Source organism: Leptinotarsa decemlineata, unplaced genomic scaffold (assembly GCF_025532065.1).
Source record: "Leptinotarsa decemlineata unplaced genomic scaffold, Ldec_3_MD MMD2_tig00000505_RagTag_RagTag, whole genome shotgun sequence".
Lineage (NCBI taxonomy): Eukaryota > Metazoa > Arthropoda > Insecta > Coleoptera > Chrysomelidae > Leptinotarsa > Leptinotarsa decemlineata.
In genome coordinates, this window is record NW_027412549.1 from 8,773,085 (window position 1) to 8,917,263 (window position 144,179).

The window sequence follows — 144,179 nt, forward strand, 5'->3', positions numbered from 1 at the left end:
GTTGGTTACCTCGTTCACAGGCAGATGGAGCGACGACAAACCTGTTGTTTGTTGTAGTCTTCAGCTTAGTTCGAGGAATGATACTCTGACGGAATTCGATTTTCAATTATCGGAAATCATCGACTTTATGTTGATGATATACACTACCTTGCACTGACGAGTGGCCAAACAGCCCGAAACCGGTCTGCAAGTGTGTTCCAATAATTGAAAAATCTATTGCGGCAGTTGTATCGCCAACAGCATATGCAGGAATAACTTCAGTGAAGAATCCTGCACTGACACCTGTCGGATATAATCCAACGCCCTTCGTGGTATTAGCCAGGGGAGTAGTTGTTTTCTGATAGGTGTCAGTCCATTAACCTACTGTGTAGGGTGTTGAGACTGGCCTGAACGAATTGTTCATTTAGATGATTTGATTTATAGCCAGTCTTCAAGTATGCCCACTGACTATACGTGAAAGATTTCTTTCCTTTTACGAGGAATTGGGCAAATTTGGATATGCAGTTGGTTACCTCGTTCACAGGCAGATGGAGCGACGACAAACCTGTTGTTTGTTGTAGTCTTCAGCTTAGTTCGAGGAATGATACTCTGACGGAATTCGATTTTCAATTATCGGAAATCATCGACTTTATGTTGATGATATACACTACCTTGCACTGACGAGTGGCCAAACAGCCCGAAACCGGTCTGCAAGTGTGTTCCAATAATTGAAAAATCTATTGCGGCAGTTGTATCGCCAACAGCATATGCAGGAATAACTTCAGTGAAGAATCCTGCACTGACACCTGTCGGATATAATCCAACGCCCTTCGTGGTATTAGCCAGGGGAGTAGTTGTTTTCTGATAGGTGTCAGTCCATTAACCTACTGTGTAGGGTGTTGAGACTGGCCTGAACGAATTGTTCATTTAGATGATTTGATTTATAGCCAGTCTTCAAGTATGCCCACTGACTATACGTGAAAGATTTCTTTCCTTTTACGAGGAATTGGGCAAATTTGGATATGCAGTTGGTTACCTCGTTCACAGGCAGATGGAGCGACGACAAACCTGTTGTTTGTTGTAGTCTTCAGCTTAGTTCGAGGAATGATACTCTGACGGAATTCGATTTTCAATTATCGGAAATCATCGACTTTATGTTGATGATATACACTACCTTGCACTGACGAGTGGCCAAACAGCCCGAAACCGGTCTGCAAGTGTGTTCCAATAATTGAAAAATCTATTGCGGCAGTTGTATCGCCAACAGCATATGCAGGAATAACTTCAGTGAAGAATCCTGCACTGACACCTGTCGGATATAATCCAACGCCCTTCGTGGTATTAGCCAGGGGAGTAGTTGTTTTCTGATAGGTGTCAGTCCATTAACCTACTGTGTAGGGTGTTGAGACTGGCCTGAACGAATTGTTCATTTAGATGATTTGATTTATAGCCAGTCTTCAAGTATGCCCACTGACTATACGTGAAAGATTTCTTTCCTTTTACGAGGAATTGGGCAAATTTGGATATGCAGTTGGTTACCTCGTTCACAGGCAGATGGAGCGACGACAAACCTGTTGTTTGTTGTAGTCTTCAGCTTAGTTCGAGGAATGATACTCTGACGGAATTCGATTTTCAATTATCGGAAATCATCGACTTTATGTTGATGATATACACTACCTTGCACTGACGAGTGGCCAAACAGCCCGAAACCGGTCTGCAAGTGTGTTCCAATAATTGAAAAATCTATTGCGGCAGTTGTATCGCCAACAGCATATGCAGGAATAACTTCAGTGAAGAATCCTGCACTGACACCTGTCGGATATAATCCAACGCCCTTCGTGGTATTAGCCAGGGGAGTAGTTGTTTTCTGATAGGTGTCAGTCCATTAACCTACTGTGTAGGGTGTTGAGACTGGCCTGAACGAATTGTTCATTTAGATGATTTGATTTATAGCCAGTCTTCAAGTATGCCCACTGACTATACGTGAAAGATTTCTTTCCTTTTACGAGGAATTGGGCAAATTTGGATATGCAGTTGGTTACCTCGTTCACAGGCAGATGGAGCGACGACAAACCTGTTGTTTGTTGTAGTCTTCAGCTTAGTTCGAGGAATGATACTCTGACGGAATTCGATTTTCAATTATCGGAAATCATCGACTTTATGTTGATGATATACACTACCTTGCACTGACGAGTGGCCAAACAGCCCGAAACCGGTCTGCAAGTGTGTTCCAATAATTGAAAAAATCTATTGCGGCAGTTGTATCGCCAACAGCATATGCAGGAATAACTTCAGTGAAGAATCCTGCACTGACACCTGTCGGATATAATCCAACGCCCTTCGTGGTATTAGCCAGGGGAGTAGTTGTTTTCTGATAGGTGTCAGTCCATTAACCTACTGTGTAGGGTGTTGAGACTGGCCTGAACGAATTGTTCATTTAGATGATTTGATTTATAGCCAGTCTTCAAGTATGCCCACTGACTATACGTGAAAGATTTCTTTCCTTTTACGAGGAATTGGGCAAATTTGGATATGCAGTTGGTTACCTCGTTCACAGGCAGATGGAGCGACGACAAACCTGTTGTTTGTTGTAGTCTTCAGCTTAGTTCGAGGAATGATACTCTGACGGAATTCGATTTTCAATTATCGGAAATCATCGACTTTATGTTGATGATATACACTACCTTGCACTGACGAGTGGCCAAACAGCCCGAAACCGGTCTGCAAGTGTGTTCCAATAATTGAAAAATCTATTGCGGCAGTTGTATCGCCAACAGCATATGCAGGAATAACTTCAGTGAAGAATCCTGCACTGACACCTGTCGGATATAATCCAACGCCCTTCGTGGTATTAGCCAGGGGAGTAGTTGTTTTCTGATAGGTGTCAGTCCATTAACCTACTGTGTAGGGTGTTGAGACTGGCCTGAACGAATTGTTCATTTAGATGATTTGATTTATAGCCAGTCTTCAAGTATGCCCACTGACTATACGTGAAAGATTTCTTTCCTTTTACGAGGAATTGGGCAAATTTGGATATGCAGTTGGTTACCTCGTTCACAGGCAGATGGAGCGACGACAAACCTGTTGTTTGTTGTAGTCTTCAGCTTAGTTCGAGGAATGATACTCTGACGGAATTCGATTTTCAATTATCGGAAATCATCGACTTTATGTTGATGATATACACTACCTTGCACTGACGAGTGGCCAAACAGCCCGAAACCGGTCTGCAAGTGTGTTCCAATAATTGAAAAATCTATTGCGGCAGTTGTATCGCCAACAGCATATGCAGGAATAACTTCAGTGAAGAATCCTGCACTGACACCTGTCGGATATAATCCAACGCCCTTCGTGGTATTAGCCAGGGGAGTAGTTGTTTTCTGATAGGTGTCAGTCCATTAACCTACTGTGTAGGGTGTTGAGACTGGCCTGAACGAATTGTTCATTTAGATGATTTGATTTATAGCCAGTCTTCAAGTATGCCCACTGACTATACGTGAAAGATTTCTTTCCTTTTACGAGGAATTGGGCAAATTTGGATATGCAGTTGGTTACCTCGTTCACAGGCAGATGGAGCGACGACAAACCTGTTGTTTGTTGTAGTCTTCAGCTTAGTTCGAGGAATGATACTCTGACGGAATTCGATTTTCAATTATCGGAAATCATCGACTTTATGTTGATGATATACACTACCTTGCACTGACGAGTGGCCAAACAGCCCGAAACCGGTCTGCAAGTGTGTTCCAATAATTGAAAAATCTATTGCGGCAGTTGTATCGCCAACAGCATATGCAGGAATAACTTCAGTGAAGAATCCTGCACTGACACCTGTCGGATATAATCCAACGCCCTTCGTGGTATTAGCCAGGGGAGTAGTTGTTTTCTGATAGGTGTCAGTCCATTAACCTACTGTGTAGGGTGTTGAGACTGGCCTGAACGAATTGTTCATTTAGATGATTTGATTTATAGCCAGTCTTCAAGTATGCCCACTGACTATACGTGAAAGATTTCTTTCCTTTTACGAGGAATTGGGCAATTTGGATATGCAGTTGGTTACCTCGTTCACAGGCAGATGGAGCGACGACAAACTGTTGTTTGTTGTAGTCTTCAGCTTAGTTCGAGGAATGATACTCTGACGGAATTCGATTTTCAATTATCGGAAATCATCGACTTTATGTTGATGATATACACTACCTTGCACTGACGAGTGGCCAAACAGCCCGAAACCGGTCTGCAAGTGTGTTCCAATAATTGAAAAATCTATTGCGGCAGTTGTATCGCCAACAGCATATGCAGGAATAACTTCAGTGAAGAATCCTGCACTGACACCTGTCGGATATAATCCAACGCCCTTCGTGGTATTAGCCAGGGGAGTAGTTGTTTTCTGATAGGTGTCAGTCCATTAACCTACTGTGTAGGGTGTTGAGACTGGCCTGAACGAATTGTTCATTTAGATGATTTGATTTATAGCCAGTCTTCAAGTATGCCCACTGACTATACGTGAAAGATTTCTTTCCTTTTACGAGGAATTGGGCAAATTTGGATATGCAGTTGGTTACCTCGTTCACAGGCAGATGGAGCGACGACAAACCTGTTGTTTGTTGTAGTCTTCAGCTTAGTTCGAGGAATGATACTCTGACGGAATTCGATTTTCAATTATCGGAAATCATCGACTTTATGTTGATGATATACACTACCTTGCACTGACGAGTGGCCAAACAGCCCGAAACCGGTCTGCAAGTGTGTTCCAATAATTGAAAAATCTATTGCGGCAGTTGTATCGCCAACAGCATATGCAGGAATAACTTCAGTGAAGAATCCTGCACTGACACCTGTCGGATATAATCCAACGCCCTTCGTGGTATTAGCCAGGGGAGTAGTTGTTTTCTGATAGGTGTCAGTCCATTAACCTACTGTGTAGGGTGTTGAGACTGGCCTGAACGAATTGTTCATTTAGATGATTTGATTTATAGCCAGTCTTCAAGTATGCCCACTGACTATACGTACAAAGTATCTAACAAAATTTCAAATTCTGTAGACGTAGGACATCAATGTCATTTCATTCAATAAACGAATCCATATTTTTTTACTTTAGATTCTGTTTCTGCGTTACATTTACCAAAACATGAAAATAATGACTACAATGTTTTCCAAAACTCGTGGTCAAATTTTTTCGATAATTTATACAAGATATAATTTCTTTTTCGAAGGCTTTTTTGAAACTATGGGATTGTATAGGTAAAAACCTACCTTATAACCAAATTATAACAGCAGTAGTTTTAAAAAATATATCATTTTCAACATTGAACTTCTTCAGCAATAGTGAATGAATATAGAGAAAAATACTAGATTATTGCTTTCAGGAATATGAAAGGAAGAAATATTCGTAATGACAGCTTGTTCAGGGAATCAATAGAACCGAAAATTTTTATGAAATCTATAAAATAACATAACGTTTCTTTTGAAACATAAGTTTTTGGAAATCCCCTCAGTATCCCAATCAAATAATTTTTCAACAATGAAATCTTTTAAAAATATTCTCCTAAAATAATAATGCAATGAAATTGTTTATGGAATTTTTGAATGTTTCGTGATGAAAAATTAAATATACAATGTTCGATTCAAGAAAATTCTCCCAGTATTATAATTGACAAAAATTGATGAAAAAATTGTGAGCCATCATAGGACATCTGTCGAAATTATTTTGTACAAGTAATATGCGTTATAAAAGAACAGATTACGACAGGAACTAATATGGGATAATGTAAAAATGAAATATTACGAATTTTTTTCAGAAAATGATGATTGTTTATATGATGAGCATTCATTTTCAATTAATAAGAAAATCAAAAATTCAAAAAAAAAATTCAAATTGTGACAACTTTTAATCAGTGACTTCGGTAATGGTTATATTCAAAGTTGCCTCTGACAATGGCTCGATGATAACTGAAGTATATTACCAAAAGTATTGGACATAACATTTTTATTAATACTCTGAAAAAATATAAAAGTTCTAATAGACACTGAAATGAAAATTTGTATATCCTGATACTATTGAATTATTGAAATCTCACATAACAATAATATTATGTCTTGTGTTTCAATAATAATGTTTTGTGAACCCTGTAATAATTTTTTGGTACTGAAATAATATTTATAAAAAAATATTAATTGAAAAATACATGAAAACATTTCAATATGGCTTCAAATATACAAGTTAACTCAAGTATCTTAGCTAGTTATTGCAATATAATACTAAAAATCTCAAATTGTAAATATCAATAACAAATGTGTTGATATAAATTTCATCATCATTAGAAAATTATTTAATTAATCAATGTTCCTGTTTATCAGTTGATTTTGAAATTTATTCTTCAAACAAGTGTTTTAGTGCGTTATCATCATAAAGATGAAAATTGAATAAATCAATAAATAATCATAAAATATTGTATGCTAAGGAAATTGTGTAAATTTTATTCTACCAGGAAAGAAGATTTTACATTTACTGACCCTTGAGACAGACCAAATATACACGGGCTCAATGCACAGATAAATGCACACTTCAATTATAAAGTATAAAAATATAATTAACTTACTGCTGACTTCATAATGTGTCGTGATGTGATTTTTCTTATCACTCTCAGACACATTTTATTTTTGATTATTTTGAAAAATTATTTATTCAGTAAAACACAGGTTATGTATACTGCAGTAAACACAACTGTATACGCTATAGGTATCTGAGCTTGAACTTGGCGACCTGTCGCCACGACATGCGTTGCCACGAGAGCAATCGGTTTCATGTGCGGCTATACATATTTCACATCGAAAAAATTACATTGTCAAACATGTTCATAACGAAAATGAGTTTTCATCGAAAATGTGGACGCATGAATACATCCCTTTTTCGACCATATTTTTGAAATAACTCCTGCACCATTTGCTATATACCTGTACACTTCTGTATTTCTTCAAGTGATTTTCTAATGGAATCCGAATATGTAAAGCATTATATAATAATACGTTTCAGAGAATTATTTCACTATTATATTTTTTATTATTCCGTATAAAAACAGTTACCAATATGTACAGTTTTCACAATCATCAGAAACCCAAAAGAACACACATACTTCACAACTAACATACTTCATAAACTAAACCCTAAAATAAGACAACTGGTGATCAGGCATAAGCTGTAACCAAGGAATCTCCCAAGAAAATTAAAAAATTCAAATAATATTATTCTTTTAACAACTCTATGGTCGTACAGGTCGTACCTGTTAGCCATTGCTAAGGCGAAAGGTTGAAAACGGAAATATGAACCTGAATTGAAATTCTCAGAAATAAAGTGTTTATATGTAGACTATCGAATATGACATCTGGACATTTCATTCTTTTGACGTCTGTGGAAAAAAATATATACACTGCTTTCCTTTAGTGTCCCCCCCCCTTTTATTTTTTGAATTTTGAACGGGTCAACCCAAAAAATTGATATGTGATACGTTAGTTACAAATAAAAGTGGTGAAGAACATAGAAAGTTTCATTTCTCTTTTCTTCATTATGATTTCTTACCACGTAGTAATGGCTACATCCATCAATTTATTGGTAAGAAATATCACATACATTCTTTTCACAATCTGACAAATTCATCATTTCATCCTAAATAGGAAACAAAATGAGGGATCGGGACATTTTTTTTCCGAAGAAGAGGTTAATAGATGAGCAGAAATTGTCTGAGGTCCTTGTTGATCTTGTTGCAAGTAGCAAGAGTCTATCTTTCTCCAGGAGCAAGGTACAATCAAATACAATCTACATAAAAATATTATTTCACATATTTCAGGATTTTGGGAGGGAGGCATGAATAGTGAAGAGTACTGAAACCAATATGGAACCTTATAGGGACCGTATAGTGAGATGAGCAATGAGATGATGAAAATAATTTTATGAAATGAAGGATATCTATCAACAAATCATGATTAATCTTGCCAACGGCTCAGTCATTGAGTCATTAGTTGAGTGGTCAGGAATGGAAGTTCTCTTGAGTTGACGTTTTTTGTTCCTTACACATATTGTTTTTGACACGGGTGAGACTGATCTGAATATAAATTTATTTTTTTCATACTCCAACCTTCTGTGCTACTATTACTTGGAATGCATCATTCCTTGACAGCGACAGAGAGTGGAACGACTTGAGAATGATAACGATGAAGGAGATTTAGTGAATATCGCAAAAAATAATCCAACCAGTGTTCGTTGCTTATCAAAGTGTTTGAGAATTCCGAAATTGACAGTTCATCATATTTCACGAAAAAATATCTCACATCCTTATCATTTAAAAAGCGTACGTACAAGCACTTTTGCCCACTGAGTTTAAAAAAAAAATTTGTGTTGTCGGGAAATTTAGTGAAGTGAGAAAGCAATTTTCGAAAATAAGAATATTTAATAAAAACAATTTGCATTATTGGGCATGAACTGATCTGAAAATTTAGAGAAATAATCGTTTTCAGCATCATTTTACAGACAACCTATTGGTCAGGATTATTGGAAACAAATCAATTAGGTCATTTGAGCGACCGGGACTACATGAAAACGGTTTTCAGAATGTCTCTCCTTACAGAGGAAGTTGAGTACAATCATCAATTCAAAACTCTTCATTCTCAGAGGAAAGTACCGAAAATTGACTTTCTGGAAAATATGGAAATCAATAATTTCAAAAATTCCCAATATATAATGAACGATCAACTGGTTAGTTACCAGATAATCATACTTTGTCGAAAGATTGACTTGTTTTTCAAATAATTTTCAATAGTGGATGAACAGTTTTACTTGATTAGCCTGTTGTTTTTATGATTATATCCGCTCTTTTCAGATAGATTGAACCTGATCAGAATTGATCATCTGATCGAACCGTAGATCATAGTAATTGTTTTTATAATATAAATGTTTCGATGTAAGAGTAAGTTAGTTCTGTAAACCTTTCAAAGTGAAAAAAAAAAACCAATGAGTTTCCAATTTTATTAAAAACATAAAAACGGTAAAACCGTATGAACCAGCAACAATCAGATAATAATAAATATGGATATTTTGATTGAATATGATCTTCTTTGTCAGCTTCTTCCGTTTGAGTATCTGCTCCTGTGACACCCTGTATAATGAAAGTAGCAGATACACTGCAATGTGTGAATATTTGTTAATTGATAAGCACATTTACATGAAAAGTGAACTATTGTAGAATTTAAAAATTTCAACCTTACTCAATTCAATCACTTATTATTTTGCTATTATTTGAAAACTAGATTTTACCCATCATTCACAATCAGCCCCAAAATAAGTTGTAAACCATTCAAAGATTACAAGACTTCAATTTTAATTTGATATTTCGTTCAATAATGAAGATTTCAAGGTATTCATATTTTTACCTCGCAGTTTCATAAATTATATTGCTATTTAGTATCATATTCATAATTGCAATATAAGTGTCTCAATTATGAAAAATTAGCTGATTGAGATATCAAGGATTTCGTTCAATATTTAATGCCACACACCATCGTGAAATGAATGAGTTATTTCAACTGCCGAAAGCTCAACAATTTTAATTTCGGTATAATAGATGAAAAATCTGAGTTAAATCAAAGAGTAGAGATGTCATTACATTTCGCTTCAAATGCATGACTCGATATTGTCAGATTTTGGAATGATGTTGTTGTATATCATAATTATCAGTTATATTGATAAAGAGAATACAGTTTAAATCACTGATGATAACAATTTCTAGACTCCGTCACAAGCATTGGGAAAATGTTCAACCAAAAGGAATGATTATCTTTTTTTATTTAGCTTCATGGGAGATATTGATATAGAGGTAGAATATTGTTGAAAATTTCAGCTCTAGATTGCAGGTAACAGATGTTCAATAATATTTTCTTCATTTTTTTACACGCTTCATATTAGCTTCACCTGTATGTATGTATGTATCGGGGCAGATGGCGCTGTACGTAACATTCTTGATATGTCGACATTATTGCTTGATCTATTCGCGGGCAGATGGCGCTATACGTAACCTCCTTGATATAATTTGAACTCACTTCACATGCATTTTTTCATATGAAAAAAGTATTTTTTTTTAAAACACGCGCACCTGCTGCCTTATTCGTAACCCTCCTTTGCGTACCTGCTGCCTTGGGCTTGGAAGATGATTTTGAGACTACCTCTCCGGAATCGGAAAATATCAATAGTCATTTTCTAAACAATATACGGCTGATTGATCGCAAAGTTTACATAAAATAAACATAGTTTGGATAGACTGAAAAACACGTTTTTATATTATACGAAACTGAAAACTTAAAAATGAATATAGTTCAAAAACTAAAAAAAACGCTTTTAAAGAACATCGAACTGAAAAGTTGAAGAAATATTTTTAAATAAGCTTGAAACAATAACGAATGAAAAATACTAGTATTATTGTGAAAAAATCGTGGGAGCTTTGCGCCATATTTTTTTATATCAAGCGCCTGTCGCTTTCTTCACAATTATACTAGTATTTTTCGTTCGTTATTGTTTTAAGCTTATTTAAAAAATTCAACTTTTTAACTTTTTTGGTTCGATGTTCTTTAAAAGGGTGTTTTTTAGTTTTTCAAACTATATTTATTGTCTTTGGAAAGTTCTCTATCGACCATTATATGATATGTCACAGTCTTCTGGAGACAACCATGTCATATAATTATTGTACTTCACGAAATGAATGGAATTGCTTGTTTGCTATATTGAAACATTGAACACTGAACACCCTATCAGATGTTTTGTTGAAACAAGTATTTTTTGAATCATTTGTGTAAAAAATTGCATTGTCCTGAACCTGTTTTGAACTGATGGAGTTCATCGCACGAAATTTACTCTGTGTGGTTTCAGCATTTCGTTTTGAGGGGTGTTGCATATTATCACATAGAACAAGCTATTATAACAAGCGAATTGAATAAATAATGAATAATTTTTGAATTGTGGAAGTGACAGGTGGAAAATTTCAAAAATTGAATGGTACTAACCGGTACTTGATGATAATACATATTGTAGCAGGGGAGCCCACGATGCATAATGGGGATCTACTCGAGAGTCATTGAGACATATTAGGTTGCAAAGCTTAGATGATAAGAAGAAAAAAAATGTTATATAGTATATACCTTTTCGTGGGGGAAGTGGATACAGATTTTGAATATGTAAAAAAATATTCTTGCATGGACATACTCGAGCGCATCAGATATTGATAGCATCAATGTCCTACGTATTTTTAATAATGTTGGTATGTTATTCTGATCGTTTGCATGATGTGGGTGATTGTACGTAAGGGTTAAAAGTGAAAAGAAAAAAAATTAATCGAGCGCGTCAGATTTTCTGAGGGGGTGTTAAGTGGAACAAAAAAAACCTCTCATTCAATAATCTGACGATTTCGATCTGACGCACACTCGCGGCCATTATTATGATGTGCAAAAAAAATTCGCCATTTTGAAATACTCAAGCGCGTCACATTAGGATATATATGATTCATCTTCATGTTTTAGACGTGCTATCTCATAATCTGTCGATTATCTAGAGGGATTCGCTTAATCTGACAATATATTTTTTTTTTTTCAATTCTTTGAACTTAATTAATTGAAAAGCTCAGGAAATAGCATGCAAATTGATGCGTGTATGTTTTTTTAAGAAGAATACTTGTATTTATAAGGAAATAATTTTAAAAATGCTCAAAAAAATTTAATATTTCATAATCAATTGATTATTCAATGAAGAAAAAAGAAATGAAACTTTCTATGTTTTTTACCACTTTTATTTGTAACTAACGTTACTGCAGTATCGTCTATAAGGACATTTTCAAACTTATATATTGCATAAGTTTATATATTGCATAAGTTTGAAAATGTCTTCATATATTGTATAAGTTTGAAAATGTCCTTATAGGACGAAACTGAAGTAACGTTAGTTACAAATAAAAGTGGTAAAAAACAGAAAGTTTAATTTCTCTTTTCTTCATTATGATTTCCTACATACGTAGTAGTGGCTACATCCATCAATTAATTGAATAATCATCTTCATCTTCATCACGAACAAGTCCCTGTCATCAGCTGTGATGGCGTCATGGCAACAGATTTCAGAGTGGGGACGGAGTGAGAGAGTAATGCATAGAGAAACAGTGAATAGAGAATAGAGGAATAGAAACTCGGAGAGGAAAATATAGGTATCACACAGCTGAACGCATTAAACTTTGTCGACGAATTTTTGTTATTTCGGCTTGCAGAAATCGTCAGATTATATATTTTTCGTTATCCTTGAATTATTTCCTTAAAAATTAGGAAAATTAGCTACGCTCGAAAATGTCGAAATGACGTTATTTTTTACAACTTTGCTCCCCTCCCCTTTCTTTACGTCAATCTCAAATTATCAGATTACTGGAATATACACTTTTTAGCAGGTAATTAACTCACCCTACCTTTTTTTTGTACCTTGGGAGCTGTCTGACTTGTCCATTCAGTCCAAGTCTCCAGAAAACACTGCAGCCTCTTGGGCTTATTGCGCTGACGCGCTCAAGAATTTCTGATGATCATTTTTTTTTTACTAATCTGATCCTTCATCCCTCACAGGCGGCCTTATATATGGGCCTTGTGTACAGGTATCCCCCTGTATCAAGGTATCCCCCTGTATATCTCTCGCGTCTGAAATATCTCCCCTATTATTGGAACTTGTTGATACAGTTGACTGTGAGTTAACGGAATGAAGCATGTTGATTCATTATTCATGTGAGAGTATTACAGTATACTGTATTAGCGAGTTTTAATTCCGAATAACTCAATAGTTCATTACATTCTAACTTCTGGAAAATAAATGGCAATCAAAATAAAAATCTTCCTGAGAAAGGACACCTGAATTGTATATTTCCTCAACCCTTCCTTAAACTCAACATAGCATTGACCACACGAAATTAGGGTATTTATTTTTCTCTAGTTGAAAAACGAACTCATACTCAGAAAGATTATGTCTGAGATTTTATTGAATATTTTGTGTTGTCTGCAAAGACAGCGAGTTGATACTTTGATTGGGAGACCATATTCTATCAGGTGATTATGAGATCCTTCATCACTGTGCATTATGTCCCAAGGCCTCAACTCAAGATATAATATGAAAAATGGAATCAGATGTCCCTTTAATTTCTATTTGATCAACAGTACATAGAGGTTCACTTTGTCAAAACCATTTGCAAAATATATTCGTAACTTTTTGAGTCCACAAATTCCAATCTTCAAATAGTGTGGGAAAACAGATTCGCTTCAGCTGATCTCTTTCTGCAAAAAGCAAATTTATGCGAAGAGATGAGACTGTTCGAAATGAGGTTTTTCAGGATTATCATCATGAATCAGTTTTCCAAAAATTTGTCCTTGTATTCTTGAAGATGTCAATTATTCGTAGTGGCAAAACGTTGAAAAATTCACTTAAAATTTACGAACAATCCAGAAAACTGATAAATATAATGATAGAGTTGATTGTAAGATCCAGCATTTCACCATTTTAGAACAAGTGTCAAAAAGTAATGTCAAAAAACTGAACAGTAGATGAAAGTTTTCAACCAAACTCAAAAACACTTCCTCCGTGGAATATGTTATATCAGAAATACATAATTTTACTGAATCTATGAATTATTTCGAACTTTGGTGGACGCCGCGCTGGTATTTCCCAATAAACTACTCAAGAATGCCGCCACCTTTTCAGACCTACGACATCATATAATTCGAATAGTTCCGCATTCTCTATTTGATTTACATAGGTCGTGACATCAACGTGTTCTGTTATTCAGAATTCAAGAAAGTACGTATTAATCTTTTCATCAATTGGTAGCTGAAAATAATTATACAATTTCTCGAATATTTCCGTTGCACCTTCCTACAATCACCTCCGGAAATGACTGAAACTAAAGATCGAGAATCGGTAAATACTCAGAGTGTGAGGTCAATTCAAATGATGCAATACGTAAATGCATTCTTCATCATACATTGAGAGGGTACTAACAACACTAACTGACAAGTTGTAATAATTGAATTACAGGTAATGAATTACCAAATGACAATGAAATATTTTGGAGATTCTTGAAGTCGCCAGCTGAAGTTCGAATCGTCTCAAGACATTCCATCAAGTCCCGAAAACCTCTGTAAGACTACAATGTTTAAAATCACTACGTCTTTAAGACGTCCACTCTGCGTTCAAACTGGTTCTGAATATAACAATTTCGGCACTCCAATAGGACTTCATTCTCTTTATGATTGTTTGTTGTTCTCTACCAAGAAAAATCGAAAACACATTTATTTCTCTTCAATTATATCATTTCAGAAATTTTGTTTGTAGTATTTTAATTTCAAGTTCATAAAATGTAAGGCAAACAAATAGACAAACCGTTTTTTCCTGAATGAAAACCGATACTTCCTCAAATATACAGGGGTGACTAAATAAGTGTAAAACATTTGAGGAGGTGATTTCGCATCGAAAAAAAGATAGGATCTTTCATATAAAGAAATTTCATTGGAGCATCCCTTGTTAAGATACAGCCCCTTAAAGGGGGTACATAAAATTTGTATGACAATTTTTTTCACAAGCACTAAAAGAGTTACAATATTGAAATCAACCTGACGTTTTGTACTACCAAAAAGACACTTGGCCAGAAATGTATTTGGTTTACCTCATGGTTGTAAGGGGTGGAAAACGCAACCCCTAAAATTTATTTCCAATGTAACTTTTTGTCTCATTATTTGTTTACCATTTGAAAATTTATTTACAATATCCTGTTTCATTCTAAACAAAAAATATCTCCTGAGTTTTTTGCCCAAAATGAAATGAAATAACAATAAATCCAGTTCGCATTTATGACGATGTATCTCTGTAGTTGTTCGTAAAATAATGTTTTGCTGCGAACTGGTTTATTTTGGGCAAAAAATGTAGGAGACATTTTTTGTTTAGAATGAAACAGGCTATCGGAAATGAATTTTTGAATGGTAAACAAATAATAAGACAAAAAGTTACATTGGAAATAAATTTTAGGGGTTGCGTTTTCCACCCCTTACAGCCATGGGGTAAACCGAATAAATTACTGGCTAAGTGTCTTTTTGGTAGTACAAAATGTCAGGTCAATTCCAATATTGTAACTTTTTGAGTGCTTGTGAAAATAATTGTTATACAAATTTTATGTACTCCCTTTAAGGGGCTGTATGTTAACAAGGGATGCTCCAATGAAGTTTCTTTATATGAAAGATCCTATCTTTTTTTCGAAGAGGAATTACCTCCTTAAATTTTTTACACTTATTCAGTTACACCCTGTATAATGAATATTATTCGAAAGTCCCATCTGATGAATATACACTTGGCATGTACACTTGGTATGTCACGCATATGACAGTTAGCTTTGTTTTATTTTCAGATGCATCATATGGATGCATTATTACAAGCAAGTCTTAATATAGTGGTTCCAGTTAGAAGACCTAGAATTCCTAGGCTACATCTGACATGACCACGTAGGCAGCTATAGCTACTTGCGTGACATCCGGGTCCAGGATATAAATACAGATAGAGATTTTATCGAGTGTGTATGATACAAATCTAGAACGAAATAATTCGTTCGGAAACAACACTTGTTTCCTGCTTTCGGCAAACAAGTGTTGCCCATCTTTACACTTGGCTGCACCGCGCTGATGAGGGCAATAGCCAGAAACACGTGTCCGCGGTTTGCCCCCCTTTTTTTTTTTGAGTGTTGTGTTCACGAATTATTTCGTTCTTGATTTGTATCATACACACTCGATAAAATCTCTATCTGTATTCATATCCTGGACCCGGATGTCACGCAAGTAGCTATAGCTGCCTACGTGGTCATGTCAGATGTAGCCTAGGAATTCTAGGTCTTCTAACTGGAACCACAAATGTGCGGTTGGCTTCTGTTGTTGACTCCGTGCGTATGTGTTGTTTCCTGCTTTCGGCAAACAAGTGTTGTCCATCTTTACACTTGGCTGCACCGCGCTGATGAGGCCAATAGCCAGATACACGTGTCCGCGGTTTGCCCCCCTTTTTTTTTTGAGTGTTGTGTCCACGAATTATTTCGTTCTTGATTTATATATATATATATATATATATATATATATATATATATATATATATATATATATATATAAATAAAAACTTTCGGATAGTGGGGTATTGCAGCAAGTAAATGAGTACTCTTTTAAGTGAGTCCAAGCTTTCGGAAAATTTTATTTCCATCATCAGAGAAACTACAATAATATAAGTTTTAAGGTAAGATCAAAAATATGAAATGTTCATGACTTACATCTTATGTGAGGATGGTTACACTGATGTTGAAGAAAAAATGTTGATACATTGAAGAAGATGAAACTTGATATACAATTCTAAATGCTTGAGATTATTTTTTATAAAATATTGTTTTTCGTCAGACCCTTATTCACATCATGCGTGCAGGATTCAAATGAACGAGTCTGAGAATAGAACGTTAAAAATGCCAGAGTGACATCTGTCAATTGATAAAACTTATATATTCTCACTGGGAGTACCAAGTGTACTCTAGTGTATAATGTAAAATTTATGTTTGAATAAAATTATTATGAAAGATTAAATTTAAGATATATTATACAATGGAATTGTTCAAATTGATATTGTTTTTGTAAAAGCTCTTATCTAGAGTCAATAAGTAGGAATAAATTTCACTCAAGTGATTAATGTTTGTTTTTTTATTCATACAATTGTTATTTTCAAAAATGTAAGACATTTCTAGAAAGGACCTCTTAACTGAGATTGATTCAGTGGTTAATACTTTCATTGAGTTATAATTCATATGGTGGTCAAACTTATTCACATGGTCTGCTAAAGAGCATCTTTCTGGATGTAATCTACAGTCACTTTTGTGCGAAGTAATTCTAGCACCTAATGATCGTGAAGTTTGGCCAACATATATCTTATCACATGATTGACACGGAATACTATACACAACATAAATAAAACTATACACAATAAAATTTTCCGAAAGCTTGGACTAACTTAAAAGAGTACTCATTTACTTGCTGCAATACCCCACTATCCAATAGTTTTTTTTCTTAACTAGTCAGCAACGACTACCCTTCCTCTTATATATATATATATATATATATATATATATATATATATATATATATATATATATATATATATATGGAAAGTTGACTTGTGTGTCACACCAATAGGTGGTTCCACTTATGTTTCGCTTGCGTTTACGCAACTATGTTTATCAAGTACTTTCTTGGTTTTCTCATTTTGTCTTGGAAGCTATAGATTACGCTGTAGACGACCCCTCCCGATATAGAAGGCCCCGACACTCTGTCGTATGAGGCCCCTATGTCCTCCGTTAACAGATGAATAATATCTTCATCTATCTCACCCCAGCCAGGTAGGGGTATAACGCGAAGGGCGGTATGGATGTCTAAGGACTTTCATGCCACCATCAAACATCAGTTGTGACCCATTTGTCTCTCTGACAAACTTCAGTTAAAAGGGGAAGGAGGCCAGGCTTCAACCTGAATAAAGTCAAGATGGTTAACGTCATTTTGTCTTCAATCGAGGACCGCCTGCCCTGTACTGACCTTGCCCAATAGGCTGAAACAGCTGTATACCGGTGGCTTTTAAATTGAAATCAATATGGGAATGATCAAAAAGTACTAATCTATTTATCTTTTGATTTTCATAGAATTATTTTCCTGCAGCTTGACTGCATTAACCTTTCTAGATTTTATATATATATATATATATATATATATATATATATATATATATATATATATATATATATATATATATATACAGCTGTTTCAGCCTATTGGGCATCGTCAGTACCGGGCGGGCGGTCCTCGATTGAAGACAAAGTGAGAAAAAAACAAGAAAAATAGCTGCGTAAACGCAAGCGAAACATAAATGGTACCACCTATTGGTGTGACACCCAAGTCAACTTGTCAAGTTTTTTATGTCAGTGTTGGTGGTTTGACCAATCAACCAACAACTGCGGTAGCAGTATATATATTTTCGTGATTTCATATCATTTCTAGAAACATATGGATTCGATTTCCGAAGGCATTTCAGGATAGCTTCCCAATTTTCTGCTATCGCAGTTGTCGGTTGATTGGTCAAATCACCAACACTGACATACAAATTTGGCAAATTGACTTGTCACACCAGTAGGTGGTTCCACTTATGTCTCGCTTGCGTTCACGCAATTATTTTTATGAAGTACTTTTCTTGGTTATTCACATTTTGTCTTCAAAGAAGGAGGACCGGCTGCCCGGTACTGAAGATATCCAATAGGCTGAAACAACTGTCTAGCGGTGGCTCTTCCATTAAAATCAATATGGAAGAGATCAGAATTATACCAAATTACATTTTCAGTATTAGGCAGAGTTTCACTTATGCCAGTTGCCTGAAGGATCACTCACCAAATACAGTCATCGGCTTCGTCAAGAAGTTGGATTTATTTGGTCCAGTTTGAACAGGTGTAATCCTCAATAAACTGTCGCGGATATCAGTAGAGGTCGAAATGATTTTATCACTTTGGATCCACCTACCTACCTTGTTTTTGAGATAATCAAAATTCACAGAACACATTCCACACATTTTTGTTTTTTTTTCTCAAGACACTCCAGAATAGAATGTTTACAGACGAGTCAAAAAACTTGTTACATTTCATATCCTTCCGTATCATATCATATCCTTCCATATCTCCTGGAATTTTATTATATAGGAGCAATATGGAAACTGAAAAGAACATATACTTTCAATATTATTGTGATGAACATCTTGTATACGTTATGCGGAATTATGAATAAAAAAATGAAATTATGACCCAACTAGCTCATACTGCATGTTATAGGTATGCATTATTGAGTATTTGAATAAACAGATGCAATAGTGGCCTTCTCGCTGATTTGTATCAAATACTCAATTTTATTCATTTCATTTGATTTACATTTAATTTTATTCGTATGTATGTCGACAGAACAGCAAATTTTTTGAGGTGTTCGAGAAGAAACTGTGAAAATAAATAACTAGAAACTGTTCAATAAATGACACTGTGATGAAAAAAATAAATAATGAATTGATTTTTCACTGATTTCAGTTACATGTTATTTGTCATCAGTTCAATGTCACACAAAAAACCAATAATAGTACGTATTCATGATGAACGCATTACTTTTCTAATTTTCTTATATAATAATGTATAATTTTTGATAATGCAAGAGATCACAAAAGGAAAAATATCATAAAAACAATTCTCTCGATAAAAAATATCCATACAATAGTTCAATAACCCAAATTCCACTTGTAAGTTTTCAAAACACTCAATACTCTGACGTCCGAAGATGCTATCGTATAGCGAACACGTGTCGCGGTTTTGTAAACTTTCAAGTGAAAATCTCAAAATGAAGTGTTTTTTGAATACGTCAATTGTTGTCGTTGTGATTATGGAAAATAGTCATCCTCGCATATGTTCCTGAGGCAGTTCTATATGATTTATTGTCTCCTCCAAAACTGTGCAAATATGAAATCTGAATTAAACTGCAATTATTCTTTTTTTTTTCGATTTTTCATTCAAAATATGTTGTGTTCTGTAATAACTGTAGAAAAGATAATGATTTCGAAAATAATCTAGAAATCAATCGAATATAAACAAAATTTAAACGAAAAAAAAATGAAAAATTCACTTCACGAGGACAATTAAAAAATATTTATCTGGTAATTCCATTTCGAAAATGTGAATCAATTTATAAATAATTTGTGCTTTGAATAATGTTGGAATCGCTGAAATTTCAAAACATAAGCTGACATTCAATAATGACTCCAGCCAACTGAACAGATAGATTTGAAATGTATAAAAAAGTTTGGAAAAATTGCATATTTATTGCTCATAGAGTTGTTTTTTGAAGAGAATTTTTTTGACCATTTAGTATTCTCTAGTTGTATATAGAATTAATTTTTCCTTCCAACAGACGTTCTCAATCCCAAAAATTAAAGAATAACGTGTCTCATTTTCTTATAGGAGGGACTCAACTCTTTCATTAATTTACTGAAATGACATTGATGTAGATGTCAAACTCTATTCAAGTTTCGACCACTCTGCCATAATTGAATTACGCCCTACTCTTTTAAAATAAACGTAAATGATTTGACAGTAAATCATCACTCATATTGTATCAAGAAATCAGCCATTCTTCATCCTAAACCTCCTCCTGCTAGTGATGCAATCGCTGATGATGCTATTCGAGTTCTTGGTAAGAAGTCAGAACGCAACAAAATGGGATTCTCTATTTCTTGAGGAAATTCGGTTGTTGACGATGTTATCTTTGGATAATATGTTTTCAATGTTGGTAAATGGTCACCTGTTGCTGTGAAACCAGTGTCGTCAGCACGATAGGTCACTTGGTACGAATTACCATCATCTCCTTTATATGAGTAAAAGCCTACTACTCTCAATATCAGATTATCTCCCAATTTTGACAGGACACCTGTTTCTTCTCTATTTTGTCCGTCGCTTGTTGAGAATCTAGTGAAAATGAATATTATTTTTATTGGGATAACTTCAATGAATTGGCAGTTACTTTTAATCTGATAACATCACTTCCCAAATACAATTCTTTCATGAAAATTATAAGTGAAAGCGGTTTGTAATCTTCTGCAGAACAGTTGGTTCATAAAATCAGTCATTTATCAAAATCCCGTTTGGTCTAAAGTTTTTCTCCAAATAACAGATGTATAGCTACTATGAAATGAATTATGCATTTAAACAATCACATTCTGCAGAGATAACCATGATGAATGCTGCAAAACAGCATACATAAATAATAATAACAGCGAAGAACGTCTCACAGTCGCCTATCGACAGTGGCGCAAAAATCCCGGTACCGAAAACCGAACTAGGTTTGTTAATGCTCGCAACAAAATATTACAAAATCCATAATTCTACCACTTACACAAGCGGATGATTCAATTGTTACAACAGCCAAGCCAGCCATTTGCTTACCAATTCTGGTAAAACAAATATTTCAATATTCCATTCTAGCCAAAAAAGATTAAAAACATAGAATCTAAAATGGGAGAAACATTGTCCAAATTAAACAGCAAAATATACCAACTGAAATGCCTACGAAGAGTTCTCAACTTGTCCATACTAAAAATTTTTTATTATGCTGACATTCAGTCACGACTCGCTAGTCAGGTGAATTTTGTAGTAGCTCAATATCAACGAGGCGTCTGGATCGGAAGTGTCCGCCATCGTAATTAAAAAGTGCGCCAATGAACTCGCTTCGCTATCAGTGATATCAAAACACATGTAGAGAGCCGTAAACCATCATATCCTCAAATATATGGAAGGCTTCAACATTTCATTTCGAGCGATCATCATTATGACTTTCTGAAACAAAGATCAACAATCAACCTTCTATCGTGTTAAAAAAAAATATCTGTTTTTCCGTTAACCAGCTGTCGCATCCCTACGATCAACAACCCTCAGAAGTCGAAACTTGTGCGAGCTAAGGATGAACGAGGTCTTTCCTTCCCACGACTGATTACTGACACGAGTTGGACGATAGCAAGTGAAAATCGATCGTTCTGACTGGAGCTTGAACCACCGACCAACACGGCAGTCAATTCGAGTGAGGAATAAAGCACTCACGTCGAATCGCCTGGCTACCGACCGACCAGTGTGTGTTATCCATGTTTGGAATAATGTAATCGAAAAGCATCGAGAGTCTAGAGCTGTTGCGCTTGATATTCCTGTGGCCTTTGATCGAGTGTGGCATGAGGATTTGCTGGCCAAACTTCGATTCTATGGATTGTCGAATCATTTTGTGTATAGCTTGTCAGCTTTCTATAAGAACGTTTCCTGCAAGTGGCCGTTGATAGATATCTCTCGAATACTTTCACCATCAACGGTGGTATTCCCCAGAGATCCATATTGTCTCCAACCTTTTTTTTATTGTATCTTAACGACAAATCTAAAAATACCAGGAGTCCAATTTATTGATTTGCTAACGACAGAACACTTGTCTCGTCATTACATTTGGATTCCAACACATACTCTAATGAGGATCTAGAGTTAATTCCGAAATGAAGTGAAAATAACCAGGTTCAATTCAATGCCACGGAAACCCAGGCATCGGTTCTCTCCAAAGAGATAATAATATATTCGAAACGAATATAATGATGTCAGAAGAGACAATTTCGCTATACGCTTCAATAAGTTTGTTGGGGGTTAAAATGGACACCAATATGTCTTGGCACAGTCATGTTGCAGGAATTGCAAAAGCTGCTTCTCAAAAGCTTGGAACACAGTTCCGAACCAGAGAAATGTACACACCTCAGCAACTTTTGATGCTTTATGAAGCTCAGAACAGACCTTCTTTGGATTATTGTTCTCATACACCGTGTTAGGAATCACACGTTAAAAGGTAAGACCTCGTTAGTCCTTATCTCGCACAAGTTTCTCAACTTCTGAGAGTTGTCGTTCGTATGGGGGCGGCAGCTGATTAACGGAAAAAACAGATATATGGAGCTCCGCTCCTAAGCATACCCTGTAGCTGCTGAATTCCATCCAGAAAAAAGTCATCCGCCTTATTGGAGACATGAACATCACTTGCAACATTGATAATCTTGAACATCGAAGAAAGGTTGGAGATTTGTTACGCTTCTATAGATACTTTCACGGGAGATGTTCAAGTGACTCAGTACATTCAATTCCACCAAGAGTGGTACATATCAGAAATACGCGACGGACTGTGACTGCTCATCGTTTTGAGGCTCAACTCAGTACACTGTTGTAGAACTCTTTCATTTGAAGGACTGCGTTTATGTGGAAAAAACTTCCTGAGAACGTTTTTCCCAATGAATTCAATCTTCAGCGATTCAGATCTAATGTGAATCGCTGCTTCCGCACAGGCACCGCTCTTAGAGCGCCTCAAGAATTTTTTTGTAGTGCTTGTATTTTGTTCTTAGAAAAACACTCAAGGTGTACTTTGTTTGTAACTTAAAGGTTTGTAACCAATAGCGTCTGTATATAAATGAAATCGTCCAATACACGTATTAGTTTCCCTTCGATGATTTTCATCACATATTCCTTTGCAACATAGGCGTAAATACCTCTATTAATGTTGATTTTTCCTTTTGTCAATTTTCTCATTTTGAAACCGACCGGTATCGTAATTGAAATGTTTAATTTAAGCCTTTGCTTTGGAAGACCTACTTTTATAAAAGATACTAATAAACGTCCACTTAACCTTAACAATTTTTTGCATAATCTGATGATGGCCAGAGGGCAATAGTTTTTCTACGATTAAAATGGTTCGCATCCCAACGAATCTAATAACATCAATTTCTCAGTTTTATTGAACGAATCAAGTATCTGTATCTGAAATGAAATATCAGTTTTATATTTATTTTTAGAAACATTCATTGATATTCTCAACTTTTTTCAGGTTCTTCTTCATTTATAAATCAATTCAGAAATGAGAAGCTTGGGAGCGTTTCTCCAGAAATTATCATTCCGTGAATGTTAAACCATTCCATTAGTTTCATACGAATAAGGCAGATCATCAAGAATTCCAAAATGAACAACAGTGGATTATCCAAGACTACAAATTATAAATCTTACTTGAAATGGTAACCATCTTCATTTTGTTCCTTCTCATTCACTAATGTACCAACAGTAACACCGTGTTCACCTTGAACTGAAACTATTGAAATGAGTAAGATAATTGATAGATGCATCATCTTGGAAAATTTTCTTTGAAATACCCAGATTTCTCCTTCAAACAACAGTTTTATAGCTACTATGGAATAAATTTGTAAACAACAATTATTTTTCATTACGCTTTGAAACATTCACATTCTGCAGAGCTAACCATGACAAATGCAATACAGCATAAATATGAAATATAAAGAGCCAAGAATCTCTCACTCTTGTGGTTACAATATTCAATGTTACAATGTAACGTACAAGATACGTTAAAAATATTTTTGTTGTATCTCGAGGGATTGTAACATATATCGTCTGTATTTTGATAAAGACGTCCAATACAAATTATTTCAACGTTGATAATTTCCACCATATTCCTCAAGGTTATATTCTTTTAAAACATAGACGTGAATTGGAAGGAGGCATAAAGGGGAAATTCTTCTTTAATTGTCACTTTTTCCCAGACGTATATCTTCCATTTCAAGACCTCTCGTATCATATTCAAAATACTAAATTCACGCATATTTTCATGAGAAATAATAGTAATGAACGTCTTCAATACTGAAACCATTGGGAATATTCACAAAATTGAGTTTATTTCAGAATACAAAGTTTTTGCACCTATGCTAATAAATGTTAGTTATTTTTCCACTTAACCTCACAAATATCTTCATGTGTTGATGATGGCAAAAGAACAATAATTTTTCAATTATCTAACCTATTTAAATCCCAACCCATTTACTCATACCCATCACCAATTTCCAGCGAACGAATTAATATCTGTATTTAAAATATCTCTGAATTGGTTAAGTCTTACACGGCCGATATTTTCAGTGTTACTATCTTCATTCGGGTTTGAAGACCGTCGTAGTTTGGAACTGTATCCCAACATTTCGCCAGCACGAGTGGCTGGATTCTTCACATGTTTATTCATCTTGATGATTCACTGATGACTGTTGTATTCTAGTTGTATTTATCTTGAATTTCACTAGTTCGGACTTCCATTGTCTGTTTATAAAATGATTTGAAATCCCTGAAACAAGTAAAAAAGAATAATTAAAAAAAGAATAGTTGAAAATAACAATTATATTAAGCAACAATAAACCTGAAATGAAATGATAGTAAAATAACCTACAAGTAAAAATATAATAATTGAATAAATAAAAATTAAAGGAATGCAAAAAGAAAATAATAAAAATAAAAAAGTGTAGAGATTCCAAGTCACGTTAGTTCACGACGTTTCGATTGTTGGTATCTACAATCGTTTTGGGTGATGACTGGACTGATTCCTCCGAGAGATGACTATTTTATAGGTCGTTGAAATACTTTTACTTTCTCTACTTTCCATTTTCCGCTTCACTGATTTCGTGAGAGATGACCGATTTGGCGGGAGTTGGTCATTTCTGTTGATGATGGGTTTCCATATGTTTCGTATATCTACGCTGGCCTGGCTGAATACGTTGTTGGACAACATGTATGCGGCTTCCTTAAATTTTCTCCTGAACCAATGTTCCTCTCTGTGCAAGATCTCAGCTTGGGACCACTCGATGTTGTGTTGATGGGTCCAAACATGGTCTGCTATTCCTGATTTGCTGGTTTCTCCTCGCTGTGTGTGCTTCTTGTGCTCGGCAATGCGAATATTCAATGGCCTCTTAGTTTCACCAATATAGGATTTTCCGCACTCACAGGGTATCCGGTAAATGCAATTCTTGGAATCGCAGTCCGCGTTTGGGGGCCTGGTTTTCGTGAGGCTGCTACGGATAGTGTTACCGGATCTGAAACAGGTTCTAATGTTGTACTTGGAACCAATTCTTCTTATCCTCTCCGATAATCCTCTGATGTAGGGAAGTGTAAGCAGTGGTTGTGACGGCTTCTCTTCCTTGCGAGGCTCCTGCTGTCTTTTGGCCAAAGTCTTTTCTACCATCGCTTTGGAGTATCCATTCCGCTGAAGATCACTTTTGATGATGTCTAGTTCCTTCTCGAGACCTTCCTTTGTATTACAAAGCCCAAAAGCACGGTCTAATAGAGTCTTGATAATTCCTCTTTTTGTCGATTGATGGTGGTTGGATTCGTGGTTCAGATACTGTCCCGTATGAGTGGGTTTTCGATATACAGATGTTTCCCACTTAGTGTCGGTCCTCTTCACCAAAACGTCTAAGAATGGCAATTCATTGTGGATTTCCTTCTCCATTGTGAAAGTGATGGAAGGTCTCACGCTGTTGATGTGTTTCAGAAAGGCGTCTAGTTCAGTATTCCCATGGTTCCATATTATGAAGGTGTCGTCAACATATCTCAACCAGACTGGAGGTTTCTTGTGGGCTTCTTCAATGGCCAGAGTTTCAAACCACTCCATATATATGTTGGCTATGACTGGTGAAAGTGGCGATCCCATTGGCAGTCCCTCATCTTGTGTAAAGAATTCGTCCTTCAGTTGGAAATAACAGTTTCGCACACAGCATCCTAGTAATTCCATAATTACTTCTATAGGTAGATTCGTTCTCTCTTTCAGGTTCCCGTCTTCGGATAGCTTTCTCTGTATGATTTGGAGTGCTTCTTCGACCGGAACGTTGGTGTAAAGGCTTTCCACGTCGAAACTAATTAGTTGATCTTCCTGTGTGACTTCAATTGACCTAGTAGTTCGACAAAATGTCTTGAATTCTTCACAAAAGACGATGTTTTCCCTTGTAATGGTTGTATTAAGGGAAGTAAAAATCTAGACAAGTTTTGAGTAGCCGAATCTCTGGAGCTGATGATCGGTCTAAGCGGAACGTCCTTCTTGTGGATTTTGGGTAGACCATACAAGTGAGGGGGCTTACTGTGGTGCGGTGTTAGGCATGATCTTTCCTTGTCCGAAAAATAGACTTGGTGTTTTCTCAAAATCTGGTACAACTTCCTTTCGATTGATGCAGTTGGGTCCCGTACGATCTTTGTGTATCGTCCCTTCTGCAGAACCTCTTCGATCTTCTGTTCGTAGAGAACGGTATCCATTACCACAGTAGTGTTTCCTTTATCTGCAGGTAGGATCTTAATGGTGTTGTCTCTACGTAGGCCGTTCTTCCTTGCTGATGTTAGAAATTCATCACGTGAAATTCATCACGAAACATTGTCAATCACCTTCAAACAAATGTATTTATCTTGACTCAGGTAGTCCGCCTCTCTTGTTGCTATTGACCGAAGTGTTATTACCTGTTTGAACTATTGCCACTTTAGCATGTTTTAGTATGGGATTCCAAATCCGGTTGAGCGTTACCGCCTTCTCTTTTCTGTTGTAGTATGTATGTTTATGTATTTCTATGGCTTCCCGTACAAGCCGACTGGGGTATCTAGGATTGAAGGCAAGTAGTTTCACATTTTCAAACAGTATTGCGTGATCTCCTTCACTAAGCGCGTGTTCCGCTACTACCGATTTGTCTATTTGACCTAATCTATACGTATATCATGTATCTGCGGAAAAGTTCAGTAGCTCCAAAAGATCCATGGGTATAAGGCTGAAGGAGCATCGGAGAAACTCTAGATTAGGTCAAATAGACAAATCAGCAGAAGCGGAACACGCGCTTAGTGAAGAAGATCACACGATACTATTCGGCTTGTACGGAAAGCCAAAGAAATCCATAAACGTACGGAAAACTACAACAGAAAAGAGGAAGCGGTAACGCTTAACCGGATTTCGAATCCCATTCTAAAAGATGCTGGAAGTGGCAACAGCTCAATGCAATATTACGTCATTAACAGGTAAATACAACCAACGAACTACAAATCATCAGTCATCGGTGAATCATCAAGATGAATAAACCTTTGAAGAAGCCAACCACTCGTGCTGGCGAAACGTTAGGATGCAGTTCCAAACTACAAATTCCTTCAAACCCGATTGAAGATAGTAACACTGATATATCTATGTTTCATCTACACATATTTCTAGAAATATTTCGTAACTTATGAGTATAAACCTTTTTTTTTATTTTCTGTTCGTCATACATTGATTCAGAAATAAGGGGCTTGAAAGATTTTTGTTCAGAAATTGATATTGCTTGAAAGTACTTTATTTATTTTTGTCAGTGTATATTTTTATACGAATTCGTCCAATTGTCAATAAATTTGAAATAAATAATGATAGATCCCCCAAGAATTAAAATTGGGAATCTCACTTGAAATATAACATCTTAATTTTGTTTCCTCAAATTCACTCATAAGTTAACAGTAACACCGTGTTCACCTTGAATTAAAACTCTTGAAAGGAATAAGATAGTTGTTAGATACATCATCCTTTTTTTTTCAATTACTTCGAGTCCTCCTCCAAATAACAGTTTTATAGCGACTTTGAAATAAATTATGCATTAAAATAGTCACGTTCTGCAGAACTGTTCATGGAAAAGACAATACAGCATGAACAAATAATGAAAACGGTGAACGATCTCTCACTTTTGTGGATGCAAGGTGCGTAAGTTATGATGATTTTTTTTTATTCAGGGCCAAATAACTTCTGTATTCTGATGAAATCGTTAAAGTATAACATAAATAAGTTCGAATCCGATGATTTCCATCTAATTTTCCTTTATCTTACATTCCTTATCTAGACAAAGATACAACTTGTAGGCAGGCACGGAGGGGCAGTTGGCCAATACCTCTATTATAACTTTTTTCTATACGTATATTTTCCAATTTCGAAACAGCTTCGTATTATGGTCAGAATGGTGAATTTACGCATATGTCATGTGAAGCCTGTGGTCGGTCGGTAGCCGGTCGGTTCGACGTGTGTGCTTGGTTCACTCACTCGAATCGATCGCCGTGTTGGTCACTGGTTCAAGTCCCAGACTGAACGATCGATTTTCACTTGCTATGGTCCAACCCGTGTTAGGAATCACACGTTAAAAGCTAAGACCTCGTTAGTCCTTAGCTCGAAGTTTTTACTTCTGAGGGTTGTCGTTCGTAGGGATACGACAGCTGGTTAATGGAAAAAGAGATTTCAAACAGATTTTTTGAACAGATAAATAATAATATTCGTCGTTGTACAAAGTGGGCCAAATTGGATATTTTCAACGGGAAACTTCTGTTTTCAAACTAGATAGTTGAAAACTGATGGCTGTGTCCGAGGGTCAAATTTTATGACAAACCTAATGGTGAAAACCGCATATCGATATATTTCATCGTTTCAGAGCACTTTTTTACGTAGAATTCAATGATGTAAGAAACTTGATTTTTCAAATGAGATATCAATAGTTATTGGTGGAGAACTATTTTTTAAATGTATTGCATATTTCAATATATATATCAAAATCACCTTTTCAAAAATCAAGCACACTTGATGTTTCAGTAGAGCCATCTTTGAAATACAGAGCTTTTAGGTTTCTTCATGTAGACTTTGAAACGCACACTTTGATCAATTAGGTTTTGGATGATGCGGCGATAAAACAAAATGGAAATCTTTACTGGTAGCTGTAACATTTTGATTTAAGCAGTGAAGACGCTCTCCAATTAGTGGCTATTAGAGACATTTTTGCAAGATTCCGACACAACACAATTGATGGTGGTCACTTTTGAAGCCATACAGGACCAGAAGAGTTCAACGATTCAGACCGGGAAATTTTGACCGCCGCATGGCTTTTTGCCAGTGGTTTCTGGAGAGTTGTGAACAAGTGTGTGATTTTTCGTTTGATTGTATTTGGACAGATAAATCTTATGTGGGCAATCCCGGCATTTTCAACAGCTACAATTCTTATACTTGAGTACAATGAAATCATCATTCTATTGTGGAGCAGAGAAGTCAAGAAAAATTTGGATTCAGTTTGTGGCCAGGTGTTTTCACAGTAGAATCATCGGTTCGTTCATTTATAATGGCACTCCACATTACTATCATTAAACTTTTTGTTTATAAATTGCCACTAATGGAGCTCAGAAAAACATATTTCCAACAAGATGGGGCTTTGCCTCACAACACTGCAATTGTCACCAATTTCAAATTGCCGACGAGTTCTAGCTACGAACAGGGAGCGGCAATAATGCAAAGTTTTGCTTCTCTCACTCCTATTGAAATAATTAATTCAGCAAAAAACGTACAGAAAAGGTGTCGCCTGTGTATAGGAGAAGCTGGTAGACATTTCAAACACTTCCTCTGAAGAAATATATTTCATTGTTTCTTCTTTATCATTATTATTATTGTTGAAGTTTCATTTATTATCAGTTTTAAAGAAACTGTGCGTCTCAATTACTGATGTGAAAATCTTTTTGAACATTTGATAGCTACTACTGTTTAAAAAAAAACTGGTAATCTGTTAATCAGCTGTCGCCCCCATACGAACGACAACTCTCAGAAGTTGATAAACTTGTGCGAGCTAAGGACTAACGATTTCTTTCTGTTTTATTGCCCAAAGCCTACCTGACTACCTGATCAAAGTGTGCGTTTAAAAAAATATTTTTCCATTAATAACTATTGGTATCTCATTTGAAAAATGACGTTTTTTACACCATTGATTTCTATGTAGAAAGGTGTTTTCGAAATGTTCTCATAGAACAAATTTTTGACAGAAAGAAAGTTACAAAAACTTTTCAAAACATTTTCGAAAAACAGACTGTAACTCAGAAACTATGATAGATATCGATATGTGGTTTTCACCATTGAATTTGTCATAAAATTTGAGCCCCAGACCCAGCCATCAGTTTTCATGTATCTGATTTGAAAACAGGAGTTTCTCTTTGAAAGTGTCCAATTAGGCCCACTCTGTACTGCAACCATATAACAAATAATCGCATAATTGAGTTTGAAATATAATACAAATAACTTATCGTCCACTTGATTTCAACAAATCTATACGTGGGTTGATAATGGCAAAAAACTAGCCCTATCAGGCTAGCATGGCGAATACAGCAAAATTGGAAAATAAAATACATCAATTTGTAACTAAATAGTTGCCAAAACAACGATTTCGTTGCTCGTGCCGATCCCTAAAAATCGCAAATAATGCTATAGTGATACAAAGCTAGCAAGGTATCTCAATAAATTATATATAGAAGATATACGAAACATATGGAAACCCATCATCAAACGAGAAATGACCAACTCCCGCCAAATCGGTCATCTCTCACGGAATCAGTGAAGCGGAAAATGGAAAGTAGAGAAAGTGAAAGTATTTCAACGACCTATAAAATAGTCATCTCTCGGAGGAATCAGTCCAGTCATCACCCGAAGACGATTGTAGATACCAACAATCGAAACGTCGTGAACTAACGTGACTTGGAATCTCTACACTTTTTTATTTTTATTATTTTCTTTTTTGCATTCCTTTAATTTTTATTTATTCAATTATTATATTTTTACTTGTAGGTTATTTTACTATCATTTCATTTCAGGTTTATTGTTGCTTAATATAATTGTTATTTTCAACTATTCTTTTTTAATCATTCTTTTTTACTTGTTTCAGGGATTTCAAATCATTTTATATAATAGACAATGGAAGTCCGAACTAGTGAAATTCATCACGAAACATTGTCAATCACCTTCAAACAAATGTTCTGAATTTGTTGCTCACCAAGAGTAAACTCAAATACACCTTGAGTATCAGCAACAAAATAGTTGGAACCGATCGGCCGATTTTTTTTACATTTTCCTTTTTCTTGCTATCTTGAAACTGGTTTTCCTGGGAGGAAAAAGTGTTTCAAATTTGTTGCTCATCAGGAGGGTACTCAAAAACACTTCGAGAATCAGCAACAAAATAGTTATCCTTGATCGGCCGATTTTCAATTTCTTTTTTCATTTTCCTCGTTCTTGCTACCTTGAAACTGGTTTTCTTTAGAATGAAAAGTATTTCACATTTTTTGCTCACCAGGAGTATACTCAAATACAACTTGAGTACCAGCAACAATATAGTTGAAACCGATCGGCCGATTTTGATTTTTTTTTTCCTTTTTCTCATTCTTGCTAGCATGAAACTGGTTTTTTTAGGAATGAAAAGTGTTTTAAATTCGTTGCTCATCGGGAGAGTTCTCAAATACACTCCGAAAGCCAGCAACAAAATAGTTGGCCTAGATCGGCCGATTTTTTAATTTTTTTAAATTCTTCCTGTTCTTGCTATTTTGAAACCAGTTTTTTCTGGAATACGAAGTATTCTTGATTTGTTGCACATTAGAAGAATACTCAAATGCCCCTGGAGGATGAGCAAGAAAATAGTTGAATCCGATCGGTCGAATTTTAATTTTTTTTTTCATTTTCTTCGTAACTGTTATCATGAAACTGGTTTCTTTGGAATTAAAGATGTTCCAAATTTGTCGCTTAACGCGCGTTTCCTCGTGTAACGCCATCTAGGGGACTAGACAGTGATTATTTCCTGCCCTATAGTTGTCAAACTGTACAATAGATGACGATAAGCTCCAATTCGAAGCGAGAAGTTTCTAGTCTCCATTCTCGAAAGAACTAGGCCCGCCCGCTGCCTCATATAGAAGTGCGCGCGCGTCATCCAGCCAGTAATGGCATTCGACGATATTACGAAAACTAGCGACTAGCTAGGTAAAGTGCTGTACGTGCGGTGGTGAATATTGTGAGTGGTGTCATTAGCAAGTTTTTGAAACTCGATTCTTTACTTCGGCATTTTTGAAGACAATATTATGTCGGAAGCAAAACAGAAGAAACGGCAGTATAGCGCGGAATATAAATATGAATTTATTGAAAATCCCACAAATCCATCTTCCCCTATGTCCTTCTTTGTCAAAAAACATTCTCGAATGAAGCGATGAAACCCTCAAGATCATTTGAATGAAATGCATTTAGATGAAAAAGACAAAACTGTGACTTATTTTCAAGAACTGGAAAAAAAACACTTAGCTCAGCCAACAGTGTCAAATCTTTTTTCAGCAGATTCTAAGCAGGACGACGACGGACTCCAAACTTCCTACAATATCTCCTTGCTAATTGCTTACTGAACAGGTAAACCTCACACTATTGAAGGGAGATGATGAGATGGCTGAAAACATTGAAGAGTCATTGTGCAATCATCTGAAGACTTCTAAATTATCAATTCAGTTATATGAGTCCACTTTACCAAATTTGAGTGAGCGCCTCTCTCAATCACTGCATTATATCATCGAAGCAGTCAATAAAATCCGAAACAGCCCTTTAAACGACAGATTATTTGATCAACTTTGTGTTGCTAATGATGAAAATTTCGACCGAGTGCTATTTCACACAGAAGTGCGTTGGTTATCAAGAGATAACTGTCTGACTCGATTTTACAATCAATTTGACTCTATAATAGAGTTCTTGGAAAACAAAAACAAAGAATTGCACGACAACCTCATCACTTCAAAGAATGATATTGCGTACTCGACAGACATGTATAAATTATTCAATAATGTCAATCTCCAACTTCAAAGTGACGACTTGAATTTGATTAAAACAAAAAACAAATGACTATCAATTAAAAAACATCAACCCTTATTGCTACTTGCGGCGAGGACTGTACTCTCAGGAAACTCTAAGACCCAAATAGGCGCTCCAAGTCGCACGGTAGATTTCATCCTTTCCCATCCTAATGCGTTATCTGTCAGTAGTGTACGCAGGTGGTGATATGTTATAAGTCGCTTTCTAGATTTGTTAAGCTGTACACTCAGTCTCCCGTCAACCGAAACATACGATAAGGTTTTTTCATAACTACTTTTTTCCCATAAAATCCGCAATGGGCCACAATTGAAATCGTTCATTTTATCTAGAGAATGAAATGAATGAATTCATATGCATCAGGATATTTAATACACATACGGAGTGTTCTTTCGCGGCGTTATTCTGATACTTCACAACCTTTTAGAATTTTATTAAAAACACATTGCAGCAGCAAAGAAGAATATTAGAATCGATGCAATGAACAAATGGAAAAAACACAATAAGTCAATGTGGCAATGTTCGAGTCAAACGGCTATCAAGTGCTAAAAGGGGTGATAAGACAAGTGTTTTGTCACGAATCTTTAAGTAAGTGACATTTTGTATTTTTCAAATATTAGGTTGTGCAGTGTTATTCTGAATGATGTCTGTTTGGGGTACAAATTGATAGGAGAAAAAGTTATCTTCTTGTGATTAAGTGTTCATATAGAAGTAGTTTTTCAGAAAGTACTGAAAAAAAAATCTCATTGAGTTTTTATTGTAGTTACCTTTGCCTTCCCTTCTTTGGAAATTTTTCACATTTTTTATTAAATGAGGAGTAATAGGCTACCAAAAAGTTTTTCCAAAAAGGAAAAAAAAAGGGTATTCCTCATTTGAATCCTACAACTTTCTTCTGGTAAGAATACATTACGTCATAATTTAAGTAGAGATATTTTTCTAGTTACCAAAAGAATAATAAAGAAATTGAAAATACTTACTTGAAACGTTAACCAATTCAATTGTATTCGTGTTTTCAACAAAGTACCAATGGTTACACCATGTTCACCTTGTACTGAAATTTCCAGAATAGAGAGGATAATCACTTGATGATTCATCACTGGCAATTTTGATATGAAAATTAACAGTTCTTCTTCACGGAATTATATAACTCTGAAATAAATCATCAAGAAGTAATTATGTTAAAATAATTTATGTTAACCCATCCTGAAAATTGGAAAATAAAACTTCCCATGTTTTATAGCACTTGTATTTGTAACTTACGTCACTGCAGTTTCGTTCTATACAGACATTTTCAAACGTTAGTTACAAATACAAGTGCTATAGAAACATAGGAAGTTTAATTTCTCAATTTTCATGATGATTTCCGACTACGTAGTTAACGGCTACATCCATCAATTAAGTAAACCCATCCAATTTAGTAGATCTAACGTTGAAAAAATTATTCGATATTGAAGAAGATATTCTAAGTGGATGTTGAGTGTAATAAATATGACGATAATTGTGTTACTATGTTCAACTATTATTTTACTTTCATCAAATTTCCTTTCGTGATCAATCAAATTGACAAACAATCATTTATGTTAATAATTGAAATATAAATGGATATTACCGGTTTTGATATTGACCTTGCAGTAGGTGTGTTGCAGAAAAAGAATATTTATTAACAATGAAGTATGAAAATTATGAAAAATGGGATATGATAGTCTGTTTTATACAAATGAAGGAAAATGCAGAAATAACAAGCAATCTGTATCAGGAGAGGTATCCAGAGAGAAAACAACCTCATAGAGACATTTTCGCAAAATTGCAATAAAACCTAATTAGCGATGGTCAATTTGAAAAAAAAAATGACAAGATTATATGAATCAAATAGGGATAAGAAGTTGGAAGAAATAGTCGTTTCATTTAAAAAAAAGTTTTCCACACCATTGAATTCTCCGTAAAAAAGTGATTCGAAAATTTTCTCATAGAAATACGAAATTTTTTACAGGAAAAAAGTAACAGCAACTTGTGGAAAATGCACATTTTTTGAAAAACATGCTGTAACTCAGAAACGATAATAGATATCGATATGCGGGTTTCACCATTGAGTTTGTCATAAAATTTGACTCTCAGACACAGACATCAGTTCTCATCTATCTAGTTTGAAAACAGGAGGTTTCTCTTTAAAAGTGTCCAAGTTGGCCAACTCTGTACAAAAGCAGTGCATTTAGAAATTCAATAATTTCTCCGCACTGATTCTGCGATTATGGCCATACGTCTACAGGGGTGGGCAACAGCCGGCCCGCGGGCCGGATCCGGCCCGCTGTATGATTTGATCCGGCTCGCGAGACATTTTGAAAAACCTAATTTAAAAAAACATTGTGTTAAAAAAACCATGTTAAAAATTGATGTATAACACATAACATGTAGAAATAAATTTAAAATTTTCATGTATATATAAAATTAAGAATTCAAGTAGTTACAGATATATTAGCAGTTTTGGATTGAATATAATTTGCCTATATAAGCGGGTGGATGGCCCGAACTTTAGTTCAGACGATGACGACATCGACCGCGATATGCTGTTGGAAGATCGGGTTCACCGAATCCTCAGGGAAGATGACGACGACGACATCCGTCCAGCTTCTGTGGAATAGCTGAAGGGATACATCAGGGCCGCAAAGGCCAAGAAAGCTCCGGGGGTCGACTCAATAACTAACAAGTTATTGAAGAGGCTTCCGAACAACTGCGTCGAATGTCTGCTGAACGTTCGTTGACCCTCAGACACTTCCCCAGAAGGTGGAAGCATGCGATCGTCGTCATGATCCCAAAACAGGGTCAGAACCCGCTGTTCCCACAAAACTATCGCCCGATCAGTCCACTCTCAGCGAAGAAGTTGAGGACTGAAATGTTCTGCCTGATGAACAATTTGGCTTCAGGAGAGAACACTCCACTGAGTTGCAGGCTCTAAGGCTGGTCGAAAACACCATCCATGAGCTCAATAGCAATAAAAAAGTACATATTGTGCTATTAGCCATCTCGAAGGCCTTCGACCGTGTTTGGCACGAAGGCCTTCTGTACAAATTGAACGTGTTCGACCTGCTTCGGGGCCTGATCCGGTGGATTGGATCTTTCCTTTCTTTTAGGTTAGAGTAGAGGGCTCTCTGTCTGATAACAGAGAGATCCTCGCTGAAGTGCCACAGGGGACTGTGTTCTCTCTGACGCTGTATTCTCTTTTCACCAGTCCTCCCAAGGCCCGAGCGTGTGAAGATATCCCTCTACGCCGATGACACGGCTCTTCTCTCATCTTCCATGGTTTAGGAGCTCGACGTCGTTACATGCAACGTGCATTGGGCGACCTCGAGCACTGGTACCTTGATTGGAAGATTTAAGAGAACCCGGACAAGACTCTGGCGATAACCATGGGAAGATTGCTATCTTCTCCGGCCAGAAAAGTGAGAATCTCTGGAAGGGAGATTGACTGGCAAGCCCGGGTAAAGTACATCGGCCTTTTGACAGACAGTAGGCTCACTTGGAACCCGCACATTATGTATCTACGTCAAATCTAGGATCGAGGATCAGATTGCAAGTCTGCACCCTCTGATCAACAGAAAGTCAAAAATGAGCTTGAAAAACAAGATTATCATCTACAACACGATGTTCAAGCCTATCGTCATGTATGCTTCAGGCGTCTGGAGACAAGCGGCGAAATATAATATCTCCATTCTGTAGGTACTGCAAAATAAACTAATGAGGATGATTGTGAATACTCCTTTGTTCATGTGGAATGAAGCCATATGCAGAGATTTGCAGCTGCCTTCCATTCGGCAGTCCATTCAGTCGAGGAATCGGCGAGTTTTCGAAGGTGCGGAAACTCACGAAAATCCGTTAGTTAGGGAAGCTATAGACTATGCTGTAGACGACCCCTCCCAATATAGAAGGCTCCGACACTCTGTCGAATGAGGCCCTCATGTCCCCCGTTAACGGACGAATAGCTTTTTCATCCATCCCACCCCAGCCAGGTAGGGGTACCACATGAAGGGCGGTACTGATGTCTGGGGACTTTATACCGCCATCCCCTCAGTCATGAACTCATTGGTCCTTCTTGACAATAACCAGCTGAAAGGGTAAGGGAGCTGGACTCCAACCTGATTGAACTGAAGATGATTTTCCACGAACTTTAGTTCAGTTCTACTTGAGTTACCGAGGTGATAACTTCGATGAGCGATATCCTAGCGAACTGCTAGTGCCGTCAATTTTCTTTGTGACTTTGTGTGCATCCTGAGTGCTTACTAATTATATTTTGTATACGGAAGTTCAAGAGGTATTTACAAGTTTTGCCTTGCTATGGTCAAATTTAGTTGAAGTATGCACAGATGGTGCATACTCCACCGCAAATGAATTAAATGTTCAAAAAGATGATTTGATAGTCCTTCACTGCATTATCCACCAACAGAACTTGTGTTCTGAGTCCATTCGACTCCAGAATGTAATGAATGTGGTAGTAGAAACCATCAATTTTATTCGATCCCGAGGGCTTAATCATCGTCAATTCAAGGCGTTTTGGATGAAATATCAGCCGAATATGACGACGTAACATATTATTCTGAAGTCAGATGGCTAAGCAATGGGAAAATGCTGAAACGGTTTTACGAGCTTATAAATGAGATAAAAGACTTTATGCAAATAAAAGATAAATCACTTTTTGAATTGAGTGACCCAAAATGGATATGTGACTTAGCATTTCTGGTCGACCTTACTGGCTATTTGAATGATTTAAATTTTAAACTTCAAAAACAAGGACGGTGTGTTAATGATTTGTACAGCCATTTGAAGGCGTTTCAGCATAAAATCCGCTTGTGGGAGGTACAGATGCTGTCTGGAAACAGTTACCATTTCATCACGCTCTCTGCGTGTGAGAATATTGCTTATGCTCAATATGCTGAAGAACACAAGGTACTGTCGGAGCAATTTTCGAACAGATATAGCGATTTCAGAAACATGGAAGACTGTTTCAATTTATTTGCTACAAAAGTAATGTACAAAATGCTTCAATACAGTTGCAAATGGAGTTGATCGAGATTCAAGAAAACTCAGTTCTAAAATCTAAATTTGAAGACGTGGAGTTCTGTGATTTCTACAAAAAATACCTCGAAGAAGACCATTTTCCGCAGCTTAGAAAATTAGCAAGAAGATTGAAGAATTGTGCGTTTGGCAGTACTTATAAATGCGAACTGTTCTTTTCATTGATGAAAGTAAATAAATAGAAATATCGTACAAGGCCGACTGACGATAATTTGGAAAATTCTTTACGTCTTTGTATCAGTGGAATTATTCCAAACATCGATGGATTAGTTTCCCAAGTTCAAGCTCAAGTATCTCATTGATTTCGGTATCGCTATTTAACTTTCGTAGTTTGTAACAATTCCAAATTCAACGATTCAATTATGATGTTATTATTTCATTTTGTTATTTTAATAAATTTATATTATAATAACATTGTCGTATTATTTCACATCTGATATCTATCGCAAAAAATTATGAACACTGTAACACTACTTAAAAAGGTACTACTTTTAAACGCGGCCCGCGAACGTATTTGCACACTAAAGTTTGGCCCACAACATGTCAAAGGTTGTCCATCTCTGATTTATAGGGAGAAGGAGATGCCCCGAAAATATATAATCAGATAACGGTTCAAACTTCAAGGGGGTAGATAAAGAATTGAAACAGGCTCTGAAAGAATTCAAAACAGAAAAGATAATGACAGAGATAGCATCTGAAGGAATTGAGTAGCTGTTCATTCATCCAGGTACACCACACATGGATGGTTGTTGGGAGCGTTTGGTGCGATCACTAAGAATAGCTCTGAAAGCGATCTTCAAAGAAGAATGGTTACATTGTTGATTCACGACCACTCGCACATATCTCCATTGATTAGCAAGATGAAGAAGCTTTAACTCATAACTATGTCTTGATCGGTACCTCTAGTTCTAACTGCCTATTCAGTTCAATTTATCAAGATCGTTTAGTCACCCGAAAGTAGTGGAAAATTTCCCAAAAACTTGCGTAGATTGGTGAGAGAGTATTTGGTATTTATAGCCGATCCTTAGTAAAACTATGCATTCAATAAAAATTAACATGAATAAAATGAAAAGTAATGGAGCGAGTTCCATTACTGGGGAAATGTTGGAGAAGAAAAATATTTCTTATTACTTTCAGTTGATTGAATTTCATTCGATTCAATTCCATTGTACGTTGAATTTTGATAGAAAGTTAGTTGATTGTCAATAAAAAACCTATAACTTGAGCAGTTATCAGTCACTACAAAACAATATTATATAGAATATTGGATCTATAGAATGAAAATAGAACTTTTGTTGAGTATTTGGTATCATAATAACGTTTGTAAACATTTGTGTTCACAAAGTGTATGATTGCGACTCCAAAATGATGGCAATTGTCATAAGATGTTTTCTGATCAAAATTTCATGAAGCAATGGTTGAGCAGAGGACATTTTACAAACTACACCCCACGATTTGATCGTGGGGTTTAGTTTGTGAAATTACAGTGGATCTTCATCAAGTAACGGCCGAATCAATCAGAAAAAAAACAGAGGACATTATCCTATTTTTATCTCATGTGACTAAGATACTGTTTTTCAGCCAAAGTGAAGAAGAAACAATAATATCAACAATGTAACAGATCCAAACGATAATATTTGGTAACTTCATATTATTTTTCCATTTAAATTATTTAAACACGTTCTTTTTCAGGAAGGAAATGTTTTAGATTTCTACTTCTTCATCTTTATACAAAAAAATGTGGGAATCTCCCAAAGAAAGGAAGAAAGCAATTGATTTCATAATTAACTCTTCACAAAGATGTGAAGTTCATGCAGAGAAGTAACTTTTAGTCACAAACTGAAATAAAAAGCACTCTCGAAACAACAACTTTCATATCAACATTGTAATTTTATGACTGGATTGAGTGCTTCATCTCGTAATTTTATCCAGATTGGTGGTGGAAAGGTAATAAGACAAGTGCCTTATTTCGAAACATCGAGGTTCACCATTGAGAATGATGGTTGACATTTTTCTTCTTTCATATTCTATACTGGGTAGCAATATTATGAATGATATCTGATAATTCTATAACGGATGTTTGGAGTACACACTGAATAGGGAAAAATGTTTGTTTTATAATTTGTTCATATAAAAGTAGTTGTTTTGATAGCATTTTTCGTTTCATTCATACGGAAGTAGCTTTTTCTTTCAGTTTGTTTCTGATGAAAATAACATATTTGCATAATCTACACGACTTTGTAGATAGTTCATTATGAAATGAATTGATTTTTCCTTTCCTTCGGACGATTACCACATATTTTTGTATAAAGATGTAGAAGTAGAAAGTCAAATCTATTTTAACGTTCTTTTTGTTCAAGAAAGTTGTAATTTTCCAAAAGCAAGGGAGAGACAAATCAAAAAAATGGGATCAGCACTAAAGAAGTCAAAAATAAATATAAGTTATAAGTACTTATATAGGTAATAAAACTTAAGTTATTTTTATGTCGTAACTTGTTTTAACGATTTTTTTATTCAAAATTCTAAAGCTCTTCGGATGTGAACACACTGTAAATATCAAATTATGAAACGAATATTCAGCCAAGTCCGCCTCCGGCCAAGGAAGCTATTGCCGAAGAGGAAATGGGTGCTGGAGGTGGAAAAAATGTAAACTCTTCAACTTCTGCAACCCCTTCGGTTGTAGTCGTTTCGAGTATATTTGAAGGAGAATTGTTGACCATTTCTGCTTTCTTCACTTGTGCTCCATGCTGTATAGTTTTTGACACTGGTATCAACTGAATTCGTGGTTTATAACCTCTTTCATTCGCCTCATACCATACTTTGAATAGTCTTCCGTCAGTGAACATATATGAATAGGATCCAGTTAATCGGGAAATCAGGTTATCTCCAAGTTTCTCAAACTTTCCAGTTTCTTGTCTCTCTTGTCCATCATTCGTAGTATACCTGAGAAAATGAGAAAACTTATCTTGCATGTTATCTTGTTACTGTAGTCGAAAAGTTTAATGTGGTATACTTAATCGAGTGCGACCAGAATTACCCAATATGAACTGAGTACAACTGGTTCCAATCCAGTTTTTCAGTCATGAATTGAACATCAGAAAGTACTCACTGAATATGCTCTGAAATACATACATACATACATTGAAACGTAACATTTTCAACGATGGTTGAAAATGTTACGTTTCAACATCAATGAAAAATGTGCAAATAACTCGAATTCGACAAATATACAATTTCTGTTTACTTATGAAAATCTATGCTTCAACATCTCTGTTTTTGTGTTACAGGCATATCTATAAAATCAAAAGATTCAAACTCCTATTGTGATCTTGATGATTTTTTTTGTACAATAAGAAAATATTTCAATAATCGTACCGAAACAATACTACGTTTCTATCATCAAACCTGGATTATAACAATAGTTTGAAAATGTTTTGGATTTGATATTGTCGAAATGTACAAAATTGGAACATTGACCGACAATAAGCCTTGATAACTTAGATTCAAACTGTATCACTGGTTATGTATCAAATAACAACGATATTTTAATTCGTCAGTGTAATCTTGTCACTATTTTTTGAAATAGTGAAAATTGTATTGATTTTCCCATTAAATATTTTCACTGAAGCATCACCAAAATAAAACCGATATGTCATTCAAATATTGAAATGGTTTTACGTCAAATTTTCATTTGAAGAAATGAAACCCTAGCACTTTCAATTTTTATTGACAACTGTAATTCGATATCTTTCCCAATATACATATTGAACCATAAATTGAAAGATGTATCTATTTTTAACAGGAAGTTTTGGGCAAAATTTCTCAAAAGTTCAAGTTCAGCGCTATATTCAATAGAACGGTAGTATTCATCATGTTTTACAACAGTTGCAATCGAAAATAAAAAAAAAAAAACAATGAATTATTCATTACCATATGATCGACTCATCTACAAGATGAAAACTGTTTGTTTGAAGGTGGTTGACAATGTATCATGGTGGATTTCATTAGTTCGGGCTTCTATTGTCTAATATGATATAACCTGAATTGAAATCCCTGCGGGGCAATGAAATTAAAAAGAATAGCTGAGAATAACAATTATATTCAGCAAAAAACCCTGAACTGAAATCACAATAAAATAAAATACAAGCAACAATCGAAAACTGAAAAATTGAAAATAAATAGAAATTGAAAGATTTCAAGCCGAATTACTTCACGAAGTTTCGATTATTAGTCTTCACCCGGACCCCCTAGGGTAAATATAGGGTATATAGGGTAGATATGCGCATACAACCATCTAAGCTTTCTCCTCGTTCTGAGCCGTAGTCCTCTTCAGTTTCATGGATTTGTTGATATCGTGTACACTGATCTTGATATGCTCGGATGTTGACGAAAAGGTTCAGAGCGCCCCTTCCATGTATCCAGATGACGAAAGTGCCATCCACGTAACTTAGCAACAAGGTCGATTTTGATTCATGGTGCTAGACTAACCCACAAAGTGTACCGTGAACACACGCACACAGATAGGTACTTGCAAGCACTATCGAACCACCATTCTAGTCAAAAGAGAGGACTCATCTCCATTCTAACGGACCGAGCTCATAGAATATGTTAACCAGAGCATCGAGAGAAAGAACTGAAATATCTTCAAGTGACCTTGAGATCGATTGGATACATCGTACTCGAGATCAACACAGCCATGAATCTGAAGAGTGCTACGACTCAGAACGAGGAAGATGATCAGATGGTTGCACGCGCATATCTACCCTATATCCCTAGGGTCACGGACAGAATTGGAAAACTCTCATGGAAACACAACATTGATACGGTTTTCAAACCCAACAAGAAGATACAATGAAGCCTCAGGTCGCCTGAAGACAAAAGGGACACTTGTTTGTGGTAAAGTATACATCGGAACCACCGAAAGATTCATGGGAACGAGTTTGGAGGAGCATGAGAGAAACTGCAGACTGAACCAAACGGACAAGTCGTCTATGGCAGAACACGCACCCAGTGAAGGAAATCACAGGATTCTGTTTGAAAACACGGACCTCATTGCTCTGGACCAGGGATACCGTAGCCAACTGGTACGGGAGGCGATAGAAATCCATAAACATACGGACAATTTCAACAGAAAAGAAGAAGCTTTGAACCTCAATCGAATATGTAATCCCATTTTAAGGAGTTTCAGAAAAAGGTCAAAAGATGTTATTGACAATTGACCTAATCCCGATACAGGTATTATCACACCAAACTACCTGAATCAACAGAAACATGCTTTACGAAATTTACCTGAGCCAGGTATAGGTATAAGCACACTAAACTACCTGAGGAGTCAGCAGGAATACGCGTTACGCAGCCGTAATGTTCAGTCATCGGAGATATCAACTCAAGATGTATAAACATCTGAAGAAACTAGCCACTCGCGCCATCGAAGCGTCAGGAAGGAATTCAAACTATCCACGGCCTTCAAACCCGAAGAATATTAACACTGTTCATTGAAGTTCCAACTCACATCATAATAGAATCATTAGTAAATGACTTATTTAAAAAAGTTGACTTTAAACTGTGTAAAAAATGACAGTATTTTTATTTTCCGCGAGAATTTGAAAGTTCATTCAATTAGAGATGCATTGATTTTGCTACGTAACATAACTGAAGAGACTGCAAATAGCAATGTTGCTTCCTATGCGGTTAATGAGCATAGTAGTCGATAACTTCATCACCAATGATTTTATTTTTGAATTATTGGTCCGTGTTATTCCAGATGTGTATTAATGGAGTTGAAATGGATAACCATTATTTTCATAAATTTGAAGATTCTGACACTGCTGCCTGTTTTAATTTTTGGATTAGCAATGCATTGTTTTCAGCGGAGAGATATTTTGTTCGAATATGAAACCAAGCATCACTTTGAAACCCAACAAAAAATTATTCAGCTGAATCTCTTAATGAACTCATAGTATCTTTCAAATCTCCCCAATTGTTACCAATTGGAATAAAAACTGTGAGTAATTTAAATTAAAAAAAAACATCTTCATAACTTTTCAACACAAAAATGTATGCATAGTGTTGATGATATTTGTATTTTCAATCGTATTCTGTGTTTTGTATGTTGATTGTTTCAATGAATTTTTCGTCTAATAGTAATAAGTACATTCTGACCGCTATCGATTGATAGCGTTATGCCGTCACTTGTGGTGGTGACGCACGAGAAAATCTACCAGAATTGGGGCGTGATTTGCCAAACATTTTTGTTCAAATCGCATAAATTTGCGTACTGATTACTATTGGGAACTCTTTTAACCAGAGGCCTTACAAAGAAAATCAATAGGAAAATTGACAAGGTGATAAATTTCTGTAAGTCTTCAATAATGTGCCTCCAAGGAGAATGCGCTTTTCTGTTACATTTAATATCCCTGTTTTTCATAGAACTACTAGAGCTCAACTTACAACCATGTGTAGACTAGCAAATTATTATAACACACTCATTGATTTGGATTGATCAGTAACTCAAAATATGATAGGAAACATTATAATCAAACAAATTATTAATTTATCATCTTGATGCTAACTTATAGGTGATTATTACTGAAATAATTTTTTTTTTATTTCTCAAACTCAAACTAATATTGTGAAAAATCATAGTGTGAAGTTGACTTTTACTTTTATTTTCATTTTTCATGTTTATCTCTAGTGAATTATTATAAATTTATATATATATTATTATATATATATATATATATTACTGGGGTGTTGTTTAAAGAATACTTTTTGTCATATGGTCTAGCTTTCGTGAATGTTTATTCCCTTTATCAAGACATAAACTTGAAGTTACAGTAAAATGTCAGACGTGGCAATGAGGAAAAAAAAGTTAATACTTTTCATCATGTAGAAGAGTGTCACACTTTTCTACATGAAAAAGGACGATTTTTTTATATCGAAATATGAAAAAATATCGCACTATCAATCATTTGAAAATAAAATTGGTATAGCGTTCTGTATATTACAACTATTGTTCATAGTGAGAAATCGTATTCATGATAATTCAAAATAAAGATATACTTTATTCTCAAGCTGTTCATTTATGGACTGTTCATTGAATCAACAGAAAAAATTTAAAATTGCTAACTTACTTGAAGTAGTAACCGTCTTCAGTTTGCTTCTTTATATCCACTAAAGTTTCAACACTTCTACAGTGGTGAATACGAACTGAAATTACTAGAACAGATAGGATAATTATTTGATCCTTCATCTCTGGCAATGTATATTCAAATGCTACAGTTCTTCTTCAATCAACTAATTTATAGTCATTATTCTCACCGTGCTAAATCAGTAACTAATGATTATTTTTTCATTATTCATACACATTTGTCTATTTTTCGGTGCAAATGTTATATGGAGAACTTCAAAGATTATATTGTACTAATTACTGATGAAGGACGTCAGCTCAATCCTGCATGCGTAACATACAGTATGTTAATAATAAGCGATCTGCAAAATAATTGGATTCATTAAAAACCGCCAAGCCGATGGAGGACTCCTCACAAAGTGGCAGTTATACAGAAGAGGATTTTTATAATGATTGTGTTTCAGAAAACAATTTTCGAAACTCCGAAGCGATAAGGGTGTTGAAGAGATGATTGTTTCAATCTGATAAGTGGTGCCTTAACGAAACTACTCATGGTGTGGTTTTGTATAATGAATCGTGTAAATCAAGATTGTTGACGCCATCTGTATATCTACAAAAAACTCCTGCTTAGAAATAAAGACAGAAATCCCTCTCTGTTGGACGCGTTAAATTGGAAGGGTATATTTTTAGGAGGGATTAATTTTCGGAAGAGAAAGATTTTGGCTTTCTACTTCTCCATCTTGATACAAAATATGTGGGAATCTTCCAAAGAAAGGTTCATGCAAATAAGCAACTTTCAGGCACAAACTGGAAGAAAAAACCCTTTCGAAACAGTTACTTTTATTTAAACATTGAATTACACGAAAGAAAAATACTTTCGAAACGAATACTTCCATATGAACGCTGAATTATACGGAAAACATTCTTTCTTTTCCGTTTGTATTCCAAACTTTCGTAATGGAATTGAATCAGATATCATTCATAAAATTCCTACACGATAAAATTAATGAAAGAAGCAAATTTCATTCACATGGAACACTGTCATCCTCACTGGTAGACATCTTGATGACACTTGCCTTGTTGGCTCTTCAGTACCAAATACAGATAACATTATAAGAAAAAAAAAACACATGTCCATTCAATGAGCCAACGAAGTATTTTTTATAGTGTTTGCATTTTCCATCAGTTTATTCCTAAGCTCTGGTAAAATTATGATCATGAATCAGATAGAGGGTCAATTGATTCAAATTTGTATATATTATGTAAGTACTAATTAGGTAGAATTCATTTAGGAGATTAACGAAATTTGGTCAGAGAATTCACCAGTTAGTGTGGTTTATATAGTTTCATTGAAAAGTCAAACCCAAAGACTCAAGTAGTTGTGTAAACAACTACTGACTCATCTTCCGTTTCATTGGCAGTGCCCAATATGACTAGGAATTTTTAAGATATATGTTGAAGAGCATGCACGAGGATTCAAATGAAAGGAGAGAAAAGCCCAAACTTATTCTAATAGAGGTTTGACACAAATTTGATCGATGCTGAAGAGGTTCAAGAAACTTGGTCGAGGTACTCAAGGACAGAAAACTCGAACGAGAACGAGACCTTGTCCAACAATTGAAGTCGACCTTGAAATGCACATATTTGTGGTCACGATTCTATTACTTTCGATCCGTTTCGAGACATTTCTCTCGCGATTCCACAAAGTACTGTCCAGCCAAGTGTGTCACAATGTTTTGACTATCTGAACATGGAAGAAACAATAAATGACTTACTGTCGATAACCTTATACTTTTATTTGGCACTAGTACAACGATTCTCACGCTTCATTGAAGTGTCTTGAAAACCTCACTGGAACGGCTTTTTTGGAGTTCCATTTCCGATATGGTGGTGGACGGACGTGCCGATAGCGACCGTCCACAAAGAAGGTACTTGGACTCCATTGTTGGAGACGGAATTCATTTTGTGTTGTGAAAATCCGCCGTTTTATATCGAGTCAGCAATCGTAAATTATTAATAGTGTTAATAAAAATCGTTTGTGTTTTGAAATAAATAGTACTCCCATTCAAACCGATTGGAGGCCGGGGTGGACCGGATGTCTATATATATATATATATATATATATATATATATATATATATATATATATATATATATATATATATTATATAATATATATATATATATTATATATATATATATATATATATATCTGTTGAAAAAAAAATCTGTTTAAAATCTGTTTTTCCGTTAATCAGCTGCCGCCCCCATACGAACGACAACTCTCAGAAGTTGACAAACTTGTGCGAGCTAAGGACTAACGAGGTCTTACCTTTTAACGTGTGATTCCTAACACGGAATATATATATATATATATATATATATATATATATATATATATATATTTCACACGCCGCGCCGGTTGAAGGCCGGGGTGTGGACCGGATGTCCACGTGTGAGTAGGATCGCAACAATATTATTTTATAAAGAAAGCGATAGTTTTATTTCCAGGCACAGTAGACCTCATTTTGGACACAGACTTGCAAACTGCAAGATATTCTTTGTCCCCCGACGAAGCATTTATGTAACAGCCAGTTACGTAACAGGAGGAGCATTGGTCAAATGAGCCTGAAGATATGAAGCAACGACCATCCAAAATATATATAATTGCTGCTCATGAATCAATAGAAAAGAAAAATATGTATGGGTATCAAATGACAGGGCTTGAATAGTAGAATAGTAGTACACTTTGAAAAAGATGCAAATTCAAGATGGCCGCAGCTACAAAATGGCGAATTATTTTTTGACAACTATCTCAATATGGGTATCAAATGACAGGATACTATACCTGTACTATAGTAGTACACTATGAAAAAAATTCAAATCCAATATAATCTATACGAAGATTTTTGTCAACTCAGAATCGGGATACAAACATAGATCTCCCAGCCAAGTGAAGATTTTGTATCGTGTCGAGGACTGTGTGGCATTAGAGTGACTGAAAATGGTACGTCGTTAGCGATATATCACTCAAGTTAAAATAAAAGGTTGAAACGTACCAAGAACAGTGTGTCAACACAGTATTAACATACTTACTCTGGTTACGCTACGTTCAACGATTTTATTATTTTTTTATCTGATCAATACCGTAAATCGCTGAGGGAGAAGTATGATGACCGCTACCTATGATGCTCCGAGAATTAATTTTTAGTTTATAGTACATTATCTACATCATTATTATCTTCTTTCTTCTATAAAATCATTCAACCCATCAGCGCTGAAATTAATTTTTTTTGAATTTCAAATTTTTTTTTCTGGTTTCTCAATGAACTAGGTCTGAACAAAAATGAAGAAAATGTATTCAATTGGGTTTTTGAGTTATGGCCTGATACCATATGGTATCCGTAGGCGTTAACAGAGAAAATCACTGTTTCAAACAAAATAACTTAGGAAACTTATTCAACATGGTTAGTTGCAAAACAATTGATGCAAAGGCCAACGTTGCATTTTTGACACATTGTCCTTCCGAAAGATTTACATCCGGCTCCAGCACATCTGCGTCTATTACACGAAATTACGAAATGATCTTGTCTGTCAAATCTGTTATCTGGAAGCAAATTTTTACCCATGCTAATACGTCCAGGAACTTTAGCAAGTGTTTTGTATTTAGTTAAATACACATGTACTATTTCACATCTAAAATTTAAGGACGTTATTTTATTGTTTTACAGCAGAGGTACCAAGAATTGTGAAGTAATGTAAATAAGCAATGTAAATATAGGCCAATACCACTTTTTGCCGCGTATCCCAATACGATAGGCAGCAATACCTTGATCCATCAAATCAGTACCGCCCATATTTTGGTTGCAAGCAGCCACGCAGTTTGGACGAGAAACCATCATATGTTTTTCTCTCCTTTTGGCAGTACCGTCCAACTATTCCTTCTGGCTTAACACCGGCACTTGTTGAAGCTAAAGTTACAACTGAATTATCCATCCAACGAACCAAGAGAACACCATCATTTTTCTCAATAATTTGTTCAAAATCTCCACGTTTTTTTTTTAATTCTTGTTTGCTGGTTAATGGACAAGATTTTGGGATTCGATTTTCTCGAATTGTGCCGGCGGCTCCATAACCCAAATGACGAAGGTAAGACAATAAATTCATTCCAGTGAACAAATTATCAACGCGAAGAACATATGGCAAATTTGGTATTGGTAATTCTCTCAGCATTAAAACCAGCGGTGCGGCACATTTTCCAATTAACCGGCTAATGTCTTTTTGTTCTCGAGGATCAGTGCCTTGGTACAGATCAAAATCTATAAGATATCCATCTTTCGAGTTGAAGGACCACATTTTGTATCCAAATCGTATGGGTTTGCCACGGATGATTTGCTCACATCCGTGGCGACCGTAGTATCTGATCATAGACTCATCGTAAGATAAATTAATTCTAAACTGGTTGAAAATTATTTGAACACTTTTCTTTTATATGGTTCATGAGAGGTCTCAAATTCCAGGCCTTATTGATCTATTTGTGTGTTATCAGCAATATGGATGAATTTTTGAATCTTGAGAAATGTATCTCTCCTCATAGAATCTGCTACCAATTTGTTATGGACGTTATCGTTTATGTCCCAATATAACCTTTTTGATGGCAAATCATTGTAATCACTCAAAATTAGAATGGCGATAAAACAACGTAATTCTGAAGCACTGATCCCAGGATCACCTTCATTTTTGAAATGAGCATAACGTTGCGTTTGCTCAGCGAGATATCGAAAAATTGTTTCGTCAAAGAATAATTCAAATAGCTAAATTGGTGACTTATTTTTATACATGGAAAAATCAGGGTTGGGAAATTCTCGAGACGAAAGTTCAAGATCACCAGAAATCCACTTTGGCAATAATTTTTCAGAAAGCCGTTGGGAAATCCAGTCAACGCATCTTCTGTACAATTCGAAATATTTTTTCCAGTTATTGGCTCCATTGTGCTGGTGGTTTCTTTCACAGTATTCTAAAAAAAAAAACAGGAACACTCTTCCCAATGAATGAAGAATATTTTTACTTACGTTTTCAGCCGTCTTTTCCACTGCACTATCAAGTCTGTCATTATTCAGCAATTTGATTTCAGAAGGAGCACGCAGCTGACGACCTGTGGAGTTCAAACATAATAATGTTTGGCCTGAAACAAAAACAAGATTCCACCATTGAGATTATGTATCATTCCCCCATCATCTTCATCTGCCGAATCCTCATCTGTTTCTATGTTGGGTTCAGGAGGTTCCACAAAAATTTGATCCACAGTGTGCTGGAATTCGTCATCTCCCCATATCATATCCAACGCTTCAGAGAGCGAAAAACCTTTTCTGAAACATTAAAAAGTATAATCAAACCAAAAATCGTATGAAACACTCTGTAATCTCAAAACGCCTACGGATACCATATGGTATCATCAACCTTTGAGACGCCATACTGCACTGCTATTAGAACTCATCAACAACTTCAAAAAAGTATTCATTCATTCTTAACCTTCACTACAATATGTACCACGTTTCAAAAAAAATAATATAAGTTAAGAAAATATTACTTACGCCCATCGAGGTTCCATCTTCAAATGGCACACAATGTCATGTAATAAAAAATGCTAATAACACAGTTCAAAACTTCCTATTCCTAGCAAAATCCAAGAGCCGACTGCCCACAGAGTAAAAGAAATGCACGTGCGCGATCGTATACAGGGATGGCTAACGACACCGAGCAGTTGACGAGAGGCTTGTTTTGCGATCCCAAATGGTATCCGTAGGCGCTAATGGGTTAATATTTTTTTACTCATTTTATGGTTTTCTGCAGCTGATAACGGCTTCTCGAATGCTCACCTATTTATTTCATTTCAAGATACACTAGAGCAAGGTTGCACAGACTTATGAAGACTAGGGGCCACTCGGGCAAATCATGAACTGATGGCGGGCCGGCCGCCAGACGTATAGGTAATTAAAGACAATAAAGAATTGATAATAATTTATTAAAATTCAAAAAGAATTTATCAATTTGAAGCGTGGCGCTGCATAGTGCTTACAATCTTTTTTATATTTGGCTCAAATTTACTTGTAGCAACACGTAAAACTGCTTCCAAACTTTCATTTGCAAGGCGGTTTCGATTTTTTGTTTTATTATTATTTAGTATTGAAAAAGTTTGTTCACATATATAGGTAGAACCAAATAAGCTGGCACATTTCAGAGCATTAAAGCGCAACTTTTCGTACATATTTTTATCAATGCAGCGGTAAAAGTTCAGCAAGTCTCCTTCGTTGAATTTGTTGCGTAAATCTTGATCGTTTTGAATGTCGATAATTTCTAACTGCATTGACTCTGGCGCATTTTCAACTGAAATCGTGAAAGGATTGCTAAATATGTCCAACAGAGGTTTCACTTTTTTAAACTCCGAAAATCTCTCTTGAAAAGATTGAATCAAAATATCTAGCTTTTCTACATAACTGAAATCAATCGCAGTTTTTTTGAATTTTTTAGCCATTTTCTTATAATTCGGAAAATGATTGTAATTTCCAGAATTCAATTGTGATCTGAAAAGTGTCAGCTTGCATTGAAAGGATGATACATGAGCGTAGAGCTGAGATATCAGTTGATTTTTGCCATGAAGCCGTGTGTTCAAGACATTCAAATGATTTGTAATGTCAACTAAAAAAAGCCAAATCACACAACCAAACAGGATTTTTAAGTTCCGGGACATTCCTTTGCTTTTCCGCCAGAAATATTCCAATTTCTTCTATTAAATTTAGAAATCGTTCCAGTGTCAATCCACGGCTTAGCCACCTTACTTCTGTATAATACAGTAAATCTCCGTATTCGCTTTCGATGTCATCAAGGAATTGTTTGAATTGTCTGCGATTGAGTCCTCGTGATTTTATGAAATTTACAGTCGAAACTACCACTTTTATGACATTTTGAAATTCAATTTTTTTAGAACAGAGGGTTTCTTGGTCTATAATGCAGTGAAACTGCATGAGATCTTCAGCGTTTATGTTTTTTCCTTGCAGATGCTTTTTCAGCAAATTAACTAGCCCGGAATTGACACCAATCATCGAAGGAGCACCGTCAGTCGCAACTCCCGATAATTTTGATAAGTCCAAATCAGTTTTTGAACACTCATCCAAAAGTACATTGAGTATATCAACTCCTTTGGTTTGACCTTTCAATGAACACATTCCGAATAACTCTTCTAAGACTTCAAAATTTGAGTAACACCTCGTATGAATATGAGAAGTTGAGCTGTGGAACTAATATCAGTGGATTCGTCGAGCGCTAATGAAAAAAATTCAATGATCTTATTTTTTTCAATTAATTGTTCCGCAATATTACCTGACAAAGACATAATTCGTCTTTGGATAGTCATACGATTCAGTTGAATTTTCTCAAACTTTTTTGCTGCTTCTGGACACATTTTCTTAGCGGCAATTTCTATGCATTCTTTTACAAAATCGCCATCATTGAAGGAGCGACTTCGCTTTGCTATCATTCGAGAAATTTCATAATTAACTTCTGTAACTGTTTCTGAATCTTGAATGGGTTTTGTAAACATAGCTTGCTGACCAATAAACTCCCGTTTTAAAGACATTTTTTGCTTTCTTAATTCGCCTGTAAACTTGGTAAAAGAAGGATGCTGCGTTTCATAGTGCCTTTTTACATTATATTCCTTTGCAATCGCAACAGAATTCTTGCAAATTAAACAAACGGCTTTGTTATGCGACCATACAAAAAAGTATTTCTCAGTCCAAATTTCTTGAAACTGTCGATTTTCATCTTTAACCTTGCGTTTTTTACTAGGTCCTGGCTTCTCCATGTTGCGTTCTAATCCTGGCTAGGATTAACACAGCACCTAAAAACAATTACAGTATCTACTTAAATTACCCATTCTTTTTTAAATTATCAAAAGTAATTGATTAAATTTCTCAGAAATTTTAAGATTTTTATACAGATTTTATATCTGAAATAATGACGTAATTATTACAGCTGGAGAAATTCTGATAAAAATAGTAATTTCTTTGTTTTATTTTAATATTTGGCCAACATTAAAGCTAAATTTGATTAAAATTGATTAAATAGGTAGGGAAACATTTATTAATAACAGAGTTTTACTTACGATTTCACAACACAATTATACACGGCACTTGACGGGTTAACAGGAAATCTACGTTGAATGTGGATCAAAATATATGACACCGGCTAGTCGAGTTAAAATCTACACTAGAACTATTGCCTCCCCAAAACACTATTAAACTGCACTTATTCTCAATCACTTATTATTTCGCTTTGTATTTTCGCGCTTATTTCTTTCTGTTGACATTTCACTCAAATTAAAAGCGAACTGTCGGTCGCTGAATGAATGAAAATCGTATATTACAAGTTATTTGAAGTTTTTACAATTTTTGTGTGTGTATGTGTTTGTGTAGGGCCCTGCTATAGGCTTATGCCTCTTCAGGTTGAGACGGTCGCTGCGGTTAGCGTGGCTTTTATACCGCGCATGCTACTCTGGAAGCTTCGTGTATCTACTCGTACCTACGCGAGCAATTCGGAATTCGGGAATATTGCTATCTCGCTTGCTCACACCGCGCTAGAAAATTCTTGATTTCTCTATTTCTAATATTTTGAACTTTATATAAAGGCGGCAAGCGATGTTACTTGACTTAGCATTTTTGGGCGCTAGATTCAAATAGCGCGCGCGCGAGATTCAAATTACTTTTCAAACATATTTTTTTTTGTTTTATTCTGGAATAGAATTAAATATTCTTCGAATGTATGAGAGTATTATTTTTACTGTCGGCGGGCCACCAGTTGTCGACCGGCGGGCCGCATGCGGCCCGCGGGCCGCGGTCTGTGCATCCATACACTAGAGTATCTGTTAGACGTGGTCTTGTTGTTTCCCGAAAAAAACTGTTGCAATAAAACACATGAATGTTTTTGAAGGAGAAAACATATAGTAAAAAATTTAAAAAAATTGATTAATTTCATTGAATATTTTTTGAGGTTTGAGAGAAAATATATTTATGTCGTATCTTTATTCTATATTCCATAGTAAATATCAGTATACATTTTTCTAAATATCGAAAGAACGTATACGAAATCAATAATTTGAAAAATAACAAACCGATATCTCACTATGAAATATTTCATAGTAAATAGTGGTGAACGTTCCATAAAATGAATGTATTCATTCCAGATTTCTCTTCGTTCACCATTTCGTTTGTCTTCTTTGGAATAAATCACGTTCGTGAGTCAACAGCGCTGCAGGAGTTGAAAATTCATATTTTTTTTTTGTTGAAATCTATTCATTCTATTGATGAATGAATATTCTTGATCAACAATTGATAAAAAATAAATCCTGTTTTGAAATATCAATAATAATATAAGTTAATGCGTTCTCCTCATTGAACACTGAAATGATTGTATTTCAAGAGGTAATGTGTGGGAATATGGTATTATTTTCATTGCCGCCCGTTTTTTCATGAATATAAAAAATATCCACACTATAGAAGTGTTCAAAGGAAAAAGACTGATAACCAAAACTAATTCTAAAGAAAACAAAAACTGAACAAAAATATTTTTAATGAAGCGAGTTGTCGTTAAATTGTTCGAATTGATATTGATATATGAATGCAAAAATGAAAACAGTTCATGATAATAATCACTGCACGGGAAAATATATATTCAACCAAGTCCACCCCCTGCCAACGAAGCAATCGCTCCGGAACTAATCTGTGATACTATTTCATCAGGTGATGGAAGGCCGATGAAATTTGTTGGTGTTGTCTGTGTCAAGTTCAAAACAGGCTTTGTATTAGTTCCTTCAGGACTCTCATCAGTTGTCAGTGCAGTTAATGAATCTAGTGAAGCATTTTTCATCTTGAATTCTTGTTTACTCTTCCCTTCTCCAATTGTTGGTGTTGATAGTGATTTGATAGACTCGATACGGGGTTTATAACCATCTTCGTCTGCCTGATAGAATACTTTGAACTGACTTCCATCATTGGATATGTAAGAATAGAATCCACTCACTCGTAAAATCAGATTTTCTCCCATTTTTTCAAACTGCCCGTTTTCCTTCCTCTCCTGTCCGTCGCTCGTGGAATACCTGTGGAAATTCATTCTCATATTTATTGTAGATATTCGAAATTTAATGGTATTTATTCTTCAAGATATTCAGAAAGGTAAAGGTAAATAATGAATAAAGAAGAACAGAAAGTGACAAAAACACAAAAATTATGACTTCACCATAGCAACGGAAGCAATCAAAACTGTATTAGCTAAATACGAACAGATTTATTCGAATGATATTCTGGAACTTGATAATATGTAGTTTCACTGCATAGTGGGAACCTGAGTCCATTTGTAGCATCTTCAGTCAAACTGAGGATGCTACTATGTGGTGAATGACAACTTGGAAACCCCCTATCAGTCGAAACAAAACAAACCAGCTCCAAATGTTTGTCTATCTTCTGGCTCATTCTTATTCCACTTGTGGCCCGTAGGTCTGGTTTCTCTGAATCCAGAATAGTTATAGCACATTTGCGTTGGCCAATTTTTCATTTCGCTGGGATTGCAGGCTCCTAACTATGTCTTCCATTATCGAAATCCACTAAATAGAATGCACACTTTTTGATTCGTTTCCTTTTTGAAATATGTAATCGAAGCCTTCTCCGTCAATATACATTATATAAAGGTACAGAAAGCACACAAAGTCTGTAAAATACGGTGGATTATTCTCAACAGGCTCCTTCATCTTATTCTAGATTGGTTCTTCTTATCCTCTTGTCTTAATGAATTCCTTCTGGTAATATCTACAGAAGCCCTGAATTTCTGCAGGTGCTCAAAATTTGCGAAATTGTATCAATACCTCTTCTTGAAAAAAATTCTTTCTCGTACAACTCACTCAATTTTTGGAGCATCTGTACGAACTTGTTGACTTTCTCCTGGAACACTATTGTTTCTCCTCTCAACAAAATTTTTCAAAAATTATTGTATTAGTTTCAAGCTCTGAAGGTACTATCAATACTGCATGTATGTGATGATCTAGTCTCAGAAATTGATACAGCTCGGTGTGCGTCAGACAATCAATGGAATCACACGTTAAAAGGTAAGACCTCGTTAGTCCTTAGCTCGCACAAGTTTTTCAACTTCTGAGAGTTGTCGTTCGTATGGGGGCGACAGCTGATTAAAGAAAAAACAGATTTTAAATAGACAGAACAGATCTTCTTTAATCTACTCTAGGTATTATTCTGGGGAGAAATAAACTGAGGAGTTGTTGGAATAATCATGATTATAGGGTTGCCAAAGGAAGTAACACCTCATTATATTGGAAACCCATGATGCACAGATTTGAATCAAAAATGATTTAATGCATTCAAATAAAAATATTAGTGTTAGAAGAAACTTGAATCCCAACTCTTGCTGAATTATTGTTCTGCCCATTTCTGTAAATAATGGGTTCAGTGTATTCTAATGTATAGTATAGGAGTGTACTTCGTAAGAAGAAGACCATAAGCCACTCAACACAAATGTATAGTAGTTATAGAAAAAAGTTTACACACTCAACACTGAAGTTCGATGAATTCTTTCATTTAAAAAAAACTGATCTGAAAGAAATAATTGATTTTGCTTTGTTTCCAATGTGAACGCACATCTGAATTGAAAGTCAACAGTTGATCTTTTTTTGATACATTGGGAAAAAATTATATTCGTGCATGAGCGACTTTTTGTTCCTGATGTCACGAAAACTATAACTTTATTTGGAAATGAAACAAGTGCGGACTTCCACTGCAAAAAAAGATGTTTGAAATTCATTGAAGAATAAATAAAACAAGAATGAATTGAATGCAGGAGTCTGAAAATAACTGTAGCCAATTATTTGAATGACTTAGTTGAAACGGAAATAACGTAAAATATGAGCAAGAATTGATAGCAAAAAAGTTGTAAGAAAGCTAGTCTGTGAGGAAAACAAATTGTTGTGATCCAAATCTGAAATGAATCAATAATGGGTAGAAAAATAACTGAAATTTGAATTATATAAAATCAATAAAAGTTTAAGACGATCAAGATAAATGAAAAAAATACAGAAACAAAAAAGTTGATAATGAGAAAATATCCAGAATATTTCGAACGTTTTCATTATTACAGTATACACAATCATCAGCAGAAATTTCAATATTTCTGCATAAATATCGATACAAGAAATTGGAAATCAACATTTGGAATAAGAGGCTAGAGAATCAAATCATTTCATTAGTCTCCTAATTCCTACTGGTCTTCATGAAATATATGTATATGGTCTTCATAAAATATTTTTGTATGATAATACCTGTTTCAGATTTAAATTATTAACATCTCTCAGTTTGGTGAAATACCTATGATTTCATTAGTCTCATAATTATTGTTACTGGTTTCTATGAAATAACCTTGTCCCAGATATTGATTTTCCTGGGGCTGATGCTTTTGATTTTAGTAAGTAAACTACTATATGATTATATATTACATATTTCTATCTCAAGCCTTATGTTGAATCAAATTCAGCAAATTTTTTTCTCAAAACTATTGTAAATGATAAGACTAATTCAAAATTTCAAATATTTTCGAATGTGTCTTTGAGAAATCTTCGATCGAAGCTTTCACAATCTATTCATTTGAAAATTCATATTCAAAACGTGCCAGGTACTTAGTGATAGTCATATATTGATTCACATATTATAACACAAACTAAAAACAGTTTTTTCAAAAAATTATTTACAATGCGTACTGATATGATTTGTGACTAATTCAGCACTGAGAGTAGTTGTTTACAGCTGATTCTCGGCCTCCCCCCACCACTATGACGTATTAATTGCTTTTTTTATTGGTTGTTGTTTGGTGAAGTTTTTTTGTTGTGCAGTGAAGTCAAAGCGTTGTGACCTTGAAGTGTCTGGTGCATGGATCGTTCAGATTTTTTTTTCATATGAGATTTTGTGTGTTTATGTGTGTGTGTGTGTGTGTGTGTAGGAGAATGCACGGTACAGGGTTTCATCATGTGCTTGTTTGTCTATGTACAAACATACGTCTGCATACTTCGAAGATCCTCCAAGTAATAAATGCTCCATCGGTGTTAGGGCACCAAGTTAGTAGTGGAGTGACGTCACAGCAATAACCGTTCAACGGCTAGAGAGCGACATGTTCACTCCACGACGTGTGGCAGAGTAATGCGTATTCATCGGTCTGCCCTCACCTCTCCCGAAGCGATAAAGGTTCGCTCTAGCCCCGCTATCGATGGTGACACAACGGCAGCCGAGGACCGTTTGCCTAGCGTCTACCCTCTCCGAGACCGCAACGACCACTGCTTGCTCGTACCGGCAACTGTTATCGCATCAAGTTGGGAGATGGGCTTGGCTGTGACGTCAGGCATCTCTAGTGGATAGCAACTAGCAATGTGAATCTTTCACGGTTTCATGGTGGGGGTGACTCACACTGTTTAATATAAAAGAAATGCCTGGCACACTATGAAATCAGTAGACGAATATATCTGCAGCAGTTAGCAATTGGTAGAGTGTTATTCAGTTCGTAATAGAAGGAAGACGGTGAGTGTATTTGTCTGTTGGAAATTGTTTATATTTTCGTATATATTTTCATCATGTCCGTTTCAAAAGTAGACTTGAATAAAATTAATAATTTGATTGTACAGGAGGTTGAAATAGTAGAGCAAAAGGCCTTATCATCATTGCCAATTGATGAAGTGTTCATAATTAAAAATATGTCAACTTATTCTACACGATTTGGTAAATCAATTTTATTAACTTTGCAAGATGTGAGCAATGATAAATTATTTAAAACATGGCTACCAAAACGTATTTCGTTGCAATTCAGTGATGACGATATATCTTGTATCAACTCATCAGGTGGTAAATATACGATGATGTATTTAGGACAGAGCCAACAAAGTTTTGCTGGCATGAAAACGCGATCTCTAGTCAAATTCAATATAATTGAATAATAATAGTAATAATTTATAGTGAATTTCTTTAGGTCATAGCTTACGAAGTTTTTTTGGTGTGAAAACGCTAACTCTAGTCAAATTCAATATGATTGAATAATAATAGTAATTATAATGAATTTCTTATTGTTTTATAATATTCATATATTAGATGATAATAATTATATGGAAATATAAACATTACTAACTTAGTTGAATACACTCACTTTGTAACTACAAGTAAAATGGGAATGTGAGTATTATATCACTGAAAAATTGGAGGTTGCTTATTGTTTTTTTTATTCAATTTCAGTTCCACCATTTAAAGATGTGGATGCAGTACGCAAGTCAAGATTGGGTCGATGTTGTAGATCTCAAATCATCGGTTCAACATTTGTCGTCTAAATTGAAGGTGTTGGGTGATGGAGCCGAACATGCAAGCAATTATGATATGAGTGTATGCTATGATGAAAAACAAATCGAATTATGCCTTCGTGATGCTGAGAACTATTGGAGTGGTGCAGAAGTTTGTAACAAATTTTTGGATAATGAATTGGAATTGTGGCAACTTTGTGATGTTATGATTGAACTGAACCTAAGAAGATTCCTGTATAGCCTCCAACCATACTTGCCAGAATGGATTATTCATCACTTTGAATTGAATGATGAAAATCGAGAGGAAATTGAAGATGGTCGCGAAAATGATGATTATGAGGAAGAAGTTATTTTAGATAGTCTGTATGTTCCTGTAAATCATAAATAATGTCAAATAAAAAACTTTGTATTATTTTCATGTTTTATTTATTTAAATCTCATGAAATACAATAGAAAATGATTACAAAACAATAAATATGATATAAAATACAATACATCATATAAGTCAGTTACAAATAAAAAAAAAAGATCATGAAACAGTACATGATAGAGTGAAAAAAAAAAGTGTCAATATCTGCTATGAACTGAACCATCCAATGCATTGTATGTTAAAACTGTATCATGCAAAATTAATGCATATACTTTAGTGTTGTCTGGAAACTTGGTCTTCCTCGTCTCAAACTCAATCTTTATATCAATAGTTGATGATTTTGTTGCATTCGGTTGATGAGAACAATCGATGACGAATAGTGGATTCTCTCTAAATTGTCCAATGTCCATCAGAGGTTCACTCATATCTTTATCATAATAACTTCGCTGGAAACTCTCAAAAGCATAATAAGCAGGAGCATCAAGTTTTTTATCGAAATTCAAATTCCAACGCTCATATGGATAAACTTCAGAATTCAAGTATACTCGAATACTATTGATATCAGCAGTTGTGAATTTTGTAATATCCTGTGTTCTATCTTCAGATGTGGTAGTACTTTGGAATGCGATGATGACAAAACGAGGAGTTTCCAATGCGTTAGTTGTTTTGATGGCCCATATGTCTGAAGAAGTCCCACGTAATGATGGTAGTTCATAGAGGTCCCACATACGATACGCCAACTTGATTTTGGCATTCAGACCGCTTTTGTTTATTCTACTCAAAAGTTTGAGCTTGTGTTTATCATCTGGTACAATATGTCTTATTTTCCATTCGATTTTATTTATTTCCAAATCAGCATCAACCTCACCTATATATGAGTTTTTGAATGATCGAGCGATAATCAAAATCAATTCCTGTTTGGCATTCAAGATACTTTTGTTGTAATCTTCAGCAAAACCCATCAAATATTTCAGTGGTAGTTTTCCACTAAAAACATGACTGTTTGTATCCAAGATATCTTGCTTCAATTGTGAAAGTCCCCAACCAGATGTCAATAATGTGTTAGCATGAGATTGTCCAAATGATATCATGGTTTTCATTGTAGATGTTATCCCAGGTTTTCTAACAACAGCCACTTGTTCACCACCCATTTCATAACGAATTTCGTCAAAGAGAAATGCAATTGCATTATTCGAGAGATAGCATGTTTCCGCTACATCTTTGGGGGTGAATTTACCTTCTATGTAAATGAAGCTCTCGGCAATATCTAGTATAACATCTTGATTATTGATTGCAATTCTGATTTCATCCGAATTCCTGAATAGCGGTGATCCATAGGGCTTATATGTGTGCTCATGTAAACTTATGAGAGAATGATCGAGCACTGGTTCATTGAATATATTCAACTTTTCATTGTTTGTTTCGAGCACCATTGTTATTTTCTCACTTTCAATCCAATCGATTTCAAAAATTTAAGATCACTCACAGACAGAGCGTTATGTGCTAACTGTTTAGCATACACTTGTGGAATGAGCTTCTTTTTATGCACACCTTTCTTTTTGATAGTGCAACTCGTTTGGGATTGTTCAATGCGATTTTGTCTATTATAAATGAAACCCATAACAACAGTTATTCGATTTTCTTCAATTCCAAAATAATGAAAATCTCTTCTTCACTTCCAAAATCGATAAGGTTATTTTTTTCATCCAAAATACGCACTGTAATGTTGTGAATCAATTGACGACCTTCTGGACTGACAGGCATATATATAATACTGTGTGGTTCTTTAGTAAGATTGTAGCCAGGTTCAACATCAATATCGAATGAGAAAAGAATGTGGGATTCTTCACCATTTATATATGAACCAAATATTATATTGCAATCTAAGCGGATAAGTCTCACAGTTGTAATGTTTATTGGTAATGATGATTCATGTATCTGATTTGGTGGAAATATTTCATGAGCGAACCCCATCATTTCTGCTATTGAATTTGGATGTGTCAGATCAATTTCATATTTGGATCGCATTTCACATTTGAATGTATTATTATTGGCGTGTAGATAGAAAATATCATCTGCAACGACATCATTTGGTTTTTTATCATGAAACAATCTGAACATGATATGTTTCTGTATGACGGCATTGATCTCTTCTATTTCATAAGCACCACATGGAATTTCAATTGTCAACTTTTGGGGTATCGATGAGTTGTCATTACTGATTCTAAAACTAACTAAGTTATTAGCTTCAGTTATATTATTGATTGTATTGCACCCATAGAATCCCAAAAGTCCTAATCCATAACGACTGTTCCTATCCAATTCAATTGGTGGAAAAAAATCCGCACTCAAGACACTTGTCCCGACAGCTTGTAGCTCGAACTTTCGTGACATGACTGATGAATATTTTGAAACACATTTCAATTTATTATTGTACACAGCAACAGCACATTTGAGACAATTTACACTTTTTGGAAGGTGTTGTATTGTAATAAGTATCATTTTTATTGATACCAATATTCACATCCTCTATATTACAAATACAACACATAGATTTCCGAGGTATAGGACCGTCATTAACATCCGATTCTGAATTTTGATCGTGGTGGTGGTGCTCATAACAATATCTATGTTTCATTATATCGATGTCATCTTGCAGATGCTTAGGCAACTTTTCCCAAACATATGCAATCTCATGTGCAACACATGCAAGTATCACTTCCTTAGGCATATTTGCAAGCATCACTTTATCCATTTTTTTCAAGGTACCATATTTTGAAAACATTCTAAGTGAAAACCCCATTCCCTTGATAGCCTCCCGATCCAGTTTTGGTGTTGAATCCATTTTCATTTGGAAAATTATTTAGAGAGAAACTGCAAGCACAAGTGACCACAGAGAACTGTATTAAATTTCTGTTGTCGATCATAGTTATATTTGATTTTTACATTCGAACATTTTCGAAAGAATCGAGTCAATTCCAATGGTGGGGGTAGATCTCCAAAACTATCGAAATATGTGACTTCTTTCCCACATTTTTTATATGCCACCCAATGTGTTCCTGGTCCACTTATTCCATCTAAATTAACAATAGCTGTCTCGTTTTGTTTTGGACCTGAAGATGGTAATCTATCACGCATAAAAACACCACGAAAATGTGGAATTTTCATTTTTTGTGCATAATAACTGAGATCGTGATCATTAAGAGGCCTCTGAGGTAGGGGTTCAATTAGTTTTTTGTTTTGTTTGTGGCTTTGTATGGTTTTAAATATAGTCCTAAACCTTTACGGTATGGTTTGAGATATATTCCACTTCCGCGTTTGCCTAATGCTACAGCCTCCATGGTTTTATTGTGACGATTGGCTTCCATTAAAGCCGCTCTGCTGGCTTTTGCCGAATTCACGGCCTTGGTAATACCAGCAGCGGCTCCCGCCAAACTTCCTAGTGCGGATAGTCCAGCAAAAATTGGTATCAATGGTAAAAGTCCACCGATCTTGGGAACAGGAATTATGCGTGGTGTGCGGATTTTCTTCTTTCCACCGGCAGCTTTAAGGTATTTACGTGCCGCCTGCAATGCCACAGTAATAGCTTTTTTGCTATTATTCGTCACAAATTGATTCCCACCAACTTTCTTCAATACATTTCGCACTTTATGGACTATCCCAGCACCAAATGCAGCTTTTTTAATTTTAGTTTTCTTCGTTTGTTTCCTCTTACATTTTTTCTTATTGGTACTACAACCCATGCCCATATGTCTTTTCGCTTTCATAATGTTGGTGACAAGTAATGCAGCTGCTCTTTCCCCAATACTCGCGTCCTTCGATTTAACCCTATCCCAAGCGCTGTATTCAAGTTCTTTGTCGGCTAAATGTCTTGCTGCAAGATCGGATGGATGCTTAGAATATTGAATATCGTGTTTTTTGCATTCAATATCTAATTTATTGATTCCAGGATCGTTACGAGCTAAACGTTGTTTCAATTTTGTACCTGGTCCACAGTATTGATAACCTCCGGGTAGATGTAATTCGAAAGGAAGTTTGTTTATTAAATCATTAACAAAACCACAACCTCTTTTAATTTTACGATCACTTTCAATACGTCCGTATCGTTTGATGGTACACATTGAAATGAATAAGCTAATAACATTTATATAGTCTCCAACCACGGCACGATGCGCATTGTAAAATAGAAAGAAAAGTTTGCTGTAGATAATCTAGATGAGAAATTTGGGTGTGGATTGAATGGACAAAAGGTATTCAGACATGGTCCACTACTTCCATCATCAGTTCGAGGACTCATTATAGGACCTTCAAATTGTGGAAAGACGAATGCAATGATATCACTATTAACACATCCACAAGGACTGAGATTTAGAAATGTGTATCTCTATTCGAAATCACTCAATCAACCTAAATATCAGTACTTGCGAAGTGTTTTGGAACCTATAAAAGGATTAGGTTTCTATACATTCAGCAATAATGCAGAAATAGTGGAACCCTCCGACGCTAAGCCTAATTCTGTTTTCATTTTCGATGATGTGATATGTGAAAAGCAAGATATTATTAGATCATATTTCTGTATGGGACGTCATAAGGATGTTGATTGTTTTTATCTAGCACAGACATATTCACGGGTACCCAAACAGTTAGTGCGTGACAATACCAATTTCATTTTAATGTTCAAACAAGATGAGACGAATTTACATCACATTTATTCAGATCATGTTTCACCCGATGTAACATTCAAACAATTCCAATTGATGTGTGTTAAATGCTGGGAGGACCAATATGGATTTCTAGTCATTGATAAGGATAGAAAAATAGATGAAGGTAGATATCGCAAAGGATTCGATAGTTTTATATACCCATGATCTTGTTTTTTACACTTATTCGATCACTGAATATTGTAGAGGTCACTTCATCAGCGAATTAGGCTATAATTTAAAAAAGGGCATTATGAATACAAAAAAAGATTCTGAAAATAAAAACAATGAAATGAATTTGAAACGTCAACTAGTAGAGACAACAGAAGCTGTCAGGCAGAAATTCAACTCTATCAAGAATGATAATATTGAAAATCGTACGACACTTGAAAGATTGTATGAGCCCATAATGAAACCATTGAATGTTTTATCATCAAACGCTACTTCTAAATCACCAGTGTTATCACCAAATCATGGAACTGTTCAATCTACTTCAAATTATCCCATGAGTACTCCAATAGGAAGAAAACAATCTTTTGCTAGTGTATCATCTGTGAATAGTGACACGAGCACACTTCAAGACGATATGAGAACAACTCTATTCGAAACACCATCATCGTCCCACATCGATTCCTCGGATCCTGACACCTCACCTGATATGAATGAAAGTGGTGAAGATGTTTTGATGAAACATTTGAATAATGTAAAATCTAGAAATCCAGCATATGATGGAACATTTGGCGTACGTATGGATCCTATTACACAAAAGCTGAAAATGGGAAGTCTAGTGGTGTATTTCAAAGATGGAAACATTTCATTTTGGGATGCTAATAAAGTGAAAAAATATGAATGCGCAGGTAGTCCAGAATTGTATGATATGATCTTTTTGAAGAATCCACGAGATGTTGATAATAAAGAAACTCGTCAAGTATATTCCAAAATATTGAAAATAACGAATGCTCCATATAAACAATATCATCAGAAGAATGGTTTTAAAAATACAAATTCTAAAAAATTTCGTGAAGTTATCAAACCTCTATTAGACTCACGACAATATCCAATAAGAAGTAGAAGTAAAATTGGTGGAGCACTCAAACGAGTGAAAATGGAGAAAATATATAATTCTAAACCTGTGAATTATGTGTACTGGAATTCACCGAAAGAGTTAGTTGCTCGCCTACGATTATTGGTAGCTTCAAAGTCAGCTGGTCATACAGGACATGACAATGAAATAATTTCAATAATTGAAGAATTACGTGAAGAAGGTATAATATATTAACATATTCACATGTAATGATCACTGTCACATCATCATTCAATGCAGTAACATTATCACATTTTCTCTTTAATCATATTGAAATAGAATGACTAATGAAATAAGTGATGTCAAACGACAAGTTGTTAATGAATTACATAAACCTGCAAGACGTAATTTTCGTAGAAGAATAACCACCATCAAAGGTTTTGCAGATCTATGGCAAATAGATTTAGCTGAACTGCAACCTTATGCAAAAAGTAATGAAGGATACCGATATATACTTGTAGTGATAGATTGTTACTCCAAATATCTGTGGACTGTAGCAGTTAAAGATAAAACAGGTAGTACAGTAACTAATGCAATGAAACATGTACTGAAAGAAGCCAAATACTCCCCCAAACACATACAAAGCGATCAAGGGAAAGAATTTTTCAATAAAAGCTTCTCATCTCTCATGCGAGAAAATAATATCAATCATTATTCAACATTTAGCACAAAGAAGGCAGCTATAGCAGAAAGAGTGATTCGTACAATAAAGGGGTGGCTCTATAAGGAATTTTCGATGAGAGGTCACCACAAATGGCTTGATATTCTTCCAACTATAACTAGTAGATAACAATAAAGTTCATCGTACAATAGGTATGGCACCCATTAATGTTGATCCATCAACAAGATTGATATTCAAAGGTATCAATGGAGTTGGAAAAAAACAAAGTAAACCCAAATTCCGATTGAATGATATTGTACGAATAAGCAAATACAAAAATATTTTTGAAAAGTCTTACACTGCGAACTTTACCACGGAACTCTTCAAGATTGTTAAAATCAATAAAACTTTTCCCACAACCTATAATCTTGAAGATATGAATGAACAACCTATTAGAGGATGTTTTTACGAAGAAGAGTTATTGCGAACCGAAAATCCTGATGTATATCTGATCGAGAAAGTGCTGAAGAAAAGGAAAAATAAAGTATATGTAAAGTGGTTAGGACTTCCTAGTGAACAGAATTCTTGGATTGATGAATCAAATATGCTTTAAATGTATCTAATAATGTATTTATGAATAAAGTAATGTTAAAGTTCATTATTGTTTTCATTTCAATTATATGTAAGTGAATTGAAAAAATATTGCAGCGGTAAACATTGCCCCAACCATTCGCAATGTTCTGTGTATACCAAACCAAATTAATTGTATACTCCATTCCCGCTTAAAATTTTTTTCAACTCACAATATTGAGAACACAATACCATTCCCAAAACTAATCGCTGTCACTTTGAAATGCTTTCTCCAACTCTTTTCGCCAATTATCTCTCACTGATAATGCCGTCTCATAAAGTCGAGTCGACTCCTCAAGCTCTGCCTGTGCTTGCATTCTCGAACGTTGATTGAATTTGTCATCTTTCATGATTTTTGAACGTAGTTCATCTGCTTCTTTGCTCATGTTAGCCAATTCAATTTTCGCTAATGCAATCTTAGCATCTAATGCTTGAAGAGTGTCCTTATTGACACTAATAGCTTGCTCACTCTTTTCATGTTCAGCAATAGCCTTTTGCGCCTTTACAAGACGGCATTTCGCTTTCTTTTTCATATCTCCAAACCGAAGTAATGGAGTGAAAGAAGATAGCGATTCAGTCATCAAATCACCCTTCATTTCTTTGGGTTCACATTTTGTCTTCCTCTTCGATCTGTCACTTTTCGTTGTGGGCTTTTTCTCCTGCAAACCACTTTTCGATTGTTTTTTTTCTTTCAACTCAGTGACAATCGATGAAGATGCATTATTAACCTTCCTTTTGATAGTTCTGGATTTTTTATCAACACCAAGAGGGGGGGTAGTTGAAGGGTGTTTGGATGATGATGATTGTGAAATGATTGGAGTTTCAACGATAATTTGTTGAATTGGTTCCGGCACATCTGCGAAGTTAACGAAGTCGCTAATATCAAAATCACTTATCGAGTCTTGAGACTGTAAATGTAATACTGGAATATTTTCAAAATTAGTGTGATCGATATCAACAAGTGGTGAACCATCTTCAGCAATCAATAGTGGCATGGAGCTCATGATAATGATTATTTAGGTTTGGAGGAATGATATGTGATAGCAATAGAATGTGGATAGGAAAGGTGATGATGTTACTGATACTTCACCTTTTATAGAAGAAAATAAACTAGCGCATGCGCTCTTTCGTCAACTAGCCCACTCTTTCATCGACTAGAGATGCCATATCCTTCTCTCCCACTTAAAACGAGTCAAGTGATAGGTGGGAGTCGTACCACTTCCGTTTCCTATTCAATCGTATAAGTCGACTTGCGATCCTGAAGTTCATTCATTCACTCTCTACAACTGTGAGCAAACAACAACAAGATGAATTCTGCAAAAATAAATGCTGCATTAAATAGAATATCTGCTGTTGATGAAAACAATTGGATAGACGAATCAGATGATGATGATGTCAATGTTCCGCTAGAGGAAGTGATAGTTGAAGCAGAAGATGTTGGAGTCGATGAAGATGAGATAGACGAAGTTGAAAACGAGGCCAACCAAAGCGACGAAGATGATGACGTGATGGAGTTTGAGAGGGTCATGGATGAAGAAGGAGATGATGAAGGGATAGAAGCTGACACAACTGAAGGCGATGGTGCTTTGAGGATCGGTATGCGAACGCTCAATGTCAGTGAGACATTGGAAGATCCCTTGGATTTGTATTGTGCAATGGATGCATACGTATTGATCAGCACAATAGATGGAGAGAACAAAAAACTATGCTGGTGCTGCTTTCGGTTTTATTCGCATAGAAACAATAATGGAGGGTGGTATGCCCATGTCAACACCCACAACACTGTCTCAATTATGGAAATGGGACAAAATTGGTGTGAAGCTTGCGAGAGGCCACTAACAAACTTCACCCGAGTATCTACATGTATTATATGTAATAATGTCCAACCTGTGGCACAATAACCGTGGACCTACTGGTCAAAAAAAAAACAACAGCCCTTTCAGGGCTACATTATTCACACAAACGGTAGTAGTAGAATTCACAGATTATGTGATAAATGACTACTTTGACTAAAAAGTCGAAGTTAGGATTTGGTTTATCATCGAATATCTGTGTATATGATGAGTACTACTTTGACTGAAAAGTCGAAGTTGATATTTTCTCAATCATTGAATATAATGATGAGTACTACAGAGTTGGATGATGATACTTTCACATAAGTTTTGACTATAGTGTTAACCTATTTCTGATTGAAAGTATAATGATAGCTCTGAAAATAGTTGTTTATTGTCTTTAATTGTAGCCCTTAAAAGGGCTGTTTTTCCTATTAATCCATACAATGGTATGGACTAACGCTCTTCATCATCAGAAACAATCATGATGGTGTCATCATCTGAATCATCTGTATCTGATGATATACTGATGATGTCGTCCTCATATTCATCAGATTCATCTGAATCAGATGATATACTAATTATGTCGTCCGCATGACCATCTAGCTCGTTATCCTGTAGATCGTCTAACTCATCTACTTCCTCTTGCATACGTTCCGGGAAATCATCAGGAAGATCGTAGATGCGTTGCAGCATTTCTGCGAAGGTTGTACTGAAATGATCAAACGTAGAATCTATTTCATGTACCTGGATGGGTCCTGTACTCATCATAGAAGACTCTGGTACACTCATCGGTTCGGTGGTGGAATCAGCAATCGACATTGTGGAAGAATGATGTAGAACTGGGATTGATACTATATTTATATTGGAAGAAATAAAACGGAGGGGGTGAAGTGTAAATGTAGAACAGTGTTTGAGATTCGAAAACATTAAAAATGACGATCTTCATGAAACTCTGAGCGATTATTATGAGAAATTCTAAGTGATTATTATGAAAAACTAATAAGAGAGAGGGAGGAAGACACTGCCCCAGCCTCGCAGTGCCTCGTGTACACCAACCAAAAAAGTGTGTACTCCGTGGAAGGAAAGGAAAGGAAAGAAAAGGGTGGGAGAAACAGGGAAACGATTACATATCGTCGTCGGAATTTAGGACATCATCGTCATCAATTAGGATAGGAGATGGCGGAGGACTGTCCTCGATAAGGATTGGGGATGGTGGAAGTCTGATGTCGCCAGCGTCATCGTCGTCGTCGTCGTCATCCTCATCTGTGATGTCTACAGGCGGTGGGTCACCCCATTCGTCATCCCATTGGTAGGGATCCGGATAATCCCCGTCCGATAAGTCAGCTTCATCACTCCCAGTGACATGCTGAACCTGCACCCTGTAGTCATTATTCATGAATTCGAAGGGAATGTCATGAGGTGCCGTTGTGGAGTCCACGAATCCTTCATGGATAGAAGCCCAGTAAGGATGTTGATGCGCTGGGTCACTGTACGGCTCAGTAGTTGAATCAGGTTCCATGTTGAAGGTGGCTGATCAACTGAATATTCCAACAGATAATTCCTACTTTTATACTTTTGAAAGGGAGTGGGGAGGAGTGGGGATGAAAGAACTGGGAATTGAAAATGGAAAAAAAGAAAAATAATGAAAAGACGAAGTGAAGAAAAATGCTCCAACCATCGCATTGTTCAATGTGTACCAAACCAAAACAATGTACACCCTTTATTTCACTTCTTTTTTCATTTTTTTTTTGTTTTTTATTCCTAAAATTATAATTACAAACCTAAAACTACCATGCTACCTAATTATCCTAAAACTATCCTGCAAGAGGGTATAGGTTTGTGAAAAAATATTTTTTTTTTAATTTTAAAATTTATTTTCAAATTTCAAAAAATTTTTTCAAATTTGCTTTTTTTTTCAAATTAAATTTTTTTTTTCAAATTTTAACAGTTGGGAACATGTCAAGTCAGAATTCGAGTACATCACTAATGCCACTTCAGGGACATTGAAATATATATAATAATACTTGTTGATAACTTTCATTATTAATTTTTCAAATACACATTTTTTTTCCTAACCTAACTTAATCAGGCCCTGCCCAGGCAGGCTATTCCACTTCACTATTCACCATGTTGGTTCAATTAATACGTCATCTGTTGCTTTTGGTTTTGGTTCTATTATTCTAATATTTGGATCAATGTTCAGTCCTGGATATCCCACTCCACCTGATGGCCTGACTTTATGGCTTTTCTCCAAAACTTCAACTCTCTCTTCCAGTACATCATACTTTTTCATTGTAGTCGCTGTTATGTTTGACATAGCATCAAATTTTTTATTTGTAGACGCTGTTATGTCAGACATTTTTATGTCTACATCATTTGTAAGTTTGTCAAATTTACGAGTGAAAGTTATCCGAGCCTCTGCAATTTTATCGTCAAATGCTTGACGGGCATCGCGAGCAATATTGCCTATTGTGGATTGTATTGCAGCTTGTAGGGCTAAAAGTATAACCTCCTTTGTTCCGTTAATTTCCCCCTCAAGGTATGATACAGTTACACAATCACTCTTGTCAATTGGTTCGCTTGTATTTTTCAATATTTTTCTTTGCATGTCATAATGACCATCTTTTGTTAATTTAAATCCATTGCCGGGTGGACCTCGGATGACATTACCACCCCATTTTTTTTTTCTGCCAAATTTATCGATTGTTTTAGACATTGTGCACCCACGATGATTCTTTTCAAACTGATATTCCTTTCTTTTACATTATACTATATATTGCAGTAATCGATTAGGGAAATAGAAATAATACAAATAAAATTTCAATCATTTTATATTCATTACAGTAATACATATACATACATACATAATACATTAATATCACAATACTTCTGTCATATTGAATTTTCCGGTTTTGAAGATATTGAATGATACTTCAATCATTGATCTCGGCAGATAATAAATTAATCAATTGATCCAATGGAGTCTCCTGAGATTGTGATTGTTGAATAATATTACTTATCCAACGAATGTTCTCATTTGGATCGTTTTCATAAAATTCAATATCATTATGACCCCAAGGAAGAGTGTGGGTAGTATTCGGAATGATAAATCGTTTATCGTCGTGGTATGATAATGCAACTTTATTTTTCAATTCAGTATACATATCATGCAACACGCTTCTAAATGAATTCATCTTTCTGAATATCATACCACCTTGTTCGACGATTTTTTGATAATCTTCGCATGTCAATTCATTCTTTATTACCGATCGTTTAACCCCTTTGGCTTTCTTAAATTCACCATCAACAGATTCCACATAATATGCTTTAGCACCTGTACCATAAAAACTCATGATTGGATCATTTGGAAATTCATCTTTGAAGTTACCCAAGACTGAACTTGTTACTGGAATATTGAATTGGTTAACTATACTGTAATTGGATGTATCAAATCTACTTATGTTAGTTTTTATGAATTCATAAAAATTTTCTGTGTTTACTTTAAGAATGAGCGAGTCGGTATCTGTGTAAAGTAAAGAGACATCTTCATCAAAGTGTTGTTTGATGCATCCATAGAAAAAGTCATACATGACTGTTTTAGATAATTCTAATATGGAAAATCCCAAATATAATGGTTTATCGTAATGAACCTTCACTCTACCCAATTGAATGGCAACGAAATTATCAGTGAAAATTGAACAATTTTTGAAATTTGGTTTGGCTATGAGAGTGCTGGCACCTATATTTTTCTTTATATTTTCCCAATGTGTAACGAGTCTAACATCAATTCGATTATCTACATTCTCCATTGTCTTTCCATACACCGCATTATTCATTAGTTTATAGAAATCTTTAACAGATTTGTTGTTAGACCTATTACGCATTTCAGTATTAAGATCTATATAGGGTTTCATCCAGCATGATTGTTTGAATTTCAATACTCTATGTGTATTCATTACAATCAATCCATTTTTGACAGCTTGCTGTAGATTCCTATAATGAACAATATATTTTCTTTTATCATTCAAATTTGGAATTAATTTGGGAATTTTCGATTGTGTACGAGGTGGTATTATTTTTTCGACTAAAAATGGAAGGTCAGAATGTTTATCATGCAACTCTTGTGGATAATGAATGTCCACTTCAAATACATACCCATACGGACTATCAGTACTCACATCCATCACATCAAGATTAAGAATTTCATTTGGTGTCAACCATGTAAATTCACTTGTTGGTAGAGGTTGTGACATACTGTGACCGTATAGATTTGTTGCATCTAAATATGTAATGAATGTGGAAGGTTCATTGGGATTATAATTGGGTAAAAATCTATTATTTGCTATATGTTTCCTCTCGCTACATTGACTAATTCCACCTCGTATACCTTTTTGAAAAAAGTGAATCATATCAATGTCAGTTAGTAATTCCAATTCAACATTAGTGAACTTCAACATGGCATCCCATGATAATCCAGGTGCAGTATAATATTGTGCCGGATCTAAGTTATATATCTCTAAACTTGTGGTGCGGAAGTTTTCAAAAATATCACATAGTAGCAATACATCCGACTTCAAATACAAATCAGAGTATTCCCCCAAATTCTGACACTCGAATAAATTCCAAACATTTCTAGCCCTATCATAATCAGTTTCCGATATATGTTCACAATTGAGTGTGTCATAAAACTGATTTTTTGTCGGAAGTAATGGATAATTCAATTTGTCAATGTCATCAACAAAACTATATGGAAATACACCTTTCTGTCTCATCAAATTGAATTTCTCAATTTGTGGGAAATGTTTGTGCATCTCCAAACATTGATCGGAGGTCAAGTTTGCACCCAACTTCTCCAACGAATTAGTCATAAATTTATAACTATCGATAAATCTCATTTTGAGATAATTCTTCCTAACCACACCATCTTTATCGGTATAGCTGTGTGTGAAGAGATGCTTCGTGAAAGATATATATTTCTCTTTAGTTTGCGGGATAACATCAACTTTCTCTTTATTCCTATACAATTCTTTTATGAATAAATGACAATCATAACCACTTAAATTATGAAAAATGATAGGTATGAAGTTTCGTATTTTGAAATTTAAATTACATTTCGAGTGAGCGGCATGTGATCTTTTCTTTCCTGTGACATGACAATGATCTCTTACTTTGACTTCACCATCAGTAAATGCTTTATTACATATACCACAAGTTCTGGCTGCAGCAAACTGTTCTCCTTCTTCGTCAGTTTGTGTATCCATCGGTTTAGGGTTTCTGAGATGATTTTCATGTATCTCTTTCAAATCATCTTCAATGCTACTCACAAATTTCTGAGCTGCATCTACACCCCTATATGTAACAAATTTTGACAAATCATCATTATATGAACACTTTATCAAATAAGCAAATGAATATGGGGCATGTTTGAATGTTTTAATCGTGTATGAACTTTCAGGATTTGGCTCATTCACATGAATCGGTTTAAGCACTGATTCAAAATCAGCATACACTACAAATGGCACCCTCATTTGCCTCTCAAAGTTTTCAAACATTAGTTTATTTTCCGCAACCATTCTACCATATTTATTGATCTTTAAATTAGTAGTTGGTGTTGTGGTACTGATGTGATTACAATCATACATATTATGACGTAAAAGCAATCTCTCATCAGAAAAATATATCAAACATCCGTCACAAAAATATTTTTTCTGTCTATGAGCTGATAGTTGATTAGAAACTAATCTTGAAAGATCTTTGATCCAACAATAGTGACCATTACCGGAGTCATCAGTTATAAACAACAAATTGACATGTCTCCGGAGTCTTCTCTGTGACTATCGCAATGGACCAATCACTTCATACTTCATTTTACCCTTCTCAAATGTACTCTCTAAACCGTAAACATTAATTGAAATATCATTCCTATCTTCGAATATTTCGATACTCTTATTATTAACTTTAACCGGAAAATCCATACCTGTGACATCTAAAACAGTGGAAAAATGTGGATATGACGTAAGTTCGGACACTCGACTATCTGCAGGATATAATGCTGATGTTATAGCCCAAGCAAAACAATATTGATCTTCATTACGAACATTCACAACAGCTTTCTTCCATTGAATACATTGAGGCAGCTTCACATATGAACGTCCTTCCAGTGGACTGTATTTATTAATGTTGACCTCGAGAAACAATATTTTTTCACAAGTCCAACCTGAATTATTAAAAAAAAATTACTATTCAATCTTATTGAAATTTTTAAAAAATAAATACCTGAGTCACGATCCTGGAACTCAGTCGTTTGAGCCACAATTACATCACGGAATCCATCAAAAACAGCATTCAAATCTGAAGATTGGTCCACTATTTTATTTTGGGAATTAAATGACTTCGTGTCCCTCGAATCATCAGTCTGAAGAATATAATTCCCAAAAACTTCCATATTCACCTTGATGCTTTTATGGATCCTGATGGCTGATTCCAGTAATTCAATGACCTTCTGCCTAATCTCATTGAAAAATGACATGTAGTCACTGGTTACAATCGAACTCTCCACCCTGTATGTAGCAATGCGGCAATTGAATGCATTCGTTATAATTTGAACACCGTCAGACAATTGAACACATGCATTATTTTTATGACTCATGGTTCTTCGGTGAGAATTCACTTGGGTCATAGGAATTGTCACATTACAACAATTGCACGTATACATAGGTGTTGCATTATCCACTCTCACCCGTTTCACTGCAGGCCCTCCTTGGCAACTCTGGAGCTGATGCCGACGAAGATTATCACTACGAGTGAAAGATTTACCACAGTCACAGGAATACATTTTATATAATAGTTCTCACTAACTCACTTGATGTAAACTGACATAGCCAACACTCGTACGCTTCTTAAATACACTCTGATAGGACCCGTCAAGACGTCATAGCCAACCCCACTTCTCAACTACATGCGCCAAGATTACCTCCCAACTGAATGCGATAACAGATGTCGATATACGAGCAAGCAGTGGTCGTTGCGGTCTCGGAGAGGGTAGACGCTAGGCAAACGGTCCTCGGCTGCCGTTGTGTCACCATCGATAGCGGGGCTAGAGCGAACCTTCATCGCTTCGGGAGAGGTGAGGGCAGACCGATGAATACGCATTACTCTGCCACACGTCGTGGAGTGAACATGTCGCTCTCTAGCCGTTGAACGGTTATTGCTGTGACGTCACTCCACTACTAACTTGGTGCCCTAACACCGATGGAGCATTTATTACTTGGAGGATCTTCGAAGTATGCAGACGTATGTTTGTACATAGACAAACAAGCACATGATGAAACCCTGTACCGTGCATTCTCCTACACACACACACACATAAACACACAAAATCTCATATGAAAAAAAAATCTGAACGATCCATGCACCAGACACTTCAAGGTCACAACGCCTTGACTTCACTGCACAACAAAAAAACTTCACCAAACAACAACCAATAAAAAAAGCAATTAATACGTCATAGTGGTGGGGGGAGGCCGAGAATCAGCTGTAAACAACTACTACTGAGCATTTCAAACAACCTGGATTATTATATTAAGTTTGCTCCCTGAAATTGAAGTTATCATTAACGAAACATTCATTCCAAATTCAACAAAGAGAATTGATTTACCTGAAATTGTACCCTCGATCATTCTCTTCTCTGGTGTTTTCAAGAATCCTGGGAAACTCATTACTCTTTGCGTTTTTCGAAATGACCAATAACACGATGATTATTTTGTACCTCATGTTCAGAAATCACGCAATAACTGTAAAATCATCGATTCGCATCAGTTTATAACCGGAAAAGCGATTACCCTGTTGAGGTGAACATGAATATTTTTATTTTATTTTTTGATACTACCAATAATAACACAGCCAGGAAATAAGAAGTTTCAAATTATTTTTGTTTGTTTGCGATTCTTCGATTTTATCGAAAATAATTAGTTTTGAATGACATGATCATATTAAGGCTCTGGCAAACATTTGAAGGACAAACAACATCTAAGTTCTTAATCAAAGTTGACGAAAAGAGTGTGAAGATCCACCAAGGATGTTTGTTTCTTTCTTCAGTTATATAACTGCGTTGATAAATGAAGATTTCATTTCGAATTCAGTTATCTGTGTTTAATCAATATCGATATAAAACGACAATGAATAATAATAAATGATAAAATTATAAACGAATGAAATTTCGGTTTTCATAAATTCCTCAAGTTGAGAAAATATCACTCAATATTATAAGTGCCCCGCCTTGTCTATCTATCTGAATGCAAAAACTACCGAACGGGTTTCAAACGATTTTTACCAATGAACAAAGTGATTCAAGAGAATGAGTCGTGTGTATGATCTATTGATTTTTGCGTGATATGTTGGAATACTTGTGATGCACTGTTTGGAACCTTTGGAGTAATAATGAATATTACTGGTGTTTTTTCCCAACACCACTTGGTGATCGAAATACGTGTCGAGATGTTGAAATAACGGTGTGGTATTGGGAAAAAACTCCAGTAATATTCATGGTTGAAATATGTTATCCGTGGAAAATACGGGTAGTGGTGCTATTAATCCAAGCGGTGTGTTGTCCAAGGGGGTCTATTCGCGAAGGTCGGAAGGGAATGAAGTTTGGTAGGATGGTAGGCATAGGTCTCCTGATAGTACACCTGAGTTTGCGTCCTCGAGGGGTAGCCGCTCGAGGGGTGGGGGGATGAAAACTCTGCATCGCGACACTTCAAGAGGAAATTAAGCTTTGTCGTGGGTCCTATCGAAAAAAAACTCAAATAATATATGTACAGTATGAAATGGTACAGAATTTTAAACTCTACATTTTTTTGTCTATGACCAATAGTTTCCGCTCTACGACGTGTCAAAGTTGGGGGATTGTTTCCAATGTTCAACAAAATGAGAATTTCAGCGCGGATAAAACGGAGGTCGCTATGAAACAGTTATGTTATAATTTTTTTCTGAAAGAATTATGATTTCAGATTCCAAAAGATGTTCGATTTGATACATTTGGCCCTATATGATAAATGCTATGATGTTTTGAAGCGCGCCTTTACACACTCCGATATAAACATTTTGTAATAATTATCAGAAACTGGTCAGTTGCGATGGCAAAAATGCTTGGTCATACTTTTGAGTCAGTGTAATTTAAACATAAAGACAAAGTTGTCTTACTAGGAGCCGCTAAATCTACAGTGAAGAATGAGTCGTTTCCCGTTATTATCAATTCACTTCTGTTGATTCAACGCATATGCATTGTAAAAAAAATGTGATGATGAACTAAAAAGAATACCTACAGTACGAACTTCCACCTTTACCGCTTTCAATATTCAATGAGGAAGGTATGCGCAAAGTAGCAAAATCTTCACTATACAAAGCTTATGTGCCTGTTACACCAATCATAGAAGTTGGCACTACTATACATGTTGATGAAGGTGGCTTTTTGCTCCATCGTGTGGTGTGAAGCCGTCACAATTTATTTGAAATGATTTGTGCCAATTACATTCAAGATATTGCAAGACATTATGGGCCAAATACAATTATTGTTTTTGATGGATATCCCAAAAGTGGGACAGAAACATGAACGAAATCTGACAAAAAAAACCGCCTCTAGAAACAGCACCGCAGTATTAATATACTATTTGGTGAATCCATGATTCCAACTGTATCGCAAGAACAATTTTTATCAAACAGCTCCAACAAAAGACGCCTCATCGCATTGCAAATAAAGTTGGAAGCACATAATTACAAGGTTAGGCAGGCGATCGAAGACGCCGATTCATTAATTGTGCAGACTGCCATTGAACTTGTTCCATCTTTTTCCTCCATATTCGTTATTGCAGAAGATTTTGATTTGCTTGTCTTGTTGACTGTTAGAGCCAGGAAGATCCCCAATCTTTATTTCCCCAAGTCGGGTAGAGGGAAAAAGCAGGATTTGTTCTATTCGCCTCAAAGTTTACAATATAGCAAAGTATGTTATTTTTGCATGCCTTCAGTGGATGTGATACTACATCGGCATTGTTAAGTCAACACCAAATACGATTCCTCAAAACTTTAGAAAAAAACCGAATATTAACAGATGCGGTTCAGGTATTTGACCATCCTAATGCCGAATTAACAAAAGTCTTTGCCGATGGCGAACTGTTCATATTACGGTAGTATGGTGCATAGTAAATTGGACTCTGCGGTATACGAATTTGGTCGGGGCCGTCTCAAAAAATTCATTCAAATTATCGGCGCATGCCATCATCATTCATGACGTACTCATTATCAAGTACAGAGCTGACGGGGAGTTCAAAAACTTCCAGAAGATCATGGAAGGCGCAGAACAACTAGAGGACTGGACGCAGTACGGATGGCAAAGGAACCAGCTCCAGATGTTTTACTTAAGAGCATCTCGTGCAGATGCAATAAAGGTTGTGGATCTGCTTGTGGTTCCTCTGAGATAGAATTGAAATGTTCGTCTATTTGTTTACATTATACTGGGATGTCCTGCGAAAACACTCCGGACCAGATTGCGTTACACGATGACAATGCAGAAAATGCCAAAAACTTTCTCGATCAGTCACAGGACGATAAGGACCAAACATACATTGCCGAGTTTGACGAATAAACCCAAATATCGACTGTAAATTAGGCTTCTTGGGGATACCACGTTAAAAAAAACGCGCCGATCAACTCTACCCCAAAGTGTAGTGTGGAAATGAGTTGAAAATCATACTTTTTTGTATCACGTCTACACAAAAATGATAAATTTGGCGCCTAAGTCAGCAATAATGGGGAAATATTGATCGTAGATTCTATTATTTACAAAATGTTTGTATCGGATTATGTAGAGGCGCGCTAAAAAAATCATAGCATTTGTTATATACGGCCAAATATATCAAATCGGACATCTGCAGACTCAGAAATCATAACTCTCTCAAAAAAAAATTACATAATCAATCATAATCAATACATAATCAATCAACCCCCAACTTTGACGCATCGTACAGCGGAAACTGTTGCTAGTAGACAAAATAATGTAGAGTTCAAAATTATGTACATATTTCATTTGATTTTTTTTTTCGATAGGACTCATTACAAACCTCAATTCCTTCTTAAAGCGTCACGATGCAGAATTTTTATCTCTCCACACCTCGAGCGGCAACCCCCGAGGTCGCAAACTCAGGTGTACTATTAAGGGACCTATGTCTACCATTCCACCAAATTTCATTTCCTCCCGAACGTTTGCGGATAGAAACTACCCACCGTTGGCATGAATGGATAAACGTTCCAGACTAGTACAAGCCATTGCAGAATGTTCAAGGATATCCTGAAATGTTATGGGAAGCTTTGGATTCATTTCGAATGTTATGAACGCTTTTGAAACTTTCAAGAGTGCAAAACTTCCAGCCCTCATATATTCAGAAGCACATCTTTCATGTTAAAATAAAAATCTTCCTCGAAGATGAGGAATAAAAAGAATATTCTAGGATATTTTGGGATAGTTCTTGAATGTTCTGGTCTGTGCTAGAACTATCTTTATCTTCGAAAGCATGCATAAAAAAGAAACACTCTTCAAAGACAAACTGATGTGACACTATGAGGAAGAAATCTGTAGGCATTTATGTTCTGCTACCTGAGCGAAGCCGGTTCAGTTGGCTAGCCTTCAATAAATCAATTCAATTATTAAGTGTGAGGCAAACAATGTGTGTTTGTTATAAGTTGCATTCTTCGTTATTAAAGTGATTAAATAATCATAATTGGATATAATTTATTGTTTTGGAATGACTGAATTTTGCAGTAGATTTTTCAAGCATTATTGGAAAAAAGCATTGATAGTTTGATGTCAATACATTCAATGCTCCTTTGAGGCTTCTTGAAACTTTTCTGATGAAACATATCTGTCTAATCACACCCCATATTTCAGTTTATAGTTGGCAAAATAAAATTTCGTGTTGTTCGAAGATTTTTTTCTGAATTGCCATGAATGTTAGCATACATGTTAGCATAGCATGCTGGACTTCGCATTAGAATCTAGTTTTTGTTTCCGTTTCGAAAGCACGGGAACGACAACTCGGGTCCTGCGACCGTTACCACATCACATTTGATAATGTCCATGGCAGTAGTAAATTAAACGTCAGGCATATAATCCTGAAGACCTCTGCCAAAAAATACGAAAAATAGCTTTCACACAGTTATCTCTGGCCGTAAAAGTTTACATTATTAGATGAAAGTGACGATGTTTCAAGACATTAAATTTATAAGGATGAAAACCAAATCGTTCAATTGATGAATACCTCTTAAGAGTGATTTTTTCAATAACTATTTCAATATTTGTAGATAATGTAAGGATTTTACCTACTTCTGTAGTTTGAATGAGTTGAATTTTTCAAATGGAGATTTTTTTAATGCTTCGTTGTTTCTTATGATCATCTTCAATACATTTGAGAGCTGAATAGGAATGTTTCCAATTATATACGCTAATGAACTTATGAATGTTCCATCGATACAGAGAAAGGATATTTAAAAGTTGATTTGGTTCATATCGGTTCCTGAGGCTACAATAGAAATTAATAATGTTTCGATCACCAAGTGATCACCTTCAAGAGGAAAATCAAACTAAATCTACTTACAATGTTATCCTTATTTATACTATAGATACCTCTTCTATCTCCTACCTATCAAATAGCAAACTGACTCACTAAGGAACTTGAAGGCTTGCCTTTTGCGGAACCAGGTTTTAGTTTCAAAAACTCCTTAGAGTTCATACAATTTACAAAAAATATCGTTTTGCAAGAAAGGAGATTTTGGTTTGGTGTATGAAATAAAACCGTTTCCAGATAGAAAGTTATTTTTATGAACAACAGGAGGGAACGGCTATGGTAACCCCTTGTCTCCGTACCTGGCAAACCTGTTCATAAGCAGATTCGAAATGGAAAACAAAGAAAAGTCAAAGTATTTTCCTAGCATGGCTTAGGTATGTGGATGATGTTTTCGCAATATTCGATAACAAAAAATCGAATATTGAAGACTTTGTTTCCTTTTTAAATAACAGATTTCCACCAATAAAATTCACGTATGAGTTAGAAAATAAAGGACAACTTCCATTTCTTGACGTTTTGCTAATTTGAAGCCAATATGAAGGGCTAGAATACGATGAATAGAATATTTCTGACAGTTCATATCACTGTGGACAGCAAAAACGTGCTGGGCTGAATTTTCTAGTGCATCTTTTGACTTTTCCCCTCACACTTGTTCACAATAGAAAAATGCACAATACAGGAAATAGCAGCCAGTAACAGTGTCTCGAGGGGTATTGTAGATGTAGAAAGATTTTTGGTTAAGAGAGGACGAAATCTCGACTTTCTAAAACGATGAAAACCGAGATGAATATATCTCAATTCCATACCACCAATACACGAATAACTTTGGAAAGATTTTCAAGGAACTAAGTATGAAGGTGGTTTTTGAAACAAGTCATACACTACTTTGCCTTTTAGGAAATCCAAAGGACACAGTCGAGAATTCCGAAAAATATTTATATTTATAAATTTACGAAATAAATATAAGGACTGCGAAGCAAAATCTTACGGACAGACAAAAAGATTTATCAAAATAAGATATAAGGAACACTCAGCACACCTAAAATATGGAAGACCAGAAAAATCAGAAGTCGCCCATCATATTTTGCAACAATCCACCCCATAGAATTTAGCTCATTAAGATTAGTTACACAAGTCAACAACATGCATCTACATGCCTATTAGAGTATAGAAATGAGTAAATATATTAATATTGTGAATAATGATGGGGGATTAATACCTAATAGTATACTATATAGCTTGTTAAAATAATCAATTATTAGATTTACCTATTACATAAGAAAACATTGTAGAGTTAATTTGGGGCTAGTACATAAGGCAATATTGTGAAATTAACTCTTAAGACACTCAAAACGCAGGTACCTAGAAGAGGTATTTATAGTATAAATAAGGATAACATTGTAAGTAGATTTAGTTTAATCTTCCTCTTGAAGATGATCACTTGGTGATCGAAACACGGATCGAGGTGGTAAAATAACAGTAATTTTCATAACTATACCAAAGGTTCCAAACAGAGCATCACAAGTAGATTGGGAAAAGGATCTAACAAAATAAACAAAGCAAGCTCCCTTTTGATTTACTTTCATTTCAAATTTTTTGTCCATTTGATTTTATACAGTATGACAATGTGAATCATTATATGTATGCTACTAACCTAGGTACAATACAATATTGGTCAAGAACTGCACTTAAAAACGGCTTCAATTTTTTGCCTATTGGTTTTTTAAATGTTAGGTTGAATTTCTTCAAGATTTTATTTTATTGTTTCTCATTCTAATGAATGAGATGAATTTACCGAAAAAACAATCCAGTACTTCATCACCCCAGTAATTACCATTGGAGGTTAGAATAAACTTCTGAATTTAATAACATGTGTTATTATGTGTGTGTTAACAGTGTGTTAACAGTTGCCGCTATATTTCAGGTAACTAACATGACATGACATGACATGACATGACAAAAACATGGTGACAGTCGTCTCGGGATTAGCAAGTGAAAAATTGAATGATTGAAATGAGAGTTATATTACAGTTATGGATACATTTTTGATACTGAATCACAAATATTTAATTACGAAACATGAAACTGAGTAACTCATAATAATTTAACACTGATTTTTACCCTATGCCTCCACCTGCCAATGAGATTATTGCTGCAGTTCCAATTTGCAAGACGAACTCCATAGTATTGTTATTATTTTCTTCTTGATTCGATATCAGTATTTCTTGAGTTGTGATATTTTCTTCTGGTAGGTCCGTAGTTATATGCGAAAGTGATTCTGGAATATCATCTTTGATATTTATGAACGATTCTTCAGATGCTTCATTTATTTGTAGTATATCTTCAACATTGACGGAGTCCCCTGTAGTATTTCTGGAACTTGTATGGTTGGAATCATTTTCAATTGATTTCATTGAGCTAGTTACCAACTTTGGTCTTTCCTGTACGCTTGTTGATAACCTAGAATGAACAATTTACATAGTGTAGGAAAACCATTTGAAAAAGTCATTGAGTTGTATTGTTTTGAGTGATAATTCAAATTTAAAATTTCAGCCAGACATTCAACCGATCAATGTTTGATGTACATGATTTACCAAAATAGAAAAATTCACGGAAACCTTAAATTCTTCTTTATAAACTTATGATTGGAACCTTTGGTGTAGTAATGAATGTAACTAGAGTTTTTTCCTAACACCAAACCAAGTGATCATCTTCAAGAAGATCAAAGTGTTTGAACATTTTTATTGAAATATATAGCCATTTGTTTGAAGGTGATTGACAATGTTCCATGATGAAATGATGAATTTCATTAGTTCGGACTTCCATTGTCTGATATTATATAAACTGATTTGAAATCCCTGAAAGAACTTTTAATTTTTGTCTTTCAGTTCTTTCAGGGATTTCAAATCGATTTATATAATATCAGACAATGGAAGTCCGAACTAATGGAATTCATATGGCCATTTGTTCGACATACGAGTTTCATGTGCTCTTAATTTATGAAAGGTAAAATGAATAATAATTTTTGTCCTTTCATGTCCTTTCTATCACAAAACACTAATTCATTGGACATGCATTCAATTGAATGTTTTCAAACATTTCCATTACAACTTTTGAAGTTATATTTTAAATAAATTGAATTTCATAAATGTGGTGAGGCTCTTCAAACTAGTATGACATTATGATTTTTGTAGCGTACTGCGATTCAAGTTATTTTCGGAATGAATATTGATTGTCATGTTCCCTTAAGATAACGATCTTTAAATAATTACTAGCGGCAGGTTCAATCAGTACTACGGACTGAAATGGTCGAAATATTTAGGTACCCTACGGGCTTCGTTAGTTTCAACATATGGCCCCATGTGTCACTCTCGTTCACCTAGATACATACGACATTCTCTTGAAAACAATACTCTCATAATTTGGTGACAGTATTCTCTGAGGACTATTTAGACAAGTATACAGTTTACTTGTACAGTAACGGATTTAGTAATATTTTGCATTGAAAATAAAAATGAATTCAATTCGAACGATTTGCCACAAAATGATGGTATTCCAATTCTCATTTAATTCATGTAAAACAGGGAATAGCTAGTATTTATATTGAGAAACTTTTCTTTGGTTGGTTGAATTTATGAAAATATATTACCTTCGAATCGAACACAATATAATAAAATACTCAAAGGTGCGATTTTATTTTGGTGAAATTGGTGACATGTGTGAATCGTTGTATTTTTGCTCCGTGCCAGTATATGGGTATCTGCAATTATGCTGCATAATGCCCTCTGTAAGTAGTCCCATTGTAAGTTAAAAGTACATATAGATTATAACAACAAGTAGCCACATTTCCTCTTTCCATGTATTTCGAACACGTCGGTTTTTCATTTCCATCCAAAGTTTCTTCTCTTGTGAAAGAATCCAAGCATTGCCACAAACTCAATTGGTCGGTTCTTTGTGGCATAGAAAAAGACAAATCTCAGAAAGGATCCAAGCTTACTGATGAGGGTCCACAGTGGAAGTCCACGAAGGAAGTCTTGGGCGTGTTGGTCGTGAATCGAAGAGCAAAACTTTGAATCTGATTTACTCTATCAAATGAATCTTCTGACCACAACTCCTTGATGACTTCTGCAAAGCACCCTCCATACTAGAAATACTAGTACTGATATATTTCATGAATTCATCTTTTTTCAAATATTCCAATAACCATCTCGTGTTTGATAAACATTGGATTACGATGTTCATGAAACAGTTGTTACCAATATTTTTCAACCCATTTAGCCCAAGGGTTTTGACTGAAGAATAATTACTAGATAATTCGAAATATCTTTGAAAACCATTTCAGAATTTTGCTGAGGGACAGTATTTTTTCGATTTGCTTTTGTTTCAATTCCATAAAGTGGTTTGCTGTTACATCTATTTTCTTCATAAAGTTGGTTTTCAGGAAACATGTAAATTTCATCAAGAGTACCAAAAAAAACGAAACCGCATTTCCTCTTTAGATGGCTATACTAATTTTTTGAATGACAAAAGATTTGTCAACAATTTCACCAAAATTGCTTGTGAGTGGAGAAGCATACGTCCTCTTTTATGAAAAGGATAAAACAAAATCGCACCTTTGAGATAACTGAGGAAAAGTTTCTTCATGCTCCTGATATTTATATTCAAATATGTATTTGTATTTGTGTACCTTCTAAGTTGAATTTGTATTGTTTCATTATAGTTATAAATTAATAAAATACTGGTTGCTAACAGCAGTTAGCAACCAGTATTTTATATATTTATAATAATAAGTTGCAACCAACTCCTTAAAACGAACCACTCGTGATCCAACACCATCATATGTCTAAAATCAGTGGTACTAGGCTCAACCGCGAATGCTTTACTGGATCCAACTGTTTTCAAAGGACAAGCCTGAGTGAGTAATGACGATGAGATCTCCCCTCATGAATACAACATCATCAGCTCGATAAAAGACTCATAGATGGCTTTTTTATAAGATATCATCATTTCCACTTACTCAGGCTTGTTCTTTGTGGACATTGGAGTACAGCAATACATTCGTGGTTTTACCTGGTACCACTGATGAAACTTATAGCGGATGGAAACATTGCTGTCTAAAATTGGATCACGAATGCTTCGTTTTTTAGGATCTGGTTTCAACTAGTTGCTTTGCAATTGAAGCTGCAATTGAAGATAGAAAACGAATCTTGTTCAACTGTCCATGACGAAGCTTGACTCTACAACGTATCACTTTGAGGAGCATCTTTCATTTTTAATATTAGTGTAAAATCAAAATTTTCTCTAGCTCTTATCATTCTATTATTCCACCCAGGATCGTAGCTATGCATCTATTTTCTGGGAAATGGAAAGCAATATATGTAAAAATCAAAAATGAAAAAAAATGTGGTCACAACACTCCAAAAAGGGGGGCAAACCGCGGACACGTATTTCTGGCTACTGGCCTCATCAGCGCGGTAAAGCCAAGTGCAAAGATGGGCAACACTTGTTTGCCGAAAATAGGAAACGACACATACGCAAGGAGCCAACTGCACATTTGTGGTACCAGTCAGAAGACCCAGAATTTCCGGGCTACATCTAACATGACCACGTAGGCACAGCTTTAGCTACCTGCGTGACATCCGGGTCCAGGATATGAATTTAGATAGAGATGTTATCAAGTGTGTATTATATAAATCAAAAATGAAAAAATTCGTGGTCATAACACTATAGCTGCCTACTTGGTCATGTTAGATGTAGCCTGGAAACTCTGGGTCTTCTGACTGGAATCACAAATGTACGGTTGGCTCCTTGCGAATGTGTTGTTTTACTATTTTCAGCAAACAAATGTTGCCCATCTTTGCACTTGGCTGCACCTCACTGATGAGGCCAAAAGCCAGAAACACGTATCCGAAGTTTGCCCCCCTTTTTGGAGTGTTGTGTTCACGAATTTTCTCATTGATTTGTATCATACACACTCGATAACATCTTTATTATGGGAACCAAATTTTTCAGATTTTTTTTTAAATTAGTCTACATGTTTGTGAGTAGACATGATCAGTTTCAAATATGTTCACTGAGTATATGTATGGGGAGTAACTTCTACCATTATTCCGGTACTGGTCAAGCAATCCATAAGTAGGCGTATCATTTGATTATTTGTAGAACGTTGATCAAACTTGCCCCAGGGAAGGTCAGAACAGGTGGTTCAAAATTACTCAACCAAATGAACATGTGTACATGAACCTATATTTTCATACATTTCATCCAGTAGGGTTCGATACGTAACATTCGAAACGTTTCAACACGATAAAATCTCTAACATGATAATACATTCTTGAACTCACCTGAAAGTTACATTATAATCTCCTACTTTACTTTTTCTTTGTTCCAATTCATTTTCGCTTGCTATTTCATTTAGAAAAAATATCAAACATATGAAATAGATGGTTTTATTCCTCATCGTTGAGGAACTGTTCACAACTATTCACGGAGTGGCCAATTCTACCAACTAATATTTCGACTTGTTATGTACTGTTATCTTAAAGAACCAGTCATGTTCCTTCTATTCATTTCAGAATATAATCATGGTTAATCACTTCTTAGAATCGTGCTATTGTTAAAACAAAATACAGTAATATTTTGTATTGACGAATCACTTTTTCTATGTTTTGATTGAAGTTCAATAGTCAATTGAAAATTGAAATATAAATAGTTTGTAATTGCTGACGAGTCAATCGGGCAGGGTTTCACTAAATCATCTACAATACTGAAATCCATATTGTTTGAATTCACGAAGTAAGTACAGAACTGAAAATCTAAACTAGCAGAACTTTTCTCCTACCACTTGGGAGTCATCTGACTTGTACATTTCTGCCAAGTCCTCGGAAAACACTGCAGCCTCATGGGCTTATTGTGTTTTTCTTCCATATGTTTCATGAAATCCATTTCAACATTCTTGTACTCTATACTAGTTTGTAAAGGTGCCTTGCTGAATGTATATCGTATTCTTTAGGAGCGTTCATAAATTGTATGCCTCCTGTGATCCAATACCTCACATTTGCATAAAATATGATGACCTGCCTCTGTTTTTATGGCACTGCTGGCATATAAGGTCTTCATTGCATAGCCCTATTCTGTCCAGGAGTCCTCTCAATGAACACTGAGGGACCGTCTGAGCCAATCAGACTGTCCCTTTGAAAAGGTTCTCTAAAGTTTTCTGTAAGTTTTCCAAGCTTTTGACAAGCAGCCTTTACAATTCCAACGGCATGATTGTACCAAGTCATAATGGTTTCCATTTTAACCAAACTTATCGAAGCAGAAAGCGGAATTGTCTGACCTGACATTATATCCGGTTCGGAGACATTGTTTATCTTTTTGGAGAAAACCGATGCCTGAATTTTGGTGTATTGAATTGAACCTGGTTAATTTCACCCCAATTCGAAATTACTTCTAGATCTCCATTAAAATATTCAACCTCCTGCTGCTGCTGTGAAGATGTGCATCTGCAGGCGATGTCCTGGAATCCAAATGTAATGACGAGACATGTGTGAAATCTCCTGGTTTCTTCCAATTGATCGTTGATATACAATAAAAAGAGGGTTGGAGACAATATGGATCCCTGAGGAACACCATCGTTGATGATGAAAGTATTCGAGAGATATTGATCAAGGGCCATTTGCTGGAAATGTTCTTTCAGGAAGCTGAGGAGGCATACACGGAAATTATTCGACAAGCCATAGCATCGAAGTTTGGCCAGCAAACCCTCATACCACACATGGTCATAGGTCTTAGAAATATCATCCGCAATAGCGCTTGACTCTCCATGTTTCTCGATTGCGTTATTCCAAACATGGGTGACATACGACAGAAGGTCGCCTGTTGATCTTTGTTTCCGAAAGCCATATTGATGATCGCTCTAGATATTGAAGCATTCCAAATATTTGATGAGATGATGTTTTACAGCTTTCTACATGATTTTTCATATCACTGATACTAAAGCGACTGGTCTATAGTTATTTGGAAGAGTGTTCTTGCCCTTTTTGAAAATAGGCTGAACGCGAGCAATCTTCCAACAAGAAAAAAATTTCCTTTCTTGTAAGACAGGTTGAAAAATCTGCAAAATACTGGTGCGAGTTCATTTGCGCACTTTCTGATTACGATGACGGGTACTTCATCAAGACCAGACGCCTTGTTGATATTGAGCTGTTTCAAAATTCGCCTGACTAGATGCTGTCGGAAAGTAATTTCCGGCATTGTGGATTTTAGTGTAGGAATAGTGGGTGTTGCCTTTACAAGAAAATCGACTGTGGAGTGAGTCGTAAATTCTGCAGCTAGTAGATTTGCATTTTCTATGGCTGTTGTTGCAATTGAATCATACGCTTGTGTTAGTAGATGTTGTAAAGTTCTGATTAACAGCTGTAACTAGCGACTAGAAGGATCTAGACCCGTTGGGATTGGCAAGCAGTTTATCCCTAATTCTCTGATTGTCAAATTCTTTGCTTTCATTTATTCTAAGTTTGCAGCGGTTGCGACCATTATCAAACCTAGTTTAATTTTCAGCATAGAGATTTTTGCGCCACTGCCGGTAGGCGCGATTTTTGGAGGTGACAGCTTGCTCGCAGTTTTTATTGAACCAAGGTTTACCGTTAGAAGGTCGTTTCATTGAAAAAAATAATATATGTATCCATGGATGATAGAATAACTTCCGTGACTTCAGAAGCACAAGATGATTGATCGTTAAAGCTGAAATAAACATCTAGCCAGGGGAAATTTCGAAAATGGTCTTGAAGATGCTCCCATTCAGCTGATCTGTAATGCCAAACTTTGCGCGGCTCAAATTGTTCCCCAACATTTATCGGTAATTCACCAAACACTGAAATGAGTTTGTGGTCAAAAGATCCTAATGGAGACCCCCTTACGGTGACTATGCAAATTTATGGATTGGTTGTTAGGTATAGATCCAGAAGACTAGCATATTCTCCATCACGGTCAGGAATCCTAGTTGGTTCATTCATAAACTTTCTGAGTAAGTCCGCTGCTTATTGCAAAAGCATCAGCTTCGCGACCCTGTTAGTCATTGATATTTGAAAATTTGAGCCATTCGATTTTGTGAACATTGAAGTCATCGAATATGAAAATTTCGGCACTGGGATGATTGATTTGCAAATAGTCGATTGTGTTTCCAAGCGAAGAGAATAGTTTTCTATATTGTGTATCGCTAGGTGGTCGATAAACTTAACATATGAATTTGGTGATCTCCTCTGATATTAATTTGGACCACATAACATCAAAGTTTCGGGGTTTCAGCAGCAGAATCGGGAGTGGAAATCATAGTCGGGATATAGAAAATTAACGGGGTTTCTTGAAGCACTGACTTTGGTTTCTGTGAGTGCAAGAATATGAGGACTATTTGATTGTAGATGTTGGTGCACTGAGTTTATATTTGAGTTGGGTTCTCTAATGTTGAAGAAATCGATTTTGAATTACCGAGTATGAATACAACAAGTTACTGCCTAATTGGACTTCCAGTAGTTTGTATTAAACAGTAACCTTTCGTACTGAACTTTTCAGTTTGCCTTTTTACTACACTTCATCAAACTCTCTATTGATTTATCTTCAATATTTTTCAGATTGTGGAGGGTTATGAACCCAAAAAAACAGTAAAAAATTTTTTATCTATCTTTCAAGCGAAGCGAAAATAGACTATATTATCAGCAACTTGGAAAAACCAAATCAGACAATTTTAGACCTACTTTTCATGAACATCTCAATCATTTAGTTGAATCAGCAGGTTAATCTGATAATTAAAAACTTATATTATGTATCCATCCCAATATTTCATGTCTCATCCACAAAAACAATCGACAATAATGATAATAATCAATTAAAAAATATTTTCATAAAAAATCTTATGACTTTAGGTCTCATATAGCTCTTAATGATATGATAGAAGTCATACAATGAATACATGTAAGATCAATGAAAGTGATACATTATCGTTAATTCCTTGAATTTAAACTATTAGGAATGATGTATTCGAAAAAATATTGAAAATAATTTGTCTCTTCAGTAAAAAGAAAACTATTGAAAACAATTCCTAACATTCAATAAACTCAACAACTACAGTTTCACAAAGATCGTGGAAAACTACAGGCGAATAATACTTTGTCTATAGTATCGAGAAGACATTGTATATGTGTGATTTCTTGAACAAATTCAACGTGATGAAAACCATAACCCATACACAACGTATTCATGATTCAACACCAGGCAGCGCTGCTTCGACCCGCCATAGGTCGTCAGTGGTGCTAGTCTAAACCACAAATGCATTGCTAGAATCAACTGAGCAAGCCTGAGTAAATGAGAGGGATGACATCTCCCCTTACGAACACGCCATTTATGGGATCAAGAGAGAACTGTATCCTGGGATGTCAGAGATAAACGAGGCTCCTCAAGGCGGCATCAACCGCCGACGAAATATGCTCTCTGTTAGAACTTTTAAACTTTTGACGAGCAATTATTTATGCCGAAAAATATTCTTTCGGAATTTCCTTATATACTTACCATATTTTTTGAGGAACAGTTGTTGGGGAAGCTGTGTTTGCATTCTTATTGAAAAATATTTATGCTGCCAATAAACAACTGATATCATCTGAAACAATTAAGAAAAAACATACGGATTATCTATCAATTTATTTCTGATATGTCACCAGACACTGAAATTGTTGACATCTCAAGATCTCCTGCGTACATTCCCTTCCATTATTTCGCTATGTTTGATTTTTTGTTGACCTCGTTTGAATCGGTTTTTAATGAGAACCGGATATGAGAGACACATTCCCAAGACGGTCATGATCACGATACTGAGTAATCTGAATTGTTTCGTATAACTTCAATCAATGTTATTGTCTCTTTTCACTACTGATTACAGTTTCGTGAACAATTTCATTCCGACCTTGTTATAATGCTTTCTCATCTTAATTGGAAGTCGACAAGGAAACGGTATTAAAAAAGAAAACGTCCAGTACAAACACAATAACCAAGTCTTTTATGGGTTTTTCCGCACCTTGTACATTTTTATTTAGAATTAGGTGTTGGTGATGTTTTGAGTATAGTTCAAGTAAACGATATATTGCAACCTATATATATATATATATATATATATATATATATATATATATATATATATATATATATATATATATATATATATATATATATATATATAAAAACACTTCACTAACTTTCTTCGAAAGCTTCTGATAATTTCTCTTCCATATTCTCTCTTTAACTATCATTGTCGTCACTTAAACTAATAATGAATTCATTTTCATCATCAATATGGAAGTGTCCAATCTCCATTTAGTCTTTTTCAACTAAAATTACTCATGTAATCCTTTTTTGCCAATCTTCTTCGTTAATATTAGATACTTCTTCTTTAACTAGCTCTATTACCTTCTTATCAAATTTTGGAATATTATTTTCACGCCTGATGCTTGGTTTCATTTTTCCCCAAATCAACTCGATAGGATTGAAAACACAAAAATAGGGGGGAAGTCTTAGTATGGTGTGTCCATACTTTTCAGCATACACTTTTTCAAATGTTTTTGTCTGTAAAACTTCAAGTAGTTAATTTTTGGTAAAATTATCTTTAAAATAAAAATTGTTATCCATTGAAAAACTTTGTATTTCATCTTTCCTCGAATTTTTATTCGGTACTTTGATAAACTGTAGCGAATGATAGGAAGCGTTGTCAAGAACTATTACACTATTCGCATCCAAATTTGGGATCAATGTGTTTTCAAACTATTTCTCAAAAATATTAGCTTCCATGTTCATATGATAGTCAACAGTGCAATCATCGAGTTTTTTTTTCCACTTAATTTCAAAGAATTCGGAACCCATCCTTTACTTCTTTCGCAATGCACAATTAGTCGAGATCCTTTATTGGCAGGCATGTTAGACGCACACATACTCGTGAGTGTCATACCAAGTGTCGTCCAAATAGAAAATTTGCCGTTGTTCTTGTCTATATTTAGTTATTTGTTCTGAGTATTTGTTACGCAATTCCACTATTCTGCTTTCCATAACTGCTCGACGCTTTGTTTATTATTTTAAATCTAAATACTAGTTTCTTCATCCAATTCTGAAGAGTTTTGTCACAGCAGCTCACATTATGTCCGGAAGTATTCAATTCCTTCGTTATGATTTCAGTTGTAGGAATCTCATTGCTTTTTTAACAGTCGTATATTGTTTTTTTCAATGATTTCATTAGATGAACATCTAAAGGTTTTGGTAATCCTGTATCACATCACGTGTTGCATTCACAAGGTTTGTTTTTGACTATTTTATATACAGTTGAGAAAGGAATTTCGGTCAAATCTGATGTTGCTTATAATAGTTTGTTTTCCTCGAAACCAAACTTGAGATGTAGATTCTTATATATATTGAAACATACTCTCCGTATTTCAATATTCAAATGCATCCGAATCTTAGTCACTGGTATCTATTGGAATCACCACACTAGAAAATGTATGCGTTATTAACACACTCGTTATTAATATTAGAACTTATAAAAGGACGCCACATTTCAAACAGATAACAAAATCACCAAAAGCACCAATATCATATTTCAACACACAAGTCGCGATTAGTTTCTGAACTGAACACAACGGCGATAACCTTCCCCGATTTCTATTCGTCACTGTAATATGACTTCAAATTTAATTTTATTACTCTTCAGCCAATCATAAAACTGGGTTATTGAAAATTATAAAATGTATTTGATTTTTAGGCCTTTGGGAGTGCCGACACCCTTAAATATGCACAATATTTTACTTCGACTATACCCATATGAACAAAACTCCAAACTTTTCGATATATTACAATTGCATAATGAAATGTTGATAACCAATTAGTTAAAACTTGTCAGTCATTACCGCAAGATTATTTCCTGGACAATCGGAAACGGTCACCAGAACATATTTTCATCAAAGGAAAGTTTTATAATTTTCACTGCCCATAAATAAAAAGCAACTTTATGTAAAATATTATCCAGTACAAAACAACGAAATGCTTTTATATTTTTTGTAAATCAATCAACCAATTCAGTTTCAAAAGTTATTATAAATATAGATTTCATTCCTATTCAATTTTTCAATTTCACGGATGCATAGAAGGGACATACATTTCATTAAAAATCAAGGTACCTATTCAAAAAACACACTTTAATGTGAGGTCTCCACTCGAAGTGCGTTTTTTGGATTTCCATCAAGTAGATACCTATCGGTCAGTTCTATTATATTTTCTATTATAAATAAATTTCACTAAACTGAACGTCATAAAAATTTCGAGTTTATCAAAAATTTCTGTATTGAGTCGGAAATGAACAAGCATTTTTCAATTACCTTCGAATAAAAAATAAATAAAGAAGCAAAAATACAAAAAGTAACTAAAAACCGAAATAAGCCCTGTAAACCAAATTAGTACACGTTTTTAGCCTAGTTGACATTCGTTTTATCTCATAATTTGACAATGTAGGACCGCTCTGCAGTGTTGCCAATGGTCTCACCACGCATAGTTACTGAATACGACTGTGCCTATAGTATTTTTTGAACACGGCAAGAACCAAAACAAAAATTGAACAAAAAGTTCAAGTTTCACTTGAATTTCTAAAATTGTGTCGACCTGGAAAGAAAGGTGTGTGACAGATATTCAGGAAAAAGCATTGACAACTGTCCTGTTATGCTGTTAAGTCGTCAAAGTTATTTCCAATGAGGGATCAACAATGAGATAATTTTTCAAGGAAAAAACACAAATACTACAGAAAAACCTTAAGGCGCTCTCAGAGCGGTGCATGTGCGAAAATAGCGATTCACATTGGATTTGAATCGCTGGGGATTAAATCCATTTGGAAAAACGTTCTCAGAAAGTTTATTTCACATAGACGCAGTTCTTCAGATGAAGAATTCTTAAACAGTGAAGCTCTTGGTGTACTGAGTCGAACCTCAAAACGATGAGCAGCCACAGTCCGTCGCGTATTTCTGATATGTACCACTATTGGTGGAATCAAATGTGCCAAGTCACTTGAACACTTCCCGTGGAAGTATCTATAAAAGAGAGACAAATCTCCAGCGACATAATTGTACCAATACAAATTGGTGACCATTCTAACCCCCAACAAACTTATCGAAGCAGAAAGCGGAATTGTCTGACCTGACACTATTATATCCATCTTGCTGCCGGTGAAGATGTGCCTCCGTAACAGATGTCCTGGAATAAATAAATAATAAATAAAATGGAACGACGAGACAAGTATACTGTCGTCAGCGAAGCAATATATTGGATTCTTGTTTTTTTGCAGTAAGTCGTTGATGTACAATAAAAAGAGGGTTCGAGACAATATGGATCTCTGGGGAACACCAGCGTTGATGGTGAAAGTATTCGAAGGATATCCATCGACGGCAGAGCCATACACAAAAATGATCCGACAAGCCATGGCATTGATGATCTCAGAAATATCAAGGGCAACAGCACATATGGTGACAGAAAATTTTAGTTTAACACATAATATGTGATTATATCATTTCAAGAGGCAGCGTTATAACAGTTATATGTACACCTCATCTAAGAATGCCGAATAAAAATTGCTTTTTACTTTTATTTTTATTTTTTTTCAGTTTTGGTGGCAACATTTTTTTCTACTTACATCAATTTCATATCATCCTTCATACCTCCCATCCTCTCAACAAATACTTTCAGTGAACATATATGATCAACAATTCTGTTCAATGGATTGTGAATTGCATAGGATTCATAGTCACATAATATGTGATTATATTATTTTAAGAGGCAGCCTTATAACAGTTATATGTATACCTCATCATAAAAAACTTCGAAAACATTATGGAATGCCGAATAAAAACTGCTTCTTACCTTTATTTTTTTTTAGTTTTGGTGGCAACATTTTTTCTACTTACGTCAATTTCATGTCATCCTGCATACCTCCAATCCTCTCCGCAAATAATTCAGTGAACATATATGATCAACAATTCTGTTCAATGGATTGTGAGTTGCATAAAATTCACAACTTTATTCATTTCTTTGGCAAAATGATTCTTAACATCATATGCGCACTTTTCTGTGTTAATTTTTTTTATAATGAATAGAATTCTATCTAACACCTGCATTTGACTCATTACACTATATTTCTTTCGATGAGTAGAACTTGGATCATCCGGCGTAAAATGAATCTATTGAAAACACACATTAAGACTTATATTATCTAGTATTAATCATGATGTTGCTAACTTTGTACGCGAAACGCATGTCGAGAGACGGTACTTTTGTTCTGGTGAGGAGAAAGTGTTTTCGATACAAAAAAAAATTGTTTGTTTCTCTCTGGTCATATACGTCCGACATTTTCTTCCAAAGTAATATCTGTCTAATATTGGTCGTTGGATTCATATGTTTCAAATAATTGATTATACGATCAACAACTCACTTCTATGTTTTGTAAATTGCATAAGCAGGTTCTTATCTAGATGACTCATTTGTTTTTATTTATTTGGTTGATAATGAATATTAAGAAAATCAAACTCATACGATAACAACGCTAGCTGATGTATACTCTTTACCACTACCACTCATCAATCACATGACTTACAGTTTTTAATTTATCAATTTGAATTACATTCAATATAGGTGACTAATCATTTCACTAGATATATTGTTTGTTGCATATGGTACAATTTAGTAATAGGTACATCATTGTGTATTTCTGAATACCATGACCTAGGTATTTACGGATATCATAAATTTTTTGAATATGCCAATAGTTTGAATGATACAAATTACTAACAGTGGAGTTTTCTTGTTACGATACCTCTTTTTTTACATTACAATCGAAGAGGTCAAAAATAATATTTCAAAGAATTATAGGCCAGTTGTTTAATCAGTAATGCTTCATGAAACCAGAGCCCAAAAAAATCATTCCTGATTCAACACCAGATAGCGCTGTTTCGATCTGCCAAGGTATCATCAGTGATGCTAGGCTGAACCATAATGCATTATTCATACTTATCTTCCATTAGTTAGTCTGGTACTTAATCAGGTACAACAGCAAAAGCCAATTCCAAACAAGATTCCACAACTTATATAAAAAAAATACTGCTGAGAAAATATAGTGTATTCATAAATAAAACTTATTTATTTTTGTTGGTACGGTTTCTTTTATGGATACATTTTTTCTTTGTTTGATTTGGTGAAATTTAGAAGTTACTGCAAGCTACTGAAATAATATAAAATCTCAGGAGTATGTTGTTTTTTTTTTTCAACAAGGTAGTCATTCAATTTATGAAGAAGAGAGCTGATAATTATAAAATGGATCAGTTGAGATTTAAATGAAACTCAGAAAATGAAGAATGATTGGAGTGAATGAAATAAATTGGATTTATCCACAAATAAATCATCATAATATCATTGCTTCAAATAGGTACTATATATTTATTCAAAGTAAAATTCATCGTTATTAGCTACGAATTTGTCAATAATTACTTTATTTATTATAGTTTACCTCAGAAAATTATTGTTTAATCAAAGCAGATAAATCTTTCTGAAATTTTGTTTTGAGTAATAATTTATCATTTTTCAGAACTTTTTTTTTGTAAAATTTCAGTGCAACATAAACAAAAAAGATGTAACAACCAAAATGAACAAATTTCGGTTCACCGCTAAAGCTGACTTATTTTTTGGAAACTATTTTTTCCATGATTCATTTCACGCCAAGCAGAGCTTACTTTCACAATTTTAAGATCAAATTCAAATTTGAAATATGGTATTTAAATTGACATCAAGGTAACAAATTGTGGGAAAGACATCAATTTTTCGCCATAAGACACTTGCCTTAGGGCTCTTCTGTACCAATCTGGATTATATTATGAGTTTGTGTCTGATCTACACATCATAGAGTTATGACTTTTAGAATTGATTGTTTCCATCCTTTCTTTGGAAGATTCCCACTTTTTCTTTTGTATCAAGATGGAGTAGTAGAAAGCCAAAAATTTTCTTTCCCAAAATTTAATCACTCCTAAAAATATGACCAACCTTTCAATATGTAACAAATTGTATTCTTTAAAATGCAAGTCGAAAACCCAACTTCAATTTCATTCAGCAAGCTGGTCTGTATGAAGTTGACAGGGTTTATGTTTACAGATATTGCTGATAGTTCATCAACATAGGAAAGGGAGGTTGTACTGATGATCTTCTAGCCTTTCTGTCATATCACCTGCTCCATCAGTTAAGATGGAACAGTTTATATAAGACAAAACGTGATAGAAGATCAGTTTTCCACTGAATATTCTTAAAGGTGTCTATTGAACAAAATTTTTCTCACACAAGGTAGTGATTCTTCTAGTTCTGGTGAGGAAAAAGTGTTGTCAGTAGATTTATTTTAGTCTACTTATCTAATTCTATTATTTTACTCTATTATTTTACTCTACTTATCAAATTCCTAGACGTTTTAGAGAAAAGAGAAAAGAAGGATTGATTAACGTTTCGATTGTCCCCTTCATGGAATGGTTTTTGTTGCATTGTTATTTAGATTGTTTATTGTTATGTAGATCAATATTTTTTCTTTTCTTTTCCATTGGTCCAACTTCAGGTACGCAAATTCTAGAGAATATAGAGAGTACAATATACATTTGTGTTTCCTCATGGTTCCATAATATGCGAAAAAATGTCTAGGTTAACTGTAGTTTGTGGTAAAGCATCTCATGCTCAAGGTTCGACTTTTGTGAGTTACCTTAATTTATTTGCATTACCGTTAATTACGTTACTTCTAATAGTTGTGTGAATACATTATATTTTGATTCCCTGATTTTCAATCTGTCGATATAAATTAATTGGTAGAAAGGCAAGTACCTTCTTTATCAGTATTTCAAGATTTTCTTTCCTGATTGCAGAATACGCAATTCATTTCTTAAATAGATAACAATTATTTCTTTTTTATGACTGTCAGGTGTTTACGTCTAATTGTTAGTTATAATTAAACATAATTTTCATAATTGACAATTGGCCGAGCCTTGTTCAGTTCAAATAACAAGCTAATGCAGAGAAACTACTACTCTTTTCTTCATTATTTCTTGATAATGTTATTTGGATAGCGAAGATTATGAATATGTGTAATGTAATGTTGTTAAATCCCATTAGTTTTGTCGATTATGAGTTTCTGATGAATGAATACTTTTACATGTAGTGTTCCTATAGTAGCTGAACTGTTTTCCGTCAATATTCAGTCTACTTTGACAGAATTTTTAAATAAATCGATTACGTTTGCTCATTATAGGTCAATAAAGCCTATACATTTTTTTCAGCCCATTGAAAATTCTCATAGTCGGTTTATCTGTTTATCGGACTTTCCATCATACATTTTGAAGATTCAACTTCTTAAAATGACAGCTTGTAGGTCATTACAGTACAATTTTTTTCTATGGAGATCGTCTGGAGCGTTTTTGTCGTATAAATTTGCCATTTTTAGAAGATCCTAGAGCGTAAAAGTTGAGTAACTGGTTTTCTTTTCAACGAAATCGTATTGTAAGTCAAGTATAAAAATTGTCCACGTGTCGTTTAATTTCATGAATTCAACAACAGCATACAGGTCAATAGCCACATAGTATACTGGTCGTTCATATACATAGTATACTTACTTATTTTCAATAACAATCATCATTTCTAATCTCCGCCCTATATCTCTCTGCTAACTACACATTGATTGATCTGGTTGAATCTGTTTTTCTGTTAACCAGCTGTTGTCCCCTAGGAACAACAACCCTCAGAAGTCAAAACTTGTGCGAGCTAAGCATTACCGATGTCTTACCTTTTATCGATCGTCTGGCCTCCTAGTTCGAACCACCTGCTCTCACAGTAATCAATTGACTGAGTGGAACGGACCACTCGCTCTTGAACAAGTAAAAAAAAACATACCTTCTTTTAAATAATTTCAGTCAAATACAGAGTAATGCATCTATACGGAAGAAATCAACTTATCTTGACTACACGACAAGAAAAGCTGATGGGTTGAGTTTATCCAACTCATGTTGAACACATCTTTCAAAAAACACATTTCATTCAATTGATAGAAGTAGTACAATTATAGTAGGAAAACTTTACTATTATCACAATTGGCATGAGTGGGCATACTTGGAAACTGGCTGTAAATTAAATTATCTAAAACAACAATTCGTTCAGGCCAGTCTATAATTACCTTCATTGTAGACTAATGTACACACCTTTCAGAAAACAACCAGTCCCCTGGCTAATACCACGCAGGGCGTTGGATTATATACGACAGGTGTCAATGCAGGATTCTTCACTGAAGTTATTCCTGCATATGCTGTTGACGATGCAACTGCCGGAGCATATGCAGGAATAACTTCAGTGAAGAACCCTGTACTGACACCTGTCTAACCAGATTATAATTCTGTGAGAACTAATGATCTCAGGAAAGAATTTGAAATCTCGAGTTTAGATAATAGAAGATTATACATAATAATCGAAATATGTTACAAAATTAATAATAATTATGTGAACTGTCCCAAGTTACGTAGTTTAATGAACCGAAGAAACCCTATTAAAATTATAAGATCAACCCCTTTTTTCGAAATTCCATTAGTCACCACGACTCAAGGTACCCCAATCGTAACGATGCTGAAAGTCACAGATAATACACTATTAATGTCCGAACTCAGCTTTGTCCAACCCCCTAGAGAAATTATGTATTGAGTGTCAATCAATAGCTTCTCTGTCATATTTTTGGATCAGTTACTTATTTATTTTTTTCTTATTACATAGGTATAGCTTTAGTTTCTTTTATTGTATACTGGCTATGAATTTACGATACATCTATAACGATTTTCTCATCTAATTAGGTTACACCTGTATGAGAATAAATAAATAAATAATCCAACGGCCTTCGTGGTATTATGCAGGGGAATAGTTGTTTTCTGATAGGTGTCAGTCCATTAACCTACAGTGTTAGAAATTTGATACTGGCCTAAACGAATCGTTCTCTAAGATAATTTAATTTATTATCGCAGTGTGAGAATTTATTAAAAGAAATGAATTTTATGCCAAACATTTGTATCTTTTTCTCTTGAAGAAAGTTATAAATATCTCCCATGTATCACCAATATCATTACACAGGCGAAACTTTTTTTATATGCTCATAGCACTATTTCCATGGGGCCTTTAAAATCAAACAGTTTTTAATACGGTACGATATTTTATCAATATCTTCACATTTCAAACACAAATTGGAGTCGCTAAGATCATGACGTAAAGTTTTAGAACCTACCGAGTGTATTTCAATTATCGTTTTGTAAACTGCAGATCTCCATTTTGTCGGAATTCTACAATTTCCGATTACTTTCCATACTTTGCATACATTTTTTTTCCATAAAACTAGTATATAACTTTTGTTTTCAGCAGCATATCTTGATCAATTTCTACGACCGCCTCCCGTATGACTTTTTTGTATTTTTCAGGAGAGTTGTGTACCGGGCTATTAACGTTATTATTTAACATATAGTTAAAAGATGTTTTGTATGAAATTTTTCTTTCACAGGTAGCCAAGGGTTTTGACGAATAGAGAGCTCTAGCTTTCTATTCTAAATTATTAAGATTTAGCCCTCCCTGTTTATACGGTAGATGAAGTTGGCCCCTACTAATTCTATATAGATGACCACTGCATATGTAATTACGCGTTGGAAGTTTTATTTTCTGTATATGATACTGAGAAACTGGTAAAAGTGGTGCCAAATATCAAGGAAAATATTAAAAATATATTGAAACGAGATTTTTTAATAATCTCTGAGAAGTTTAAAACCTAAATTAAAATGATGCCACTAAAGTCATACTATTCTATGGATACATTTTTGAATGTATGCTTAACAGGTCATTGATTCAGGAGAAGCTCTGTGACTCTCCTGGCCAATTCAGAGGCAACATCACATCCATAAAATGACACGGGCTGGAAATCTGCCTTCGTAGCAGAAGCATATATAGAAGATAGTTTGAATAAAAAAACTGAGGAATTTCACTAGTTCGGACTTCCATTGTCTACTATATAAAATGATTTGAAATCCTTGAAACAGGTAAAAAAGAATAATTAAAAAAAGAATAGTTGATAATTATTCTTTTTTACTTGTTTCAGGGATTTCAAATCATTTTATATAGTAGACAATGGAAGTCCGAACTAGTGAAATTCATCACGAAACATTGTCAATCACCTTCAAACAAAAAAAAAAACTAAGATTTCTAACAAAATATTAAATCGTCCATCTTCTTCCAAACAAATTAAAATATCTGATAAAATTGTGGAACCAACGATGCTGAGCAGCAGCAACATGGAACATCTTCAGGAATTCATGTTGGAAGTAATTGTTCAAACTTAACTATCAATTATTATCCCAATAAATGAAGATATTATATGATGAATCATCAGTTGATAATTGACTCTGTTAAAAATAAATCCTTCAAAAGTAATATTTCATGTTTATTTTGTGAATTCTTTTGGCAGTGAAAAAAAGACTTTTTTTCATGGTGAAAAAAGTAAATATTTACGTATCAATAGAGATGCATAAATGTCAAGTTATTTTGACAGTTGCACAAAAATTATATTTATTGTTGGTCGTAGTCGGCGAGTTATTACGCTTGACGTTTCATCTAAAACTGCAGTTTTCTAGTTGATCTCACAACTGTGAGGTTTTTTTTCAGTTGCATGAAAATCCTATAATAAATCGTCAATGAATACGAAAATCAGTCAGATCAATGTTATCCGTTCTAGAAACTAATCAAATATAAATAATGTGTTTGTAACATCTTTGAATTACCATTAGATTTCTTTGGTTGGCTGCACGCCATCCAAGTTGTATCATCTTCTATTTTAGATAGTTATTTATTCTATTTACTGCTCATTCTGCATCTAAATCGCATATAAAAAGACGCGTGATTAACTGTTTGGTCATACTTCGTCATTTACATTTATTCAAGATGGGATTTTAATGGAAAGATTAAGGTGAATAAACAGTTCATCAATATTCATACATGTTTCTGTTTTCTGCTATCTGATTCACACTTGGGGTTGTGAGTTTAATGAAATGGAGGTTTACCGAAACCTTTTTCGAATTCTCTCAATTTCTCTGAATCTGAATAACCCAAAGTATTTTCTAGGAGACAGTGGACATATCATAAATTTATCATTCATTTAATGAATGACGTGAACCGCAATGACCGGATCTTTCTTACATTCTTTCAGTTCCTTGAAAATGTTGCATTCATGACTCACATTTATTTTGGTAACCTTCAAATTTCTGGTGACCTTGTATAAAGTAGCGTGCACAATATGTCCAATACAATTATGAAATGGATTCTGCGAAAAAAAATTTTTCGTCAAACGTATTTCAAAGAAATCACCTGCTCCAAATGAGTTCAAAATATAAGTCTGAAGGTTGAATTCTTGAATACAATATCTATATAAATTATTTTCTTATATCACTCCTTAGAACTCAATATATTTTTCTTTTTAATCAATTCTGGATTTAACTCACACTTGAAGTTAGTTCTTAGCTTTCTTCAATAAAATTGTCGAATATCCATGATAATTGAATCGTTATTTATCTGATCAGTTGGGAAGGTTCTTTTTTGAATAGCATTATTTTAAGTATGGTTTTTGTACCACTTCCAATTATTTTAGGTAAATATTTCTAAAACCGCCTCACCCAACTATTCCGTAACTCAACAGAGATTCTACCAAAGCAAAATATATGACCTTTAACTCATTAACAGAAAGTATTTGATGAAATAAGTGAAATTCATAGAAGATTTCTCTAATTTTCCTTCTCAGTTCTACATCGTGGTTATCCAAACTTTGTGGTCTGTATCTGGGTAAATATAATTCGTAAGTTGAGAATGATAATATATGTGTTTTATCAAAATTTACCGTCAATAAAGTACTTTTAAACAATGTAGTTATTTTATTCATATCTTGCTCTGCTATTCTCTCAACTTCACCCCATGAATCTGCTGTATATAAAATCACCCTGTCTTCAGCAAATGAAACAATGTGTCCGGACGATTTCAGCTTCAGTAAGGAATTCATATGAATTATGAAAAGAATCGGTCCTAGGACCGTACCATGAGGAACGCCATATGAAATTAATACTCGTAGATCATGCATAGAAGTTACTTTCAGAAAATATAACCAAATCATCTAAAAGAACAATTCGTTCAGGTCAGTCTCAATTCCCTACACTGTAGGTTAATGGACTGACACCTATCAGAAAACAACTACTCTCCTGGCTAATACAATGAAGGGACGTTGGATTATATCCAATAGGTGTCAATGCAGGATTCTTCACTGAAGTTATTCCTGCATATGCTGTTGGCGATACAACTGCCGCAATAGATTTTCAATTATTGGAACACACTTGCAGACCGGTTTCGGGCTGTTTGGCTACTTGTCAGTTCAAGGTAGTGTCTACACTACCACACGGTCAATGTGTGCAGAACATCCCATCTCGTGTATCCACCCCCGTTCCTCCGGAGCGGTCCTCAACTTACTGAAGGGCACTTCAGCAAGATTGACATCTCACCTACTTTGGTCGAAAGTCAGCCTCTAGGTGCTTTCACTTTCTGATCTGTTGTATTGTTATATAATGACTTTCCTAACTGAATTATTGCATGGGGTCCCCAAAAACTATCCAGGGACGAGTGTCTGAAAATGAGATCAGTTTAAAGTCTGGTTACGAAATTTTTATACTTATCGGAGCAGCCTGACAGCGACTCTCAGGGGTGGTCTTTGGTTCTGCTTCGTTGGCCTCTTGTGTTTGTCCCTCTCTCGGAATCTGGGGTCATCACTGTTCAGTGCGTTATGTAGATCGCTTAGCGCCGGATTGTCGTGCGCTCGAATTCTGTCAAACGTGTCTTCTGCGTGTTTTTTCATGTATGCGTTTACGTATTGTATGTTCAGGTCTAGATCCCGGAATATGTACCTAATCGGTACATATCTTGGAGCGTTGACGGTGGTCCTTACGCACGCGTTCATAAACGACTGCATTTGCGCTGCGCGCTGTCCCCAGGCACTGCAGGCATACAGGATTATCGGTAATATTACGGTCTTTATCATCAGCAGCTTCACTTTCAATCCCATGTGGCTTCTTCGACCTATTATTGGTTATAGGTTTTGTCAGGCAGATTTTGCCATTCCTATTCACTGTCGTACGTGAGACCTGAACATAGATCTTTCGTCTTAGTTGGCCCACAAAATATCTTCTCCATTGATAATCTAATTACTTCAGAGTATCATTCCCCGAATTAGGCAAACAACATGTGTGTCAACGCCCCATCTGCCCGTGAACGAGGTAACTAACATCATATCCGAAATTTGCCCAATTGTATTCCAATAATTGAAAATAAATTCCGACAGTTGTATCGCCAACAGCATATGCAGGAATAACTCCAGTGCAGAATAATTCACTGACACCTGTCGGATATAGTCCAACTCCCCTCGTGGTATTAGCCAGTCTGTTGGGTCCCTATTTTAGTTTTTGGACTTGCTGGTCCCTTTCTAGTGGACTGTATACTATTGAATAATGCGACGTAGGTAATTAAGCAACACACTTTATTCTGTCACACCTAGTTTACAGATTTCACTGAAAGTCGAATACAACAATTGGTTTGATCTGTTTAATTTGATGTGAGAAACACTATCACCAAAATTATACTAACACTTCGTACTTAACTACAAATACATCTAATAGACCTTTCTTACTTTATGCTAAAACCGTACTGGGTGAACGTAGGTACTCTTTCAATGAGAGGTAAAGGAAAACAGGACCCACGCTATTGGTTTCCGAGGATAGGTAGGTATCCCTTGACAACCAGACATACACAATTACACAATGACGTAACAGTGTTTAAGGCAACTCATTTTAAATTGTATTTATATTCCCAACAACCTCCCCGCCGGCTGAAATATCAGCAGAAGAGAATGGCAGTGGGCACAACTTTGTGATTGACCGTGTATATCTTCCGTTCACAATGCTTATTTTTACCATATGGACCTTATTGTCTAAACCTGACATTACTTACAGTATCCGAGCAAGGGTGGAACATTATCCTCTTTTAGTAATACCAAATCATTTGCCTTGTAACCTGTTCAGATATTCAACAGACCAACGTTTCCAAAATAGCTGTCTCATTTGTTGACAATGATCGAACATTTTCAATCTGTTCTCGAGAATATCCATTTTATTCAATTCTGGAAAAGATGTTATATTTTCATCTATTAAAAAATGACTAGGTGTCAGACATGAGTAGTCATTGGAATCAGTAGAGAGAGGGGAGAGTGGCCTGGAACTCAAGATTGCTTCAATCTGATACAAAAGGGTAGTTAAATATTCAAAATTCAAGATCTTGTTTCCCAAGACTCGTTTCAAATGAAACTTCGTAGATTTAATACCAGCTTCCCATAAGCCACCCCAATGTGGACTATTGGGGAAATGAATTTCTATTTTACTTCCTTTGCAGATAAAAACTCATTGAGAGAATTTTCATTTTGCCTGAGAAATATGTGTACTTGTTCAAGTGCATTGTGAACGCGCAGTGAACCTCTTAAGTGTTAACAGTTGGTTACCTCGTTCACAGGCAGATGGGGCGATGACAAACCTGTTGTTAGTTGTCCGGTTCAGCCTAGTTCGAGGAATTATATTCTGAAGAAATTCGATTTTCAGTTATCGGAAATCACAGACTTTATGTTGATGATAGACACTACCTTGCACTGACGACTGGCCAAATAGCTACTCATAGCAGCATGTGGAAGAATAACTTGAAGAATCCTGCATTGACACCTATCGGATATAATCCAACGCCCTTCGTGGTATTAGCTACGGAAGTAGTTGTTTTCTGATAGGTGTCAGTCCGTTAACCTACAGTGTAGGGAGTTGAGATTGGCCTAAACGAATTGTTCTTTTAAGTGATTTGATTCATAGACAGTCTTCAAGTATGCCCACTAACTATATGTGAAAAGATAATATAATATTTTTCATTTGCAGAACTAGAAAGATTGCAAATACGCATAATTGCAAACAAATATCTTTGGCACCCAATAAGTGAATCACATATTTTGACTCATAAATCAAATTAAAATTTGAAAATAATAAGTCAGTACAATAAAATATATCACAATTAGATACAAAAAATATGATACAGTTGTTATGGAAACATATTGGACGTTATAGAGGAATATGATAATATAATGAATATTACTGGAGTTTTTTCTCAACACCAAACCGTTATTTCAACACCTCGACACGTGTTTCGATCACTAAGTGATCATCTTCAAGAGGAATATCAAACTAATCCTACTTACAGAGTTATCCTTATGGTGATCACTTGGTGATCGAAACACGTGTCGAGGTGTTAAAATAACGATTCGGTGTTGGGAAAAATCTTCAGTAATATTCATTACTACAACAAAGGTTCCAAATAGTGCAGCACAAAAATATGATAATATAAGGTAACGAAAGAATAATGTAATGTGAAATTATAAATATTGAATTGTTAAAATATCTAACTATATCTCTTGCCGATGAGATGAATACTTTTTTGCCTTGATTGATCAAAAATGAACCTTTTCGATTTTGTTTTGGAATAATGAAGTATATTCATATTTCGAATAAACATAAATTACCTACTGTCATCGTGATGGGAGTCAATTTCTTTCTTTCGCTGACAAAGTCATAATGTTATGAATGAAATGAGCGATTTTTATACTATTATCTCGAAAGATGTTGATAAAATAATGACACATAAGTTTTCTCCCAAAACTTCGGAGTACGACCATTGAGAATGATGGTGTTTCATATAAGTGAAATTCCGTATCTGTACTCCTTCATATACTTATTATATTGTTTAGTGTTCCTATGAATTATTTCTGTTTCAATTCCACAACGAATATTTGGAGTACAAACTGAATTCAAAAAGGTGATTCAATTCCTACTTCCCTATATAATATTATAAATGCGAATGTAAGTTTGTTTGTTACGGTTTCACGCGAAAACTACGCAACCGATCATCATGAAATGTTGTACATATGTATTGGAAGTAAGTAATTAGGAGGTATTAGAGGTAACATAGGATACTTTTTAATTAAAAAAAATTTTTTTTATGTAAGATAAAAAAATTGATTGTCAAAAAATCTCAAAATCTAGCTACTTTAACGTCATCTAGCATTCCAGTAATGAAGTTCCATCCCTTAGTACCGTAATACCGTCGCACTGTATTATTCACAGTCACGACAATATCCAATCCAATCCAATTGAGTATAGTTTCAGCTGTTTGGAATTTTTATATATTCATTGTTTTTTTCTTATGTCACCCTCGAGCGAGGCCAAGGGTAGGAGCTATTGTTTATAGAAAAGTACTTTTCTGTAATTCACTAATATTTGGAAGTAGTTGTTTCGGAATGGCTTTTCTTTCAATTCGTGTCTGAAAGTTACTTATTTGCTTGATATACAAATTTTTGTATATTTCAGAATAAAGTATTTTCAAGTGAGATTTTTCAGTAATTTAGTGAATATCGTACTGTGCTTGAATTTTGGTGAAAAAAAGGCGTCATTAATATTCCACTTTGTTAACTCACAAACTCTGCACTTAAAGCTCATAGATGATTCGTATCTGCCAAAATATGATTTTGGCACTTTTCATATTAAATAACAGGGTCTATCGTGATAACTGCATAACATTCGAATATTCCGAAATCCTTTTGTATAAAAAAACAAAGCATATTTAAAATTTAAAGTAACCTCTCATTAAAAATTCAATTATTTATTCATGAAAAACCTTAATGAGTTGCCCAGTATCAATATATCATGCGAATTCACTGCAATATATAATTAGCACAATAATGAAATAAGAAGATTTAGGTATGCGAATGTTAACTAATGAGATTGTTTCTTATGAATTATAACTAGGCTAATTCGAAGGTATGAAACAAAATCATTGTTTTCACCAACATGATTCATAACTATTTTAAAACACTGTTCAGAAAATTATAGAGATGTTTACTATTTTTAGGAAAGTAATCGAATTCATGCGAACTTACATAATGTTGTAGTAGAGAGTATTCAAGTTTAATCAGTTGAAAATCTGTGCAAATCCATAATTTTCAAAATTTTGCAAGATGACTTGGGTGTATGATACCTCTATGAAATCTCGAGTGTATAGATAAAAACAATATTTTTATCTATTCACTCTATGGGCTTGCAATAAACCTTTTTTTAAAGATAAATACCTCGTTTGATAGGTGTTCCAATTCTCGAAGTGACAATTTTTCACTTTCGGAAAACAAGCCGTTCCCGAGTGATTAGTAGTTTTATAGTCACCTTGAGGATCTGCAAACAAATGATAAATATCTCGACTTCCCTTCAGCTCATTTCAATGAAATTCGGAGACGAAAATGAACTCTGTTAACGAATTGATTTCAACATCAAGAAATGTTCCTGGGGTAATTTCGTTGCAAACACCCTTTTGTCTATCGATGAGTTCTGATATAAAATGAGGTAGGGAGGGTATAGTATACTTCAGGTGTTACTCATTCCCTCAAAAATATCCAGCGATGTCATATCTGGTGATCTAGTGGGTTCTTCCACGTCTGTGTGCATACAGGTTTGTTGGATGATTAACAAACTCAAATGAGTTTTCAAACGATATTATGTGTCAGCAAGATGAGGAACATCTTTATTGAAGCAAGCTGCTTCGAACGTAGCAAATGACAATTATCCAAACGTAGTCCGCTAGATTACTTGGTATGGCACCCGTACGAGTAGACTTGTTAATGGTGACCCGTGAAATCGAGAGTATACGTTACACATCCGCAGTCTATTCCAGAGCTCATGATCCGAATAGGAGGTGCTCCTAAAAAAATTAACCCACAGAAACATTCCATAATGTAAGAAATGACTTTGTAAACGAACTTCATTGTTGTCAGGAAGAGAAAGGTGAAATGAACTGTAGTGAGTTTTGATATACAGGGTGTAACTGAATAAGTATAAAACATTCAAGGAGGTGATTCCTCATCGAAAAAAAGATGGGATCTTTCATATGAAGAAATTTCATTGGAGCATCCCTTGTTAAGATACATCCCCTTCAAGGGGGTACATAAAATTTGTATAACAATTTTTTTCACAAGCACTAAAGAAGTCACAATTTCGAAATCAACCTGACGTTTTGTACTACTAAAAAGACACTTAGCCAGAAATTTACTTAGTTTACCCCATGGTTGTAAGGGGTGGAAAACGCAACCACTAAAATTTATTTCCAATGTAACTTTTTGTCTTATTATTTGTTCACCATTTAAAAATTTATTTCCGATAGCCTGTTTCATTCTAAACAAAAAATGTCTCGTGGGTTTTTTGCCCAAAATGAACCAGTTCGCAGCAAAAACTATTTTACGAACAACTACAGAGATACATCGTCATAAATGCGAAAATACGAAACTAATCTATCTGGTAGGTCGCTATTACCGATAGTGTCAATTAAATTGGTATGACGCTGTCAGTTTGTGAATTTTCGAAATTGAATTAATACTAATTGTGTGTTATGTTCTGTTCTTGATTTGTTACTTTAATAATTCACTTGTTATTAAAATGGCATACACAAATGAGGAAATGGCTGATATGCATTACGTTTACAGTCTGTCGCAGGGGAATGGGTTAGAAGCTTCTAGAAGATATGCTGAAATGTATCCTCAACGGCAGCATCCTTCACATAGAATATTTGCTCGACTTCATCAACGATTACGAGAATATGGTTCATTCGACAAAAGAACGCAGGATTGTGATCGCCATCGAGAAGTACGAACACCACAGCTTGAGGAAGCAGTACTTAATTTGATTGAAGAACAACCTACTACCAGTACTAAAAAGATTGCTTTCCAGCTAAATGTTGATCATATGACGGTATTTCGAATTTTAAAGGAACAACTCTTATACCCTTACCATCTGCAACGAGTACAGGCACCGTTACCGCGAGACTTTCCAAACCGTCTTGAATTTTGCAATTGGATGCTGGACATTATTAGAAGAAATTGTGACTTTCTGAAGACGATAGAATTCACAGACGAATGTAGTTTTTCTCGGGACAAGATTATTAATTTTCATAATTACCACATATGGCCTGATAAAAACCCTCAAGAACAGTTTTCTCTTAACGTGTGGCTCGGAGGTATTGGGGATGAATTAATTGGGCCTCATTTTCTACCTCCTCGATTGAATGGTGAGGCATACGTTCAATTTTTAAGAGAAGTGCATCCAGTACTGCTGGAGGAAGTTCCTTTGGGCGTCAGAAGGGATATGTTTTTTATGCATGATGAGGCTCCGGCCCATTTTAGTCAAGTAGCACGTCAGCATTTGACTGAAACATATGAAAATCAGTAGATAGGTCGAGGAGGACCACAGAACTGGCCCGCTCGATCCCCGGAACTCAATCCTCTCGATTTCTCTATCTGGGGCCATGTACAGCATTTGGTTTATCGTACTCCTGTTCGCGATGTAGAGGACTTAAGAAACCGCATCATCGATGCATGCAGGGTAATCAGAGACTCCAGGAACATTTGAGCGAATACGTGGCTCAATGCGCCGACGTTTAGACGCATGCGTAATGTCTGAAGGTAGACATATTGAACATTTACTATGATTTCTATATGTTGTGTGTTTTGTTATTAATAAATTAGTTTTGTTTATTACCCTTTAATCGTTTAATGCAGGTACTAACTACAAAATAACAATAAATCCAGTTCGCATTTATGACGATGTATCTCTGTAGTTGTTCGTAATATAATTTTTTGCTGCGAACTGGTTCATTTTGGGCAAAAAACCCACGAGACATTTTTTGTTAAGAATGAAACAGGCTATCGGAAATACATTTTTGAATGGTAAACAAATAATAAGACAAAAAATTACATTGGAAATAAATTTTAGGGGTTGCGTTTTCCACCTCTTACAACCATGGGGTAAACCAAATAAAATACTGGCTAAGTGGCTACTGGCTAGTAGTACAAAACGTACGTTTTTTAGTGCTTGTGAAAAAAATTGTTATAAAAATTTTATGTACCCCCTTTAAGGGGCTGTATCTTAACAAGGGATGCTCCAATGAAGTTTCTCCTCCTTAAAAGTTTTATACTTATTCAGTTACACCCTGTATATCGTCTGTTCACACATCCTTGAGACAAATATGAAACTGCTAATTACTCAGGTATAGCTTATCCGAATTTCGGAATTGAAATATTGTTGCATAGAGAGGTATTATAAGACCCCTCTTTCCATTTGAAAAAAAGTTGATAGCGCCCTCTCCTCGACGAGTGAAGCAACACTGTTGTCTCTTTCATCAGAAAGTACTGAAAGTGATGAATGATTTTTGAGTGAATTCGCACTGTATGTTGTGCCACCCGACAGAAAATATATATTTTAGGTTGGTTTTGATCAGTTAACAAACATTTTTTCATTATTAAACGGTTTTATTTAGCTTGTTCTGTTTGTTCGTTTGTAAATCCAAGATTGCCTCAGCTGCAAAATGACGGATTACATATCACTTCACAACTACCTCATTATAATATATAATAATGATAATAATAAATAACCTGCATTTTACTTGGCGGAGTTTGACATACATCGCTATTCTTCTACTCAACCAAGCTATTCTTCCTTCCACTTAAATGTATTAAATAACAGTGCTCAACTATTAGAATTGTAGTACAATTTGAGAAATATGCAAATTTAAGGTGGCCGCAGCTACAAAATGGGGGATTACATATCACTTCGTTATACTGAGGCACTAAATGAACTGAACAGAATGAGAATTGAGTAACATAATCAGAAATTAAAAACTTGGAAACAAAATATTTAAAAAAGATATAATAAATGGTTTCATTAGAAAAAAAGATGATAACGATGTAGATAATGTACTAAAAACTAAAAAAATATTCTCGGAAGGTCCTGAGTAGTAGTCATGACATCACTCCCCTCAGCAATCTACGGAATTGATCAGAAAAAAAAATTATAAAATAATAAAATTGCCTAGTATTTACATATTTACTCAGGTTATTTTATGGCCAATGATTTTATTACTTTTTTATCTGAGCAATACCGTAGATTGCTGAGGAGAGTGGTGTGATGACTGCTTCCTAGAACCTACCAAATTATTTTTTAGTTGTTAGCACTTTATCTTCGTTATCATTATCTTTTTTACCAATAGAACCGGTAAACTCTTTTTTACTTATTTTATTGTGATTCATTTCGTCATTTCCATTCATACTGAATACTTTGAATAAGTAAGTACCTCTGATAAAGTCTTTGTTCGTTCTATGAATAATCAAACAAAATATTTGTGAGCTGTTTAATAGCCATATCATTTGCCCATTTCTTCCAAGTCTGCTGAAACCACTGCAGCCTCGTGGGCTCCCATATTCTCATGACACCCAAGCTTGTCTTTGTTCCTCTGTTTCATTTTCGCAGCTCTATTATACAACCCTTTTCAATTCAGGTATCATATAAATGTGGACAAACAGGAACGTTTAAAAATCATAGACCGCTTCTGTTCGTGATTTTAAAAGTTATCTGCTCTCAGTCATCAGAACTGCATCACTATTCTCAACGCACGTTTCACGAACCAAAATGGCTTCTTCAGGAAGTGAAGTAGACGAATCCCAAATTTCAAACCTAACCTATTCATAACAGGATACATTTTCACTTTTCCTTTCACACAGACATCAACGATTTTCATTACAAATTTTGGATATTTTTTTCGTAAAGTTCCCACTAATTTTCAAAGTAATTCATATGGAGATAAATATGGAATAGGATCATTGTCTCTGTTCATAATTTTCATGCCATACTTTACTGTTCCTATACTTTCAAAAGCATCCAAAAGTGTAGTGTCATGTACCGATCTCAATATCTTATCTTTCTTTACTCAACAAGCTTGTGAACTCAACACTTTTTGTTGTGGACAATGGGAATAGGATTGAAGAGAACTAATTCCGGGTTTATGGAATCTGAAGTCTCAAACATTTCGTTTGCTACTGCGTCAGACATCATCAGTGGTGTGTGCGGCAACTGGAAGGATAAAAGTTATATCTAGAAATCTCAGTAACAATAGTCGTTACTAATTGAACACAAAAATTATTAGAAACCCTCTTGGAGACATAATCTACGATGCATATTGTCTCCAACCCTCTTCTTATTGTATATCAACGAGATGAATGTTTCCTAACCGGATATAATAATGTCAGGTCAGACAATTCCACTTTCTGCTTCGATAAGTTTGTTGGGGGTTGAAATGGACACCAATATGTTTTAGCACAATCATGTCGCTGGAATTGCAAAGGCTGCCTCTCAAAAGCTTGGAACACTGTTACGAATCAGAAAACTGTACACACCTCAGCAACTTTGGATGCTTTATAGAGCTCAGATTAGATCTTCTTTGGAGTACTGTTCTCATGTATGGAGCTCCGCCCCTAAGCATACCCTGAAGCTACTGAATTCCATCCAGAAAAGAATCATCCTCCTGAATGGAGACACAACATCACTTGAAACATTAATAGTCTGGAACATCGAAAAAAAGTTCGAGATTTGTCTCCCTCCTATAGATACTTCCACGGGAGGTGTTCAAGTGACTTGGCACATTTGATTCCACCAAGAGAGGTACAGAAATACGCGACGGACTGTGGCTGCTCGTCGTTTTAAGATTCAACTCAGTACATCTCTAACTTCACTGTGTAAAAACTCTTTCATTTGGAGAACTGCGTTTATGAGAAATAAACTTCCTGAGAAATTACTGTAGTACAACTTACTCGAATAACTAGTTATATACCCGAATATAGGTATATATGCAATTTCATATCTCCAGAAAGAGATTTTCACTCGAAAATAAAATAAAATTAAATATAGAGTGTTATTTGAAAACAGTAAGCTTCTAGTCAATTTTGACTAGAAACTTTGAAATTGATAGAACTACATTTTGAAAACATCTCCATTGGGAATCAGACTTTTCAACGTAGTTTTCGTTGAAAATGGGGATAATTGCCTAGATGAAGTTTTTATGTATGCATCAATATTATTTTCAATTTTTAAAAGTACTTTCCTGACGAAATCTGAATTCCGAAATCCATATTGTCTCCAAGCCTCTTTTTATTGTATATATCAACGACTTATTGGAAAAAACCAAGAATCCCATATATTGCTTTGCTGACGACAGTATGCTTGTCTCGTCATTTCATTTGGATTCCAGGACATCGGCGACGGAGGCACATCTTCACCGGCAGCAAGAAGTTACATATCTTAATGAGGATCTAAAAGTGATTTCCACCTGAGGTGAAAGTAACCAGGTTCAATTCAATGCCACAAAAACCCAGGCATAGGTTTTCTTTAAGAAGATAAATGTTTCCGAACTGTATATAATAATGTCAGGTTAGACAATTCCGCGTCCTGCTTCGATAAGTTTGTTGGGGGTTAAAATGGATATCAATATGTTTTGGCACAATCATGTCGCTGGAATTGCAAAGGCTGCTTCTCAAAAGCTTGGAATACTGTTCCGAATCAGAAAACTGTACACACCTCAGCAACTTTGGATGCTTTATAGAGCTCAGATCAGACCTTCTTTGGAGTATTATTCTCATGTATGGAGCTCTGCCCCTAAGGATACCCTGAAGCTACTGAATTCCATCCAGAAAAGAGTCATCCGCCTGAATGGAGACACGAACATCACTTGAAACATTGATGTATTCATTTATTCATTCAAAATTTGGGATACAAACAGGTAAATACCCATAAAAGCATCCACTGATAGTAGTGGTTACAGAGATACACGGTGTGATAGTCTGGAACATCGAAAAAAGGTTCGAGATTTGTCTCTCTCATAGATACTTCCACGGGAGGTGTTCAAGTGACTTGGCACATTTGATTCCACCAAGAGAGGTACAGAAATACGCGACGGACTGTGGCTACTCGTTGTTTTAAAGTTCAACTCAGTACACCTCTAACTTCACTATTTAAGAACTCTTTCATCTGGAGAACTGCGTTTATGTGGAATAAACTTCTTGAGAACATTTTTTCAAATGGATTCAATCTCCAACGATTCAAATCCAATGTGAATCGCTACTTTAGTACAGGCACCGCTCTGAGAGCGCCCTAAGGATTTTCCTGTAGTGCTTGTGTTCTGTCCTTATAAAAAAAACGAAAGCTCTTCAATTCAATAAATTGATGGATGAAGCCGTTACTACGTCGTAGGAGATCATCATGAAAAATGAGTAATAGATTTTTCTGTTTTTTTGTCACTCATATTCGTAACTAACGTTACTTCAGTTTCATCCTATAAGGACATTGTTTAATTTTTATGTATACTGGATTCCGAGGTGGTTTTTCGACGGTTACGGGAGAATGTTCTGTGGGATTATTTTGTAATCTTAGCAGGGCATTTGACTCTGCCTCAACCACGATATGTTGTTGAAGGAATTAGAAGAATATGGTATCAGGGGAACAGCATTGCACTGGCTCTCATCATTTCTGACTGATCGAAAACAATTTGTCAGCCTGAATTTTTGTGAGGGGGGACGAATGAAAACAGTAAAGTCACATCAAATTTTGGTTGATATTGGAGTTCCACAGAGAAAAATGGATAAGTGGTTTTTTCAAAACTCACTATTTGTTAATCCAACAAAAACTAATATTATATGTTTTCATAACAATCAAAAAGCAGAAAAGAAATTCAACTCAGATAGAACAAAAAATAATTTTAAATTTTTTAGGTATTGAGGTTGATGAGCATCTGGATTGGAAACCCCATTCCTATGGATTTGTTTCTAACATATTTGTTTCATAATCTGAAATCGATTTTGAATGTAGGTCAAGAGATAAATTCATAATTCGCACAGGTCGACCGAAGACTGCGATATGGTATCTGTGTATGGGAAAATTCTACTTCCTCTCCAGAAATATTAAAGTAGCAAAAATGAGTACTGAGGTTATTGGTCTCCCAAAAAGGACAGACATCTTGCCTCCAATATTTCAAAAAATATTAAATTTTAACTGTTGTGTCTTTGTATATTCATGAAATATGACTGTATGTTCCTGAAAGCAGTAATAAATTCATCCGTGTTGGTGAATATCTCTCTTTCAACACAAGACCAACTAAAAACTATGTCATACCATTTGTAAAAACAAAATTAACGTTTAGGTCTGAGAATATTTAATGCTCTTCCAATACATGTTAGTGACTGTGATTTCATAAATATTTTCAAGAAAAATTGAAGGACTTCCTGTTAGATAAAAGTCTGTATTCACTTAGTGAACATTCTTGAATTTATATTTCTCTATTGTAACAAAGGACGACTCCTACACTGATCATTGTTGGTCTCGTGGGCAAATGCATGTATTCTATTTAATGTTTTTATTAATATTTGTTGCTTAGTTGAATTTTTCATTCAGATCTTTATTATCAAAATAATAATAATAGGCAATCAAAATAATATGTGCCATGGGATGATCAACTGCAAAATATTTTCAACACCAATTACAATCATAATCACAATCACCGTAGATTTATTTCTAATGATTTCACAGACAATTAGAGAATATGCTTGATAGATACGTTGAAGCCGATGTGCATCATGATGGATTGTCTTCTGTTACACAATATGGGTTCGAAGCCCAATAGCAAAGTTGCGTCAGACAACGAGAACATATCCAAAATTATTGTTCAATATATTATTCTATTCAGTTAATGAACACACCAATTATAGGATTACCTATTCATTGGATTGAATAACATCCTTTTACGTAAAGGTAAAAATCACACGCAACCTATCGACCTTCCTTGAAAGGTCGATCTCTTCGAATCATACTGATGCTGCCTACCCTTTATTTGAATATAATGGAATGAAGTCGACTCGAAATGCATCGGTAATCGGATCCAATTTTCTATAACAATAGTCCAGTTCTCAAAGTGCCATTTTGCAAAATTTGAGTTCGCCTTCACAGAAAATTATGATTGAGGTGTCATTCGATTCGTAATACATTACACAGTATTTCACGATTCGAGCCAAGTTGCGCTAACATATATTTTGAAAGTCATAACAATTCAGTTGAACAAAGATAGAGGATTTTTTTCGAGTATCTCAAAAACCATTGCAGATATTGAAAACTTGCCGACACTTTTTCAAAGAAAAAGTTTGAGCCACCGTAATAATAATTATAGTTTCAATCGAGCGGTGAAAATACGAGTAGAATCGAGTATTTTTACTCGAGCACATAGCGCCAAATTGCGGTACTTAAAAAAAAAAATATTTCAATTCATTGAATGTGTATATCAGACAATGAGAAAAAATCCTGTTGGATATTTGAATAAACAAAGATACGTAGACAAAAAAATGTTATTGGAATGTTTTACCTTATTATGCTTTCTTTAAATAATATGTTTGGTGAAGTTGAATGTTCACATAAAATTCGTGGTGGTTTTTTGAATTAATGCCCGGAATGTTCGGAGCTATTCACTGAAGATCTATGCTGGAAATATTGAAAAAAAATCCTTTTTTATATGAAGAATCGAAAATTTTGAATAATGATTATTTTTATTTATGAAAGCTACACAGACATTATTTTGTCAAATTTTTCATTCTGATTGTTGGAGAAATCTATTAAAAATGAATTCATTATTAATGAGATAATTATTTCAACTATCAATGCAGAAATGAAGTGTGACAATTTAAATTTTATCAAACAAATGGTTTATGATATTTTCTGGCAAAATTGAAAAGGTAATAACTAAATACGTTTGTCTACAATGGTTTTTTTTCAGAAACGATATTCATTCTGAAGATTTTCATTTGCAATAAACAGCATAATTTCAAAAAATTAAACATTTCATAAACAACATAATTTTTCAAACAAAATGTGAACAATATTGTCTGAGTTCAATGGGGTATGGTTTTCATGAGAGCTTAATTTTTGGGATTCTATCAAATAATCGTATGAATGTCATTACATATTGTCATCATGACATGAGTAGATTTTACCCTTCCCCAACATAAAGTCTCAATGTTATGATTGAATTGAGTTCTTCATCTTCTAATGTTATTCAAAACGGTTCTGATGAAGTAACTCGTAACTCTTTCGTATATATTACATTGTGTAGCGTTCATATGAATTATTCTGATTCAATTCCATAACGAAAGAAGTGCAAACTGAAAAAAAAAGTTATTTCCATATAATACGATATCATCTAAATGTAGTTTTTTTTTAGTCCTTTTTTTTCGTGTAATTCAATATTCATGTGAAATAAGTAGTTTCGGGAGGGTTTTTTTTTCCAGTTTGTATCTGAAAATACCTCATATGCATGATTCACACTTCTTTATAAGGAGTTCATTTTGAACTTAATTGCTTTCTTCTTTCCTCCAGAAGTTTCCTACATTGTTCAAAGACGGAGAAGCCGAAAAGTTTTCTTTTTCTAAAAAATTAATATTCCTGTAGATTTCAAGAATATGGAAAAAACAATGAACATAAGCTAAGAAACATATTTTCCTATAATTATTCTTCCTCATTGTTCATTTGATGATTCATAAAAAAAGGAAAATAATTTTCTGTTATTTTTTCAGCTAGGTTCTTTTCCGAAGCGTTCAAAGGAAAGTCAAAAAAAAATTCAGACCTTAATTTTGGAAAGTGTTATTCATAAACCTTCAACTTTTGAAAAATGTGAATTGAGAAATTCATAGTTGTAAGGAAAATTGCGATTTTTTTGCCTGCGGTTTATTGTTGATTTATGTATGCAACAAGTATAATTTTTCATATTTTGCATATTTAATGGTTAAAAAAAATATTCATTATCAAAGCGCCCAAATCGGGCGTTGCATACATCTGCCACTAGTTTTCACCCGTAATTTCAGCGCTGATTGGAAATTATACATATCAGCCTTACAGAACTTTTTGATTAATCAGCTACTCTTTGAGCTATAGGCTTTATAAACAAACACTTGAAACCTGGAATGCAGGAATTGTGTCAGTCATACCCTTATGATAGTAACATTGGATTATATCCTACAGATGTCAGTGCAACATTCTTCACTGAAGTTATTCCTGCATATGCTGTTGATGATACAACTGTCGCATGTGCAGGAATAACTTCAGTGAAGAATCCTGCACTAACACGTGTCGGATATAATCTGACCCTTCGTGGTATTAGCCAAGGAAGTAGTTGTTTTCTGATAATGCCAGTCCTACCGACAGTGTAGATAATTTGAGACTGGCCTGAACGAATTGTTCCTTCAGATAATTTGAACTACTGCCAGTCTCCAAGTATGCCCACTCAATTTGTTAAATTGAGGGGGGTAAAATTTAAGAAGAGAATAATTTTTGAGAAAGGAGTGTTTTCACTATCTACTTCTTCATCTTCATACAAAAAAATATGTGTGAATCTTCCGAAAGAAAAATTAATTAATTACAAAATAAATTCTATACAAAGATGTGTAGATGATGCAAAGGAGTAACTTTCAGACATAAACTGAAAATTCGTTTTTTCTTTTAATTTTGACTGTGAATTCAGATTTTGGTCTTTTTTCTTAATGCTTTGTGAAGTACGAAATTCTGTTTGAGAAATAGAAGAAGTATACGATTGTTTGAAGGTGATTGACAATGTTTCATGATGAATTTCATTAGTTTGTCTTCCATTGTCTAATAATATATAAAATGATTTGAAATACCTAAAAGAACCAATACAAATCAAAAATTAAAAAAATAGCTAGAAGTAACAATTACATCAAGCAAAAAATCCTGGAATAAAATTACAGTGAAATAAAATACAAGTAAAAAAATAGAATAATTAATCAAAACATTTTAAAAATCAAACCAAGTTACTTCACGACGTATCGATTGTTAGTATCGTCTCCGTTACTTTCAGCTATTCATTTTAAATTTTAATTTGGATTGATTCTTTTAAGGATTTCCAATCATTTTATATATTATGGAAGTCTGAAATAATGAAATTCAGAAGAAGTATGCGTTAGAAGAAATATACACTGAAAAAAGTTCAGCCGAATTTGACAAAAACAACTCGACATTGAAATGTTAAGAAAAACACGGTATACATTCCAATGTGCGCAGTTTTTCTTGCACATTTTTTTCATTACATTATTTTCTTTTCGGGAATTATAATCAATTTTGAGAAAACGATTCGATACTTTTCGAGAATTTTTTAAGAGATTATCGACTATCTTTTTCACCTTACAGTATTCACGAATTATGACATTGAAGGTTGCAAATAACTTTCTAATCGACTCTTTGAGGCCTACTGAAAATAGCGCCCGATTTGTTTTTCATTTGAACGCAATTGCAGAAAGGAAATTGGGATATTCGATTTGATGTGTCACGTATTTTGTATTAGTAAATGACGAAAAAAATTAATTTTCTCAAATATGAGTCAACTACAACTTTCAGTTGAGATTTGAGTTTACAAAATATTGTTTTTTCACGAAAACTCAGATTTCGAAAGTGAAACATATGAAGAAAAAACAATTTGAATTACGTATTAGTTTTTATATTTCACATAATAATTTATAAATCAGCAAAACTTGTTTCATTTAAGAATAGCTTCCTCATACGTTCAATTTATCAATAACTTTATGAAAAATGAGAAATAGAATTTTTTATGTTTTCTACCACTTTCCTTAGTAACTAAAGTTAGTACAGTTTCGTCCTATTAGGACATTTTCAAACTTGAACATTAAACTATATAAGTTTGAACATGTCCTTATAGGACGAAACTGCACTAACTTTTGTTTAAAATAAAAATGATAAAAAACAGAAATTTTCATTTCTCATTTCTTATGATGATTTCCTACCACGTAGTAACGGCTGAATCCATTAATTTATTAATAACTTTAATTTATCAAATGTATGGAATACAATCAAAATTAGATGAAGGATTAATTAAACAGATTTGTTTACACTCTAAATAGAATAAAAAATGTAATAATATAAGTTTATGCTTATATGTTTTATGTGTAGTGCATATAAGGGAGATCATAATATGGGTATATTACTTACTGAAAGAGTAGGTGTGATTAGTTTTCAGTTACCTGAATAGAAAAAGCAATATACACGAAAATTGTAGATACCAATTTAGTATCACTTTCTGCTCTTGGACCGAAAATATTGATGATACATCTGAGCTTTTCATTTTTTGGTGATTATTATTGTCTGAAAGAGCATCAACAGAAGAATACTAGAAGAATTGAGATTATTGAAGATACTAGAACTGTAATATTCACAAGGTCAATCAATTATTATTATGTGAATTTCACAAATGACCTCTAAATTGCAGTCAAAGGTGTTATTAGATCAAACTTGCCTAACTCCTAGCTCATTTTGATGGTGATGGACAAAACTATAAATAGTAATATGTCCTCTGGACTAGCCAATCATTTTTTGACATAAATCCGTCTATGAGGTTAAAAGATTGTTGGGAATACTATCTTCAAACTGAATACCTTTCACTATTCGGTAAATCAATCTGACATATTCACGGGTTGCACAACAACAATTCAAAAACAGAGTTTTCAACTTTTTCTGACTGATTACGCAAGAGATCAAATAATTTTTTCTCAAACTCCCAAACATCTCCAGAAAGATCAAATGATTTTTTCTCAAACTCCCAAGCATCTCCAGAATTAAATTTATAAATTATCATTGTCTCTTTCAATTGCTCGCTCTTCAAATTTCTTTCGTGTAACACATTACACCGTTCAATTGCCAAACCCAGCAATTACTTCTTCAACTTAACCCCGGGCGAAAGATGTTTCACAGAACAGCAGTCGTCACCTTTGCACGTATGAACTTTTAGTTCACAATGCCAAAATGAAGATGAACACGAGGGGGAGGTAAATGTCATGCCCCGAGACACGCAGTGATGGGAAAGAATAGAGGGACGTATAAAAGAGATGCATCTCCACTACATCTTCAGTTCGTTCTGCTGTGAATAATTTTAATCTACCGCAAAAATGAAAATGGTGAGTGAAAATGTGCCGAAGCTGGGATAATATTCTGGATAGAGTGAATTTGTTTTCGAAAAATCCGTAAAAGTTTTTTGATTTATCAATTTTGTTGGTGGAATTATGGAAAAATGCATTTTTTTCTTTCAATAAAAAATATTTTTGATGCAGCTTACTGAAACAAGCTCCGTAAAAAAGTTATACTAGAAAACAAGACATCAAATTATTTCTTATCACATTATTGTTTCCAGAAATCGATATACAAACATATTATTTCAAAGTTAAATTAGGTATTTTCAAAGGGGCAATAGGGTATGTCATCTCAGAGTTCATCACATTCGATTATGAATAACAGCAACCACCATACTACAAAAAAATCAGCGCAATAATTTTCTCTGTATAACCTACAGTGTAAGTTTGCCAAAGCAAATTTTCAACTTCAAAATTTTTTCAGATCATCTTCGTTCTTTCTGCTTTGTTGGCCATCGCTGCTGCCGCTCCCCAACAAGCGGATAAGGATGCAGTCATCACAAAATACGAAAGTGACAATATAGGAATTGATGGATACAACTTCAAGTAAGTATGCGGCACACGTAATTTCAGTTTGAATTATTCATTTCAAACTTAGGTATATTTTACCACGACCAAGGTTAACTTTGTAAACGTTTAACCGCATCTTGATTTGTGAGGATGAAATGTATATAGATAACTGATACGCAGAATCAAAATATTTTCAATTCAACGAAAATCATTCAAGCAATCTGTTCAGCTTGGCCATCATATGAAAATTACATTGCCACTATAATGGACACTATACGAGTACTTTGAGTTCCAATTGAAATTTATATTCAAAATGGATATTTGAATATTCAGTGATTATTTTAAAAGGTTGTTATGATAATTGACAATTTCTATCAAAAATTTCATTTACACCCTGAAAAATTACTACATATTCACAGAAACACCAATCTATATATTTTGACAATTTCTATCATAATTGACATGGACTACAAAAGATCCATTAAAAACTATCAATACGATGGATGTCAACCAAAACAGGAAATGGAGATTATCTTCATTCCCATCAGGTCAAAGTATAACTTTCAAATGAAAGTTCATTTTGTGAAAGTACAATTTATTGCAAAGAATATATCATTATGAACTTCATTTATTTGCAGTTTTGACACGAGCAACGGTATCTCCCAACAAGAAACCGGACAACTGGCCAACGCAGGATCCGAAAATGAAATCATGAAAGTTGCAGGATCTTATCAATTCACATGGAACGGGGTTACATACACCGTAACTTACACTGCTGATGAAAATGGTTTCCAGGCCCAAGGAGACCACATTCCTAAATGATAGAATTCAGCCACGATATGTTTTCGCTTCAGTTTCTGAAGAAACTTTGTTTATTTATCTTGTAAATATATTTTTCTAAAAAAAGGAAATAAACCGAAAATTTCAACAATTTGTTTCATTCGTAAAGAGAAAAGAGCCTTGAGATCACTCGTATAAAAAGAAATTCAGACTGAAATAGAATTCATCTTAGCAATATGCATATAAACAGTGATATAACTTCCAAATTAACACAATTTCATATTCTCTGAGATTTGGATCGTCGGTATTAAATTCAATTACTATTATCTGAATAGCTACAACATTTATAAGAAGTTACGAATGAATCATATAGAAATTGTTGTTAAGATCCATGACATAATGCTAATTTATGTATTGTGCAATGAGATGCTGTAATGCTGGGATGACATTAGCTAGGGAAAGTTCCAATGCATTATTTATCCTATTATCGATGTTTGATAGCTACTACAGGCCGTTAAATTCTCACAAAAAGACAAGGCCGTTCTGAAATATAAGGAACGAGCTATAAATAACGAGATCGACCTTCTAGAGAATCTGTAAAAGTAGTAATTAACTTATTTTGATTATTGTACAGTAAGGAAGATAATGTACAATGTATTTCATAAATGATCGCCAAGTTGTTGTATTTTATGAACAAATCACGTTTTGAAATATTTTCAAAGTTGATTAAATCTGTTGTAACTTTCACTTTGGCTTACAAGCTGTTAAGTTGATGTGATTCGAATGCATTTCCGAAGAAATTAGAGAAACTTTCAAAATATGCACCATATGGGAAATTTATTTATCAAGGGTTTTTCGACAAAAAAGTTATTCATGATAAAAGTTTGTGCATCCCCTAAAACTAAACATGCTCCAACAAAATATAGTAATACACAAGTAATATACGGGGAGCCTTCAAATATTTGATTTCAATAATTGAATAGAACTGGCCGATACTTGATAAAAATCCCTATTTAAAAAACTAATCGATAGAGTTTATTCTATGATTTTCACTATAAGGGTTTTACAAAAACCTCGACACGTGTTTCGCTTTACAATAGCTTCTTCAAGCATAACTTATAGTTATTTCTAAATTACAACCTAGTATATTGTGGAGATCAAATCGTTGAGGTGTAGTTTTGAAATCAACCAGGATTATCACAATCGATTACCTAACAAAGTTTCGTACAGAGAAAGTATTTCTTAGATTCAATTGACAATTTTTTCAGATCATCAATAAGTTTTAGGTTTTCAGCATGCTTTGTGTCTCATTATGAAGTGGTATTTACTTTATATAAATGATTTCAACGCCAAAACAATACGGTGTGGACGTAAATCCCCCCTCTCAACTTTTGAATTTATCGAAGTGTCGGACAAAATTTCTATGGAAAGTGATAATTTTCAGAACTTTTTGATTGAAAAGCCTATAATGTGATATCATTCGCCGCAGAGAAGGCGCCAATAACTTTATTTGCAAATAACAACTTAATTATAGATTAGTTCGTATGGTCTTTGTGGTAGTTATAATCATTACCAAGTATATATTTTTTTTGTTCCATATCTTGCATAAAATTTTGAGTTTTCTGGGTCAGGAAAAACTTTTGGATAATTATTTGTTTCCAGGTTGAATGGAAGATTGCGTCTTTTCGGTAACTCACCAACCGAATTCTGCCTTTTACCGGATTACTGAATAAGTTTGTATTTTATTTCATTGTTCTATTTTAAAGTCTGGGGCAATGAAATATATTATCGTACTTCTACAACGAGGAGCTGATTTATTAAAGTTCTGTGGATTTCCTATTCATTTTGTTTCCTGTATTTTTTCTTTCTTGTTAGTCAGTGAGCCAGGGGAGTAGTTGTTTTCTGATAGGCGTCAGTCCATTCAACCTACTGTGTATGTATATCCGAGACTGGCTTGAACATTTAAATTTCATTTCTTTCAATTTATAATTTTTCTGTAGCTATTGAGAATTTCTTGAAGTGAAAATACCTTATTTTTATATTATGATTATATGGCAAGAGGTATAATCTATTGATATTTGAATGTCTAATCAAAATTCCATCTACCTACTCTGAATATTCGAAAATATGATAGGTTACAATTGGAACTTCTGGCGTAAAACGAATCTTTCGAAAACATGGAAAGCGTGAAGATATCACAGAAGTTCCTGATAAGTCAACGGTCTACTTTGCAACAGCGCCAAACTGTCAGAATCTCAGAGAAAAGAATTGTACGATCATTTGGAAATATAACTTCGCAAATCTCTCCAGACGAGTTGATAGAAACAATTGAACGAGCTGAAAAGTGTTGTTAGTTTTTTTACTTTTGTTAATTCAGTCTGTTGAGTTTTCAAATTATTCATTTTGTTAGTTTTGTTCATTTGTCTGAATTTAACTTTCAACTTTACCAAATCTCATCAGGTGCATGGAACACCTGATGTTCTAGAAGTTCACTCATCTGATAGATTCATTATTTATATACTTGTACTACTGATATATACTTCGGAGATCCGTGTTCATATAAGAGCCTCTTTTTGAAAGATGGTGCACTAAATCTAAATATAATTTATATTGCGTGGATACTCGATAGATATTTTTGTAAAGTGTTTCAAATAGAGATTTTATTGTTGCTCACACATATTGAAATTCGATCAAATAAATCCAGCTCCTTAACGGAGCCGATCACTTCATTTGCAGAGTTGCAGGGCAGCTTGCAAAGGTGGAACTCTACCAAACACCGAAAACCTGCAAAATTACTAACTGAAACCACCAGAATGTACGGCTATAGGATTACACCTGTGGACATTTTTTGGAGTACTCTCTACGGCAGCCATAATGGCGTACCGAAGAGATTCCAGGTGATAAGTAAATTTTGAGTTGTCGATTCCGTCCTTGATGACCACAGCAACCTCCATATATGAGAGAATATATACGTCTGTTATATCTGATTATTTGCAGCCATGCAGGGTTTTTCACCTCTGGTTCGTTCAAACATAAGCGTTTGCCAATCTCCTCAGGAGAAGACTTCTTTCTCTTCTGGTGCAGATTCTGCTCGCACTGCTCAAGAAGTTAATGCAGGCAGATTCATAAGATATCCTGCTCTCGACGAATCGATACGTCGTCGCTTCGTAGCTGCACCACTTAGCCATCTAGGTTTGTTGAGTTGAGGAACTGTGAAGCTCTGCTTGACATAGGGATGGCACTTGGGATTGTTTAGCAGGCATTCATATCCTCTATAGTGTCAAGGTCGGATTCTTTGGTAACTTCATGGTCCAGAAAGGGTGCTCGGTATCTCCAAGGTTTCGCTAGTGATACTATATTGACTCAGTCATAAATCTATCCAGCAAGAAAACACACAGCTGAGGATAAGGCGTCATGTATGATAACAATTACCTCCACAGGTAACACCTCACTCGACAGAGGTATTCTAACGCCCCCCATCCCCCGATGCAAGTTATACGTGCAGACAAATTTAGTACATGAAGAAGAGATTGCTTAACTCTTTTATTCAAGACAAGAGTTACCACCCAAAAAATTGTTCTTGAACTACTATCCAAATTCATTTTGATTTTTTCCAGGTTCAGAGAAACTATCGTCCGAAAGCTCTTCAATTCAATAAATTGATGGAATTAGCCGTTATTACGTGGTAGGAAATCATCTGGAAAACTGAGAAATAAATCTTTCTTTTTTTATCAATTGTATTTGTAACTAATGTTATTGTAGTTTCGTCCTATAAGAACATTGTTCATTGTATACGTTTGAAAATATCCTTTTAGGACGAAACTGCAGTAAGGGTAGTTACAAATACAAGTGGTAAAAAAAGCATAGGAAGTTGCATTTCTCATTTTCGACTCTTCAATTCAATTTCAAAGTTTCTAATATGTATAGTGTGAATTTATCTCTCTTGTGTGTTAGGAATCACACGTTAAAAGGTAAGACCTCGTTAGTCCTTAGCTTGCACAAGTTTCTCAACTTCTGAGAGTTGTCGTTCGTTGGGGGCGACAGCTGATTACCGGAAAAACAGATTTTAAACAGTTTTTTTTAAACAGATTCTTCACACAATTGTAGGATATTCCAATGTTACCTTGAATATCTGTGATGGTCCTTAAAATTGAACAAAATCATAATTTGTTGTCTAAGTGATTCAGTCTTTGTCATCAGCTACAAATCAATCAATACGTTACCACTCAAACAATAATTGAATGTCGTAACAATTTAATTCACCATTGTATTCAATGAAGTACTAACAGTTCGATTATAAGCGCTTGAGTTTAAAATACTGACTTGAGGCTAATATTCTCAACCAATTTATGACATAACACGCCACAAGAATCCTTAAAAATATTCACTCGATTAGCTTTGAAAGTGAAATTCCCAACGAATGAATATGTATAAATATTCGAATTTGAATATTTTTGGGTGTAGGCCAACAGACCGATGGGATCATATTTCATTTATTGCGTTATTTGCCATGAATACTTATCTGATACTAACCTTTTACGGTCTTCAATGAAAAGGTGAGTGTCGTCTCAATAACATCTCAAGTCAAGTATTGTGCAAAGTTTCGTGTTCCTTAAGGTACTGGAGACTTATAAGCGATTTGTTCTGGGATGAACATAAATATAATGATCGTTGCCATGAACAATATTAACTTTTTTTAAACTAAACACTAAAAAATATATTATTTATTTCACTGCAGATATTTCTAGCCGTTTTAAATAGTTCGCAGTGGATAGGGTGATCTATTTTTGCTTCATAATAATCAAACAAATTTTATTGAATTGAAACACAAGAAAGGTTGAAAGGAAGAGAAATTGACCTGATTGGAAATTTTGAAAGGTGTTAGAGCAGATACATCTTTTTGGGCATTTGGCAAAAAGTCAGTAAATTTTGTCGGTATGTGGAAACAAATTCAACTGAATTCCACTGAGATAACTGAGGAATGTGTATGTAAAACAAAAACGATCACCAAATTTTTAATATTTCAACGAAAATGATTTTATAATTCATATATTCAATAAAGTATTAATAATTCAGAAGAAAAATAACTCATTAGCAAAGAATCCTCAATCAAACTTTTTAAAATGGCGGTAAAGAGTTCAAGTGATATCACCAGACACATTGGTACAGTCATCTTGAGAAGCTTCAACTAAGTGTAGTTTTTGTACCAATATTACATAAAGTTTTCCAAATATAATCATTTGATTGACCAGGAATATCAATACTCAATATTTTGAACAAACTCAAAATTATTTGTCTTAATTATATTCCATCATATATACTGGATACACCAATATCAAATCATGCAAAAAGAACTATAAACGAACATAAAACTTCAATTATTCAACATTTCCCCACTTCCAACAGAAATACAGGAGAAACAGAGTGTTCATCGAAAATGCAGTGAAATTTCAAGAGGTCATTCCCTGTACCATGATTCTGAGGATATTTCACTCTTTAATGATTTTCGAAAAACTCTTTTGTTAATGAAGATCGTTGAATTGTTCGAGGTGGATCTCACTTAAAGCCTTCTCGACATCCGGACTTGAGCCCATTAATTTTTTCCTATTAGGATCATCTCAAGTCACCAGGTAGTCGTCTCGAAACTTAATATGTGACAATTTTATGTGTAATAATTATTGGTGATGGAATTTTCCTCACCCTATATCTCTCAAAAAAACTATCAGAGGATAAAATAGCCCTTTCAATTTTTGTCGCATATTTGATGAACATAATCACACATCATCAGCTTAAACTATTTTTTGTGCCATTTCAAAGTTGGTAGTTATTCTTGACAAAAATCAGAAAGTATCTGTCCAGTTCTCCTCTCCAGCTCTTGTTGAAAAGATATACAGTGCATTCCATTTAAAACGAGCCACCCTGAATAACTTTTGCTACAATGATTTGCAGAAAAAATTTTAAAAACCCGTCAACTATAGTATACAGGGTGACACAATTTGACATATTTACATTTGATGTTACTTCCCCTATGGCACCCCTAGAGCATGTCACCAATTTTTTCAAATTGCAGATTCGCATAATCAGATGCTCCATGATGAGCACCTTTTAGCAGAAGGACATGAGTTTAATTCAATTCATTACAAACTTAGGTAAAAATGAGGTACTTGAAATGTAGGTACTTCAAGTTGTGAAATTAGGTATAATGAACATTGAATATGCAGAATATAGTTAGTAAAGACATGCCCGAAGAAGCCATTGTATGGCTAAACACGTGTTGCATTTTTGTAAATTTGGTTAGTGAAAATCTCACACATACGTTAGCCTTCTAGTCGTCCCAATCACATTCTCACTGAAAATTGAAGTTTCTGATGATGATAACATCAAAGGAGAAAAATACTAAAAGAAAAAAGTAACTCACAATGGCAACAATGACTCCTATACTTACAAAAATAGTGAATGAATGGATCATTTCAACCAATAGAACTCAGATGAATGTAAAATATTATTCAGAGGAAATTGTCTCTCTAGAAGCATAGTTTGGGGTAAAATTCACAAACTGGTTTTAAAAACGATATATAAAACCCAATATATATCAAAATCACAAGTCTAAACCATTGATTGGTGTTCATATAAAGAGTTTGTTCCGAAGACCAATAGTATTTTGGATATTTGGGATCCTACGTTTCATGTTTCATTTTACCATTAACAATATTCTATGTGACTATATTTCATCCGAAATATCCTGCTAGACTAAAACTGAAAATAATTTAAGCCTTTAAACTTTTCTTTGTGAATGATAAGGAAGTATACTATAAAACAATGACTACTTCGTTATCAGACAAAAATTTTGAGAGAAATTGGTGAAAACATGAAAAGGGTGGAAATTAGTATTTTACTTGATTTCCTGAATTAGCAAACTTGGTTATGAAAATCGCGTCGAGAATATTGTTGCAGTTCCGGTATGTATAAAAAGTACTAGTTTCGCATTTATAGATTGGGGTACAGACTATGAGTTATACGATGCGATTTTGAAATTTTCATTTGGTCTTGAACATACCTTGATGAAATCAACTGAATTTGAAACAGTTCTAACTTTCGCGACTACAAGCAAAAAATGTGTTATATAAAGGCATTAGTTGAAACTCGTTCGAGATTAAGCAAAATTCGTTATATCGGAGATCCTGAAACTCATCTGAAATGAGTGACAGTTGGCGAAAATGAAATAATTTGTTTATTTCAATTCATTAGTTGAAAAACAAAAAAAAATATAAAGACACCATTTAAAAATATTTTCTAAATATGAACGATATGGCGCAGAATGCTTCGATTCCAATACAGTACAAAAAAGTATACCTATCTGTTATGAAAGTTGCAAATGTCACTCTTAACATAATTGTTTGCAAATCTTCAGGGTGGAAATGTGAAAAATAATTCATGATGGAGCTCCTATCTGAAAAAACGGGAATTTCCGGTTAAATTAATTCCTGTTGTTTAAACGCAACTATTGTTACCATAACAGAAAAAAACGTTCTGATAACAATCTGTACTTGCAATCTAACAAGCCGATTCCGGTTAAAGTGACTTGAGTGTTATTAACAGGAAAAACAGTAAGTATAGCAGTAATCAGGTACTTTTAATTAATCAGGAATATTTCCTGTATATCTAGAATAATTTTTGCTATGTCACGACTGTGAAACATACGTAGGTCAGAACCATACGTGAAACCGGAATAGAACACAGTGAATGTTACAGGAATATCTAGTGAAATATAATATTTTTGTGAATATAACCCAACACAATCTGTACGACTAACAGTATGGACACATTACATTCAACAGGAATGTTTGGTTTCCTTGAATAAATTTAGATTATTCTACTGGAATAAATCTTGTTCAACTAACCAGTATTTTAATACATGTAATATCATATTCCTGTTATCTCTACGATCCACACCACTGTTCTAACACCTCAGAACGTCGGTTTCAACAAAATTCCCGTGAATCCCACAATTCAATCCGGTACTCTGGGGCAGTACGCACCGACGCGGAAGCCATCATTCGTGTTGGTTATTGGATATATGCATATGTGATGAGTGGCAAGTGGAGTGATTGTGAAACTTATTAGAAAAATAATTCTGAATATGTATACTATTTCGTTCCTAATGTATTAGACTTAGATCAAATCCAAGATAGGGGAGAGACAATTTATACAGTAATTGGCAAACTGACTGATTCGATGGAAGTAGAAGCCAGCGCCGATGATGTCACCGGCTATCTAAGAGGATGGGGTTTGGCCAATTACATTGAAACATTCAGAAGTAAGTAAATTTTATTATTACACATTGTTTGACTATGAAGTGTCTGTCACTTGTTCATTGAAGTAATCGTTAAGCAACGAATAAGCATTAAGTGTTGTCAACCGTACAAGCAAAAAATAATGTAAACGTAGCAAAATTTGATACCTATTTTATAACAAATACGGTAATAGTTTCAAATAGTTATTTTCTGAAAAATATATATATATATATATATATATATATATATATATATATATATTGTATATTAGGACCTTTTAAAATCTGGTATAAAACAAATGCCAGTGCATTAGATCTCCTCCTTAAAATGCTTTTGAAATTGTTTTCAAAGCTTCAATAGTATATTGTACCTATAACTACCCATAGTGCGGGTTTTGCCGTGAGGTTTTGCTGTGGTCCGGCAAAATCCAGATATCAACCAAAACATTGACGCCAGCTGTTAAAGCCTATATTCCTATATTTTGAAAAAGGTTCCAGGATTCATTGTAGAAACACTCAATTTATGGAATCTATCCATAGTATTCTGGTCCAGATTTAAAGATTCCTAGTAATGATTTGTAAATATTATCGTCTTCCTTTTAGTTGCTAACTGACTTCAATGTTATATACCCAGACCATTCAGAGGCACTAACTAGGACATCTCCCCTGACGAAGAAAAGGTTAAAAAATACCATCAAGACTCGCATAGACTCATCCTCAGTGCCCTACATGAAAACCAATTTGAAGGAGCTGCTGAAGCTTGCAGAAGGTATTTTTTATTTGTTTTGAGAATTATTGTCTTCTTGTCATGTTTATAACTTCACATTGTTCACATTGTAACGAAGTGAAATAACTATTTATTATGAAAAAAACCATTGTTTTTTCAATAAACAAATCTAAACTTGAACATTCTCAATTTCATTATTTTCTATACCCGACCTATATTACAAGTGCATACTCTGTTCTATGGGTATTGTACATAGACTGTTTTAATCCAGACGGCACCCCTAGAGGTAGCGAGCAACTGAAAATAATTTTAGTCATTCAAAGAAGAGCGAACCATATAAACCTGTGAAGTACCTATTTTTCACAGCCGTATGAAGTTCGCCGTTTTTCAAAGGGTAAATTTTATTAGTGGTTGACTTCTCCTAGAACAAAATGAGAGCGTTTGTAGACGGTAATTCCGGAATGAAATTCGCTAATATGTGTCCGGAATCAGGAATTTTTTTTTTATATTTATTTTGGAGTCTCTTAATACTGATATTCAAAAGCATTCAATAATCAATATTCACTTTTGTGAAGCGTAAACTAATAATTTCTACCAAACAATGTGCTAAAACACGTTCTTAAGTTCAACCATTGGCAATTCCAAGTTCAAACTCGTCTCAATTTTCAGATACAGAAATGAAGAAGGAAACTCACATGTTCAGAACTAAAATGAAATATATTAATTTGGACAAGCAGATTCTTCTGGTTTTCGTCTGTTAGATTTTCAGCATCATCAAAATGGAATTGGTAGGTAGATTTTTACCAGTTAAAAATAGATTTTCCATTTAGTTCACAAATCATTTGTTCCATGGAAGTTGAATAATGAACAACAGGTGGAGTTATGTGGAACCAAACAGAATAATCATTGAGAATGAACCATTGTTTACCTTTTTTCTAAATCAATAGATAATGTTGATAAAGCCATAGACAACTTTAATGTACAAATTGAATAAGAAACGATTTGATATGTAATGAAAAATGTAACCTTGTTAATGAACTAGAAACATATTTTCATAGATAGGCTTGATTTATTTAGACCTATATTTGCCAGTGATGAACTTTGAATCTTCATTCAATTTGTTTCAGCTAGTTTGATTCTACATTATGTCAAATAGCAACTCATTATCTGCGACTCCGAAAACTTCAACCTACAATTGTTAATTCAATTATGGAAATTAATCTTTTCAAATAACCATGTTCAAAAAAACTATGTTTACTCTTCCTCAGAATTTTAAATCATCAATATATCTCTTTGGAACATCAAAATAAAAGTCAAATCATATAAAAATAGTGCTTCCAAAAAGGAAATAACTGATATATTTTTGGATTTGAAAATTTCCTAATAAATACTGTGCGAAAAAGAACGTTTGATTTTTGTGTAACTATACACATATTAGCTATTTATGGTTCTCTATATTGTTATATTTTTGATAAAATAATCCGTCCACTACGAAATCTATTGTATTTTACAGACGCAATTCCTGTAGCAATACCTAGAATCAGTGAACACCTAAATACAATTAATTAATGAATCGTGTAATCCAATGGATTCATGGCGGTTGACCAAGGATGACGAGCGATCCTAATAAAATTACAATAAAAGAGCAATTATATTCAAATAGTAGTGCGGAATATTTAATTACAAGCAAAAAAATTTTTTCTGTTGCTAATAGTCACATTTTCAATGTTAAGGAAATGATATTTTCGATAGTACCTATGTTGTTTATGAGTTAATATCAATTCTCAATGGACGAGCATTCTTGTGATGTTCTCCGTTGTTTTTTCAAAATATATATCGCTATAAGAACAATGTTCTTGATATTGTTTGACAGACATGATTTGACGAGGAAAGCATGTTGAGTTTCATAACCGTCTACAATCAATATTAAACTGATGTAGAAATGTGAAGTTGGCAACTTCAAGATCACTTCAGAAGCTCGTATGAATCGTATGAGTGCCATTTTGGAAATGATATTCAAAAGAAAAAAAATATTTAATTTGTTAGTATTCGGTTTGATTTCAAACTTTCACTCACTATTATCCACGATTTACTGATGAAAAGAGATTCAGTGATAAGTAGTTTTTCAAATAACTGCTCATATTTATTTATTCATTTATTTCACCCTAACAGGCCTGACGGCCTCATTACAAGGAAGACTTATGAGAAATATATATGAATGTACAAGCACTTGATATATTATATAAATCAATATAATATAATATGGGGTTGTATTATCATCTAACAACGAGCAGTACTTATTACAACTCACAACAACAAAAATAAAATAAGAAATAACAGAAAAACTAATTGCCAAACTGATAACTTCTCAACATGTCCACGCACTAAAGATCTAAATTTTGTGACAGACATATTCCAATCAATATCTTGCAAGCAATTTATGTCGTTTGCCAGACGGAGCATGATTAAGAGGTGGGATGTGGAAGTAACAGTCACGAAGGAAGTCTTGAACTTATAGTCCAGTCATTATAGTAAGTTCACCTCGGAATTCGAGATACCCAGCTGTAAGTCTGTAAATACTTGTATATTGACACCCTAAAAGTTGTCTCAAAACCTACATATGGTAGGGTGTAAGCAACTATTAAATTTCAAGGTCAAAGGTCACAAAAATCGATTTTTTGCGCTTTTTTGGAAATATCTCATTTCCTATGGGTTTTTTGCTATTTGTATTTATTATCAATATTGTAGAATACAAATTCTCTACAAATTTTGTTTAAACGGTGAACCGTTTTCGAGATAGAGGGCGGAGAGCACGCGATCACAGCATCACTTCAGGTCAACCGGTACCTCCGGTCGAAAACGCGCATTATAGTTGATGAACTATCGATAAATCAATGATTATAAATATTTGTCAATTTTTATTAACTATTATATTATATTTTATCATTTTTTTCCTAACTTATCCACTTTTTATTCAGTATTAATTTATTTAACAACACTTACCTGCCCATGTAATTGCAGAATTATTAATGAAAATATATGAATTATATTTGAATTTTAACCTAATTAATATTTATAACTTCTTACATGATGAAAAAAAAAACAAATAAATTATGAATTAATATTTTTATTAAAAATATCATTGAATACATTTATTTTTATTGAAAGTAAAGAAATGGAATAAAGGGTACAAAAACTACAATTTATAATTTTAATCATCTTCTTCCTCTTCATCGTCGTCTTCTGGCTGCTGGTAAATTTCAAACTGGTCTTCATTATCGTCTTCAACGACATTTGTCTCAAGTTCTTCCATGATTTCGGGGTCAAAGGTTCCATCTTCGTTAATGTCGCTCTGATATGGTAGAGCATTGAGACAAGCTTGCCCATTACATTGGCCACAAGCTAAAGAGCATTGCAAGCCCGCTTTCCTGCATCCGCATCGCGAACCACAACCACTCTTGCAGTTGCAGAAAATTGTATTCAGCAAATCTTCTGGAGCAGGTGGTAAAATTGTCATGATAGGCTCCAGAAAATCGTTTCGCATTGCCCAACCCCATACCTGGGGTTCCAAAAAATGTCCTAACCAAGTTTGAACTTGATAATATACACGGTTGAAATGTTGATGAGCAGCTGCACTTGTTGGTGGAATATTTGAAAGCTGCACAGGTTTATTATGTTTTGTAGACTTGACGTAATGCATATAACGAAGATGATCGAGACTTTTCACAGATTTCGGAGCATTATAGACTGCCAATAAGGTTTGAGTTCCACTCTCTAATAATCTCTGGGTCGAACAATTTTCTTCCTCAAATGCTGCAGCTAGTTCATCCAAATTTGTCAGTTTCTCAAAAACTTTTAAAAATGATTTTTCCCCTTTTTAAAAAGCGCAGAATTTTTGTCACAGCCACTTAATGCGTGCAGAAATAAAATATGTTTTTTAGAATGAGGATAATTATCAAAACTTTTAGTCGAGTATATCTCCGTTTTTACATTACCTTTCCCAACTTTTTTGAAGAAAATTTCTTGTTCGTAAGACAGTGTACGCCCAAATAAAATGACAAGTAAATCAATATCTTGTCCTATTATAACTGCAGTTTTTTTAGACTTTGATTCTTCAATTGCAGTTTCAACAATAAGAACATCCGCATCATCTCTGGCTTGTTTAGTAGTAATATTTGCAGCTTGTAATTTTTCAATTAACATATTAATGAACTTATCTTTGTTATTTCGATTTGATAAGAATTTTTCTTGAGTAACTGGTACAACCATTGTTTCATCGAAACAAAGTTCATACGTTTTTGAAAGTGCAGCAGGTCTTCTCTGCTGCTCCATAGCATTTACGTTCTTACTGTAGTCTGAATATCCGTCAAATACAACAATTATTTTGGAACTGTAATGCCTCTGTAAATAATTCATGTATTTCTCAAAAATAATAGAAAAAGTATCTTCTCTGCTCCATACAACATGATGAAGAAGAAATCCGCCATCAATAATGAACGTCACATTATTTTCATTGAGAACAAAATCAATTGGGTTCATGTTGTCATACAATGACGATTTTGTTGTTTTTTTTCATGCCATCATTATCAAATAGAGCTGTTGGATACGGACTCAATTCATATTGAAGATATTCTTCAAGATTACTTTCAAATTGTTTGCTGACAGTAATTCTTTGTAAGAGTAATAATGGATCCACTGCAACTTTACAATCATTTATTTTTACAGATTTGTTAAAACTGGAAAGCGGCATTACTTTTTCGGAGCCTTTAAACTTTATTTCATTGAATGATAACTCGGTGATCTTCTTCATAGACTCTAATCCAATTTCGTAAGCTCTGGTTGACCTGAAGTGATGCTGTGACCGCGCGCTCTCCGCCCTCTATCTGGAAAACGGTTCACCGTATAAAAATTTTTTTAAACAAAATTTGTAGAGAATTTTGTATTCTTCAATATTGGTAATAAATACAAATCGCAAAAAACCCATAGAAAATGAGATATTTCCAAAAAAAAGCGCAAAAAAACGATTTTTGTGACCTTTGACCTTGAAATTTAATAGTTGCTTACACCCTACCATATGTAGGTTTTGAGACAACTTTTAGGGTGTCAATATACAAGTATTTACAGACTTACAGCTGGGTATCTCGAATTCCGAGATTCTTACCTAATTTAAGCTTAAATGACTGGATTATTAAGGACAGTACGCGTAGGTCTGGGAGGTATTTTCGTTGGTAATAGTGACAATAATTCTGCCGAGTTTATATTGTTATTAATAATTTTGTTTGGTATTCTCCATTCCAAATTACAGAACCGTATTCGATTTGGATCTCTCTAGCGTGAAAAAGAGTAGTTTTATGGAATCTATGTTACCAAAAAGAGAAGTCTGTCTTGAAATGAATCATAAAGCTCGATTTGTGGTATTTCTTATATTTCAATATGTTTCTTAAAAAGAACAAGGAACCCAAATTTGCACCTTGGGGTACCCCTGGAGAAGCATGGAATTTGCTTGAGGTATTTCCATCATGCCTAACCACAAAATATCGATCCTGAAGACAGCTCCTGAAAATATTCATGATATTGTCGGATAGTCCAAATCGATATAACTTTTGAAGTAAAATACCATAGTCCACCCTGTCGAATGCCTTGCTAAAATCCATGAATATTGTGTCCAGTTGAACATTATTTTCTAAGGAGTTATTTGCTTCGCTGGTATATAATAGCAGATTTGTGTTGACAGATCTGTTGGACATAAACCCGTGCTGTTGCTCAACTAATTTACCTTCTACATAGCCGTACAATTTAGTATGGATTATCTGTTCAAATACTTTGGAAGGAACACACATAATAGATATCGATCTGTAAATTTTTATATCATGTTTGTTTCCTGTTTTATGAATTGGTGTGCAAATTGAAGTTTTCCATTTCGTCGGATACTTAGCATTGTTGATTATGATATTAAATATTTGGAGTAGTAGGTAACGTAACCATTCATGGCTACTCTTCACTATATACGGCGGTATACCATCAACACCTGTAGATTTTTTGGCTTCAATAGCTTTACTACATCATCAAAGTCCGATTTAGTTATAGATGTAATTGAGAACTCTGCAAAATACTGTGATGTATCTTTTGCTGGAATTTCCTTGTCATTGTATATACAATTTTCATTGGTTGAGCTTTGACATTTCTTTTTATTAACATAGTTTCAAAAAGTATTGATATCAGTGCTAACATTATTTTCAATAGTTTTGATGTGATTGTTATGTTCTTGTTTCGAAAGTGACTTTAATATCCTTCTCACCTCTAGATATTTTTTAGTATAATATTCAGAAATATGTTTTATTTTTTTAAGTCTTTCCTTCTCCACAATTAATTTTTTTTATTTCTCTATTATACCATACAGGAAATTTATTGTAACTCTCATATAGTTCAAATTTAGGCACACAAGTAGAAAAGATGTTATCCAATATTTTATAAAATTTTTCCAAGGTTATATCTACAAAAGACTGCATCAATACCTCATTCCAGTTAGTGTCTCTAATAAGTTCTGCCATGAGGTCAAAATTAGCTTTTTTAAAATTATACTTTGATTAATTGTATTACCAGCTTTTGCATCACTTCTCAATAAATTTTCACAACATTCTAATACAATTTCAAGCGAAGGGTGATATCTGTTCTCAGACACTAAAGAGCTTTCTCCTCGTGTAACATTGAACAAATCACCTTCAGAAGAAACAACTAAGTCTAAGGTCCTTCCTTGAAAATTAGTAACATTATTGTATAAGCTAAATATGATATATAATAATTTCATTTGCAGCTGAATTACACATTATAGATGATATTATATGTTACAAATATATAAATAGACATAGATAAAAAAAATCTGTTTTGAAATATGTTTTTCCGTTAACCAGCTGTCGCACCCCTACGAACGACAACCCTCAGAATTCTAAACTTGTGCGAGCTAAGGATTAACGAGGTCTTACCTTCAAACGTGTGATTCCTAATACGAAATATATAAATATATAATATATAAATTAAAAATGTATTGAAATTTAGTACTCATATCATAGTTCGTGGAAATAAATGGCATCAATAATAATATAACAATTTATAAAAATATAAGTTACAAATATATAAATAGATATAGATAAAAAATATATAGTGGGGCGGATTGACAATTTAAAACTTATTTTATAGTTCGTGGAAGTAAATGACATCAATAATAATATAACATGTTATGCAAACAAAATATGCTCAAATGTTCCGGTTTATGATAGAAAAATTATCGGCTATTTGATGTGTGTTACACCCATCATTCGTCAATTTGTTGTCCCATTGCTTCGAATTTCCGAGTATTTCAATATCTAACTCAATAGTCAAACAATTTTTTCTTGAAACCTATGCTCCCCACTTTTGAAATTTTAACTACTAGTTGACTATGGACTGCGAAATAAAAATTATAATGATTCACTCCAGAAATGAATCTGGTTTCCTCTCATTTCATGGTAAACAGAACTACATGAAAGATTTGTAGACTTCTTTTGAAAGACGAAATATTGACAGCAGATCGCTGTTGATTCACATATAAATCAAAATCACCTTCAGATTCTGGTACAGGTGTAAACAGTCGCAGACTTAGAAAAGAGATGTCAATCTGCCTATAGGTTTTATTTTGAGCAAAACTATACCCTGTTGATTTGTGTATGGAGAGATTAAATAACACCAACATCACACATAAATCAACAAAAATATTCTGGAACAGCCAATCAGCCAAGCAACTCTTGACCCTCACCGAATAATGTTCAAGTTGTTAGTGAACTGCCAAAAGACTTTTCTCTGATAACTGATATCACCCGAAGACGATTGTGGATACTAACAATTGAAACGTCGTGACGTAACTTGGTTTGGAATCTTTTAATTTTTATTTTTCATTTTTGTTAATATTTTTTAATTTTCAGCTTTTATTAATATTTCAATTTTTATTTTCTGGTTGTAGCTTGTTATTTCCTTGTAATTTCAGTTTTTTGTTTTTAATAAAATTGTTATTTTCGGTTAATCTTTTTATTTTTTCCAGAGATTTCAAATCAATTTATATTATATTAGACAATGGAAGTTCGAACTGATGAAATATAACAGTTCTACTTCAGATCACTATGATTTGAATGAATATATTCAGAGACTTGAACTGTCGGAAAGACAGTTCCTATTTGGAAAATGATGAAACAGAATCAGAATTTCAGAGTTTGGCAGATTTAACTCATGCTGGACTCATTTGGCTGCGTTTGGGTAAGCATAACCCACATAGCAATAGATATTCCAGGTATATTTTATGAATATACATTTAAGGATATTGTATTATGCTATGAATATGCCATGGATATATATATCTTCTGGAGAATATTCCCTGGAAGTGCTCCTGGCGAATATTCCTAAGAATATTCCTTGGGAATATTCTTGGAATATCTTATAATATTCTTAGAATATCTAAGGTATATTCTATTAAGAATATTCCAGGAATAGAACCCGAGGAATATTCATAAAATATTTAGGATATTCTTAGTTTATTGTAGGAATATACAATAGAGAAACACCATAGAATATTCTTTAAATATATTTTATGAATATTCTAGGAATATTTGGAATATTCCAAGAATGTGACGAGTAACCGCTATTAGGCATGTATATATTGCATTTTGATACAAGATTCACACAAGTAATAAAACACATAATATTCATAAACAAATATATTTTAAAAACAATATACACTGAAATATTTGACGTTTCAACCAATATTAAAAATAAAAAATCTAATTCAAAATATTTATTCACTGAATAAAATATTCCTGAATACTGTCATATTACAAATATTAGAAATGTATTCCAATTAGGATATTCCTACTCTCAAACAAATGTATACTAAAAAATATACTAAAATAACAACTCTGTGAATTCATCAGCACTAATTAAAAAATAATAAATATATCATTTCATTGAAAAAGAAAAAGTGTATTACATCAAGAAATAGGTTCGGTTAGGTTTCTCACTTAGAAAAATAAATCCACAAATGAAATATTTAAAATGAGTAGTATGATGGGTTCTTCAATGAATTTCACTTACTTAAAGTTATTCAAACTTTGCTCACCAGAATAGTTTTCCTTATATTTGTCCAACAATGCATCAGCCAGTGTTTCAATAGTAATACCTGGAACAAAATGTACATTAACGTTCATTATCACTATTTGAAAGTGGCACAATAAAACTGGAATAAAAATCAAATAGATATTTTTCGCATAGGTTACTCATGAACATTTACAACATTTTATGACTTGGAGAGCAACTTGCATTGTCTTGTTGAAAAGTAATCATTACGTTTTCAGTTCTTTGGCTCACCTGCCTGTACCAGGTACCACTCTGTTTCCTTTTGGGCAAATTGATACTATCTTGAAAACGATTGATAAAAATCATGAAAACAAATGATACAAAAAAATGTGTTATTCACTTACTTTTCTCTATTGAAGATACACAACTGTACTTAGTCAAACCAACAAATCCCACACACCAACTCTCCTTGAACCTAAAATGAGGTATAGTAGGTTAATCACCATGACTTTACTATCGATACTTTTGCATTTTACTTACTTTTCTTGAAGACTGAATAGATGCAACTCTCCTGTTTGAAGATCCAAAATCAAACTATTCGCTGTACTGCAAATTGGACAACCCCAAATTATAAATGGTACACTGAACGTGACAGAATTATACTTTGATAATAACACCAACACACCATGCATTACACACGCGAACCTGCCACGTCAACCGCCATGTTGAATCAAATGTCGAATTTAACGCAAACGCAAATGTACCATGCATTAAGGGACAGCCGCTTTCACAGAGCTTATTCGACTGTCGCGCGCTACACTTCAATTGACCAATGAGAAACGTTTACTCCAATTATTCACTTCCCCATTTCTCTGTTTCCAGGATTTTTCGCTTTGTAATTAAATAATTTCAAATACAAAAAGACAAATAGGATGAGAATTAACCAATTTATTGATGCAACTGGTTCATTTATTGGCCCATTCAAATTTTTTTGTCGTTTCCAACAGTTGCTGTTGGAGCAATTCATCCAGAATCTTTGCGTTGAGTTCAAAAACTGGTTAACACTATCAGGGTTATATACATTAGGTTATGCATTCGATTAAGATC

At 34.6% G+C, this 144,179-nt stretch overlaps 5 protein-coding genes and 1 long non-coding RNA gene across 10 annotated transcripts; 1 reads left to right on the forward strand and 5 right to left on the reverse strand.

Annotated features, from left to right (window-relative positions):
* Window positions 1-20,119: 20,119 nt before the first annotated feature.
* LOC111507208 (larval cuticle protein 16/17) lies at window positions 20,120-23,833 on the reverse strand. The gene is made up of 2 exons (XM_023162494.2): window positions 23,682-23,833; window positions 20,120-20,579 (listed from the first exon to the last, which is right to left on the reverse strand). Exons 1-2 carry the CDS (start codon window positions 23,798-23,800, stop codon window positions 20,249-20,251), a joined length of 450 nt encoding a protein of 149 aa, XP_023018262.2. The 5' UTR covers window positions 23,801-23,833; the 3' UTR covers window positions 20,120-20,248.
* Window positions 23,834-40,659: 16,826 nt separating this feature from the next.
* On the reverse strand, window positions 40,660-51,010 carry LOC111515169 (endocuticle structural glycoprotein SgAbd-3). Of its 5 annotated transcripts, none has more exons than XM_074173876.1 (4): window positions 50,920-51,010; window positions 50,534-50,694; window positions 50,398-50,480; window positions 40,985-41,139 (listed from the first exon to the last, which is right to left on the reverse strand). In XM_074173876.1, exons 1-4 carry the CDS (start codon window positions 50,934-50,936, stop codon window positions 41,125-41,127), a joined length of 276 nt encoding a protein of 91 aa, XP_074029977.1. In that variant the 5' UTR covers window positions 50,937-51,010; the 3' UTR covers window positions 40,985-41,124. The 5 variants fall into 5 exon arrangements, with proteins under 5 accessions (XP_074029975.1, XP_074029976.1, XP_023027172.2 ...); XM_074173873.1 differs by lacking the exon at window positions 40,985-41,139 and adding an exon at window positions 47,554-50,342; XM_074173874.1 differs by lacking the exon at window positions 50,920-51,010 and having other exon boundaries at window positions 40,660-41,139; window positions 50,398-50,650.
* A 3,922-nt stretch (window positions 51,011-54,932) lies between these two features.
* LOC111515168 (larval cuticle protein 16/17-like) lies at window positions 54,933-76,732 on the reverse strand. The gene is made up of 2 exons (XM_023171402.2): window positions 76,589-76,732; window positions 54,933-55,475 (listed from the first exon to the last, which is right to left on the reverse strand). The coding sequence occupies exons 1-2, from the start codon at window positions 76,702-76,704 to the stop codon at window positions 55,052-55,054; spliced, it is 540 nt and encodes a 179-aa protein (XP_023027170.2). The 5' UTR covers window positions 76,705-76,732; the 3' UTR covers window positions 54,933-55,051.
* LOC141481761 (uncharacterized) lies at window positions 71,527-76,475 on the reverse strand. Its single transcript, XR_012465156.1, has 2 exons — window positions 75,208-76,475; window positions 71,527-75,148 (listed from the first exon to the last, which is right to left on the reverse strand). It is a non-coding gene; the product is annotated as an uncharacterized lncRNA (long non-coding RNA).
* A 6,821-nt stretch (window positions 76,733-83,553) lies between the features above and the next one.
* Window positions 83,554-88,078, reverse strand: LOC111517023 (uncharacterized). Its single transcript, XM_074173878.1, has 2 exons — window positions 87,890-88,078; window positions 83,554-84,005 (listed from the first exon to the last, which is right to left on the reverse strand). The coding sequence occupies exons 1-2, from the start codon at window positions 88,003-88,005 to the stop codon at window positions 83,663-83,665; spliced, it is 459 nt and encodes a 152-aa protein (XP_074029979.1). The 5' UTR covers window positions 88,006-88,078; the 3' UTR covers window positions 83,554-83,662.
* Window positions 88,079-123,492: 35,414 nt separating this feature from the next.
* LOC111512963 (flexible cuticle protein 12) lies at window positions 123,493-125,104 on the forward strand. Its single transcript, XM_023169126.2, has 3 exons — window positions 123,493-123,651; window positions 124,088-124,209; window positions 124,812-125,104. The coding sequence occupies exons 1-3, from the start codon at window positions 123,643-123,645 to the stop codon at window positions 124,993-124,995; spliced, it is 315 nt and encodes a 104-aa protein (XP_023024894.2). The 5' UTR covers window positions 123,493-123,642; the 3' UTR covers window positions 124,996-125,104.
* The last annotated feature ends 19,075 nt before the right edge of the window (window positions 125,105-144,179 follow it).

Excerpts from the sequence above, each read along its gene's own strand:
- LOC111515168 (XM_023171402.2), bottom strand. The coding sequence starts at position 76,704 with ATGAGGTACAAAATAATCATCGTGTTATTGGTCATTTCGAAAAACGCA. Across the intron at positions 55,476-76,588 it reads GATCGAGGGTACAATTTCAG|GTATTCCACGAGCGACGGAC; the intron begins GTAAATCAATTC and ends GAATTTCCACAG.
- LOC111512963 (XM_023169126.2), top strand. Across the intron at positions 124,210-124,811 it reads ATTGATGGATACAACTTCAA|TTTTGACACGAGCAACGGTA; the intron begins GTAAGTATGCGG and ends ATTTATTTGCAG.
- LOC111507208 (XM_023162494.2), bottom strand. The coding sequence starts at position 23,800 with ATGATGCATCTATCAATTATCTTACTCATTTCAATAGTTTCAGTTCAA. Across the intron at positions 20,580-23,681 it reads GAAGATGGTTACCATTTCAA|ATTCTCAACAAGCGACGGAC; the intron begins GTAAGATTTATA and ends CATTTTCACTAG.
- LOC111517023 (XM_074173878.1), bottom strand. The coding sequence starts at position 88,005 with ATGAGGAATAAAACCATCTATTTCATATGTTTGATATTTTTTCTAAAT. Across the intron at positions 84,006-87,889 it reads GATTATAATGTAACTTTCAG|GTTATCAACAAGCGTACAGG; the intron begins GTGAGTTCAAGA and ends TGTTCATTCTAG.
- LOC111515169 (XM_074173873.1), bottom strand. Across the intron at positions 50,481-50,533 it reads AATGATACATAATCTCAATG|GTCGTCAGCTGCGTGCTCCT; the intron begins GTGGAATCTTGT and ends TGAACTCCACAG. Across the intron at positions 50,343-50,397 it reads TGGAAAAGACGGCTGAAAAC|AATACTGTGAAAGAAACCAC; the intron begins GTAAGTAAAAAT and ends TTTTTTTTTTAG.